The sequence below is a fragment of the Accipiter gentilis genome, chromosome 2, assembly GCF_929443795.1.
Source record: "Accipiter gentilis chromosome 2, bAccGen1.1, whole genome shotgun sequence".
Taxonomy (NCBI): domain Eukaryota; kingdom Metazoa; phylum Chordata; class Aves; order Accipitriformes; family Accipitridae; genus Astur; species Astur gentilis.
The window spans coordinates 46,559,271-46,703,449 of record NC_064881.1 but is presented as its reverse complement, the minus strand read 5'-3'; the positions used below and the strand labels follow the sequence as shown (position 1 = coordinate 46,703,449).

Sequence of the window (144,179 nt, the reverse complement as noted above, 5' to 3'; positions counted from 1 at the left end):
AATAGTTTATGTCAGATGAAAGAAGATCCCAAGAACAAACCCCTGGAGCTGTCCTACTGCTTGCTGAGCTCTGCATCTGTGTATTGCAGCCTTGCTGTACAGCTTTAAGATACTTACTTGGTGTATACCATGGGGCATCATATACTGGGTGAGTGGAGAAGGGTGATGATGTTGTGCACTTTTTTAATGGTTGAGAAAAGGCTTAAAGAAGGAAACACAGAGGGCCATGTTCTTCCAGGTATGTTAGAAATGAAAAGGAAAGAGAGAGACAGAACTGTCCTGGGACAAGGATACTGTCTGGGGACTTGGGACATCTGGGTTCAGTTAAAGAGTACTTGGAAATCTTGGTCATATGGAAATGATCTGTGGTCTCTGCATCATGGAATAAGCCTCCAGGGGTGCATGGGACAGAAGGCCAGAATCCTGGACACATGCTACCATGTGCTACCACACACCCTTTATCCCATACTGCCCGTTTTCCTCATTTTGGGCATTAAACCCAGGTTTCGATGCTTCTTTCATCCTCTCCCTTGAGGCCAAGGGAACACACTACTACACTTGCTGAATTCATCACTGTGTGCAAACCATATTTATATGACAGCAAATCTGTATAACTCTCCTGTGTCCATTTACTCTGTTGTTCAGCTAGCAAGAAAAGGAAGCCCATCAGGTCCTAGCCAAAGGGCACAGTAGTTGCCTCTTTCTCATGGTTCAGCATGGATCCTTTGACCTGCATGAAGCCAGACATCAGAGCAGCAGTTTCCTCGGGAATCTTCCCCCCCCCAAAAAAAAAAAAAAAGAAAAAAGGAGCTGGATTCTAACTAGTGGTTGGTTTTCTTTCCCTCAGTAGTTAATCTTTAATATTTAACAATCAGTCTGGTCCCCCTCTATATTTCATGGTGTTATGGGTTTGTGTGGCATGTTTTTTTTGGTAGTGGGGGAGGGGGCCCCAGGGTAGCTCCTGTGAGAAGCTGCTAAAAGCTTCCCCGGCTCCAAGTCAGACCCACGTCTGGCCCAGCCTGAGCCCATCAGCGACGGTGGTAGCGCCTCTGTGAGAACAGATTTAAGGGGAACCTGCAGTGAGTAGGGGACTGGAATTTGAGAGGAACCCCTCTGCAGATACCGAGGTCAGTGGAGAAGGAGGGGAAGGAGGAGAGGAGGAGCTGTGCCCCCCCCCAGTCCATGGAGGGGAGCGGGGGAGCAGATGCCCACCTGCAGCCCAGGAAATGAGGAGCCCACGCCAGAGCAGGGGGATGGATGCCCCACAAAATGGCCGCCACTCCCTGGGGAAGGCCGCACTGGAGCAGTCTGGGACTGAAGGTCGGCCCATGGGAAGGACCCACACCAGGGAAGTTTGTGAAAAACTGCAGCCCATGGAACGGACTCACATTGGAGAAGTTCATGGAGGTCTCCCATGGGAGGGACCCCCCGGTGGAGCAGGGGACAAGTGTGGAGTCCTCCTCCCCCTGAGGAGGAAGGAGAGGCAGAGACAAGGTGTGAGGAACTGACCCCAACCCCCATTCCCCATCCCCCTGTGCTTCCGGGGGGAGGAGGGAGAGAGAACTGGGAGTGGAGTTGAGCTGGGAAGGAGGGAGGGGTGAGGGGAAGGTGTTCTAAGGTTTGGTTTTATTTCTCATTATCCTTGTTTTGATTTGATTGGTAGTAAATTAAATTGATTTTGTTTCTTCCCCCAAGTTGAGCCTGTCTTTTGCCCATGACCATAAGTGGGGAGTGATCCCTCCCTGTCCTTGTCTCAACCCACGAGCTTTTCTTTATATTCTCTCCTCATCCCACCATGGCCGGGGGGGGCGCGGAGTGAGCGAGCAGCTTCATGGTGCTTTGTTACCGGCTGGGCTGAAACCACAACAGATGTTTTCCATAATCCATAAGCATGTATAAGCCAGGCAAGTTAAAGGAATGGAAGAAAATTATAATGCACAAACACAGCTAGTAACGTATATAAGGGAAGGAGTGAGGATCTTGGTCTATCTGTACCTTGCAGTCATGAGGTGATGGCAAAACGTTACTGTGAAGGCAGGCTTTGAACAATCTAATGGAGTGTTTGTAGGGCCTGGAAATAGAAGTAATTCCAGAATAGCAATCTAAGACTATCTGATAGCTCTAGATTGGAAACAGGACTAGCGGATCTCAAATTACACACTGAAGACACTTCTGTTCCTAGGAGATTCATAAATTCCTAGATGACTTCCTAATTTGCCTAGTTGTTAGTCATCTCGGTCTTTGCATACCATAATGTAGACTTTAGAGGGATAGGGCTTAGTGTTGTAAACTGAGTACAACCAGGAGACAATAAAGATAATGCAATCTATAGAACTGAATTTTGCTAGAAAATGCCAATTTGAAATATCCATGGAAATATATCTGCTGCAGCAATCTTTCATTAAACTGTAAACTTGCATGGTACCTTTGAGTTTGGAAACCATAGGAGATCCCAGGGCTCTCTGCTGTACTGGTAGGTACTAAGGTCTTTAATCAAACATCAGTTCCAAACCCTTAAAAACTTCATCTTGAATTTTGGTACCACTCCCAAGTCTACTGTAAAAGTTTGGAAAACTTGAGATCCCCATGTTGACATGGGATTTTCATACTTATGCTATCTGAGGTGGATGGAGATGAAGAGACAAGATTCTAATGCTAGGAGCTCTGGAAAAAAACAACAAACCAATATGTGTCCTTGTATAAAAGACATCAATTCTTCCCATGTTGCCTGACTTCAGGCTGAACCCTCCAGAAGCACAGAAGCCCTACATCCCCAGGCAGCCTGGGAGGATGAACTGCCCAAGGGTCACAAATGAATCTGACTGAAAATCATATGCTGGTCAGATCTGACTGGCTGACTTCTGAAGAACCTCTCTTTCCAGCCCACCACCTGCCAAAGCTTTTGAAATTAAAATTTGGTAATATCAAAGCAATAGGAAATTCAGTTTCAGCCAGCAGTATTTTTGACCTTGCTTACATCCATTTTACTTATGTTGAGAGTCATCCCTGACATCATGATTGGGGAACAATCAGCAGCAAAATCCAATTAGGCTGGAGTTGATTAACCTGAGCATTACCCTGATAATTATATTTATTATGTAGCATAACATTGCTGAACCCTTATACTGGATTGCTAAATCCATCCTCTGCATAAGTTGGAGATATCCGAAACAGTTTATTTCCATTAAAATTAGTAACTGTATCTTTACAATTTTTATACCACTTTTTGGGAGAAGATGCTGGCAGGACAGTAAATGTCTCACTGTGGAAACAAAAGCAACAGATGTGACCCAGCAGGCTGCTGATCCCTTTTTCCACTCCTTGTTATCTTGCCCGTGTCTCACAGCTCAGCAAAGGAGTCCCACACAGATGGGATGGAGCAGAATTTTACTGATGGCCAAATCTCTTCTTATGCAATGAAGAGGACTCAGAGACAGCTTTTTAAAGCCATTTTTTTTCAGTATGAGTTTAGTATCTAAACAGCCTGAAAAAAATTGCCCTAAGTATTATTCACGCTAGTGTGAAAAATGAATGTCAGTGAACCCAAGTGTTAACTTTGGCTTGTTGCAGCATGTAAGGGGATAGTGTAGTCTCTAAATGCCAAAATAATTTTGGAAGAAACAATACCGCAGTCCCCAAACCTCAGCTCTGTTCACAGTGCCGACATTACTCCTGGGTTTCCCATTCTGCTCGTTTTCATGAATGATTTTCTCCATTCACCTCACAGCAGCAACAGTTGCAAGCAGGATGGGAGGAAGCAGGTTTGCAACAGAGGCAACACAACACTGTAAAGGTGGGCTTGAAAGTTGTTGTCATTTAAGGCCAAATAGTGGAGGCTGAATAGATTTGGGCAGTCACGCCCTTCCCTGAAGCCCTAATGCTTCATGTAAAATTTAAAAAAGTGTGCAAGCATGATTTTTTTTTTTTTTTTCCTGGTGCCATTTCAGGTTCAAGTACTTCAGCTTGGCTTTACCATTATGGTGACCCCTGAGCTATGTAGAACCGCCATGCAGGGTCACCCCGTCGACTCCCTCTTCCAGCTCCTCCTCATAACAGTTACATGACAAAAGGTCATCTCCACACACACACAAAGGGGCCCACAGGCATGTGGGAATTGGGAGACCCCCAATACCCCAGTCAGAGACACAAGCCCCTGCCCCAACACCCGCTAGGGCTGTCCAAGAGGAGTTTTGGCTCCATGGGCTGGGGGTGGCACCCACGCTATGGGGCAACACGAGCAGCTCTCTGGGGCTCCTCACTGACCGAGGAGGGTCTCTGCCTGGGGTATGGGACACTACGGGATGCAGGGAAAGAGCATCTTTGTATTGCACAAGGCCTATTAAGGGACGGTTAGGGGAGTAACCAAAGGCAGGGAACGGTTAGCAAGGACTGGGGAGGAACAAGCCTGGGAAAATAGAGGGATGATAAGGGGATAAAGTGGCTAGTCAAGTGTAAATGGGTTGCTGGACAGTACGCTTGCCTGGCCGTGCCCTGTGCCTCATGAGTGCTGTCTGTTCTGCCTTCTCATTAAACCCTATTTTAAACCTCATTTAGGCCCTCTTTTCCTGGATGAAAGAGTCTCTGTGTGCATGGGGGGGGGGGGGGGGAAGGAGGGTGTGCTCCGAGTGCAGCAACTGGAGTGGAACCAGGAGTCGTGGGGCCCAAGTGTCTATGGTGCAGCAACTGGAGTGGGTGTGGGTGTGGGACTGAGTCTGTGACCACTAGTGAAGATCGAGCTGGACCAGCCAGCGAGTGGGTGACACAGCCTGGGAGCAAGGGGGGGAGCGAGTCTCTGAGGGAAAGACCAAAGGAGATTGGAGAGACCAGGGGAGTCCCAGCCAGCTTTCTGTGCGAGTGAGGTGGTCTGTAATAGCAACTGAACTGCGGTGTGGCCTCAGGGGTTTATATCTCCAAGTGCCAGCAGCCGGGGAGACTGGGATCCAGGGGCAGCTACTGGGCAGATGGAGTGTCTGAACCCAGCTGCCGGAGGGATTCAAATTGTACCTATATGTGTGTGCATATATATATATATATATATTCCCACTTACCGACCGTTGTCCTGCTCAGAATGCGAGGGGAGCAGGATGAGGCCACCAGTGCTTTCTGTGTTCATGAGAGTTCTCTGTGTGTCTGTAAGCTGTGTGGCCAGCCATATGTATGTATATAGGTATGGTGTGTAGGTGTGCTCTGTGTGTGTGTGCCTTTAGGGAATAAGTGCTGAGCCTGGTTACTGGTGGGACCTGGGGCATGGAGCTGCCCCAGCTTCACCTCCCTCAGGCTGCTGGATCCAGCCTCCCCTAACAGCGACCATCACCACTGACATGGCAACACCTCTAGGTACAGACGGGTGCTGCTTGCCATCTCTGGGAGCCCAACATCACTGGCCCAGCAGAAAAGGCCAAGGAAAGAAGGAAAGGGAAAGCACAGCTATAAAACCCAGGCCGTGCTAGCAGCTGCATCCATCAGCCATGAGCCCGTCTGATCTGTGGGTTTCATAGCCCCTTTTGCCTTCCTTGCTCCTCCATCTGCATTCTAGAAAGCTCCCGTCTTCATAAAGGCAAATCTGTAATTACTCCTCAAATCTAGCCAATGCTTTACTCCCTCCCTCCTTCCTGCCTTCTCAAACCTAATCTGTGATCAAATCCACCCACCAAAGTCAGATGTCTTTCCAGGGATGAACTTTCACACAATCTTGGAAGCAATTTTCTAGTTCTGTGGTTGGTGAGAATAAAAAATTAATGCGGCTTGTTCCGTGTAGAAGCATCAGTCACGCGTTGTGTGTACACTAGATTCACAGGGTCATAGAAATTAGAGATCGGAAAGCCCAGAGGAGAGAGCTGCTCCAGCTAAGGAGCTGCGCAAAATTGTTCTCTGCATCGCATTAAAGTAAGGAAGGGCTTTGGGCATTCCTGAACTGTCATGTCGTCCTTGTTTTCTTGTCACCTTCTTCCTGAAGCATAGGTGTGGGTATCGTCTCTCCCAGAGAAAGTATCTTATTAATTTTAATGAGCGAGCAAGATGTGTGCTGTTGAGGAACAAGCTCAAATTAAAACATTATTATTACGTAATCTAAAATGAACCTTTCACAGTGACATTTAAAGCGCCATGTCCTTATTTTTGGTTAAAACCTGCACTAGGCTGGCTTAAGATCCATCAACATTCCTGTCTGAGGATCTGACCCTGGCTAGATATATTTGATTCAATTCTCAGGTTATTATATACTCTTTCATTACAGATCTAGTCTTAATGCCAATCAAATGGTATTGGAAAAGCTCCAAATAGCTTCAGTTGAGCAGGACTGGGCCCTGTTCAGACCATGTGCTTAAGGTCAGTGTCTGCTCTCAAGTATAAATCCAGCAGAGTGTCACTGAAATCAATTGAGATATAGCTGATTTATAAAGATGACATTGGCAGCAGCAATCGACTCACTGCAAGAATCTGTCTGTGGCCTCAAGTCAGCCCAGAGCTCCAGGGATACTCACACAAGTGCTGAAATCAATGCACAACAGGACCTGTCCTCAAGTTATCTTCTGATCCTCGTTGGAGTTCTTTTGGAGTTAATTTTCTAACAAAACAGGCATTGGATGTGCTAATTCTGAGGTGGAACCTCATGACGTGATTGAAAATCATCATGTTTGCTGTAAAATTATTGCCGTATGTTTGCCTCACCCTGTGCAAGTGGCCAGCAGCAGGAAGAAAGTGTTCTCCTTCACTGTGCCTTCCCAGCTGAACATCAGTCAAAACTTCCCTATACTTCTGCATGAAAACCAAGACTTGCCCTGTGGCATGGCTGTGCTCTTCCCACCATCCCACACCCTCATTTGGTCTCTGCAGAGATAGTGGCGGTGCCTGGAGATGTTCCCTCTGTTGCATGATGCCTCCTCCAGACTTCCCAGCACAGGGTGTGACTTTGCTGCTCACCTTGTTCACGTCCTGGATTCACCCCCCCTTCATGGAATTAAAAGGTCAGCAAAGGGGCAGCCCATGCAAGGATTTAGAAGGTTTCTAAGCTGCTGCTGCAACAAATCTTTCACTCCTACTCCAAGTAGTGGAGTGCTGGACATGAGAAGAAATCCACAAGGAGCAAGAAAAAAACATATTCATTAGCATTGACTTGCTGATGATGTGGTTTCTCTGTCACAACCTGTGACCTGAATTATCACCGTCTGTGCTGCCGGAGGGATTATTGGAAAATAGACAGCTTTGCAGGGAAAAGAAATCAAACTGGTGGGCAGAGCATTTATTAAAATAAAAGGAAAAAAAACCCACTTCTTTATATTGCACATAAGCAAAGAGGACATGATCAGAACATCCTTAATGATGGATCAGGCTGCAGAGTGTAACTGGTCCATGTGAACCACAGATCAGGGATGCTGCAAACTGCCTTCATGCCCTCTTCAGCTAAAGCCTGCAAAAATGCATTCCCCAGCCTGCGGTTATTTAGATGCAGCTCTAATTTCCAATAAGCTGAGAAGAAAAAAACAACCAAAGAAATGTCATGGCTTAGGGTTGTCCTCAGACCATCGCCCATTTTTTGTGATCATCCTCCCAATGGGGTTCTCTGGAGGTTTAAGACTGCTGGTGCCTGGAGTCCTTCACTCAGATGATGTTCCTGAGTCACTGCCAAAATACGAAGGATGGAGGAGCTTCTGGAACAGCTGTGAGCATGACAGCCTGTGTCCTGCCCCACTTCTGGAAGGATGCATTGCCAGGAGGACAGTTAACAGACTCAGCCACACAACCCCCTGGGTCATCTGGAGGTCAGACTGGGGTGACCTGCCAGTCCCATGGTATAAAAGCCATTTAAATCTGACCTGGAGAGCACCTTTGCAATCAGCAGCATATTTATCACTGCTAATTCTTCTGTTAGGCCAATTCTTCTGTTCATCATCTTCTTCCTTCTTTTTAATCCTTTTCTTTTCTTCCTTCTGACACCAAAGTTCTGGGATTAGTCAGACTCTCCTTTTTATAACACTTCTGCAAACTTCTGACTAAAGGGGAAGTCAACACGCTGCCAGACACCGATGCATTTTGGCAGTTAGAGTGGCCAACAAGCCATGTGCTTGCCTGCTCCCCTCCCAGCAAGGCTACCTTTAAGTCAGCTCAGATGAATCAGAATTTTGTACCTGTGTTTGCCCCTGGTGAGTATGTTTGTTTCATTTTTTTAAAGAAAACAGGGTGGGCTTTTGGCAACAGCAGCAAAATGAGGATCCCAGCCCATCTTAGCTAGCTTCCTGTTTTCCCTGTAGAGAACAATTCATCTTGTCGTTATCAATATGTAGAAGATGCTAAGCAAACTTCACCAGTGAGAAGGAGAATACTAAAACCTGCTAAATTCTTTTATCACAACTACCCTTTCTGAAAACCTGTCCAGTACTGTAGAGGCTCTTTCATACTTCTGGTTGGTCCTATATGGCTTAATGCAGTGCTGTGCAGATATATACCCAAGGCATATCTGAACACACCAGCTCAGATATTGAAAGCAGGCTAACCATGCTAATGAAGTCTTCCAACCAGGCGATGAGCCCTCCTGAAAACAGAATAAAACAGACAGGAAAGGCTGTCTGTCTCATAACTGTTGCAGGTTTTTTATGTGCTATTGCACTGCTCTGCGTAGATACCCTTTGACTTACAAGCTTCATTTATTTCGCTGAAATTAATGCAACAGCATGCAGTTACTATGGTGATGTGGGCTACCTAACTATCTTAGGCTACATCTATACTCATGTGTGAGCTGGTTCTTGCTGTGCCTGAAGTTTGCTGGCTCCTGTCTACAACCAGACTGCAAGCCAACACGTCAGAATGGCTGGATGATCAGGGAATGTGAATATAGCTTAAACAGACACATTTGCTCTTCAGTCACTATGGACTTGTTCGGGTGTCTCTGTGTTCTTATATCTTCCATGTACATATAGGGGACAAGCACAAATGACCTGTGCTCTTTATCAAGAAACCAGTGAGACGACCCATGTCTCCTACCCTCGTTGTTTGTGCACCAGCGTACGCCGCTTTCATTTTGCCAGGCTCCTGCCTTCAACACAGGACATAAGGGTACTTCTGAGTTATTGCTGTCTCTTGACTGCAAAAGGCAAGATTTCAGAGTAGGTGGAATTCACCCAGTGACAAGATCCTCAAAGTCTCTGAAATACCTTGGTTGCTGAAACACCTTCTATCTCTAGGGCTTCAGGGGATTTAACAGATACACAGTACTTACATTGGTCTTCTGCATAAAGGGCTCAATTTGTAATTACCACAAGCAAGTAGAGGACTTCCAAGAGCTTTAACAATTTGTCTGTGGCTAGGAAAAGGGTGAACTCAATCAAAACCTGATTGTCAAAAAACATGATTTGCTGTGAGTTACCCACTCAGCTGTTGATGGTGTGTGGCTTTACCCTGCTGCTTGTTCATAATCTCTGGAGCCTCAGATACCTGAACATTGCCATGGCATTTTTATCTTGCTCAACTTTTTCTTCAGAAATAAATCTTTATGTCCACTGATGACTTAGTCAACAAGTTTGCTTGCCTGGTGCAGCTCACCGTGCCACACAAAGTTGTGGTGTAGCATATTATGAAAAAGAACAAAGTTGCTCTGATATACCGTAACAAGGATGGTCGTCCAGCTAGGGTGGCACAGAAACGTTTACACTGTTCAGAGATTAGAGAACATCTGTAGAGCTTTCTGCTAATAGGAATGTGTCACTTCACAGCAGGCTGTTTGCAGAAGCACCCTATCATTGCCCAAACTGCTCTGCCTGCAGCTGTGGTGCCCAGAGAAGGAAAAAGAGGTGAGGCCCATTGCACAGTTGCTGTTGCAAAAAAGCAAAAAAGCATGAGCATAGCTCTGGGTAATGGTAGTGGTGATGGGGAGATGTTGAGTCTTCCCAGCTTCTGCTTCTGACTTACCTGCTGCTTGGAGTACTAATCAGTGTCAGACCTATACAGACTATCAGTCTGAAAACATATTTATGGGTAGATTTTGAAAAGTGTCTGTAGATGCAGAAATTTTTGCCAAAACTGGTGGGGGGGAAGGGGGGGATAATAATAAACTAGGGGGATAATGGAAGTTGGATGCCTAAGCAGTTGGGAATTTTAAAAATCCCACTTCCTTTCTGCATTTGTGGCTATTAAGTAACTTTGAAAATCACAGCTGAGATTTATGGCTGTATGTTGAGGGCGTAACTATGGAGGGTTATATCTTTGGATGTTCTTCCAGTTCCCAACGAGTCTGAAGCTCTTCAGGTGCTCTGCGACACCCAGTGCAGAGAGCAGAGGGGGTTGTGAGCCATAGAGACAGTTCCCTGTGGAGACCCATGAGGGCAACAAAATGCTCATCCACACTTATGGGGAGGAAGAGAAATGAGTGTCTTGAGCTGTTTCAAAGGTGTTTCCTGGAGATGGGACAGGGGTGAGAAAGTGGAAAGTCTGTGAAGAGGGGAGGCTTCAACACATCCAGTTTTTCAGCAGCATCAAGCCAACAACCTTAGGATAAATTTGCAGATTGTTTTAAGCAGTCTAAAGAAGTGCAGCGATCATGCAACAACAAGCCCGCTGGGATATGCACTGATGTATCTGAGCGTTCGGCTCTGTCACACCTCTGCATTTCGAAGCAAACAGTCTCCCATGAAACCTCCCCTTGCACAGGATGGAACAAGCCCAGCTGGTTAATATGCTGTGCTCCCTCACACAGGCTTTTCTCTTATCCTTCTTTGTTTTGTTTTTTATTCAACGAAAGAATTTATTTTAATGCCATTTAAGCTGAAGGAATCTGGCGGCTGTTACTGTGCACTGTAAATCTGCTGCCCTCCCAGCACAGCACAGCCCTCCCCCACCTGTGGCAGCAAAAGAAACTGAGAAGGAGATGGGAATGAGATCTGAGCTACACTAAGAGGTGATTATTTTAAAAAGCTCATTGGGCAGTCCATTTGGCAGTACAGGTGTCACCTGCCATTAAAACGGGAAAGGAATTTGCTCTTTTCTTTAGCACACAACAGTGGTTTTTGTCTCATTGAAATATAATACAGGCAACTGCCCAGTTTGAGATGTACTTGCCTGCTCCCAACACTGCAGATCAAGAGTTACAGCTGTATTTAACTGCTTCAGCAAAGAAAGAGAAAAAAAAGTTCCCCAAAATAAATAAGAAGCAGAATATACCGGACCTCCAGGCAAAAAAAAAATCCTATGTAACCATGCAATTCCTCTTCCCTTATCCCTGTATGTCCACATTCTTTCAGTGTGAGTGCACAATCACCAGCTCATGTCACTAATACAGCAAATTAGGTAGCTATGACTCTTCATGTACACTGACCAGTTCAACCCACCCATGTCAGAGAAGGAAAAAGGTGAGGGCTTGGTTATTCAAAACACTTCATTGCCATGAAAGTGTGAACTTAAATGGAAAAGCTCATTTTTGAGGTGCAGGAACTAGGCTACAGCTAAAAGGCAAAGTATTTAAAAGTCAGATCCAGCAGTCCTAAAGCTTTCTCAAGGCTGATAGGACTGTGATGCTTGAGAAACCGAAAAGGTCTGAGGAGCCCTGAGTTGGTGAAAGCTTAGCTGGTAGCAAGCATTACGTAGGGCTAAAAGAAAAGTCCTAGTGGCAGTAAGACCAGCAGGAGTCATCACGGTCATCACTGCTGAACACCTACATAACGTACACCAGTGTTTCACCAATGCTTCCCACATCAAGCCCATGGCTCATGGCTGAGCATAAGTCTCTTTAGGATGGCACAGAGCCAGCCTAAACTCTAAGCCTTGGGTAAAGATGTCAAGTGATGGATAATACCCCATTGCCCTCAGGAAGGATATGTTAGAAGGTAGGTTTGGCTTTGGCCTGGAAAACCTCTCAACCCACTATGGCAGGTATCCCACGCCAATAAAGACCGAAACTTCTCAACCACTGACAGGAAAGAGTTAAATTAGGAGCCGAGGTGGTGACTCAAGTCATGTACACGGAGTGCCCCAAGTCATGTACCCCAGCTACCTGAGCCCACCAGAAACACCTCATCCACCAAAACACCTTGGTTAAGAGAAGCTTCTAGACCCCTGACCATATATGAACACGAGCCCCGATCCAACCTAGGGTATAAATGGATTCCACTGGAAGATCCCTTTGAGCCAATCTTCCTCAGAGCAGCAGGTCTGCAGTCAGACTCTCCCCTTACATCTTAGATCGGGACGCATCTAAGGAAACTCCCTGGGCTTGAGTGCCTTGCCTTATTGGTGAGTGATATGTGTGTTTTGAATCATCATCCTAAGCTTAGATTTGGCCACAGTTTGTGTAGTGATAGTTCCCAACTGACATCCTGAACATGTAAATAAGTTGTGTTTCTTACAGTGTTTACAACCTAACATTCCTGTTCAATCTGGCTGTTACATCTCAATACCACATAACATTCCTGTTCAATTTGACCATTGCATTTTATACCATTAAAGAAAATTCACTTTTGAAACAAATCACTGTCAGCCTAGTGTTTCTGTGACGCCCACTTGTCACGACACAGACTGGACAGACCAGGGAGTTGTGTTTAATTCGAAACTCCCTCGGGCTAACTTAAGGTGAAACGACACCAAATGATCAGTTAAAGATTTTATTTATGACAGAAGCAAACAGAACTTGGGAGGTGTGGTAGTAGGCGGCAGGGTTTCTCACAACAGGAATTGGCATAAGACTACTTCTGTAAACTGTGTAATCATATACATCAATTCAGGGAATAAGGAGATCCCTCCTGTTGAGTCATGAGGTTCAGAGCAGACCCCCTTGCTTTCTAGACTCCTCCTCAGAGAAGGGCCCAGGGGTGGCTGGATCTACTCTTAGTCTCAGACTTGGTCAACAGTTTATGTCTTGAACTGAATGAGGTGTAGGGATTGTGGAAGAGGAAAGAGAGAAGAAGACAGAGAGAGAGAAAGGAAGAAAGATTTCACCGGTCCTGGGTCCAGCGTTGGTTCAGCCAGCCGAGTGGTCCAGTCCCAGTGGGCTTGTGCACCCTTGGCTTCAATTTGTGTTCTCTTATCATCCTTGCCCCTCCTTCGGACGGGCACCCAAACTTGTCAGGTTAATGAGCAGTTTGTGAGCCTTTGGGCTTGGGGGTCCTTTGTGGAGTAACTTCTCCTTCCCTGCAGACGTGGCCATAGTTTGATCTTTGTATCAGAAGAGGGAGCTGGGCACCCTCCAGCACGCCTTCCCCCTCCTGTTGCTGATGTCTGAGCTGATGGGCTTTTCACCTTGGTTCCTTGCTGTGCAGGGTTTGTCTTTAAGCAGAACTTGCCCCACCACAATGTTTGAGACATTAACTCTTTCAGTCTCTCACACGACTCCTCTCATGTCCTAACTAGGACTAACCACCTCTTGGCATAAAAATTGGCCTAGTTCCTGTCTCAGAGGGAAGATGGTAGGGCTTGAACTTGTTCGAAAGTTATGCTGTTAGATGATGTCTTTTAGCCAACAGAAAAGACTTCAAGTATGTAATGCACCCCAGCCCTAAGGAGTTAATCCTCCTTTGAGGAGGATGTTCCAGAGCAGAGGAGGGAAGGGAGAGTGGTCTCCATCCATCAGCCTTGCTAAGGGGCAGCAGCTGATGGCACCCTATCACAGCTGCTAATTGCTCTTTGTGTGAGTCACTGTCGGTATCAAGGGTGGAACAAAACCTTCTTGGTGACTACTTTGACCTTTTGGTGAGCCTTTGTTCTTTTTCTAAAGAATTTTCAAGTCTTACCAGGGAAAGGGAGTGCTGTAACAAATGCTCAAAGATGCTTAAGCCCTGAGGGACATGAGTCAGGATCCAGCCTCTGACCCAAAGCTATGTCCAGCTGGCAGCATAACTCCCCGATTTCTCCTACCTATTAGCCTTGTTGTGACAAACTTTCACCTTATTTGTGTTGTAAATATGTTTAGGTTCACTTTCCAGACACTGGCCCTCACTGGGTATGGTGAAGCTCTGGTTGTACATAGGAAGTATAAGGTGAGCTGTGCCTCCAGAATCTACACCCATACCTGCGGAAGAAGTGGTGCAAAAAGGGCGGGTCAAGGTGAATTCAAGAGCTCCAAGGCAGAACCTGGTTTGGCTGGCAGGACGTGTGAGGTACTCGGAGCCCTGTGCTTTGTCTGGTATGGTTTCTGCTTCTCTGCTGGAAGCTGAGCAGCTGAAATCTCTCCTTAGACCCTCAGCATGCAGGCGTGGAGCACCGTCTGCTCCACAGGAGCTCTCTGTAGCACTGTGCTGGGCTACCAGTCAGCCCACATGGCTTCCAAGCTGCAGCAAGGGCTGGGAATCAACCTGCATTGGAGTAGTTTTGCTATGGGATGAGGAGGAAGCTTCGCTGTGTGTTGGTTTTTCTCTGGGTTTAGCGTAGCCAAATGCACTCAAGAGATTCTCGCTGACTTCCACAATAATGCCAAATTCAAAATGGGTGAACGAGGTCATCCCAAAATCTCCAAATCAATGTTAAAACAACTCTGCATTCAATACTATAATAAATGTTGGAAAGTTTTGAATTGCCACCTTCTTTCTGAACCTTCAGGGCTCATTCAGTACACATTCTTGCCAAAATTAGAATTAGTATATATAAATAAAAATTTGATTAATATACATTTACATTATATTTAGATAAGAATACTTTTATATAATATTTAAAATACATACATATTAATATAGCTCATCAAAGCTAGAAATATTATTTTTCTAAATTTTGAGATATTCCCCTGTACTGGTTTTTGCTGGAATAATGTCAGTTTTCTTCCTAGCAGGTCATATGGTGCTGTGGTTTTGATTTGTGACCAAACCAGTATTGATAACACAGAGATGTTTTCGTTACTGCTGAGCAGTGCTTACAGAGTCCAGGCCTTTTCTGCTTTTCTCCCCACCCCACCAGTGAGCAGGCTGGGGGTGCACAAGAAGTTGGGAGGGGACACAGCTGGGACAGCTGACCCCAACTGACCAAAGGGGTATTCCAGACCATAGGATGTCATGGTCAGCAATAAAAGCTGGGGGAAGAAGGAGGAAGGGGGCACATTTGGAGTGATGGTGTTTGTCTTCCCAAGTGAAGAGTGATGGAGCCCTGCTGTCCTGGAGATGGCTGAACACCTGCCTGCCCATGGGAAGTGGTGAACGAATTCCTTGTTTTGCTTTGCTTGGGCATGCAGCTTTTGCTTTACCTGTTAAACTATTCTAACCTCAACCCACGAGCTTTCTCACTTTTACCCTTCCGATTCCCTCTGCCATCCCACCATGAGGGGCTGAGCTGCCTACTAGGGTTAAACCACAACACCCTCAAATCAGCTATTTCCAGAAATGGGTGATTTCAGTGAAACCTTGATGAGAAGACCAAGATAGACAGCAGTTCTATGCAGCGTGTTTGCTCAAATAGTGGCAATGATTTTTCTCCCCTTTAGATTTTGCTACAGATTAAGTCATAGCACAGACCAGTTCTAAAGCTGCCACAAAAACGTTGCATGTCACATCAGTAATTTGAATACTGGGTATTCAGAAATGACAATTCAACTTTCTAAAGATAAGCATTAAAAAGGAAAAGCTATTTCCAAAAGTCCAGGTGTAACTAGTGTATGCATTGACATCCACAAATCCAGTGTCAGAGTTAAAATTTGAACTCCATAGTCTGTAATTTGCAGAAACACACTCAGCCTCTGCATATGCTACCTTGGGAGATGAAGATCCATCTGAAAAAGTCTATAAATTTGAAAAATAACTCTCATAAAAACTAATGTGATTTATGTAAGCACATTAAGGGGAAAATACCCTGAACAGTTGGTTTAAGTGCTTAGACTTCCTAAACTTAATATTTCCATATGGTTACATTGTAATTTTAGATTTTTAGTGGCTTCATACCCTCCTTTGTTAAATTTGAGAAACAAATCAAGGTACTGGCATAAAGAAATTAAGGAACAAAGATGTCTGCAATGAGTGTTTGATTGTTCCCACATGAAGCAATGATTCTTTCTACAAATTCCCCTAATCCTCTAGGAAACATTATTCCGATTGTCACAGCGTTGTTTCTGTGATGTTGTGAGCAGATGATTACAAAAATCTTCTGATATAAATAGCAGAAAAATAAGGGAAGAAATGAACACCCTACTTTTTTTTTTTTTTTTTTTTTTAAATGCAGGATTATATTAGCTAAGTAAAGATTAGTTTCAAAATACCACACATGGCTTGAATTCTTACTGAATTATTTCATGCCTCTAACACTTCCACATTTATCCCACAAGATTTTCACTTTTGGCTAGTCTTTACTACCCCTGCAATGAACCACCACTAAAAATACTTGTTTTATCTGTAGCTCTCAAACTGGCTTATGTGCCATTTTTTAACTAAAGATACCAAACATTTTGAAAATGATATTTAAACCATCACAACCCATTGTGTGAACCTTCTCAAATCAATAGAAGCCCACATTATATTGATTTAACTTGATTCCTACCAACTAAAACTAAATGGATACAAATCACTTTTAGAGCAATGTGGAGGGACATACAGGGAGGTTTTGTGGTCTCACCTGAATCGTCTTGGCTCACTGACCGCAATAGTGTGCAGCAAAATGTAATGAGAAAAATCAATCCTTTGGAGGAATCTCTTCGCTACCATGAGTCATTCTTGCTTTCCCAAAAAGAAAGCCATGGTATGAGCACATGAGAAGGCAATGTCATAAACGGCCAGTACAACCTGCCTTCATTATCTGTATTGGACCAGTTTACAGGTAAAGATGAGGTCGATGTGAGATGATACAGCAAGTGTAGGCTGAAACTTGGTTCTCTAACACGGCCTGTACATCTGTGGGGACACAGTGACAGGTAAGAAAAAATGGCAACACTTGTCCAAAAGTGCTGTCCAGTTTCCTGAAAGTGTCTGCAGTCAGAGCTAGTAGACGTGATGGAGGGAAGAAGGCAAGGGTCGAGAAAGAGTGGGCAAGACAGAGGGGAGAGGGGGACAGACAGGGATAGGACACGCCTGAGGTGTTCCTACAGTTTGTGGTAGAAGACCTCCAAAAGGGAACAGCAGGACTCTGATGGGAAAACTTCTCATGTCTCCCAGCCAGAAAGACGTGCAAGTTCATACTCAGCCATGCCGGCTGCTCAGGCGAGTAAGCAACATATAAAAGTATTATACCGATCATATTTATCACATGAGAGCATTACAACCAGCCGTGCTTAAAACAGGGATGAGGTGTTGGGCAACGGAAAGGGTTTTCATTACATTTCTTTCCTTCAGACCTAATAAACCACTATGGAGTGATGGTTGACACACCAACACTTGAACATGCTTTGTAGAAATTAAAGGGAACCTGCTCAGATACATGAATCCTTTGTCTTTTGTTACAGAGTTTGTGTAATTCTTAGCTTGTCTTCTTCAAGTGGCAGAGAATAAAAAAGCCATCAAGAATGGATTAATTGCTCTCTGCTTTATAATTCAACAGATGTAAGTATTTATTTAAAAATAAAACATCTGGCAGCTGTCTGGCTGGGCTAGTGGCTGAGCCTGGTATGATTGCATACAGCTGAACGGCTAATGCTGGAAAACAAGCTGGATGGAAGGAGCTGAAGTCTGTAATGCTGTAGGGGTTGTTAGTATCAGAAAAATGGAAAACAGATATAGAAGAAAAATATCAAGATTATTAGTTACATAATCTGGTCTTTTTCCAGGGGGACCATAATTATTAAGGCGTTTTCTTGTCAGTGCCATGTGCATCTCATTAAAAAGGTACAATCAATAAAAAGTACAGGCTATGGACAACATACATATTGAAATCCCGCTATACCTCCCTAACCAGATTTTCAGTGAACTGCCCCAGTGTGCACTCCCAGCACTTAAGAGCGAGACCTCCTCATACATAGGCATTAATGTCATGCATCTGCTGGAGATGCTGCAAAGTCTCATCAGTGTGCTGTGCACAGGACAAAGGCAAGGAAATGATTCAAAGCTGGGAAAATGACTTAGTCAAAGAGTCAGATTCATCCTGCCTAAGTACAGAGGTCTATAATGCAGGCAGTGACGTGACAGGTAGTCAGCACAGGCTTCCCTGACTGTTGCTAGAGAGAAATAGGGATGCTGCAAGGGACATTTATCTGGTCTGTTTTAAACATCCACTTTAAGATGAGATGAACTTCACCCTGGAAGGGCTTGTTTCTCTGTGCTGACTCCAAAGGGATGGTGACTAGTGCTGTATAGCCATCTGTTGGGTAGAAGTTCACATCTGGTCAGATATATCCCACATGAGAGATTGAAAAAGCTCAATCTACTTAATTCATTAGAAGCAGATCATAGTGCTAACTTGATTAAAGCATGGAGCACCTTCAAAAGAAGACAATTCTGTTTCCAATGGGCATTGTTATCCAGTAGAGAGAAACAAGAATTAATAGCTGTAGGCTGAAGCCAGATACATGCAAAGAATATAGAAAGTGAATGTTTTTGTACCAGTGAGACAAACCGTTGTCAAACAGTAGCAAGAAAAGATGTGGCTTCTTGGTCTCTGCAAGCTTCTGATGTCTTTCTGAAATGCCTGTTCAGACCAATGGTCCTTGTTCCACTTAATAAGGGTTAACTGAATAAACCCCTGTGGACTGTGTTGCTCCAGAAATCAGATCAGTTGACTTATCCAGATCTTCTAGCTGATGCCTGTCTTAAATTTATTTTGAAGCTTGCATACTTTTCTACACCTAAAAGTCCACGTTCTCCTCTGTTCTGCAGGGGAAATAAATAAATAAATAAAAATACAGCAGGTTATTTTGTTTGCTAAAAAAAGAGAGCTAATCCTTTTTGGACATGACTACATTCGATCACAAGGATTTGGTCTGCACAGATAGGAACAATTTTGCAAGCAAAATAGGACAAGTCTTCTGAGCTGCTGCCCCTGGAAGCAATGGTTCTTCAGCCTTATACCTCCTTCAAATGACAAATGGAGTTTAGAGGGTTTGAGTTTGTTCAGCCCCCTTCAGGTCGTACCAGTGTCCATAACCATCTAGTTTCTGAGCTAAAGAGAAATATTTGCGCTGAGTCCTGCATTTCAGGCTCAATTCAGATCTTAGAGAATTCCATAGAACATGTTCTACTGCCTCACATGAACTGCTGCCAACCAGCTCTTCGGACTCCTCTGTGGAGCAGAGTTAATGCATCACGGGGGCAGCTGGGAGGTGATGTATGCACTGTGCTCTGTCCTCCTGTCTTTACACATATTGTTTCCTGGTTTGCTCATTTTCCTTGGTGTAAAACAAGAAATAGTTTTGTGGGAAGCTGCATCTCTCTTCTCAGTGCTCAGAGATATAAGAACATCCCATAAGGATGGCATCTCAGCTCCTAATGCAACTACTTTTTTGGGAAGGAGTGGCTGGAGTATAAGCCAGTTGCAGTAGGAAATGTGTGTTTGTACTAAATAGGTCCTTGACCCTTGATGGGGACTGCTAGGAATGATGACAGTGTAAATGATTCAGATATCATCCACTGATGACCATACATAGGATTTAATACAGTATAGAGAAGGGAAGTGGAACAGAGAAACAGCATTTTATATGCATTAGGATGGGTGTATTTCTGGAGTAAAGAATTGCAGAGTATATCACTGAGAAAATCTATAAAGATACCATGGGAAAAAAGGGATTGTAACAGCCCAGTGTTTTATTTCTTAGTCAACTGTGTATTTTCAGCTCCTAGTCTAGGATCTATGCTCCTATGATGTATATTCTACATAGGGTTAATACTTGGATGGAACTTTTAATGATGTGAATGGTAGAAGAAAGGAAAGACATAATGACTGTCCTACAAAATAAAAGATGAAGGTAGATCCTTGGATGGCACAAATCATCATAGATCTATGGAAGGCATCAAAAAGCTGATTTATACTAGCTGAGGATGGAGCCCTTGTGTCCAAAGTTATCAATAGATCAAGTTTCAATGCTCAGGCACACTATGTGGGAGAGTTCTCAACCAGGGAAAAATGTCCTCTTAAAGAAATAGTAGAAGACTGGGACAATTGGAAAGGCATTGCAACCTTGTATGTATTCATGAAGCTGACTTTGAAATGCATCCTTTTTAATTAAGTCAGCCTGTATCACAGCAGGTTTTTTTCTCTCTGTATCTTGAGCAAAACTCATTTTGACTTCTCAAACTGCTCAAAGTACAATCTAAGTAAGGAAAAAGATAAAAAGTGCATTTGATGACACAGACTAGCAGTAACATAGGAAATGGAACAGTAGCTCATGTTATACTGTGGAAACACTACTGTGCTGTACCAGCTAGCTGCTTTTTTTAAATGAAAAATCCTTCCTCCCCCCAAAAGCAAACGTTTAAGAAACTGCATTCGGGAACAATTTATCTGTGAGAAACTTTAACGTTGCATAGTATGTGACTGTTTGTGTGAACACATTAATAATATCAGATCTCAACAGCACTTCCCAGGACAAGCAGCTCCCTATTTTCAGCTCTCTGTGGCCTGGTCATAACCTCAGTACTCTCATAGGAGCAAACCAGGCATCCCTTTGCCCATCTGAGAGGTTATGAACGGGTCGTGGATGGTGGCCTTTGCTAAAGCCAGCGAAATCTCTGCCAGGCCATTTAATGTCTTTGTTTCTTACTCCTTTTGGGACAATATAACTGGTGCCACTTGCTAGTGATGCGTATCTTTGAGCACATGCAACATCAAGCTACGTTTCCTTATACAAGGAGGTGTAGGTCTAATTCTTTAAGGTAGGCTGTTTTCTCAGACAGGGAACCATATGAAATATTCCCCAGGAATGCATCAAGCCCCATATGTAAACTTCAGAGAATCTGTTCTCCCTTCTCCACTGGAGGCTTTCTTGCATCTCTTTGTCTCTTTGTATGATAGTTAGTAACATATTTTAATTTACAACCTGAATACCTCCACCCGCAGCTGATACTCGTTCTTCCTTTAGCTGCTATACATTCCCCCCTTCCCTGCATTTACTTCCCAATCAATCGAGAGCCATCGGATTGCCCCTCAGCTTTCATTTTGCAAGGCTGAGCAAATCTCATTTGCCCATTTCATGGTTTTATCCGTGGTTTAACCCCAGCCAGCAACTAAGCACCCCACAGCTGCTTGCTTACTCCCTGCCAGGTGGGGTAGGGGAGAGAAGAGTAAAAGTGAGTGTGAGAGACTGAAGGAATCTGAAGGAATTAATGTCTCAAACATTGTGGTGGGGCAAGTTCTGCTTAAAGACAAACCCTGCACAGCAAGGAACCAAGGTGAAAAACCCATCAGCTCAGACATCAGCAACAGGAGGGGGAGGGCGTGCAGCTCCCTGTTCTGATGTGCTGGTCTGATGTGCTGAACAGGGCAGCTCACCATGGATAGCAAAATATCACATCTGCAAGGAAAGGGAAGATACTCCCCAAGCCCACAGCCCAGAGGCTACCTAATTAGCCTAATGAGTTTGAGTGCCCGCCCAAAGGAGGGGCAAGGATGATAAGAGGACAAAAACCGAAGCCTCATGCATGCAAGCCCACCAGAACTGGACCCCTCGGCTTACAGAACCAATGCTGGACACAGGACTGGTGAAATCTTTCTCTTCTGTCTCTCTTTCTCTCTCTCCCCCTTTTCCTTTTCTATAATCTCTACACCTCGTCCCTTTAGACATAAACTGTTGACCAAGTCTGGGACTAGGAGTGGATCCAGCCACCCGTAGGCTCGTCGCTGAGAAGGAGTCTAGAAAGCAAGGGGGTCTGCTCTGAACCTCGTGACTCAGCGGAAGGGATCTCCTTATTGTCTTCCCTGAACTGATTCCCAAATAAGCAAGGCCTGTAGTATATGTTTGGTGATGTATGGTTAGCACATGTTATACAGTTTACTGACAAGCTTCATGCCAATTTTTGTCATGAGCATACCAATTTTGGTGGTGAGCATGCCAATTCTTGTTGTGAGCAAATAAAAATTGAGTTTTGTGGGTTAAAGGGTGCCTGGCTAGTGTCATTACACTTTAATCATGACCTGGGAATAAGCAAACTGAGTAATCTTCCTGAGAAATTGGGATGTGACAGTGAGAAAATTCATGGATTGAGATAAGGACAGTTTAATAAGTAAACCAAAAGCTACGTGTGTAAGCAAAGCAAAACAAGGAATTCATTCACCACTTCCCATCAGCAGGCAGGCGTTCAGCCACCTCCAGGAAAGCAAGGCTCCATCACACGTAACAGTTACTTGGGAAGACAAATGCTGTCACTCTGAACATCCCCCCTTCCTTCTTCTTCCCCCAGCTTTATATACTGAGCATGACATCATATGGTATGGAATATCCCTTTGGTCAGTTGGGGTCAGCTGTCCCAGCTGTGTCCCCTCCCAACTTCTTGTGTCCCCCCCCCCTCCCCACCAGCCTGCTCACTGGTGGGGTGGAGTGAGAAGCAGAAAAGGCCTTGGCTCTGTGTAAGCACTGCTCAGCAATAATGAAAACATCCCTGTATTATCAACACTGTTTTCAGACAAATCCACACCAGCTACTATGAAGAAAATTAACTCTATCTGAGCCCAAACCAGCACATTCTCCACCCCTTATTCCATACCTTTCATATCATGGTCCAGTCCCACCCTACTCAATACATTCTCAATAACCACCCCACCCCCCATCCTTTGATATAATACACAGATATCATTCCCTTAGTCTATGGACCACCCCTGTGAGATGTCCATAAAATGTCCACAAGTGTCCATTGAGTTCATTTAGTCCACAACTTTGGGCTCCATCTGTTACGGTGGTCAGTCAGGACAGGAGAGGTGGTGTGTTGTGTGGAGTTACTGGGCACCAAAGCCAGCTCAGGTCTGGTCACTGCTGCACTTGCACTGCTTCTTGTAAGGCTTGTCCTCCGTGGTTCAGGTAGTTCCTGCTATAGTAGTTCCTATAACGTGCAACTCAAAACATGGGTTACAACAATTTAAAGGTGTTTCCATTACAGTCTACACCCCTGGTCCCTTTGGACTAGGCCATAAGGTTTAACACTGTAATGCACTCCTCCCTTTGCCCTGCCCTGGCTTGGACTTATCCACAGACTGCAGTCCCTTAGGGGTGTACCTGCTCCAGCGTGGTCTTCTCCATGGGCCACAATCCCTTCAGAGCTCTACCTGCTGCAGCACCGACATAACCACAACCAGATGCTTCAAGGTGTCCCTGCTCTGGTGTGGACTTATCCACAGCCACAGAGGCTTCAGGGTGTCCTGCTCCCACGTGGATTGATCCAGAGGTCACAGTCCCTTCGACTCAAGTTCACGCTGGAGTTCCAGCCTGTCCAGTACAGCAGCACGGAAACCGCAGCGATGCCCTGGCCATCTGCCAGCCCAGGAGCATCACCATTGCTGTTATCAGAATGTTCCCAGGCACAGCAGAGTAAGATGATAAGCAGTACAGCAGTGCAGCAAGCAGCGACAGCAAAAAGCAGCCACTAACGAGCACTAGACTAATATATAGTAAGGCAAGCAAGCCCCATGGCAAGCACGGGAGCCTGTCAATTAATAGCTGAACAGCAGTAACAGCTATAAATTTGATCTGGCATATTCCAATCAAATCTGTTGTTATCTCGAACACTTTGAGCCCCACGCTGGGCACCAAAAAGGACTGTCATGGTTTAACCCCAGCTGGTAACTAAGCACAACACAGCCGCTCACTCACTGCCCCCATGTTGGGATGAGGGAGAGAATTGGAAGGGTAAAAGTGAGAAAACTCGTGGTTTGAGATAAAGACAGGTTAATAAGTAAAGCAAAAGCCTCACACACAAGCAAAGCAAACCAAGGAATTCATTCACCACTTCCCATCAGCAGGCAGGTGTTCAGCCATCCCCAGGAAACCAGGGCTCTGTCACGCGTAACGGTTACTTGGGAAGACAAACACCATCACTCCAAACATACCCCCTTCCTTCTTCTTCCCCCAGCTTTCTATGCTGAGCATGATTTCATGTGGCATGGAATATCCCTTTGGTCAGCTGGGGTCAGCTCTCCCAGCTGTGTCCCCTCCCAACTTCTTGTGCCCCCCCAGCCTACTCAGTGGTGGGATGAGAAGCAGGAAAAGCCTTGATTCTGTGTAAGCACTCCTCAGCAGTAACAAAAACATCCCTGTATTATCAACACTGCTGCATAAATCCAAACTGTAGCCCCACACCAGCTACTATGAAGAAAATTAACTCTACCCGAGCCCAAGCCAGCACATAGCACAATATAACTGGTGCCACTTGCTAGTGATGCGTATCTTTGAGCACATGCAACATCAAGCTACATTTCCTTATACAAGGAGGTGTAGATCTAATTCTTTAAGGTAGGCTGTTTTCTCAGACAGGAAACCATATGAAATATTCCCCAGGAATGCATCAAGCCCCATATGTAAACTTCAGAGAATCTGTTCTCCCTTCTCCACTGGAGGCTTTCTTGCATCTCTTTGTCTCTTTGTATGATAGTTAGTAACATATTTTAATTTACAACCTGAATACCTCCACCCGCAGCTGATACTCGTTCTTCCTTTAGCTGCTATACATTCCCCCCTTCCCTGCATTTACTTCCCAATCAATCGAGAGCCATCGGATTGCCCCTCAGCTTTCATTTTGCAAGGCTGAGCAAATCTCATTTGCCCATTTCATGGCTTCATCCTGCTGTGAGCTTAGAGTCATCTTGTACACCACAATCTTTCCTCTCCTTAATTGGAAGCAAGTAAAGAGCTCTTATCTCAAGGCAGATGGTTTTATTAATTCCTAAGGGTGAGGTTCACCTCGCTCTACCTTGGTCTAAAGTGCAGGTTGACACCTCACTCAGATTTGCTGTCTGCTTTCCAGCTGTGAAGCAGGTAACCTCCCAGGCCAGGGAACTCTTTCTACACACCCAAGAGCTGTGCTTTAGCTGGCTACCTCCTTTTCCTGAGTGGTGGGCTTATCTTCTTGCTTGGCTTAGATGACAAGACACCCTTCTGCCTCTGTGATAGCATGGAGATGTGCTATGCAGCATTTTAAATTACAATGGAGATGCACCCTGCTCCACAGCTGGGGCACAGACCCATTTCTGCACCCTGGATGCATGCAGAGCCTTCTAGATCAGTTGAGATGCTGCAGTGGTGAAGATGAGCACCTCAACACCAGGCAAAGCTGGTACATCCAATAAGATGGTAGGAGATAGGCAAAAGTGCAAAGGTTCCCATATTCTTCTTAAGAAGCTATTTTGAATCTACTTTCACGTAAAGCACCAAAGACTTTTTCTGTAACTTCTAATAGTTCATGCTCAGCACACATGGAAGTTGGACCACCAGTCTTAGCTTCCAAGGAAACAGCCAATTGTCTGAGTAGCACTATCTTATCTTCTTCATCAAAGACCAGTTAAACTCAGTCTACTACATTAATCTTTTCCTCAGAATCACTTCTTGTCTCAAATAAACTTACAAATTAATCTTGTTTAATCTCCTTCTGGTAAACACAGGTTTGCCTTTTATCCCATTTTGTATTTATCTCCAGATCTTAAATTAATTTTTCTTTCTCCAGATCTTAAATTATTTTTTCTTTCTAAATTTACTCTAGGAAACCACACTGTATTAAGCTTAGATTAATTGTTCTCTGATTTTTCAGATCACTTTTTTTTTTTTTTTTTTTCAGTTTCTTAGATGTAGGTTATGTTCTGAATGTAGCACCTGTCTGGTTTACAGGAAGACCATTTTCAAGTCTTTGAAACCTTTTGTCCAGCTCTCATCTCTAACCATTAAATGAATTCCTCATTTTACCCAACTTTGCCCTTCTGTAATAGGGGAACTGCATTTGTAGTCTTGCTTTTGTTTATCATACCATGCAACTTCAGCAGAAAAACATCATGATCAGTTACTCCAAAGCCACCTTTGATGACAAGCTCTTCTCTAAGCACTGATTTGTTAATACCAGATCTAAAACAGCATTACAGCTGACTTAGTTCTGCTTTAGAGAAGAATTTTGCTAGCTTTTGCACACAGAAATAATGTGACCTAAGTATTTTCCAGTCTACATCTGGGAAATTTATTTCTAGACCTATTGTTTTTTTTCTCTAGTAACATCTCAGATACTCTGTCCTACACTGTGGGTTAACAGCAGGTCTTCAGCACTACGCCAGCACAACTGCTCACCGTCCCTCCCTGGAGGGATTCTGCCCACACCATTTATTCCTGCCCAGCCCATCCCACCAGCTGCAAGGGACTGCAAAATGCTATTTTAGTCTATATATCTAGCAAGAATTTTTTTTTTTTTTTTTACCCTATCTAGCTTATTATATTACTTTTCTATGATTCCAGAAATGCCTTTCCAGACTAAATTAAGCTATGTGACTAACATCTGCCAGGTGTGGTTCATTGTTTTACTCATAATTTTCCCAGAGGATGACTTCTCCATGCAATTAGTGTTTTGTTTTGTTTTGTTAGTGTATTTAACGTAATGCAGCATGTACAGCCCTTGGTATGTGTGCGATGTCCTTTGAGGAAAAACATTTATCTTGAAAACTGCACGGTGCACAGCTTGCGTGCTTCTGTGACATTCAAGAGAGATGAAACGGTTAGCTGGTGCTGATCAGACAAGCACATAAGCCTGACTTTGAAAAGGTTCTTCTGCGTTACTATATTTATTTTGTTTGAGCCACAGAAAAATGCATTCTTGTCAAAATGTTTCTTTAACAGGCTTTGCTTGCCATTCTTCTTGTGGGCTGGAAACTCAAACACAAGCCTAATAGACACTTCAACCTAATCAACAACATTAATTTTCTGAGTCTAAGTCTAATTTCACCTTCCGGTTTATTCCTGACTGCCCTGGGGGATGGATAGCTGAAATGAAACAAAATGAAATTATGCTAATAACTTCACAATCAGTTAATGCACACATTTTCAAGTCTTTGCTTGGGAAAAGCTGAGGGTTTTCAGCTGAAGTGGCTGGGAATAGATGCTACTCAAGGCCCTATGGGGTCAAGATGCACGAAGGTAAATCAGGTGAATTTTACTGTTGAGACTTTCCGTTGGTGACGCCTGAACTGCCAAGAAGGGACATTTATGTTGGGGAGATTGAACACGCTACATGTGTATGAAACACCTAAAAAGTATACTATATTTGTGTCTCTTTGCTGTGTAGTTACTCACCTTTATCCTCATTTTATGTGCTTATGCCATTCATTTATTCTGCAGTAAATTATTGATGGCTGATAAATGTTACTACATGAATTTAACTTCATGTACCCTGACAGAGGTACTATGGTTTTATCTATTTTAATATCCCCACAGTGTTTTATTCTTATTTAGTGTTTATCATTCCTCTCAGGCTTTGTATTGTCCTTATAGAAAAAATTGCATTTATCTAAGAGCACAAAACCAAAAACTGTTTCATAGCTCGGATTGTTTTTTATGTGAGTTTGCTTGAGCTCCAGATTTGCTGAACATTTCTGCAAATCGAGCTTTTGGTGTTTACTGTGTGTTTTTATGTGCTGCAATACTGAAAGGTTTTTCTGACTTTCTCAGATATTTATTGAGAGCAGGTTACGCCGTATCACAACCTTCACCCACAGCCAATGCTCCCTTATACAGCGCTAATGAGTCCTAGAAGGTAAAAACATCTCTGTGCAATAGTTTGGCCTCAAAAGAAATCCTACTCTGATGTCAAAGCTATCATCTCAGATGTGGTCCTGTACCTAGGTGCTGCGAAGCAGATGCTGAGAGTGCTGGCCATATGTCAGTGCCACTGAGTTCTTGCAGCTCCTCACCATTTGAACTCCAAGAGCAAGCAGGGAAGGATGTTGGATGCTTTTTTTGTTTTATTTCTCTTTGCTTTTAAAACACCTCAATGCCAGAGTGTGGTTTGGTGAAATATGGAGGCTGTGGATGTGATCTAAAAGCCTGTTTTAAACCTCTGAGCTCTTACCTGTTGCCTTTAGTAGGCTTTGGATCAGGGGAGACTATCGCAGTTCTGCAACATCTGTCAGAAGTGCAGAGTGTTGTCTGCAAAAAAAACCCCAAAAACACGACCAAAACGGACAAGATAAAATGATCTATCAACTACGGCAAAGTCAGACGCCATCAGATAGCATTACAAAGTTTGCTCTCACCGTGTGTAACATGCTACTGTAGAAAGTTATGAAAATAAGGGCAGTGCCTCTTACACGTTCAGATACAGAACAGCTTTTATCTCTTCGGTGGAGGTAAGATATACGTAGACACTCTGTCTCTCTTACCAGTCAGAATAAACAAATGGCGTAGAGTCCATTTGTGGCCAATATTCTTAGTTTCACGTTTATAAAGTTTTGTTGGAAGTATTTAATCTCTTTCACAGCTAGTCGTGCCAATCAATAGATGTGTCTCTGTACAAGACATAATAAACACAAATTATTAGCTACATAAAAATATAGAGATTTACCAGTAAATCACTTTGCCTTGTAAAGGGACCCACCTGCATGGAGCTTGGTCCTGGACTGGGGACATAACTGGAAGGTCAGTAATCACTCTCGCTATGTTAATTGAGACAGCAATTATCCAACATTTCGGCCCGTCCAAAGAATGGTCCCCTTCAACAAAACTAGTGGGGAAAGCTGGGGATGGGGCATCAGTTGGCCACACTCCTGGATCCTCTTCTCTTTCCTCCCATTGGGAGCACGGATCAGCAGTAGCACTTAGCCCATCTTTTAGAGCAAGCCAACCATTTCTGAATGACAATTTATTTACACAGGCGAGGAGAAATAGCTTCTTGGCAACTGCATACACACCAAATGCTGATTTTCTATTTTAACGTCTTCTTCTTGGCCTAGACACAATGGCAATTGGCTTGTTTGAAAGATGACAGATTACCTACTGAAGGGAGAGAAAGTGAGGGGAGAGCAAACGCAAGCCCAAATCTGCACTCTCCCAGTGCGGTGCCTAACCTTACGTCCTGCTGAAATACTTGACGTTGATTTGGGGCCCAGAGAGCTTTTAAAATAATCAAAGTTATTTCTTTTTAATTGCAGATCTGGAGTAACTATAAAATAGAAGTGAAAAGCTGGACAACCCAGGAAAACAAGGAAGAGTGTGGAAACCATTCCATAAGGCTGAAACCCGTGGTGATTTTGAGCATCCGCAGAGTAGGTGCCTCGTCCCTTTGCTGTTGCAAGGATTTAGGAAGGGACAAGAGGTGAAATCCATAAAAGGTGAATCGTTGGTCATTTACCAGCAATTAGCATTGCCTATTAAAACTGCCAAGAGTGACTAAGCCAGCATTCCTAGCACTACATTGTTTACAAAGTTAACAGGAGATTGGCAAAAAAAAATAGTCCAGCCAACCTTCAAAAAATAGCCGAAAGCCAACATGTTGGGAGCATCACAGTGTAAGGCCTCCTTCTCCCACACCACCTGGGTGCAGCTCTTTTGTAGCTTTAGGTTAAAGAAATTACAGTTCTTCTGTCTCTACCTTGGGATGAGTTTTTTTGAGATGGGAGAGCCACAGTCCTGCCCACATCTGGTTTACCGGTGTGTGTAAGAGGAAAAAGCAGTGAGATTGCTTCATTCCTCCTCTTTTCTGATCAGTGCCGGTGATAATGATTTCCTTGTTATGGCTTGTAGAGTCCAGCATGCTGCTGTGTCGATGCATAGGAGGGCTCAAATCTGAGTCTTAAATAAGAAAGGGGTTTGGTTCCAGCACAGCATGTTTGTAAAATATCTACTGACAAGACAAAAAAAAAAAATTGTTCTACATGGCCTGTAAAACATATGTTAAAAATTCTGCATCATAGACCAGCTTTAAATTATTCATTTTTAATTCCTTCAGCCTTGAAGGGCCTTTAAACATTGACTAAGAGAAACAATCCTACCACTGAGGGAACAGCCATAAAATAAAATACTGGCTACTTAAAAATATAGAGAAAAATGCTTTACTTAGACACAGTTTCTGAATTTTAAAATATGAATAAAGGGCTGGATCCCCACTTGGTGAAAGCTGATACAGCTCCTTTGATGTCTGCATAGCTATTCCCCATCAGCAGCTGAAAGCCCTGGCCCAGAGTTTAGAATAGATATCGTTTCTCTACATAAGAAGACAAGCGAGATTTGCATGGTTAGTTCAAACTATTTCATATTCACTGAGCTGTTGAGGAAATACTGTCTGTGAAACAAATCCTGGATTCTTTCCCAAAAACATCTAAATGACACTTGCTAGGGAAATGCTACACTATAAAGGGGAGCAGATCCAACCCTCCAGGTTGGACCCTGCTGTAATTACTGCGGAATTACTGGAGAGCACTTGCTACCTGCGCTCTCATTGGGGTCCACTGGTGAAGCTGAGAGCATGGAAAGGATTTAACTGAGTGTGACACCGGTTATTAAAGAGGACTAGGTGCCACGCTTGCTGTTTCAGGAGGATTTGTTCTTGTTCTCTGTTCCTGGCTTAGCCAAGCACTGGCAGAGACTTGAGGAACTTCTCCATGTTCCACCTGTATCTCTGCGCCATGCCTCCCCGAGGCTCCCCTGGGGCAAGCACCCTCCTCTTCTGCCTTGCTCTACAGAAAGGAGCTTTTCTGACCAAAACCAGCCACTGCAGAGCTCAGTTCCACGTCTCCTCCTTGCAACTTGTAACCAAAGCTGGTGTAGCTGCTTGGAGGGGGTTGCACCATGTCTTACCCCTTGTGTACTCCAGAGAAACGATGCAGAGATAGGACTGAGAATGCAGAGAAAATGTCATTATCCCCTGTTCCCTTTCTTCAGTCACAGAATCATGGAATGGTTTTGGTTAGAGGGGACCTTAAAGACCACCTAGTTCCACCCCCCCTGCCACGGGCAGGGACACCTTCCACTAGACCAGGTCGCTCAAAGCCCCATCCAACCTGGCCTTGAACACTGCCAGGGAGGGGCAGCCACAACCTCTTTGGGCAACCTGTTCCAGTGTCACCTTGATTAACTATCATTAATTAGGCCACTCTCGACTGCAGGGTGCTTTCCTAGATACCACCTGTTGACACACTAGTAAAAATTTATATACTGTAAGATGAGAAATCACCCGTTTTGCTAGAATCATCCTTTTTCTCTGTTAAACTCGGGGACAGACAAGGTGTGGTACAACAGGTAGTGAAACGCAGGGTGCTCACACTCTTCCTTCCCCAGGCATTGTTGCTTTCACAGGATCTTCTTCGGAGCCCTCATCACACTCTCACTCCCTCCGTCACCTCAGAAATGCTTGGGAGAAATGCTCTAAACCTGCTGCACAGCTTTTTTGCTGATGAGCTGTTCCCCAGTGATATTTTCATAAACAGACCCACTCACCCACAATCATCAGGAAGGAAATGAAGCAGCAAATTCAACTAATTTGCCTGAAGGTATGAGAGTGTCAAGTCGAGAGGGTTACAGAAATTGTCACAGGTGATCAAATTGGAGCTCCTCAAGGGCCCTATCCCACCTCCGGCAAAGTGGCAAGCAGCTCCTGGGAAAAAGCAGTGAAGAGCTATTTAATACACTGTTTCCCCCACACGCTAATTCCTTGTGTTGATACATTCCTTGTAAGAGAAGGCTAGGGTTTTTTTACCCTCATTACTTTAGATTAGATCCCTTCCGAGCCCTGTTTACGGAGGACATAATACCATGTCTCTCTGCGGTATCCGGGGGCAGGATTTAGCGATGGGGTGAGCCCCCTGAAGGTTTTGTACGGGCTTGTGCTCCTAAGCAGAAAGCTCAGCCTGTCGCAGGTACTCGCACCCAAATGCAAATAAACTGCACAGCGCGGTACACGATGTGACACCGGTCTAAATTCACACTTAAGCTTTTACTAATATAACTCTATGGAAACAAGCTCAGCGATGATTGATGACTTACAGCTCCTACATGGTGCGTTACAGTTTCCAGTGGAAGTATGTTGTGCTGGATGTAATAAACCAACAACGTGGGCAGTTTCAGTAAGTAGATTAATAACCTATAAACTCGTCCACTTCACAAAAGGAGTTATGCACTGGCCGTCCAGAGTTAAGGAACGTGTTTTTCAGAGCTCAGGAATACCTTCTCCCCCCCGACATCTGCTGTGGATGTTCACTGGGCATGTTACGCTGCCTACGGGGGTGGGGGACGAGGACTAGAGAGAAGACCAGAGAGATCATTTGCTTCTTTGGAGGTGCTCTAACCTCCCCGCTTCTCGTCTTGGCTCCAGTCTTTACACACCGACACTAAAAAAGCCAGCATTATGTTGTTAAATAGTTTTAGCAGACGCTTTATCAGTTGAATGTATCTGTCGGGGAGATTCTTTAATGGTGCTGTATTCTTTTTAATTCCACAGCATTTTATAGTCACCTTAAAAATGTCTGATGCCGGACGGAGAGAAAGCATTATTTACTCTGTGCTAATTTTTATTATCGTTAATGATGCGACGGACGCTTCCTCCTGTGAGAAGCACGGCATTTCTTCCCACTTTTCCCTGCTGCGCTCACCTTTTAGGATCCGCACAGCCCCATTTCAGGAGTTTTGGGATGGGGAGGGGGGGTAGAAATTTCTGTGCGGTGACCCTCTCGAGAGGTCCCATGGGGAGCAGGCGTTTCACCCCTTCAGGGGTGCCGTGAGCCCCCCCACTGCAATCCAGGGGAAGGGAAGGGAAGGGAAGGGAAGGGAAGGGAAGGGAAGGGAAGGGAAGGGAAGGGAAGGGAAGGGAAGGGAAGGGAAGGGAAGGGAAGGGAAGGGAAGGGAAGGGAAGGGAAGGGAAGGGAAGGGAAGGGAAGGGAAGGAAGGAAGGGAAGGGAAGGGAAGGGAAGGGAAGGGAAGGGAAGGGAAGGGAAGGGAAGGGAAGGGAAGGGAAGGGAAGGGAAGGGAAGGGAAGAGGGAAGGGAAGGGAAGGGAAGGGAAGGGAAGGGAAGGGAAGGGAAGGGAAGGGAAGGGAAGGGAAGGGAAGGGAAGGGAAGGGAAGGGAAGGGAAGGGAAGGGAAGGGAAGGGAAGGGAAGGGAAGGGAAGGGAAGGGAAGGAAGGGAAAGGGGAAGGGAAGGGAAGGGAAGGGAAGAGGGAAGGGAAGGGAAGGGAAGGGAAGGGAAGGGAAGGGAAGGGAAGGGAAGGGAAGGAAGGGGAAGGGAAGGGAAGGGAAGGAAGGGAAGGGAAGGGAAGGGAAGGGAAGGGAAGGGAAGGGAAGGGAAGGGAAGGGAAGGGAAGGGAAGGGAAGGGAAGGGAAGGGAAGGGAAGGGAAGGGAAGGGAAGGGAAGGGAAGGGAAGGGAAGGGAAGGGAAGGGAAGGGAAGGGAAGGGAAGGAAGGGAAGGGAAGGGAAGGGAAGGGAAGGGAAGGGAAGGGAAGGGAAGGGAAGGGAAGGAAGGGAAGGGGAAGGGAAGGGAAGGGAAGGGAAGGGAAGGGAAGGAAGGGAAGGGAAGGGAAGGGAAGGGAAGGGAAGGGAAGGAAGGGAAGGGAAGGAGGAAGGAGGGAAGGAGGGAGGGAAGGAAGGGAAGGGAAGGGAAGGGAAGGGAAGGGAAGGGAAGGGAAGGGAAGGGAAGGGAAGGGAAGGGAAGGGAAGGGAAGGGAAGGGAAGGGAAGGGAAGGGAAGGGAGGGAAGGGAAGGGAAGGGAAGGGAAGGGAAGGGAAGGGAAGGGAAGGGAAGGGAAGGGAAGGGAAGGGAAGGGAAGGGAAGGGAAGGGAAGGGAAGGGAAGGAAGGGAAGGGAAGGGAAGGGAAGGGAAGGGAAGGGAAGGGAAGGGAAGGGAAGGGAAGGGAAGGGAAGGGAAGGGAAGGGAAGGGAAGGAAGGGAAGGGAAGGGAAGGGAAGGGAAGGGAAGGGAAGGGAAGGGAAGGGAAGGGAAGGGAAGGGAAGGGAAGGGAAGGGAAGGGAAGGGAAGGGAAGGGAAGGGAAGGGAAGGGAAGGGAAGGGAAGGGAAGGGAAGGGAAGGGAAGGGAAGGGAAGGGAAGGGAAGGGAAGGGAAGGGAAGGGAAGGGAAGGGAAGGGAAGGGAAGGGAAGGGAAGGGAAGGGAAGGGAAGGGAAGGGAAGGGAAGGGAAGGGAAGGGAAGGGAAGGGAAGGGAAGGGAAGGGAAGGGAAGGGAAGGGAAGGGAAGGGAAGGGAAGGGAAGGGAAGGGAAGGGAAGGGAGGGAAGGGAAGGGAAGGGAAGGGAAGGGAAGGGAAGGGAAGGGAAGGGGGCCCGCCCCGGCACCGCCCTGCCGGGCTCCGAGGAGGAGGCGCCGGGGGCCCCCGGCGCCGTCTACGTGGCTGGGGGCGCGCTATATGAGCGGGCAGGAAGCCGTGCCGGGGAGGGAAGGGGAGGGACGGGGCCCCCGCCCGCAGAGGCTCCGCGGGCAGCGCAGGCAGAGAGCGAGGAAGCGGCGGCGGCGGCGGAGGCGGCGGCGGCGGCGGCGGCAGCGGCACCAGCAGCAGCGACCGCCCTTCCTTGGCCATGGGGCTCGGCGCCCCGCCGGCCCCCCGCGCCCCGCCGTGAGTACCGCGGGACCCGCCGCCCTCCTCCTCCTCCTCCTCCTCTTCCTCCGCCTTCCTCCCCGCTTACCTGCAAATCCTCCCGCTTTCCTTCCCCCCCCTCCCAAAATGCTGCAAAAGGCGCGGCGGGAGCCTCCCCCTCCCTTCCAGCTCCCCGTTCGGCCGTTAAGTTGGTTTCTTTTTTCATCGCGAAGTCTCGTTATTTAGAAGCAAAGCCGGGGGGGGGGGGGGGGGGTGGGGGGTCCCGGCGCTGGCGGAGCTCGCAGCATCCTCCGGTGGGTGCCCCGGCACTCCGGAGCGGGGAGGTTTCGCCCCAACCGGTCGGGATTTCCCCGGGGGAGGGGGACGGAGGGGACGCTGCGGGGACCGAGGGGGGGGCCGGAGCTCAGGCGTGCCCCGTCCGTGGGGGGACAACCCCCCCAACAACCACCCCACCCTCTCCCCAGACTCCCCCACGGCATCCCCCGGTCCACGGGGGACCCGGTCCTGCCCCCTGCAACTGCAGGGTGGGCGCTGACGGGCGGGAGGGATCAGCCTGGCGAAGTCCTGCACCCTGCTTCTTTTTTTTATTGTACTTGGGTTTGGTTTTCTTTTTTTTTTTTTTTTTTTTTCTGTCCCCTGGGGTAGACTGTGCGGTGAGAGAGGAAAGTCAGTATTACTCCGTTAGAAGGTGGGGGGGGGGGGGAAAGCAGACTAGCTGTCTTGGGTACCTGCTCGCACATCTCTGCTTGCAGAATTAATTTCCAGTGAAGTATAAATAAATAATCTTCGAGGTCAGCAGTTTGGTTGTTAGGTGTGTTTTTATTGCACTTGATGTATTTATTTCTATAGCAAACATAAATCCCGGGTCCTTACTGTGATTGCTTTTAGTCTTGGCATAAATGAAAACAAACCGGTAAAAAAAAAAAAGCCTCGATGCGTATTTACTCATTTGAGGCGCACAAGGTTTTTCAACTCTTTGTAACGGTTGGGCTTGTATGTATCCAATACACTGAAATAACTCATTGTATATATAATCGTGAGTCCGAATTACATATTTGCCTGCTGGGCACACACGTTAAAGGGAAAACCTCCCTAATTATGGATCTTTCAGAGAGATTGGAAGGGTGACAAAGCCCTTGTAATCTTTTGGGTCAATTTTCATAAGCTCTAAAAGCTCGCTTTGAAAAGGAAATTAAATTTCGGTGTGGAAAAGGGACAGGAAATTCAAGGATATAAAAAAGAAAGTCCCTATTCTACTTTGATCCTGTCCTCAGGAGTTCGTGTACGTTGGTGTTCTTCAGTGACATAAGTTAAAATGAAGAGTTGCCTTTAACTGGAGTCTTCCTGCCTCTTGGCAGTTCCGAAGATACTCAATTAGCAGCACGGTCCTCCTGTCTATTATTTACACGGCTTTAGCTGGAGGGGTGGCTCTGTGAAAAGCATCTGCTTGGAAATATTTGGATTGCTACATCCATAGCGTCCCGTGCTATCCATGCCAGCCAGTGCCTTCCACAGCCGATATGTTCACCCTTCCTTAATTTTTACGGCTCGATCCGAAGGTGGTGGTGCTGCTCTCACGCTAGAAGAAGTTGGAAGTTGGTCCTCCTCCCTGGTTTTGGCAACAGCACGATGGTTTTCTGGGTTTTCTGCAGGGCACAGCTGCGCTGGAGGTCCTTTCTGGGCTCCTCTGGGAGCCTGACGGTTTCTTTCTGTTTGAACAGTGTTCAGGTGGTGGCTGGGGGTGGAGGAGGGAATGGTTGGATGTGAATAAAAAAGGCGGATTTGTTTATTAGTTGAAGGCACTTGTTTTCTTGATTATCCTGGAAACAACAAAACCCCAGCGTAGGTCTATGGTGAACTTGGCGCTCTGTTCCTCTGCCAATTTCTCACTTCATTTACTCTATTTTGGTGCTGCTGTAGGGTAACATTTCAGCGGCAGCAGGTTTAAATCCTGTGCCTCAACAACGTCCCAGTCTAGGGTCCTGCCAAAGCAGCTTGAAAGCTACCACTAGATTTTTAAAGTACACTTCTGTCTAATATACATTTATTTCACCTTTCTGCTAGTAGCATGTAAGAGCATAGTCTCTGAAAGAAGAAAAGAAGAGAAAAATCCAATTCCTTGTTCTTTTGGCTCGCTCACTCGGTGCGCAGTCTGATTGTGCAGTGGAGAGAGTGAGTTGCCCTATTTGTATGATTTTTTTCACACATCCCGGCCAGAAAGGAGCTTGCAGCCTTGTTTGCAGTTTTTCTTCCAAACTTGATGATATTAGTAATGGTGATGGCATCTCAATTGAGGAAGGTAGCTTTCAAAACTAAACATCGTTTTACGTAAGACTTTGTATCTGCTTATCAATTTGCTTTTTTGTTTATGTAAAACTGGGAGTAATTTGAGGGGAAATTAGGGTCATGCAGATGGTAGTTCCATCTTCTAGGTTATAACAGCATCTTTTATGCCAAGTGCATTGCAAACACTTCTGTTAAATGATCGCAGCAATACGTTTTTATTTGGAGCTTCTTTCAGAAGTATTTTCAAAAGCATGGTGAAGCAGAAATGTGCTTTTAAAAGCAAAGGAGTAAGAGCAAATCCAGCTCCATAGCATGTTTCAAGTGCTGTTAATCCCACCACCTGGTGGAGCTTTTCATGGCACTGGCTGAGGGAACTCTGAATAAGGATGTATTTTTTGTCTTGTTTCAACACTGTCAGACGCTACATGTAAAGTTTCTTTAACTTTTTTCTTTCTCATACCAGACTTAATTAATTTCCTGTATCTTCTCTATATATTTTGTACTTTGCAGAAGGCAGCACAGGACTATCAGTGTCTTATCTGAAAGAGCACTCCTCTATAGATAGACAAATAAGTGAAGTAGGAGATAAATTTCTTCTTTCCTGTCCTTGTCTTTCCCTTGCAGTGTGCCTTTTTTTTTCTTTTTCCAAAGGCAATACGATGCTGGCATAGAACATGACTGTAACCTGGGCATCCAGAAGCTATTTGTTTTCACCTAGGAGCACTTCTTAAGTGGAAGAATTATTTTTAATAGCCAGCCCCTCTTCCAAGACACTCTGATGAAACCTTTCAGTGCAAGCCTGGTTAGCTTTGTACTAATAAGCTTGATTTAAATACGTGCTAAACAGCCTGCATATACTCAAACTAGCAAGAAGAGAAGCAGCTGCATTTTTGACTGATCTGAGATTACTGGTACAGGTTAAAATATGGGCATAAATGCCACTGAATAAGGCGTACTTTTGTCTTTCTCTGAAGTACGTAGTTCTGCCTATCTGCATCAAAACCTGTCTGTCATGTTTGTTATGCCTAATAACTGCTAAATGAAAATCTAAGTAAGTCAGAGGTATGCAAGTTAAAAATAACTTTAGGACTATTTGTCACTTACAATTTAGAGTGGAAATACTTACGAGAAACTTCCTTGTCCCATACACGTTTCCTGAGAACTATGACTAACGCTAGAGACACAAACTTGCAGAGAAATTGCTGTTGTAAATGTTTGTATTGATCTTATGGCCATAGTGCCTGTGTGAGTCTTTGACTCCTTGTGGCATATTTGAGACCCCAAGAAGGTGACTTTGATGTCTAGGGCCTCTCCAGTGGCATCTGAAACCTGTGTTTGGCAACTGAATTGACCCTGTGGGAGCTAGATGTGGTTTCTGGGCACTAACCTTCAACTTACGAAACAGGTAACAACACCAACGCAAGTGGCCTCTATTTAGGAGGCAAGTTCGTTAGAGAGGAGTTGTCTCCTACCTCCTGTGACTCCTCTTGTTCTGACAAGGGTTCTGGGCCACCCTGGCACTTCTTGACAGCAGCCACGGAGGAACTGCCATCACCCATCTGGTCACCTTTCCCACTCTTACTCCAGCTTCCTCTTTCCACTGGTGATGGGCGTCCCGCGCTCTAGTTTGTAAGTAGCAAACTCAAGTCACTTTGTCGATAACGTCCTATAAGGCTTTGAAAAGCTCCTGTAAGTCAGGGCTGCTCAACACCCACAGCTGTGAAATAGCCGTGGAGTGTGGAAAATGGGGGGCCTTGGGGGACTCTTTTGAAAAGAAACTCCCAATAACATCGGTAGAAGCTTGCTCTGAAGCATGAGTTAAGATTAGGGATGCCGTCAATTGTAAAGACCGTAGTAATTGTTAAAATACAATTCTGGGGGGAAAGGAGGGCAGAAAGCGATTCGTTCCTGGCTCTGCGGTGCTTTGAAGTGCTCTCGATTAAGTTCCTTCGTCTGGACTGACGTGCGCGTCCTTCCTCTGGGAGAAGAAGGCTTGTGCCTTGCGTACAAGATGACAAAGCCTTTGGGCAGAGAGGGGTTGTATTATTTCAGGAAATCTAGACATCACAAAACCACGGCCATTTCTGTCGGCCGATCGCGAGGTATCGCAGGGTGCAAAAGAGGCACAATGTAAATGGTTGTACCCAGTGTCTGGTGACAAATGTTTGAAGTGTAGCTTTCTTGCTCCGAGGACATCATCTCAACAGAGCCTTCGTTTTTTGTAGGAGCTTTTCCATTTCTTTGGAAGTCCTTTCTCCCAGCAGTAGTTTTCAATGCAGGCTCAGCCCTCTGTAGCTTTCCACCCCAAAGGGTTTGGGTAAAGGAGAAGTGAGTGGCTGTGGTCAGAGCCCACAGGGTCCCAGCCTGACCTTCCCCACCTCGCTGGTGCCTGACACAGGACTGCTGCTGGCGTGGAGGTGACCACGCGTACTCTGGGTGCCCCTAAAACTCCCCCGAGCCAGATCAGTCCTTCTCCATCCCTTTGGAGGATCATTCTGCACAGCAAAAACTGGCACGGTGAAGCTGAGGTATTAAATCGGATGCAATTTTAAAATCTCTCTGGACTAGATAATTGCTACTGACATTTTCCCAGGATCGGTGGATTTTTTAACTTTTTTTTTTTCAGCTGTGGCACACCAACACAAAACAAAGGTTGTTCCTTTTAAAGGACACTACATTATTTCTGGAGGCTGGATCTTCAATCAATGACTTAATCTTACTTATCTGAAATGCTGTGTGTGCTGACACATCACAGCGCTGTACCAGCTCGACAAAGAAATCTAATTCTATCAAATCTGCCAGCTCAGTTAATATGACCCTGCCAGGGAAGCATAAGGCGTCACCTCTCCATTTTTTTTTTAGGTAGGAATCAGGTTCCCTATGTCTAGCTCAAATTCAGTGCATGCTACACGTGGCCAGATTTGGATATTTTTTTTAAGGTACCTGCTTACATCCTGGCATCTAAAACCGTAGATCAAATTGGAAGATGTCATCTGAATATTTGAGTTGAAACATACCTGTTTGAGACCTACAGACAGTCCTTTGGGATTAGTCTTGAAGCAGAGACCTATGTTACTTCATCCTGAGACTTCTACAAAGTCATGTGTAAAGAACATGGTATAGGGCTACCTGCAACTTAAATCGGAGCTGACCTTACAGTATTTGTCTCTTTTATGACACTCTACAGTGCGTATGAAGCTGTCGGTGCAATAAGGGCATCCATGCCTATATCTTAAATTCCTTAAGTCTGATGGGAAATGGTGATGCCTTTTACATGACCTGCCCTTGAGCAGGTATACAGGCTGCAGCCTGCATTAGTGCGAGACTTTAGCTGCTAATGCTGTCGCACCATGCATCTCATACTTTCTCTTACTAGATCTTGATTTAAATCTGTTTGTGCAGATGATCTGACTTCTTAGATTTTTTGGTGACAAAACTGAGGAAAATGCCGGTGTACATTGAATCAAAGCAGACTTCAATTAAACAAAGGCAGGTCAAGTTAATTATGGTTTTGCTCAAGTGAAGCATTCTTGCTTTTTGGTTTATGTAATCTTAATTCCAGGTCCATTTCAAACTCTCAGGTAGTCAAAATTAGTAATTTTGAAAGACCGGAGAAGAAAGTTTGCCTTCAGAAATGTCAGAATGATTCCTCTGAATTTGATGTGACCTGCATCGACACAGTTTATGTCAGCCGATGGCAATATCGATATTATACCTGAATTTGGGTTTTTGTTTCTTGTCTCTTTGAAAGTATTTTTGTATTGAACTTACTATTCTTCAGGAGGTTCACCCAGCTTTTCTCTTCAGGGGCAATTCTGTGTGTTTCAAGTGAAGAAAGATCTCTCCTGCTTCTCAGTCTAATGCTTCTGAGAAGAATTAGAAGTCTTCCTTCTCGATCTTTCCCTTCTCTTTCCCCCTCCCACATCCTTTGCTTTTTCCCTTCAGATAAAATTTGCTCTTATTGAGAAGCGAAGACTGTATGAGCAGGTCTCCTGTGGCTTCACTCTGTGTCTTACAGACCTGCTGCTATTCCCAAACAGTTGGCTTAATTCTAACCTAAAAAACTCACCCTGAAAAGTAAAAATGAACTTTTGCTTGCCCTGTATCCCGTTAACAAAAGTTCAACATCAAACTTCGAATGTTAATTCTGAGGGCTACCTAATAATATCTCTAGGTGATCAAGCAGTGGCACTGGTGGAAACACAAAGCAGGTAGATACTGAGTGTGCATACAGGACATGGAGGCACACACAGTTCAGCAGCTGAGAATGCCATAACCTTTGCAATAAAGTTACGCAAGTTAGGAAGTTATCATGTCTCATGCTCTGCAGATTATGCTGTAATTGCAACACAGAAATGCAAGGAAAATTGCATTAGCCTTTCTAAAAGGCTAATAGTTAAACAGACTCTTGTGAAAACTCCTTTTGCTTAGGAAGGCAATATTCAAATGTAAACTAGTTCTTAGAAAATAAAATATGGAAATCAAAGTCCTCTTTTATTGTGCTAAGAGGAGGAAAACAGTTTGGAAGGGTAGCATGGGGTTGCTTTATAAATTTGGCAAAAGGCAGCTCCTTTCTTTTGGGCTGCCAGAAATGCCTATGGTGTGGCTTGCCCTTGTAACTGGGGAATCTGTAATGGATTCACAGGGAGTGCCTGGGCAGGAGGTGCCGCTGTGGGGCCATAGGATAGGGCTTTGCTTCAAGATCTCATCTCCAGGTGAAAAATTTACCTCCACTGATGTTATTCTGATGGCTGCGATGTGGCGACTCGAGGTGCCCGTGGAAATACAAAGTGTGTGTGAGGTACTGAGAGCTTCTTCAGAGCTTCAGGGAGAGTTTTCCTAGTTTCATCTACATTTCTCTCCTTCCTGAGTAGACGCTGACATGTCCTTCAGCCCTGCTGTTCTGGTACCTTTCTGTGGTTTTCGTCCTTCTTTTGCACGTGTTCTTCCTCTCACCAGTCCCGTTTCCACGACTGCTGCTTGCCAGAGGAGAACGGACTATTTCTGTGGCTCCCACCACTCCCCTTCCTCTGCCGTGCTTTGTTCTCTGTGAGCCAAGGTCAGAGAGAACCAAGACATTGGGAGAGCTGGGAACGCTTAAACTTTGCATCTGAGGACAAGTGTGTGGTGGTGGGAGGACACGCTTGTGGCTCAGAACCTGGAGTCGGCTTGGAGAGCCGAGCCCTGTCCCGTCTCAGCTCTCTGCTCCCGTCTTGCCTGCTGTAAATGACGGTGTTTCTATTTGGAGGTTGGGTTCAGCCTGTAAAACGCATGGAGACTCCAGTAAGGACATAAACATTGCTCTTGTAACCAACAGCTTGATTTTGACATAGGGAAGGTAAAAGAAAATCTTAAACTGCGTGGACAGAAGAGCTCTAGAGATGAGATGTTGGCTTTAGCGATTCGCTGTCTGCCGCTCCATTGAGTAGTGCAGTCATCACCGATGTGCAAAAGCACTGCCGATGCAACAAAACCCACCTATATTTCTGCTTCGTCTGCTGCGATGAGGTTATCGCTGTAGTGCTGCAAGGATGGTGCAGTTTGGTGCTTTTTCCATGTGGCTGTCGGTGCGCTGCTTTTGCTTGCCTGGTTCCTGAGACCTTACAGGGGAATCTGCTGTCACAGCAGATTTTTCTGTGAATATTGCAAAAATATGCAAAAATAGATACGCAAAATTAAAAACTGCTGCAGACGAGAAATGACAGAGGAAAAGCCTGTATTGTGGTAGCAGGATGCGTGAAATAGCAGCAGCTACACAACTCTGTGATAAAACTGCGGGGACGCTGGAGCGTAGCCATCCTGCCATCTCAAATGGCCACTTCATTAGCTTGCTAGGGCAGCAAGATGTATGTGTAGTCAGGGAGACAACCTAATAAAGCAAACCTATTAAAAAGCGTACTGATTACAGACAAACTTCACCCCAAGCCACCAGATTAGGTTTGATAGGACTTGTTTAACTACATACATAGTTGTGTGCAACATTCAGGTGCTTTTTGGCCGCTTTGAGAAACTGCGTTTCATTCACCTGTAGGATACGTGCGCTGTAAAATATTTGAGGACACTGGAGAACTGTCATGCATGTTCCAGACTGAGGACAAATGGGGTGGGTTAGGTCTCTTACAAGTGGGAATTTCACTCAAGTTCCAGGAAATAAAAGTGATAGAAATTGAGACACCTTCTTCTGGTTGTGGTTTTTTTTTTCATAGTCCTTTAAAATCATGGAAGCTTTCAGAAAAAATATATATATTATCAATATATATATTTGCCCTCCAGGTATTGCTGTGATTTGACATAATGCTCACAATTCAGACAGTTAAATTACACCAACAAGAGCTGGGTGTAAATGCCCAGTTAAGACACTGATTTATGCCCTACCTGGGCTTCTCCAAAAGCACTGTAACTCTGCCGTGTAAAACGGCCAGTGCTTCAAACAGAAGTAAGCCTCGAGCAACTACATAAGTGGTCATGAGGCCAAAGAGCGAAGGAGCAGGAGATAGATGCTGGCTGTTGAAAAAATACAAGGTTGTTGAAAATTACAAGGTGATTCAGTAATTGCAGAAGTGGCTAAAACATTTGCTAGTAGCAAAGGAACAAAGGAGTTTAGAGTAAGTTGCCTCTCTGCAAGGCAAGTCTCCTGTCGATACTGGGTCGAGTCTAAGTATTGGCAGAGGATGTTGCTATGTAATTGCTATTCATTTTTGGGATTTTTTTTTTTTTTTTTTTTTTTTAATAGGGGAAAAACCAGAGGTTTGGATGGAGAAGAATCGATAGGTTAGATTTACATTCCCAGCTCGTTTGGAGGGGGATGTCTCTGCCTCACAGAGCACCAGGAGAAGAGGCTGCTCATTTTTTCCTCTGCTGCCATCTGACCTGCTGCTGGCGTAGCAGAGGGGTTCATTTGTCCTGCTTTGTCTCTGCTGGCTTAAAAGGACGATACTCGCTTTTCCTTTACCTGTAAAAGCTCTGGATGAAGAATGCTATATAAAGCTAAAATTCTACCAGATTAAGCCAGAAGTGCTCAGTGCGGTCACTGCTTCTATTGTTTCTTGGAGAGGAGCTTCCCCCACCCCAGTTTAGATAGTAGCCCTTTGTCCCTGTGGCTTAAAATAGCCAAGTGCTGTCTGTGGGGACTGTCATCACACTAATTGACAAACAATCCTAAGAATTTTGCCCCATTTAAAGTTGTTCTTTTGGAAGAAAGACAGTTGTCCTGTGGGAACAAGCCTGACCAAGAGTTAGATGTTAGTGCAGCAGAAAACAATCCTTAGATCCTCCTCAGGCGAGCTGTCAGGGATCCACACATCCAACTTTTCTTCTTTTGTGTGTGTGTGTGACTTCTTAAAGACGCTTTGCTCAAAATGTCATTTCCCTGTTTTATCTTACCACATGTAAACTTAGAGGTTCTCTGCATTTTATGAAAAAAAACCCCAAACAACAGCACAGCTTCATTTTGCAAAAAAGGCATTTCGTCAAGGTGTAACTCTCCCCTGAGGTTGGTCTCAGAGCTGCTAACCACACTTTTGGCATGTCTCTGAATTTGGAAAATAATATTATGAGTCTTGGCTGTTGTCTGCCAGTAAAAATTTTACGCCCTTACTGTCTTGCTTGGAAATTTACTGGCTGCGATATGCAGACGCAAAAGATATCGGTGTGTGTCCTCAGTGTGGTGCTTCTCCTGGAAGAGGCTGGAGGTGGAACAAGAGACCCTGAGGCAACCTGGTGTGCTTCCTATGGGAGTTTCAGGCTTGTTTGGCAGAGGTGCACTCACCGCGGGTGGGATTACCAAGGTGGCGTGTAACCCTTCCCACTCGGAAGAAACCAGCCGGCTTTGCAAGACGTCTCTTCCGCCAGGTGAAACTTGGTGCCGTTGAAACTGGTGCCACCTGCTCCTCCGCTGCTGGCATCCTCCTCACTTAAATTGTGAAATGTGGCATTCTGCCATCGGTGCCCGAGGGTCACGGTGAGGGTAAAACCAGGTGAGACTTGTTCATTTAGAAAAGTATCTCTTTCACAGTCCCTCACCTCTACAAAGGAAACCGTTCTGAATTTGTCAAAGCCCAGATGCCTTTTTTACTTTTGTATCTAATCAGGTTTCATTTGACAAGTGTAGCTCTTAGAGACGGAAATTTTGTTATTAGGGCACTGACACTTTTCTGAATATTAAAAACCCTCTTGCTTTTACAGCTGTCAGAATCAATCTTTCAGATCTCCCCTTCCAGCTGCCACACTCTCTTCTGAGCTGATCGCTACTCCTGAGCAGGTATGTGGCAGCATTGCTTCGGCTGGCACCAACAATATTGACTTCCAAGGAAATTAAGGTGTTTCCACATCTCGGACCAAGTGCCATGTTTTGGTTTTAATCCTCTCTTCCATCAGTAACAAATGCTGCATGACGGTTTCACCTTTCTCCAAGAAAGAATAGGGTCGTGGACAGTAACCTTGTGTATAGACTTGTCATATCTAATGAGCTTATTAGGGCTTGATCTGCTCATTACCTGGAGACTGTTGAAGGCAAGACCAAAATATCTCACGGAGTCAGAGTGAGTAGCATGGTTCCCTCTGAGTCAGCACAGGGATGTTGCTCAGCACGTGTATTTGAATCGATTGCTGAAGCTGTCATCTGCTTAATGAGACTTAACAAAGCTTGTGACGTCTTATAATCTTTAAAACACATGGCAGTTGTACAAACAGGCTTGTTGATGGTGGTTTCCTTACCCAAAGCCAACAGGACTCTTCAATCTCTATAGCAGAGCACTTTTCTTAGAGCCATCAGTCATCAACATCCGAAAGTCCAGGTGAAGGTAAAGATAAAATTTTCTTTCTTACAAAGTTACCTTCCCCTTCCCAAAGGAAATTCTTTCATAGGTGTGTCAGCCTTTGATAGTCCACTTATAGCTCCTATTGAATTTCAACTTCCTGTCCAAAGTTGTTGGGACATGAGAATGTTACAAGACTGTTTTTCTTCCTCAAAGGCCACAGAGTAAGGGATCCTTGTCAACATTACATGGTAAAAGATTTCAAACCTGAGGAGTGATCTTTGAGGCATGCAGTGGGAACCTGCAGAGTGACTTGGGTGGTGGGAGAGTTAAAATTGGGGTTTTTTTTCAGGAGGTGCGGAACAAAGCAGCGCAGCTGGCGTCTAGAATTAAAGGTGTCCTTCAGTCTGCTCCATAGGCTATTTTGGGAGGCATAAACGATGTAAGCATCATGGCAGGGAGACTAAACTACTCCACATCAAATGAGAATAGTATTTATGCAAGCTCATACTATCCTTCTCAGTGGGTAACTTCATAGTTCCCCATCACTTGTGAGGTTTGTATCTTGAGCTAAATAGCATGGAGACTTTTATCTTAGCCTCTTTCACCACGATTCTCTAGGTGCACACTCAAACGGGTATGTTAGCAGGGATGTACCACAAGCACGATGAATGGCAAAAGTTATATCGTTTTGGTATTGTTGCACAGTGATGCACAGTTTCATCGAGGTGGTGACTTGGTTTTTGACCTTACCTAAAAATAAGCAAGGTACTCACTGGCATGTTTGTCTTTTTATTGCCTGACCTTTCAAAGGCGACGGTGGCAGGGGAAAGACACAAATGACTTTCAGATGACATTGCATTCATTTAACAATGCTGGAATTCCTGTTGAGATGCTTCCTAAGGATGTTGCATGCATCTAGCAAAAGCTCTGCTTATATTTTCCATTGATATATAGCCAGAACCAGAGACAGATGCTGTAAATCAAAGTAATTAAATGTGTTTGTTTCTTGTAAAAGATGGTTACTGTAGTTCATTTCATGGTTCAGGGGTCAGGAGGAATCTTTAAACACAACTTTGCCTGTGTAATTTGGGGTGTGTGCGTGTGTCTCTTTTTATTTTTAAATACAAGGCTTTTTTAATAACCTTGTAGGCAAAAGTATTTTGCAATGACAAATGTCTTCCTTTGGATGTTATCAGCAGCACTTCCTTTGCTCCTCAGCTCAGAGTGCTTTAGACAGAATGGGAGAGGGACACGCTGAAGGAGAATTGCTTTGTACTTAGCAGAATTAGAATAAGCCCAGCAAGCACATGGTTTGTGCTTAATTCCAAGAGCCTGAATCTGATCTCACTCCTACTAATCTCTAAAGGGATTATTCCTGATTTACACCATGCTGAATGAAATCAGAATCTGACCCCGAAAGCCTATTTGTACTTCAGACATTGTCTCAAGGCAGCTGACCTGCAAATATGAAAAAGAAGCTTGGCTTCCCGCAGGTTAATTGTTTAAATTTGTCAAGCTAAGTGGACTATAGCTTGTTTAGCAGGGTTTATTTTAAACTAAAGACTCTTTATCCAGGAAACTGTATCGCGAAAACTCAGGCTAGAATCCATTTACCTCTATTGGACTAATAAGAGATGGTAATCAGAGGACCCTCTTTGGTACAACACGGTGCTTTTTATTTGCATAGTACCTTTTGTCTGAGGATATTAAATAGCTACTTCATTGCAATTCTGGAGGCTGTTCAGCCAGACAAGTCTCGTTAATGACCTGCAGCGACTCTGGTTGCTAGCAGTGAAGTAAAAATAAGGTAGTACGCTAGGTTTCTGGTCATGAGTGGCATCTGTAAGAAAAGGTCTGCAACCTAGAATGGGGTGAAGCTCTTAGCTGAAAATACTGGGGTTTCTGGAATAAAGGCTACAGCATACCTATCTGCTGTGAAGAAAATTGATCTTTATTAGCACAAGTTAAGCTACTGTTCACTGAGACAAGTGTCAAAGGCAAAAGTACAGTTTTGGGGTGGGGAAGCACAGGTTGCCTTTAGATCATCATGGCCAACTCCTTTACAGCCCCAAATTTATATACTTTTTGTTTACATTTTGATTGTCTACATGCTTATCTTTAAGGCTGTGCTTATATCATACTGGTCTGTATTGTGATAAAAGGGAAGTTGAATATACCTTTTCATAAGGCTGCTCTAAAGGGAACTAGTACGTTCTTACAACCCTGCATATTCTAAAATGAACAAGTCACATTTGTCATTGCTGCAAAGCACAATTTTGGTGTGCTTGCACAGTGTTTGAACTACCTAAACACAGCCAAATAATGTCAAGGAGCAAGATGGGTGGCCTCATGCGATGGGGCCTTTGAAAATTTTATTCTTGAATTCTCTTGTCAGCTTTGATTTCCCAATAACTGTCGCTTTGCCATGACTATTTGAGATGCTCCAAGCTTTAAACTACAGTAGTGCTATATAGCAATCAGGGTCATTAATATTTATAAACTCTAAAAGCATGGGGGACATGAGTGACTGAATCAAATGTCTTAATTACTGCCGTTGGGAAGAGGTGGTAAATGGCTGTCTCGGCAGACTAGCAAGGTGTATGCAAAAAGGGAGATGACGAGGCACATAGAACGCTGTTTAGATAACTGTGGAGGGTCCTGTCTTTATGGACCATAGGATACCTACAGCCCATGACGCACCCAGTGTAGTGAAAAACCACTGAATTCTGGGACACTTGTCAAAAAGGCGCAGTACAGGAAGATTTTGCTTACCGTGGTTCACTTATCCCATACAAACATCTGCTCCTGCTGTGGAGCTGAGCCACCTTTTCCTGGCTGAAAGCATGGCTACGATGTTAAATATATTGAACCAAATTTGCCATGCACAGCCGTTTGACTGGAGAATACCCTTAATTTTCTTTACAATGAGGTAAGGAAGTCTGCTACTTTGTCAAAGGCGTAATTTAGCTTTATTGCAAGTTGCTCCAAGTTGTTAGCCATGACTAATGTAAGCCCTGCCTGTCTATCAGCAGAGACTGGAGGAGCTAATGACTGTATTCCTGGAGAAGAGACTTCATTGATTCAAACTGAAATAGCTGGTGAGTGATGCTCTGAGGAGTTTCCATTAAGAATAAAAGAACCAGTTGGCTTTGTGTCTATACTTTATATATGGAAACCAGAAAACCCTGTAGTGAGCTCTCTATTTTTGTTTACCACAAAAAAACCCCATCATCATCATCATAATCATCTTCTCAAGTCCACGCGTCTACTTTTCTATATTCACCTGATATAAACCAGAGTAAGTGGTACAACCGTGTAAGCAAACGTGTGATTTAGTGGGGGGATGAAACCTCCCGGTTAACCACGCACCGCTCAGCAAAGCTCTTCCCCTCCTGCGTCCTCTCCCCTGCGGCAACGTGTGCATCAACCTGGGTCCGCTTCATCGAAAAGGAGCGATGCTGGAGCTTCCTTTGGAGCTTTTGCTCTAAAAATTCTCTCTATCTGTGTCCCCACTGTAGGGCAAGAAACATTTTTTCTCTATTTGTGTCTGCTCTTAGCTGGTCCCACTAAGGCTGTTGCCACAGCACATGTAGAGGTGGAGAAACTTCCAAATACACCATGTGCCAGGTATAAACTATACTGCCTTACTGAACTGGTTAATGTAGGAAAATCTGCATGTTATTGGCCAAGCACTTCATAATTTTCTGGTATTTCTAAAATGGATGCCAGCACTTGGAAATATTGAGTAATTTTTAATTGAAGGGATATGATCAGTAGGTGATTAGTTTATGAAGTGCCTTGGATGTATGCTGTGTTATAGAGACAAGCCATCTGGAGCGAGCCTGTGGTTTAGCTTCTGTAATGAGTACCCATAGATTGCAATGCCAAAATGACCAGCTTTATTATGTCGGTGAAGATCTTGAGTAATTAATTTCATTTTCACAGATCTAAATGAACTAAAATGGGAACATAATTTGGCCCAAAGTTTTGGGTTGATGCTCTTAATTATGCAACCAGCATCATCAATGCATTTTTCCAGTATCCTTAATTATAACCAGCCACCGCAAATCAGACTGTTGAGTTCCTTCCTCTGTCTGCAGCTTTTACAAAATTTGCCGTGGCCAGGATTTCATCCCATTTTGCCTGGACAAGCAGTGTGGCTCCCTTAGGTGTTTCTTGTATTTGCTGCTCCTCTAGCCTGCAAGCATAGTCCTCTGCCTCTGATCTTGGGGATAGGCTGGCAAGGGTAAAAGAATCATAGAATTATAGAATAGTTTGGGTTGGAAGGGACCTTTAAAGGCCATCTAGTCCAAACCCCCTGCAACGAGCAGGGACATCTTCAAGTAGATCAGGTTGCTCAGAGCCCCGTCCAACCTGACCTTGAATATTTCCAGGGATGGGGCATCTACCACCTCTCTGGGCAACCTGTTGCGAAATACTGTCTCACTAGCGGGGGTCGCTCAGCAGAAGAGTCCCATCATAAATCTTCGTTACAAAGCCGGTAGCCTGCACTGCTGCAGGGTACCTGGGTGGTGAATACTGGGTACCTGTGGCACCAGTGTTGGTGTTGCCAGTCTTGTAGCTGCTGGAATTAATTACTCTAAAATGAAGATTGATTTGCAGTATCACACCAAAAGTAATTCTCCCTCTTTCTGAAATTATTGTTGCAGAGTCTTTTTGCTGAAGTCCGATTAATCATGGTGATGTACAGCATTAAAACTCGAATCCGAAGTGCTGCCCTGTATCTGATGTATCAAGAGCTGTAGGAAGGAGTGAGGGTGACTGGAGGAAGTGACTGGAAATGGCTGAAAGAAAAAAAAAATCCTTGAGAATGCTTTGATCTGAAGTTGAGTATCTGTGTACCGAGCAGGGAGTGTACTTATAGGAGAAGGGCACAGTCTGCATGTACGTAGATGTATTCTATTTGATGTGCCGAGATCAAGGTGTCAGAGCCTTTAGCGGCTCATCTGGCCATCTTACCTTGCATTTTCCCTCTTAATTTTTCCTTTGTGTTTAAGAATTGTTTTTCCCTCTTGTTCTGTGAAACGTTCTTATGCAAAGCCAAATCTCCTGCAACTCAAGCAAGCTGTTTGTAGCACAACAAGGCAAAGAGGTGCAGGAGTTTTGGTTTTGCATGAAAACACATCACTTATTTTTCTTATTTTTTTTCTTTTTTTTTTTATCTCCCCAAACTTGTTATTAAGTGAGCAGTACTTTAATGAAGCATTTCGTGGGGGAAAAAAAATGCAACTGCTTCGTCCTGTAGATTGTTCCCAGATCCCTGAAGGAAAGATTATTTACAGATTAAAGCCGTTACTGTTTTCTGTGTCATTGCAAAGCAAATAATGAGCAGGACTTGAAAAGCTCTGGTATCTTCTGGTTTGGAGTACCAGCTCCTCTCAGAACATCAAACCACCATGCCAACGCTTTTTCATGGTACCAGATGACTAAATTTCATAGCAGATTCTCCCCCAATTTAATGCCGCTAATGACTATGTGAATGAGACTTAAAATGTAAGCACAAGTTTAAAATCTCAGCTTCAGTATTTGAACTTAAGTCTGTGATGGAAGAGTCTGTTGGGAAGGGAAGCATCAGTTTAAAATCGTTAAGTTTTCTAGTTTTTATCGCTATTTCCCCAAAGCCATGCCATCCACAGCAGACCCAGGAATAAATTGCAGGAGTCAGGTTCTTGCTGTAAGCACGGACAAGCAGCGTGCTCTGAACGCTGGCATGTGATGAACAAGCTAGCGGTCTCTCTCTCAGCAAGACATGAGTCACTTGGGTAATTCCTTTTTTAAACAGCAGAACTGGATTCATGCTTCAAGCAGCCTCCGACAGCCAAAAAGGAATAAACTTCAGGTTACAACTTTGTGTTTTGTGTCATTACCTTCTCTCCTTCCTTTTTCCCCTGCAGTGACAATGTGTCAGTGGATAACAACAGGAAGGGGAACTCTGCCACATGCGGGAATAATAAAAACTAGCAAGGTCTACGTTGTGAGGTCCCAAACTACAAGAAAAATGGGAGCACCTCTCTTGCCTTCTAATGTACAGGAAAGAAAAAGAGGCAGGTTTAGATGGAGCATTTGGACAAGCTGAACACAGATTTTCCCTATACAAGGTACCTCTTAGAGCAGGTGAGGAGGTATACATATATATATACAATTACCTATCAACCCATCCTTAATCAAGGAAGAACACTGCTGGCTGACTGAAGTCTGTTAGTTATGAAATATCCAGAATATGTCTGTAGCACATTCTGCTGATATAAGCCTGAATCAGTAGCCTCCCAACTGCACTTTCCAACAACATCTGGTAACACTTGGCCCCTCTACCTGCAGTGCTGCTATAGCCACTGCTTTGAAAAGATGGGTTTCAGTGACAATATTGATCCGAGTTTATTCTTAACCACTGCATAATCACAGGCTGAGCACTGGTGACCTACAGTTTCAGGGACATTTACTTTATCTTTGTTCCAACAAAAGTCCGTGATACGATCTCGGATTACAGCCTTTGAAGGGGTCCTGTTCCTAGGGATTAGGTAAATAGAGACTACTCATTTTTAAAGTGGGCAAAAGAGGATAGACTTTGGATAGGACACTGGATTGAAGACAGGGTTTCATTTCTGTCTCTGCCGTAGAAGAGCTGGGAACTCTGGTGTGGCTTTGGCAGCTATAGACTGTAGCTGCTATTTTGCACCTCTTTCAGAGCTCGTCTGGTTTTAATTAATATTTCTTTTCTATCCCTTTTTTAAATGTGCTATCACACTAAAACTTGTTGGAACAGCACTGGATGGGTCTGCACAGTATATTGAAGTACTGACAATCCTTAGGCGCCTACCGCTGAAGAGCTGAAATGCAGATGGCTTATTCCATGGGGAAGTCACAGATGCCAAAAGTTTAAAGTAATGAAGATATATGGGGAACCTTTGAATTTGCAGTATAAGGAGACTCCGGTAGGATAAATAACACTGTGGGCTCTTTTTTTCTCTCTTTAAAGGTTCTCCATATCCCACGTTGTGCAAACGTGACCGATGAGATGTTAAAATGCACCAGAGTAATATTCCTAGAGACTCCACTGGTTTGGATGGGAAAGGAGAGTTTAATGCTTACTTGATCCTAAATATACCTATTTGTAAAAATAAAAGTGTGCTTCCTTTTGCTGGACAGGTAGTGAATGATACCTAAGCTCTCAGTATATGAGAGTCTTAACTAAGTGGTTTTGGTTTTGTAAGCTACAACCTTGTAACCCTTAATATATTAGATGAGAAAAATGAATGTGGCTCATTTACTGTGAGGGTGGTGAGGCACTGGAACCGGCTGCCCAGAGAAGTTGTGGCTGCCCCGTCCCTGGCAGTGTTCAAGGCCAGGTTGGATGGGGCTTTGAGCAACCTGGACTAGTGGAAGGTGTCCTTGCCCGTGGCAGGGGGGCTGGAACTAGGTGATCTTTAAGGTCCCTTCCAACCCAAACCATTCTGTGATTCTATGATTAATAGCTCTCGATAGGTAGCAGACATGGTTGCAAATGTCAGCATGTGATTGGCAGTGTGTTGAGAGTAGGCGCCCCTCGGCAGGATTTTGTGGCCCCGCTTGGCAAAGAGGTGGGATATCCCTGATCCCTGGAGAGGGTATCAAAGTGGGATGCGGCTGGCTGCCTGCTCATGAAAGGAGAGTTAAAATCCAGCCACGATGACTCTTGAGCAGTGAAGGGTGCATGGGTATGGGAATTAATCAGTCCAGGTGCACGGTGGTGCCCTGTGGGAGCGTAGGTTAGAGGGCTGCCAGGCCTAAAGTAGCTGCAAATGTGTCAACCTTTCAAGCAGAAAACCTTGATGGGACGAAGAATTACTGCTGCCCAGGCAACTCCGTAATCTGAGGTGCCTTACGGACCGCAATTACTCTGGTACCTACTGAGAGGTGTTACTCTCATACTTCACTTGACATGCGGTCATGGAGAGTGGAGGGAGCTGCTACCACAACGCTCGTCTTTTCTTCTCTGGCAGGATGAAACCTGGAACAGTGTTATCTCTCTCTCCTCTTGGTCACAGTGCTGGGAAGGGGGATGGAGATGTGGCAATTGTACCCATGCTGGGGAAGGTGGGTTTGGGTTTGCAGGGCTTCCCAACCATCGCAGCTCCAGTATATTTTTTTTTTCCCCCCCAGGCAAGTCTTTATTCTTCATTTCTGTGGCTTTTCAAGTGAGGAAGCGCTGAGAGCGCTGTCCTCCTGGGCATCCTGGGCTGGCGGTGAGGGCAAAAAGGGGCAAGGGAAAGCCGTCAAATCGAGTCAGTGCTCAGAGGAGCTGAGAAAACAAACAGCTAGGAAAAAAGCTTGGCTTCTGGGACTCGTTTCCGTAGGAAGTACAATGGAAGCAAAAACATGTGGGATGACTAAGATATGGAGGAAAACCATGCTTATGTTTGGCAACAAGCCCTGCCTTTCAGCACTGAGGGTAGGGCTTGGTTTCTCTGTCTTGCTCCAGGTCTCGCACACGTGTGGCTCTCGTGGGCAGGACTCCCACTCCACCTGCCCACCTCAGTGCTGCTGGCTGACAGAGCTACTGGCAGAATCAATACTGGGAATAATAGGCTGCTGCAACCCCATAATTTAAAAACGACCTTGCAGAAGGCAGTATGTTCTCCGGCGTCGCCGAGGGAATTGGCGCTTCATTTTCTTTTAAGAAAACTCCGGTTTCTTTTAATTGGGAGAGAACTGCTCGCCTTATGAAATGAAAGGGAGCGCATGGAGGACAGGCATGGGGAGGGGGAAGCAGTTTGTGCTCCTTCTGGAGCAAGGAGTGTTGTCCTGTGCTGGGAATTTGCTTAGAGTGCAGGAGATCAGTGTGGGATGCATCCGACCGAGTGCCAGCATCTGCAATGCATGCGCTGCTGTCAGCCCTGTTTATCTATCCTCCTTTTGTAGGTGGCAAAGAGAAATAGGTACTTTAGCATGTGATTTGTCTCATTTTAGAGGAAACATCGAAAAAATAGGCTCTGGAGGCGGGACTTCATCCCTGTTGACACTTGAAGAAGCCTTGATGACTTGCTCAGGCATTGAGGTGTAATGTTACATCAGATGGGTCCTGCCCCAGCATGGCTAGGAGCGAGATCCCATTAACCTCTTTGATAGGGAGGCAAGTGCCAGAGGATAGAGGCTGGGGCATTTAAACCGAAGGAGCTAATACTGGTTTTGTGATTTTTCTTCTTCTGTGGAGAATTGAAGTCCTGAGGCTGTGTCCCTCAGGTAAGCTGATGGGAGGCTTTCAGAGCCCAAATAGCACTGAGCTGTCTGCACCTTACTGAAAGTCAGTGAGAGCTGTGCCTGCCTGCTTCTTTAAAAAATAAAATAAAATATATATATTCTGGTGTTATCTCTTGAGAAAACATCCAGCACATAGGTGTTGTCCCTTGTAAGTGAGGGTGAAAGAGATGGAGAAGCATCTTTATGGTCCAAATTAACAGGATCTGCTCCTCTTTCTGTAGGAAGGAAAAAAAAATACTGGCCCGATTGACTCAGACCTGCCCTGCAGACGCCAGGACCCAGACTCTTTTTCATAAAAGCTTACTACATAGAAACAGAGTCAAACCCCAAATAATCAATCATACTAAGATACATGGCTCAGCTGAAAACTAACCCAGCTGGTGTCTTCCCTCTGTACCCTCGCGTAGATGAGAGGTCCAGACTGACCCCATCCCAGGCGCTCACATGTGCAGTGAGTGAAGCCTTTTGCAAAGTGTTGATTTTCCACGTGTGAAAACAACTTCCTCAAGTATTTAATATTTAGCCTTGTCCCCTGTTGAAAGGATGCTGTGAGCCCTCTGCCACAGGGCAGATGTTAGCGACTTTTTTTACTGCAGTGAAAGAATAGCAACATGTAAGTTCCAGTGAGGCGTTGCTGCTTTGTCAAAGTCCGGTTGACCTTGAAACTTGCCGCTGCGCTACAGTTTTGAGTAAGCCAGAAAAGCAAGGTTTCTGATATGCCAGATGTTGTATCTCCTGCTTTGGGCTGTATTGCTGTCTCCAAAAGGTTGAGGAGGAGATGGATTTTCCTATCTTAAAGAGCCCTTCACAACTTTCTGGTGGTCTTCTGAAGCACCAATTGCTGGTGATAACCTCAGGATGGAATTTTTCCTGCACAAACATCTGATCAGTTGTAATTTGTGGCAATTTCCCTTTGTTCACACTGTTCAGATGCTTTTGCTGATGTTTTGTAGCAGAAGATTCATGAGCTCTTTTTTCAGTAGGATATCTCTGCCGTGTATGCAAGTCACCGTTGATATTATAACACGTTTGCCTTTAACTTGATAGCCCATTGCTCTTACACATGTTCACTGTCATTGCAAAAAAGTGCCTTTGTTGGCTTTTCTCAGGAAGGGATGAGGGGATGCAGAAGTGAAATTTCTTTAGTAGAGAAACATCTTTTCTGTTCTCTAAATATGTAAAAGAATAAAGCTAAAAATATTGGTCATTCTGTAGAGAAATAAAAGCACCACTGCCTTGCAAATGCAGCTGTGGGATGTGAAAACATGATTCTCGTTCAGAAGATTTTGGATTGTAATTCTGCATCACACCTCTGCCGCTCGGTGCTCTGCTCTGTGTCTCTCTGTGTGTTCAACTCATAATATTTTGAGTATTTGTGACTAGCTGGACAGCTACAGCCTTAGATATGATGTGATCTAAAATCCTCTGAGACACAGAAATACTTGGAGGCAAGGAAAGATGTTGCTAAAGAGTACATGATGTAACTGAAAAGTCTGACCACAGAAAGCCCAATGTCTGCTAGAGGCACTATTTGCTTAATTACCTAATTTTGGACATTTAAGGAGCTGTGTTAAAAAAACCAAACCAACAACTAAGTTGCAGGCAGTTCTTTTGAGGTGTAAAATGACTGTCATGGATGATCCTTAGACAGACTTTCGAAATAGAGATTCTTCCAGAAAACCAAACGAACCTCTAGTCTATGCCATTTTAGCAGGCTGATTTTTTTTTTTTTTTTTTAAATTTTGGTAGCTTTTAAATCAAAAGTTGCATTTCAGGTTGCTGGGAATGCTCAGTCTGTTTCGCAGTGATGCTTTCCTTATTTCCAAGGTTTGTGCTGAACCATTCATGAATATCTGGTTTCGCAGAGTCCCCCGGATTACTATCCGCCTGCGTGCAGCTTTGCACTGGGATGGCTCTCAGGTGCTCTGGCCGCTGCCCTTTCTCAATGCCAGACCTCAGGGAGCGATAACTTCCCAGCATTACTCACTTGCCCTGTAGTTCTGCTTTTGCATTGTCGTATTCCAAATTTTTTTTTTTTTACTTTTTTTTTCCTCCCTCTGACCTGCTGCTGATGACCGTGCTGAACCCGTGTCCTGATATGTATCTTATGCTACCCTGAAATGTCATGCACAGGAAGCATCTGGCTCTTCCCCTGCTGTATGGGGCATTCTTTCAGCAGATTATCTGTTTCATTCTGCTTCGTTCTGGCACAAAGCCCTGAAAAAGTCATTTGACTAACCCAAGCTCTCTGCAGATCCAGATCACCCATCTCTCGCCGCTCTTGAGACGCAAGTGATTCCTGCTGTGTCCACCTGCTTGGAGCTGGCTGTCTTGGGGACGTGGGCATGTGTCAGGTTTGCTTTTCCCCCCTTCTCATTGCTTTATCATTTATATCCCCTAGAAGATGAACTGCAAGTTGCTAGCAGAAGGTGAATCAAAATATGCTCAACTTCAGGAAGTGAAGTTTGCGATGGGGGGGGAGGGGGGGGATTTCTAAACGTCCATTTTGAGTATTCACAGTGTGGGGGGGTGGTTTTCTCCCAGAGCTCTGCATTTGCAGGTTTTCCATTGAGAGAAAAGGGAAGTTAGCTTTGGGTTTGCAGGTGTAAGAGAAAACAAGTGTCTGTGACTTCCCTCTGATTTTACACTGGCTTTTTTTTTTTTTTTTTTTTGCATTTGGCGCAACTGCTCTGCACAGGCTTGGCAGGTACTCAGCTCTCTGTGCTTTCTTTTGTTGAGTCAACAATAAATCCAGCCAGAGGAGAACAGCTTAATGTCTATAGTAATCATCTAGCCAAAATCTGGCTAAAATATCCTCATCCCTCCAACCTGTGTAGCTCCTGGGTTTGCTCCTTTCATCCCAAAGGGGACAGTATTTGTGTGTGTGGTGGGGTATTGGAGGGTCCTTGTTTTGTGTTCAAGGATGAGACTTTGAGCAGCCTGGTCTAGTGGAAGGTGTCCCTGCCCATGGCAGGGGGGTTGGAACTAGATGATCTTTAAGGTCCCTTCCAACCCAAACCACTCTATGATACTATGATTCTATGCCATGAGCAGGGCAGGTGACGTTGGTCCAGCAGAAGTGGCGGGGACCCCTAGGATCCCCACATCCCTGGTGAAATATGTGCCCAACATGGTCCCTTTAGGAAAATCAGGAGAGCGTTCAATCAGGATGTAGTACCTTTTTCCAGGGTAAAAAGTAATCTACTCAGTTCCAGACAAATGGGTTTCACTTTGACATTGGAGCTGCAGGCTTTAGTCTTGTGTTTATTGCTGTGTTGATAAGATTAATGATGTTGTCATGATTATCTTAATGGTGTTTCCCAAAACGCCTCCTTTTCAGGTTGGGTAGAAATGTGGGCATCTCTTCCTTCACCTTTTAAGTTGTTTTCTAACTTTCTTTATTAGCAGGAGAAGCTTTGAGGTGTGATTCCCAGTGCTGAGACCAGAAGGTCTGCTCAAAGAATTCAAAACCTCCTGATTTCTGAGGCCTGACTGAAGGTTATTTAATGGTTGGGGCTGCTGACTTGCACCAAACGCCTCAGGGTGTGCCTGCAAGAAACAAAAGCCTGAGAGACATACTTATTCATGACTGTGTACACTCATTATAAAGCTTAATGTTTGCTTGAAGCCTGGGTGATAGGGGCTCCATTTACTCTGCGTTTGGCTCTTAATCATTATGATAATTTATTATACGTCATCTCTGAAAGGTAGATTAAGTCCAAGCATGACAAAACCTCCTATTGGGTTGCTGCTGAGATCTGCCCGATAAAACCAGCCTTGGGTATATTTTAATTTTTTTGAAGCAAAGTTTTTATTTACCTATTACCAGACCATGCAATTACTTAAAGACATTATTTTTCTGGTCAATGGTGAAATAAGCCCCAAAGTCGTATCAGTGAGGTCACCTGGATACCTGCAAATGAGATCTCCGAGCTTAGCAGCGGTTTGCTAATTACTGCTGATACGGTGCCCTGTAAGCAGCAATCATTAGCAAGATGCTGTTCGGCTGCTGGCAGTTTCCAGCCTGGATGCACACACAGCACAGTGGTGGCTGTGCTGTTCTCAGCATCACGGAAATCCTGAAGTAAGTGATAACCCTGCCGTCAGCACGGGTGAATATAAGCAGAGCAGACATCCTGATGGACGCCAGGCAATGCTGTTTAGTTCACAGGGCAGTCTTTTCGAACCGCAAGAATTTATTTTCCCATTTGGGGCCCCTGGGCTTGACTTTCAAAACAGAACCATATTCTGAGCTTTTTGTTCCAGCAGAAAATGAGCTTGCTTTTTCCTGCTGAAGCTCTCTTAGTGCTGCAAAGGTGTAAAAAGAAACCAGGTTCTGGCTCACGCCTTCAATTTAATTTTTTGCATTTGACAGATTGGCTCTTTTGGTCGGTCCTGTGTTGCCCGTACAGGCTGTGGCTGCGCAGGGAAGATCCCACGGCATTAGCACATGTTGCCGAATGCAGATCCACTCCTCGTGTGTGGCTGCTCTCGCTGCCTACAACTGTTTCAGCTCACTTTGTGTGAGATATCTCTCTTCCAAGTGAGTAAACCACAGATGCGACTTCCCGCATGATTACCAACTTTTATGGAAAGCTTATGGCTCCCTACGAGGTCTCCTCCTCCGCTCCCACTGTGCTGCTGCTTTTCTGAAGGCAAATTAAACAGATCTATTCCTATCTGACTGAAGCCATTGAGTTACTTAAACAGATTGACCTGACTTAGGCTTATCAATTTCTTTAATGAGGTATCCTCTGCAACTTCGGCTTGGCTTTTCGCCATCCTTCTCATTAAAAAAGTTTATTTTGGTATCTCTTTGTTCCAGGTGGAGACATTGCCAGCTAGTTGGCTGGGTATATGCCTGACCCTTAGCCCCTAATAAAGCTTTAATTTTAATTTTTAAATCTAGCAAAGGCACTGAGAAGTTACCTTGCTTATAAATGTACGCTTTGGAGAACATTTTAACTCTACCCAAGGAGCAGCAGTGGAGACGGTGCTTCCTACCTCTGGCTCCATGGAACTAATCCTGCAGAACAGAAAGAGTTTCAAGATTAAGATGCTGTTTCTTGCAGCCTGGGTGAGATGCCTTCTCACGATCGCCTTTTAAAATGACAACAGTGACAGATTCCACCCAGGCTGGAGGATAACCACCTCCCACTGTATCTTCTTTACGAAGTCGAACCTTCAGGATCAAATGGTGGGTATCTGTGAAGAGCTTACCCAAAGTGTAGGAAAAAAACCATTATCGATGCATAGAGAAACCAGTGTGTTTCTCTGGGATGAGTATGAACCGAAAATGGCTGAATTAATCCAGATTTACTCTGATAAAGCTGCGCTCTGCTCTGGAGCATCTCTCCATGGCCCCATCTTTCTTGATGCTGATCGTCCATCTCCTAAAGCGATTAAATTGGCTAATGTTAGAGGGTGGTGGGGTTGTTTCCTTCAGCCACTAAGTATCATTTATGTATCGTAAATCAGTCAGGGCCAGGTCTTCCACAGGACCTGTATGTGGATGAAGTCATGCCTTTCTGAAGGCCTTATTCAAAGCCACAAGGAAGCTACCTTTCTTGTGTTCCAGATCCCTCACCTTGAACCTTCACCCAAAAGTACCTCCCAAGCTCTTCCTCCCCACCAAAAAACCCCACCCGACAAGCAGTACTGGCTATCTTCTTTCAGGGCACAGATTATTAATCCTGCAGGTGAGGTCCTGAGCAGAGCACTCAGCAGTGGGAAGGATGTACCTCAGTCTCCTTCTCAACAAAACCGATCTTGTGGCTGACTTTTCTGCCAAAGCCCATCTTGTCCATGTGTGTTGGGCACAACACATACAATGTGGAGACCCCAAGGAAGGACAGACACAGGAATGCCTGATTTTTGGGTGCCTGTTGTGCGCAGCCATGAGATAGATGGCAAATACATACTCCTGCAATGTGCAGGGACATCACCCCTGGTACCTCTAGGAACACTACTACGACGACGACGACGACGACTACTACTACTACTACGATAATAATTATTATTATATATTAAATAATAAAAATAACGATGATAATTTTTTTCCTTTAAGACAAAGTCCCTGCAGAGTTTAGGAGCCAGTGTGGGAAGAGGGCTGCTAACTAGAAAGGGTTAGATGAGCAAGTTTGCACTCGGGCATCCAGAGGCAACAAGAGGCTAAAGTCTCTTCTTGCTGTCTCTCTGACCCTTTCCTGGAGCAGAGTCTATCAGAGCTGACCGGGTTTAGCAGGGACTGGTTTTCCCTTTGTCTTTGGCGTGCTCCGTGTATATTGTTAGTGGGGGCAGGTTCCCAACTCCAGTGAAGTGTCGGTTTGGTCTTTTATCCTGGTAGAAATAAAGCCAATTTAATAGAAAGTTGCTGCAGAAGAAAAGCCTTCTGCTCTGGCGAGTAAAGCGTCTCTGCTTCTGCCCCTCTTGCTTCAGACACCCAGCCTAGGCGCTGACAGTATTTTCATCTCAAATGCATGGTTAGAAGAGCGTTGCAGGGAAACCCAAGATAAATCTTGCATAATAGATACCTTCAATAGAGAGACATATCTTATTCCCAGACAGAGAGAGGAGGAGGAGTGTGTGTGGCTCTCGGCCCAGGGAATAGAGTGGGATGTGGCGAAGCGGAGGCAGTCCCATGGCACTGGTGAGGACACTACATTCCAGATCCCAGCAGTGCGCTCCAACCTCCTGGCTGTGGAGCAGAGATTGCTCTTGTATGTCACAGTATTTATTACTGACTGCTATTGGATTTTTATAAACCTGATTCAGCAGAGCATTTGCATCTGCATTATTTAAGTGAGTGGGAAACCCACTCTGTCTTTATAAAGTTAGATGTTCACTTAAGTGTCTTGCTGAGCTGGGATTAATTTAGAGAAAATAAATAGCTGCTTCCTGGCTTGGGTAGCAAGCAGTCTGGGGCCAGCATTTGCAACCTGATTAGATTTAGGATGTTTCAGTTCTGAGTGCCTAACTTGAGATACCTCAGCACACAAGTTTATCAAAAAACACAAGCACCCGTGAGAAAAGCAGAGCTTTAACTGCGTTGAACCACATTTAACAGCCCAAACACTAATTTACAGAGTGTTTTCCAAAGTGTGCGGTCCAAACGGTTGGATAATGAATGTAAAGCTGTCCAGAGGGCCATGTATATTGGATTTGCAGACAGTATTATTGAGTTGTGGTCAAACTGACCACAGATAGACCTGTTCCGACTCAAATAATCGAGGAGCAGTCTGCGTGTGAGCCACAGGAGTGTGGAGAAGGTGCTTCTTGTGCCTGTGTGTGCCCAGTGGGCCTGACCCTGCATTCCTGTGCTGGGCTATGAGAAATTGCCCATTAAAATCAAAGAGTTTTTTGAGTGAATGAGGAGTTCAGACTGTAGTGCTGTGGATTTTAGTTCCTTCTATTCATTTTCCTTTGATTATCAGTACAGCACTTTATTTTCACACAGTGTAATATTTTATTAAAGGCGCATTTGTAGCTAATAACATTTATGAAGAGGCAGCTTTGACTGAAACTGCATCTGAACGTCACTTAAATAATGAATGGGAATGCCATATATTCATTAAAATTTGAACAATGATAACTGTATGTCTGTTAGAGTCCCCTTTTTGATGGATATGGCCAGCAGCCATTAAAATACAGTGGGAATTCTTGTTCAGCCAGCCTCACAGTGGCTGATAATAACACTCTTGATAAGTATTTGCAGCTCAGGACACTGCATTTACAAAAGGGATTCATCACAGCTAACAGTGGCTCTGAAGATTGAGATGTTATCATCATTCAGCTCTACTTTTTCTTTTCTTTTTTTTTTGTCTTGTATGTGTAAAGAGTATTTCACTTCCCTGTCAGTCTGTAGAGCTGGTTTTCTGCTGGCCCCTATGAGAAGCTACTCACTTTTTGAATTTAAAATATTCTCCAGTATCCGCAGTTGGTGCAAACTGGTCTCAGCACCACAATGGGAGAGGTGGAGTCTCGGTGCAATGAAAGTATGCACCTTTCCTAGGTTTTTCTGCCCCTCTTCCTTTCACAGCAAACCATGCGTAAGCAGAAGAAAAGACAGCACTTGAGATGTTGGTTCAAATGACTTGGCACCTGATTTCCAACCACTGTGACTAATATGAACTTTAATATAAATGAAGCCATCCAACAGATCTTTAAAACATGCCCATACTTGCAAAGGCAGTGTTTAGCACCCTGTCACGGACACATTGCCTCTGCACAGACAGAGCACATACAGTCACTTGTGACCTTCTAATTACTCTCAACCTATAACATAGCACTGGTGGAAAGAAAAAAAATAGATCTACTTTTTCATCTGATTTTTAACCCAGAGAGTTCATAGAATTTAGAAATGAAAGTGACCTTCTGGGTCATCTAGACCATTTTCTACACCCCTCCACTCCTCTTCCAAGCCTTCATGTTTCTGGGCTTTTTAATGTTTACAGATGCATTGCTGCTGCCGCTGTTTCTCCAGCTCAGTAATGTGTGGATGTCACTCAGCTCTAACAAGGAGACTCACACGGCACTTTGAAGTCAGAGGAAAATATGGAAAAATCCTCTTAACTGCATCTATTCCAGAAAGTGACTTTGCTTAGCTTACAGTAAATATGAGGTACTTCAAAAAATTTATTAACTACAGAGTCTTGTAACTCTTTGCTTAGACCTACAAAGCTGATCCAACAGAGGCAGTGTAGTACAGTGGCTGAGATGACTGGCAGATTTATATTCTTCATTTTGACCTTGAAAAAGTCACTTAATAGAGCTTTTCCTTTCCGTCCTTGTCCATTCTGCAGGGCAAGGTTTATCTGAGCAAAAAGTGCTTACTAAGCATCAGTAGAGTACCTACTGTGCCAGGCCCCTGAGCTTTATCTCTCAAGCCTGGTCAAATAAAAAATGATAAGTTGGTCTTCTGAAGAAATAGATCTTTGAAAGAATCTTGTAGGGTTGGGTTTTCAACTGGCACAAAGCGTTGGAGTTCTTCTTAAGGATTTGGGAAGCTGTTTGAGTTTAGTTTTTCCTCTGTCATCAAGGATATAGTCTGTTGACTTCACTCATTCTTGTCCTCATTCCTGTGTTCAGTTCCGATCTGGCAGTGGGAGCTGGAAGGCTCACATCCTTGTGCATTAAACAGGATGCAGCGCCTAATTATTATCTTGATTAAATTTTGTGATTAAGTGGTCTGTAATTGTCTGTAGGCTCAGACTTTCCAAGATATTACTCAAAGCTGCATTGACTGATTATCTGGTCAGGGTTGAGGTGGCACACTGCTTTTATTAAATCTTACTTTAAGGGGAAACGGCACACATCTCTGCATGCGCTTAAGCTCTGTGGAATTTCGTTATATTTCTCTTTGCTGAGCAATATGTAACAGTCTATCATCAAGTGCAAGGCTAGATAGGTAATAAATGTTGAGAAAGTATCTATAGGGGGATGTCTGTGTAACAGATATTAATGACTTCTTGTTTAATTTCAGAAGAAGAAAAATGCCAGATTCCTGATAAATTTCCAAAGTATGTACAAAAAACAGAGAAAATAGATATATAATAGCATCTTAACTTCCCCTTGATGACTAAAGCTACAGCATTTTTAAAGCTAGGGAAGAAGCAATTTTAGGGGTGATTAAATTGAAATCTCTGTCTTTCCCTGTCCTCTCAGAATAAACCATCCATGCATTTTAAATTTTACTTCTCCAATATGCTAAGGCATATTGATAAATAATAATAATGAAAAAGCAATGCTCCTTTTAACAAAGAAAGGGCAGTCTGGTAGTCAAATGTTGTTTTTCAAGCTCGGTGCAACTTGGATTTAAAGACTTGAGTATCACCCAGCAATAAGACTGTGGAGATGAAATCCACTTGGATAAAAAGCACAGAGCAATGCAACTTGACAGGCTGAGTCCTAAAGGGCAGCACTTTTGGATCCAATAGTCTCTCTCATTTTGAATAATTGCTGTGCAACACGGAATCAAACATTTATTGCTGAGTGCAAGCGCATTTGCTCTCCCTGGTGACCCTCTATAAGCAAATGTGCAATACGATTTTATTACCAGGAATGCATTTCACACAAACTGTTTGCTTTACAGAATTAAATAAACCCGGACAAAGGACAGTCAATACTATTGTTTTGCCTTCTTGCATTTAAATGCTGTCTCCTAGACAGTTCAATAGCAAGCCAGAAAAGAGAATGGTTCTGTCTAAATGATTCACGTAGAGAAATTCACCTTTGAGGAAAAGCTCATAAGAGCACCAAAATCAAGGGGTTACTTCTCTGTAGACAAAGCTTTCAGACTATTGCCTTCATCTGAGCAGACCGTTGCGATTCATAGCTAGTGGGAATTAGGTTGACTGGAGAAATCTTAGCCAAAAAATTTGTTTCCAAACTGGAACGGCCAAGCCAGTGGCAAAGCTTTGATTTTGCTGCCAATGCAGCATTTGAAGAGCGAAACCATATTTGTGGCTGTGGCTGAAAGAGCTTCTGGGAGACATTTGAACCCACGCCATGAATTTATGAACTAGAAACATCTTTCAGTGCGCAGGAAAAGGGCATCTCGGAGCAGCATTTGCCTGGGGAGGGGCTGTGACCAGTCTTGCCTTTGGGCAGAGCCTGCGATATAAGACGGTATCTCTTCAGTGCAATTAAAAATAAAGGCATCTGGTGCCTTGCTTGTCATGATGACAGCACATTGCACTGTTGTGGAGGGACGTTAGGAGCCACTTAAAGTGCCAACTAGTGCCTTATTTGTTGTGCTAATGTATTCCTGCAGTGTTGACTCTCCCTTGCTGGGACAAAACTAGACTAAGCAGAGTCAGAAAGGTTAATGTGTTGGGTCTTTTTCTTTCTATCATCAGCTTTATGAGCATGAGAGGGCTAAGGCATCCCAAGGCATGGAGCAGGGGCTTTGTTGTCTTCATAAAAACTTCAGAACTCCACTCAGAGATACAGATCCAGCACAACACCCTAAACTCTAAAATCTTGTAATTGTTCAAATTCAGATACATGCTGGTGGTGTTCTCCCCCACCCCCAACACTGTGCTTTGCACAATGATATGGTTAAGTGAAAGGGAAGTGTATTGGGTTTGAGTGTCAAGGGTTTTGGTAGTGGGGGGGCTACAGGGGTGCCTTCTGTGAGAAGCTGCTGGAAGCTTCCCCCACGTCTGATACAGCCAATGCCAGCCAGCTCCAAGACGGACCCGTTGCTGGCCAAGGCCGAGCCCATCAGTGACAGCGGTAGTGCCTCTGGGAGAACAGATTTAAGAAGGGGAAAAAAACCCTGGTGCACAGCAGCAGCCAGGAGAGAGGAGTGAGAATATGTGAGAGAACCAGCCCTGCAGCCCCCCAGGTCAGTACAGAAGGAGGGGGAGGAGATGCTCCAGGCGCCGGAGCAGAGATTCCCCTGCAGCCCGTGGGGAAGACCCTGGTGAGGCAGGCTGTCCCCCTGCAGTCCATGGAGGTCCACGATGGAGCAGATCTCCACCTGCAGCCCAGGGAGGACCCCACGCCGGAGCAGGTGGGTGCCCGAAGGAGGCTGTGACCCCGTGGGAAGCCTGCGCTGGAGCAGGGTCCTGGCAGGACCTGTGGCCCCGTGGAGAGAGGAGCCCACGCTGGAGCAGGTTTTCTGGCAGGACTCGTGACGCCATGGGGGACCCACGCTGGAGCAGTCTGTGCCTGAAGGACTGCAGCCCGTGGGAAGGACCCACGCTGGAGCAGGTGAAGAGGGAGGAGTCCTCCCCCTGAGGAGGAAGGAGCGGCGGAGACAACGTGTGATGAACTGACCCAAACCCCTATTACCCGTCCCCCTGTGCCGCTCGGGGGAAGGAGGTAGAGAAAATTGGGGGTAGAGTTAAGCCTGGAAAGAAGGGAGGGGTGGGAGGGGAAGGTGTTTTAAGACTTGGTTTTATTTCTTATTACCCTGCTCTGACTTTTGATTGGCAGTAAATTAAACTAATTTCGCCAAGTCAAGTCTGTTTTGCCCATGACAGTAATTGCTAAGTGGTCTCCTTGTCCTTATCTTGACCCACAAGCCCTTTGTTATATTTTCTCTCCCCTGTCCAGCTGAGGAGGTGTAGTGATGGAGCGGCTTTGGTGGGCACCTGGCATCCAGCCAGGGTCAACCCGCCACAGGAAGCACTGTAAAATATATATTGGATGTGATTGATAGCACTGCATGGAAGCAAGAGTAAATTCTGAAATGCTGATTTATTGTTCCAAGACCAGCAATTGGGCTATTTATGAGACAAACGAAGGAATATAAACCCTGGATGACAGGCACAGTGGGATTGGCTACTCGGACTATACCACCAGTCTGTCCAGTTATCAAGTGCCAGCACAGAACAGCAGAGAAGCCATCAAAACATTGCAGGAACTCATCAGCTGTTGCAGATGTGTCGGTGGTGCAGGGATGAGATGTCCTGGGGCTGAAGCCCAGTCAGGGTATTCTGTGGTGTTCATCTTCTGCATGGTCCAGGATCAAGCCTCCAGATCCAGGGAGCAGAACCGGCACAGGGTGCAGGGTGATAGCCATCGTGGACCATTTTCTGAGAGTCTAACCCCATGTTTGGAGCAACAGGTTTTGTCCCGAACAAAAAAAAGTGGGAGGAGGTATGTCATCTCAGCACTCTGACTGTGTGATCTGGCAGAGGAGTCCTCTCTACCAAAGTTGTCTTTGTAATCGTGAGATAAATAAACTGCAAGCATCACACACAGCCAAATGAAATGGAAGCTACAGCGAAACTGGTCAAGGGGACTATAATGAGGAACTTTTAAGTCAAGGAGACTTTCTCTTTCAAAAAGTTCTATAATTGGCGACCCAGACTTTCAAGACAAAATTTTGGCAAGTGAGTTTGATCTGAAGAAATTCTCTTACTCACTCAAAAGCTCCTGCCTCTTGCCAACTCAGTAATGTGCTGTTGGGACAGGTATAAAGGGCTGCTTTCCAAAAAATAAGCAGATATTATGCAATAAGCTTAGTTATGTTAATAACTAAAAGACGGATGTACTATTTATTATCGGCTTTCAAATCCAAGTAGGCAGTCATGCTGATGATTACTGATTTTTTTCTTCTTATAAAGGTAAATGTGTGGGGAAGGGTAGAACTCGGTATTTAGCATTCTACTTTTGACTCTACATTGCAGCTTGGTAACTGATTAAAGATCCTGGCATGTGTTGCTAGAAGCTTTTCTGTTGTCTTTGTGCTTTGAACCAGGTCTGAGAAGCCACATCAGGCGTCCTTCACAGGACGCTTGCTCTAGCTAGAGTAAAATCCTTCTTGCAGGACCTGCTTCTGGAGTTTTAACTGAAGTGAATGGAGTAGATCTGGATAGAAAGCACCTGTCCGCATTCTGTTAGTTTGTAGTTTTTGGTCCCCATTCTGTTGAATATAGGAGCTGTCCTGAATGTAATGTCCACTGTTGTAATCAGCAGCAATCTTAAGATTCATCCTCAATTTTGAAAAAAGGGACTTTTTAGATAAAACAGCAGGTGGAAATCATTTGGAAGACTCAGCTGGTTGTATGCGAACTTGGAGCAGGCTCAAAATACACTAAGTCCAGCAGTGAAAAAAATCTCTGTTTGTTGTCAGCTAATGTAACCTTCCCCTGCACTCTGGGTTATTCGCACTGCCTCTCCTTAGGCACTTAATTTTGATGTCTAAATCAGGAGCCCAGTAAACGAGAAGGCAAGGCTCCCCACGTTGCCAATGGAGGGAGCGAGCCCCTGTGCCACGGTCACTCAGTGGAGGAATTTAACTTGGAAATTACAAGTGTGAGTTGAAAGTGTGAGATCGAGGCACGTGTCCCAGCGCCGGGCTTGAGCTGCACGTCCTGGCTCTCGTCCCAGCTGTTCGTGAGGAGCGACCCAAGTGCTTACCTACCTCCATTCACCTGCTCCATCATCCCTAGGGGATTTACATTACCTTCTGCAGGAGCACCACTGTCTGCATAAGGAACCTGCTGGTAGCATCACACTAAGCACCAGATTCACGTCTCTGCAACCTCAGTGACTTAAAAGGGGTTGTGCAAATGTGAGTAGATAGATGCACATGGCTTCTCTGCCCCAGAGAAAGGCAGTATGTGAAATTTGGGCTTGTATGCCTGCATGAAGATACACAGCTAGAAAACAAATAAAAACCTTGAGTTGATAATATGTCCCCCTATCACACTCAGAAATGCTCTTGAATAGGGTGGGTGACAATATCACGGTGTCTCCTGGATGCAGGTGGAGGCTGCTGGGCAAACTGGCTCCTGCCGCCAGGACCCAGCCTGGGACCCCGCGGCTCCTTTGCAGGCATCGCCGCGGGTCGCTGAATCGCAGCCAGCGAGCCAGCTGGTAACACGCTCTCTGTCTGCAGTTTGCTTTATCCCATAAAGTGTTTCAAATGCTCCCCCCCCCGCCCCGCCCCACCTCTCTCTCCTTGCTTTTTAACAGATGGCATTGAAGGACTTTTACCTTTTTTTTTTCCCCGAGTCTTTTTTAGGCTCTCCCTGCCTCTCATCATGTCACGGGCGATGCCCCTGACAGCTGACTGCTGACTTCTGCGCCAGCAAGCTTTTTGCTTGTCCCGAAACTGATCTTTTACAAGGCTGCCTAATAACCTCTTCCTCCTGCCACCGGCACCAAGCCCTCACCCCACCTCGAGCGGCTGCTCCATCCTTCTGCCGGAGGCGTCAGGGATGGGCACATAAAGCCCCCAGGAGCAGCAATCCCAGCCTCTCCACTCAGCTCCCGCGATGCTGCCTTTGCCAAGCAGCACGGCAATCTGGGCTAAATTACCGAAGCAAAAGCCAGCTGAAGCGGTGCAGTGTTACCCTCTTCGGAGACCGGCTGCTCTCACCTGGCATCTTGCAGCTAATCATATTGACAGGAGCCATTGTTTATTTTCCTCCGTCCTTGTCTTCCTTGTTTTATGGTAAATTAGAGCAGGCAGGCAAGCCATCCATCAGCCTATAAATGCTGCGGAGTATTTTGGCTTTGTGCTAAATAATTGTGCATTTTATTGCTATTTACACATTCATTTTCCTAGGCAATAAAATGCAAACTGCAGTCCCCAATAGTTTTTATATTTTGTATCTGTATTGTGGCAGCCACACAGGCTTCAGCAGCAGCAGCGTGCAGCCTGCTGCCGTAAATTCACTCTCTTATTTTAGTAGGTCTAACATTTATTTATAATTAATGTCAGGGACCTTACACAGTAATACCAATTATTGATTATTTTTTTTTTTAAAGAAAAAGAAATTACTTTTTTTCTTATTACTGCCATAGCAACACAACCAAGTTGCAGGGGATAATCTTGTCCAGAACAGTGAAACAAAAGGCTCTTAAAAACTGAGTTGGTGGTAAACTTATAAAAAGGAACATGTGACTCCTTAACTCTAGGGTTCGTATAGATGGGGATTATCATATGGGGGTCAGGGGGCAGTAACTCAAATTAGCAGCTCTGTTGGTGTCAGCGAAGGCGAGTGGGAATGGGAAAGCTCTGCAGCAGGAGCCATTGTAGCCACTGCAAAATGAACACTTTTGGAAGTGGCAATAGGTCTTAATGTCCCACAACAGCTGGGGATGGGGTGGAGGGGTACGGGATCTCTGGTGGATCCCCAAACTCCCATCAGTAATGACAGAGGAGTGACCGCTGTGACTGCAGGTTGTGCACTGCCAGCCGATGGGATGCAGCACTCTCTGTGCAATGAACGTAAATGAAACTCACCTTGAGTCGCCACAAACACATGCACAAGGATGTGAACTGGACCAAAGAAGCTTTAAAATAAATTTTTATACTTTGAATCTTCTCTTACCTTCTTGGTGTTAAGATGGCTAGCCGCGCATTTGCAAAGTAAATTGCCCTTATCGGTAGCCCTTGCATGCATTGTGCTGCTTTTTCCATCCGACTGTGGCCCATTATGCCAGAAATTTGCTGAGGGCCGCATCAGACTTGGCAAAGAGCGATGGGAACAGCAGCCAACTCCATCTTAAACTAATTTTTACCCCTGCCAGGGACGGCTGCCTAACAAGTGCTCGGAGGACCCAGGCTGAACACACAGCCCTGAAAAAGCTGCGGGTCGGAGGCGTGAAGGGGGCTGCAGAGGGCAAAGTAACATTTCTGTTACTGCTCCAGCTTCCCACTCCTAATAATTTACATTTGAAATGCTGAGCAGCAGTGGGAAAGGGAAGAAGCGGAGTCAGGAGCAGAGTCAGGAGACGGGAATGGATGTTGCATTTCTGCCTTGAGCTCTGTAAGGGTGAGAAAAAGTTGGATGCCTGCAGGCTCGCTCAACCCTTCCCCATCTGTAAAGCAGAGCTGGCAGCAGCACGTCTTGTGCATGGTGGTGTTTGGGGGAACATGGGAAAAAAAGGCTTGTGGTGAAGGGTTGTCATGGGGGTTGAATAAGCAGCTCGTTTGTCACCTCCCCCTCTGAGGGTTTGGCCCCAGGTTAACGTTCCCATAGCAAACCAGCCTCGGTGGGTCAGGAAATGAAAACAGAGATGGTAAATCCTTTTCTGTGCCACCTTTCTAATGTGCTCTGAAACCAGTAGCAAAGCCCTGTCTCACCTGGGCTGTGTGTGATGTCTGCGTATGAACGTGGGAAAAGATGCTCTCAGCCCAAAGGGGGATGTTGCTCAAAACAGGGATAAATTGGGCGTTTCTCAGTTTGAGGAACAGCGATCCTGAGGGATTCTGCTCTGGCTTCTTGAGGTCATTGAGTGGTTAAAATTGTGGAAACCAGTGAGGGGTGGATGCTCAGCATTTCTGGAAACTCAGCCCCCAAACGTCTCAAGTGGACTACCCCAACTGTAATCAGCGAGTGCTTTGGCTGGTACTTGGTTGTCAACATGCAGCCTCAAATGCCGCCCGGATTTTGTCACTTCAAGTCTGCCATTGCCAGGGATTTTTTTTTTTTCCTCTAGGACTATTAGGGTTTTTCTTTTTTTACCCGCTCATCAGGAAGACAGCTCTATTTTCATTTCTTAATTAGCCTGGTATTTCTACAGTCATTTAAAGATGTCTAAACATCTTGAAGTAACGTGCAACACCTGTCAAGCCAAGGGATTTACATATCAGGGCTAGATAGCGTGGAGTTGGGAGAACACATACACGCCACATGTTGGGGCTTGGGCAAGTATTGTCCACAGGAACCTCACCTGCATGCAGGGGAACATTGCTGATGGGCATCTGGGCAGCAAAGGGCCTTTATTCCTCCCCAGTAGCACTGGTGGGCTGCAAAAACTTATTCATTCCCTCTGCTGTGATGATGCTGTGGAGCCCAGTCACCAAACACGCAGCTCACCTCCATGATTTTTGTAAAGCTGTTTTTGAAAGCGAATCCCATTTTTATCCTGCCTGTGTTGAGCAGGTTGAGCCATAAATCATGTTTCATCCCATGGATGCTTTGCAGCCTCAGCCCTGCTTTGCAGAGGATGAGTTGGAGAGGGTACCAGTAATCCCCAAGGGCCTGTAACGGTAGGACAAGGGGTAATGGTTTTAAACTAAAAGACGGTAGATTCGGACTAGATATAAAGAAGAAATTTCTTATGATGAGGGTGGTGAAACACTGGAGCAGGTTGCCCAGAGAGGTGGTAGATGCCCCATCCCTGGAAATATTCATGGTCAGGTTGGACGGGGCTCTGAGCAACCTGGTCAAGTTGAAGGTGTCCCTGCTCATTGCTGGGGGGTTGGATTAGATGGCCTTTAAAGGTCCCTCCCAACCCAAACCATTCGATCATTCTATGATTCTGTGATTCTAATACAAGCCATGGGGAGGAAAAGGGGTGATATCCCTCTCATTTGTTTCAGGCCTTGCTGTAGAAGAGGCTTTTTATCACGGTGGGAGGTTAGTTTGCTTCAGACCACCAGAAATTTTGACAGTGGCTAGATCCTTGCGTGCCCCTCAGCCTCCTTGCACACAACGGTGTGATCCACCTAAGGGTTAATTCCAGCTGTAAGCCCTGTCAGATGGGCAGTAAACCTGCTCCCAGACCCTTCTGGCTCCCAGCTAATCCAGGCAAATCCTCTTTCCTTGTACCTTCTCCTCTTTCTTCCACTACCTTGGGGTAAAAAGATGAGGACAAAGGGAATTTACAGAAGCACAGTTTCCCACAGGTACAGAGTAGCCCCTGCTGTCCCTGCAGGCTACGTGCATACGACTATGTGCAGTTTACTCAGCCTACGTGGTCCTCCCCATTTGGCCACCTGGCCCACAGCATCCCAGGATTTTTCCTATTGTTCCCGGCATAATGTCATGTCCTGTAAGTGAGGGATGGGATCACAGGCTGAAGCTGTTTCCCAGGACACCTGTATCTGGAAGCAGGGGGACATTCCTCCTGGGGTTGTTTAGTCTGGAAAAAAAGAGGCTGAGGCGAGACGGGTAGACCTTCTCTCTTGCTTTCTACAATTACCTGAAAGGAGGCTGTACCAAAGTGGGGGTCACTCTCTTTTCCCAGATAACAGGTGATAGCACGAGACGAAACGTCCTCAAGTTGTGTCAGGGGAGGTTTGGATTGGATATTAGGAAAAATTTCTTCACTGAGAGGTTGTCAAGCACTGGAACAGGCTGCCCAGGGAATTGGTGGAGTCACCAACCCTGGAGGTATCAAAATACGTGTAGACGTGGCCCTTAGGGACATAGTTTAGTGGTGGACTTGGCAGCGTTCGGTTTACGGTAGGACTCAATGATCTTAAATGTCTTTTCCAATGTAAATGCTCCTATGATTCTTGCCCCCCTGCACCGCTGTGCAAGCCAGGGTGCAGCTTCAGCAGCAGGTGGATGCTCACAGGTGCTACAGGGCGATGCTCTGAGGTGTTCCCAAAAAATTTGGTTTTGATTCAGGGCTGAAAGCTTTGCAGCACGGTGTTTCATCTGAAGGCTGGGCTTGTTTCAATTTCTTTCTTTAAGACTAACTCAAATGGGAGTTTGGGGAAGGGCTTTTTTTGCTATTGTCTGAGCCAGGGATGGTCTTGTATGGATAACAAATTGCTCAGAGAGGCAGGAGGGTTTCCTCTACTGGCTGTTTTCAGAAGGAGTTAAGACAAACTTCTATTAAAATAGTTACGTGTAAGTTGTTGGTGCCGTCTTTGCGCGGGAGGAAGCCTCTTAGCACCCCACCCAGCTGAGCATCCTACGAGTCTATGAACAAATGTCCAGAATTAAAGCCAAATCATGTCAGTTTTGGGTGTCAGGCAGGAGCTGCACCTTGCTGAGTGGCTGCGGGGGGTAAGCAGTCCTCTCTCTCTTTCTGGTCGATAGCTCTGTGAACAGAAATGAATGCATGTATTTGTAAAACTCAGGCAAGATCATTTTGCCTTCGTATGCCATGTGCTGTCACTGTGAGCCCCATCGCCGTCTGTCTCCCACACTTTCCTTGCTGTTTTTCATACAAATCAGCGGTGCACCAAATCTGCCGTGCACGTAAATCAGAGCAAGGTCAATGAAATTCAGAAGTACGAAATACAAGAGGCTGTAACGTGAGAATGATTTCCATCAACTGCAAGTTTGGAAATGTCTCTGCAGCAGTCATGCTGGTCACTGGAAACTTCATCTTTTAAATGAAAGATTTAGGAGCGATCCAGGAATCTGTCGAGGCACAGGATCCCCTTGTATCCACTCTCTTTTCCTAAGGATGGGAACACCCCAGCAACAACAACTGCCACGTACTGGATCAACCCCTTGTAGCTGAGTGTGACAATGCTTCTGGGGCTGGGGACTCTTGTCCCCTTTTAGAGCAACTTAAAAGCAATGATACCCCTCACTTGATACTACACCTCCTCCATGAGAAGTCATAGGTCAGTTCTCCTCTGGGAACATTTAAGGTCTATTTGTAATGACTTCCCTTTGGATGCAGTCATTATTTTCCAGCATTCACTTTGGTTTTTGAGCAAGAGAGACATAATAAAAGAGATTAAAAACTCATCTCACCCTGTTTAAAACCTAGCCAAGCAGAACACTGTGTTTTCAAGTCTTTCTTGGTATATAGTTCCTGGTAAATCCTTGAGAGGTTTTAATTAAAGGTGAAATGACTTTTCTTTTTCCTTTGCTTAATAAAGGCAAAACACAAATAAAAATCTTGTAGCTGCCACTTGCAAAGCAAACTTTTTGACACAAATTGGTGGCTCATTTAAAAGAAAACCCAAAGCCCCAGGGCTGCACTGCCTGCGGTCATTGAGGACTGTTAGTTTTTAACACTGTGCCCATTAAAACTTGCCAGGAGCTTTATGGCTAGAGCAAGTGGTGACATTTTTGTAACTCCCATTTTAAAAGTTAATGTGAAACTTTTCATCAGAGTGGGAATGAGATGCCACATTTATTGCAATAGTAATATGCACAAAAGCTTGCAACAGAAAGAAAAAGCGTCCCTGTGCCACTGAAAATGAAGGGATGTTTTAGATAGGGAAAGGATATTGCAATGAATGTGGGATTCCTGTTCTCAGTGTTTGAAAGGGAGACATGATCTTGAACCCAAAGACAGCATTTAGCTTTAGATGTTGCTCCTCTGTGGGGTTTGCGCTGACATAGTGCTGATATGGTTATGGTCACTTAAGGATAGTGACCCCAAGGCTGAAGCTGGGATTTCTGACCAGTGCCAAACCAGCCCATGTAGGACTGGTGTTTATCTTTTGGTGATGCAGGAGAAAAAGTTCTTGGTATTCTAATGCACCAGCAACTGGGCAGATGTTGAAAATTATTGTTGGGGAAATGTAAGCAGCAGAGGCTTCCCTAACCTGGTTTGATAATCAGAGCCCAAGGACAGAGATACTCTCTCTTCCACTCTTAGTCATCACTAAAAGAATAAATCCAGGCTCATGTTTCCAGCATTTGGCCTGCTATGGCTTGATTTCTAGGTAGGATGTGGCTGGCAGCACTGCAGAGGGTAAGACCAAAGCAGTATTGAATTGATCACTGCTTTCTTGTGTTCAAATTTCTGCTTTTCCAAAATCAATGCCTGATAGTATGATGCCATTTTAGAATTGAAAATCTTAATACTAAATAAATTAAATCTTCCTCTGCTAATTATTTCTGTATGGATAAGTGATACTTTGAATTTCTCTTTGAACCAGAAAGCCCTTAAATATTCACGGATTGCTGTCTACCTTAGCAATCTCCCTTTTTATGATTTAACCATCTAAGTAAGACAAGTGGAAAAGATGCCATAGTTTTGTGCATGTCCGTGTATGTTTCTCCAGCATTCAATTATCAGCATCCAGTTAATTCAGTATTAACATTTTTAATGCACTTCAGGTTGCCCAGTCAAGTGTCTGTATGTGCAGTTCTGATGTATGTAAATCCATTTTGCATGCAGCTCTTGACATATTTTCAGGATTATGGGAAGCCTTTTCTGTGCCACTCTGATGTATGCTAATCTTTGTTTCTCTCAAAACAATTTAGAAGTCCAGAAAAAAAAAGACAAATTTCTAATTCACTGAAAACCTGTGGTTTTTCTGTACCCAGGCTACCACATGGTCCAAAGCAAATCTGCCACCGATGGAGCAGCAAAGGGCCATATTCATATTGCCTGCTCTGGGCAGCTACTTCTCTCCATCAGGTATCAGAGACAACCTAAGATCTGGCACTCCTCTGGATAAAAGGCAGTCTGAATCATTCATTTCTTTCTTGACTGTCAACACCATTGTAGATGTAGGGCAAGAGCTGGAATGGGACCGTCACCATATGCACAGAAGCTGGATGATGCCTGGGCTTTTAATGTATTATTTATTGATGCCTTATAAACTTACTGTGGCTGCCAAACTCTCAGAAGCGTGCACGTAAATGGAAAACTCAAAGTATTACTTTGTACTTGCCATAGTTTGCACTGACTGCCAAGTCCAGACTATGCAGAGATGCTAAAACACCTCTGAATTTAACTGTGGGCAGTTTGACACCTTCGTAGCATGAGAAAGACTAAATGTAAATCACAGGTTAATGAAGGAGAAAATCCCTGTGGTGTCATGAAACCTTCTCCAGAGTGAATTCAGTCTGATAAATAAATGTTTAATGCAGAACCGTATCAGTTGGTGTCATCGATTGTAAGATAAACGCTGTTGGTTTAACGAGGAGCCCATCAGTGTGAACATGAGTTAACAACCTCACAGTGCCAACAACTGCTTGGTGTTGCTTCAGGGCAGGAATCCCAGTGAAGAGAGTCAGAGATGCTCACGTGGGCATGGAAACATGTTTCCTAGATTTTAGGGTTTATTGAAATACCATCAATATTATCATTATCATCTGATCTTTCTCTGCATTTAGAATTGTCATGCCATGAGGGTCCCTGTGGTGTGTTAATCACTCTCTTAATATCAGAAATCAGGGTTCCTCACAACATATCCTTTGAAGTCTGTTCCACGTGAACAACTGTATTTATAGCCACATACGTTTCCCTACAGTTTTAACCAAGAAATAAGTTTGGTGAATATTTTTGAGCTGGATACTTATAGACAGTCTAGGAAAACAGCTGCTGTCAATGTGATTGAGTTCCACCTTTAGTTTAGAGTCTCCTATAATCTGAAATAATCCTGTATCTTCACCTGTAATCCTGTAAAACTGAAACTAATGCATGTACAGGAATTCACTTCTACAATACTTTTAGCTTGCCTCTATTTCTACTGTGGCTGTTGCCATCATTAGTTTGTCTTTTTGTATTTGGATTACCTGAAAGTAGCATTCTTACTGTCTCTGGGGAATTAGAAAGACTTTAAAAAAAATACATAGCCAGGCCAATATGAAGGTAAAACCAAATAGAAGAGGTGGTAATTTTTTTCACCCTTCTCCTAGCAGGAGTGAAAATAGAGCTTTTTTTTTTTTCATATTGAACTTCTAAATGGTTTCCTTTCCTTTAATTACCATAAATTACACATTTTCTAGAAGAAGATTTTTGAAAACTAGAATTTTTTGTTTAAAATGTCGAAGATCCGTCTTTTTTGAAAGTGAGAACATGTGAGAGAAACAGCCCTGCAGACCCCGAGGTCAGTGCAGAAGGAGGGGAGGAGATGCTCCAGGCGCCGGAGCAGAGATTCCCCTGCAGCCCGTGGGGAAGCCCCTGGTGAGGCAGGCTGTCCCCCTGCAGCCCAGGGAGGTCCACGGGGGAGCAGATCTCCACCTGCAGCCCGGGGAGGACCCCACGCCGGAGCAGGTGGGTTCCCGAAGGAGGCTGTGACCCTGTGGGAAGCCTGCGCTGGAGCAGGCTCCTGGCAGGACCTGTATTCCTGTGGAGAAAGGAGCCCACGCTGGAGCAGGTTTTCTGGCAGGACTTGTGACCCTGAGGGGGACCCACGCTGGAGCAGTCTGTGCCTGAAGGACTGCAGCCTGTGGGAAGGGACTCACTTTGGAGCAGTTCGTGAAGGACTGTCTCCCGTGGGAGGGACCCCACGGTGGAGCAGGGGACGAGTGAGGAGTCCTCCCCCCGAGGAGGAAGGAGCGGCAGAGACAACGTGTGATGAACTGACCTCAAACCCCATTCCCCGTCCCCCTGTGCTACTGAGGGGAAGGAGGTAGAGAATTCAGGAGTGAAGCTGTGCCTGGGAGGAAGGCAGGGGCAGGGGGGAAGTTTTTTAAGATTTGGTTTTATTTCTTATTACCCTGCTCTGACTTTTGATTGACAGTAAATTAAATTAATTTTGCCAAGTCAAGTCTGTTTTGCCCTTGACGGTAATTGGTATATGATCTCTCCCTGTCCTTATCTTGACCCACAAGCCCTTTGTTATATCTTCTCTCCTCTGCCCAGCTGAAGAGGGGCAGTGATAGAGTGGCTTTGGTGAGCACCTGGTGTCCAGGCAGGGTCAACCCACCACAAGGGCGCTCTGTCCACCATGGACTCTGCTATCAAAGGTTGTCAACAGGAATCAAACTGAAATTTTTATATGTCCAGTTGTCTGCTTGTATGTTTTTAAAGAACTCTTTGAAGTAGATCAATTCACAGAGATAGAGTGAATGTTTAGTCAGTGAATTTTAGTTTAGGATTTTCACCATAGTTATTCTTTCTATTGCCCCAGCTTTGGGCTCTCAATGTGCTGGCCTATATCAAGACAACACAAAAACTCCCATCCCAACCCATCGTTGGATATTGGCCCACCACAGAAAAGCTCTCATAGACCAGCAGGTTAAACCTATGTGTCTGTCCAGCATTGCAAACTACAGGATGAGGAAGGAAAAGCATATATTTAAAGAGCTTGTAGTAACATATTTGCTATTTAGAACATCAGTGTATCTGTGGGGAAGGGGATTTGGAATATATGGAAGAAAATTAAGTACCACCAGGGAAGCAGAGGTGCCATTTCTTGATAAATAGAGTGTGTGCAATGAGGTATGGCTCCTCCAAAATCACCTTCTAGCAAGTCAGAGGCTGTGAAAGACATTCCTACCAGCAGCTTATTTTTCCACTGTTGTTTTTCAGCACATCCCTGGCGAGACCTGGCAGCTCCAGCCTCTTGGCCGTAGTCGCTACTGTTCATGGCTTGGCTGGACAGCGCTCTCGTTCTGGTGCTCCTATTTTGTCCTGAAAATACTTGATCTGAGGCTTGAGCCAAAGGAATGGACCATAAACAGGTCAGCAGTGGAGCTGTCCGTTAAGTTTGAATTAATTGCCCTTTTCACTGGCCTGTTCCATTTTATCCCATGAAAAAGACACAGAGGGGCCAGTTTGCAAGGGCTGGTTGCTTCATGGTCTGCAGATGTGGCTGAGCGCTCCCTTGGCACCGTAATAACCAGGAAAAGTTAAGACTAGGCCTACATTGGCAAGTTTTGGTACGTTATCAGTGGGCTTTTTCACTGAGCCTGGCATGATGCCAAGCCTGGCCTCCGTAAAAAAGGGCTATTATATAACCAGTGACTTATTTACATACTTATTTATTTACTCCCACTGGAAATAAATTGATCATGAGGTTATCTCCACAGTCACAGTCACCCATGCGTTTCTCAGTGATAAGTGGTACCCAGGTGAATGTTGTCCTGGCATAGCTGCTGCCACCAGGGCAGGCATCTGGGCTCCCCACAGCCTTGCCCTTCACCCCCAGCCCAGTTTCACTCCTTTCTCAAGGCTGAAGATCAGGTGCGGTAGGAAGAGATGGCAGTAGGGGACACAGCGTTTAACAGAATGGTGCCAGTTTGACTTGGATCCTGGAATGAATTTGCAGCATCAGCATTTTTTATTCATAGAATCATAGGATGGTTTGGGTCAGAAGGGACCTTTAAAGGTGATCTAGTCCAAGCCCCCTGCAATCAGCAGGGACATCTTCAGCTTGACCAGGTTGCTCAGAGCCCCGTCCAACCTGACCTTGATTGTTTCCAGGGATGGGGCATCTACCACCTCTCTAAGCAGCCTGCTCCAGTGTTTCACCACCCTCATTGTGAAAAGTTTCTTCCTTATATCTAGTCTGAATCTACCCTCTTTTAGTTTAAAGCCATTACCCCTTGTCCTACCACAACAGGCCCTAATAAAAAGTTTGTCCCCATCTTTCTTATAAGCCCCTTTTAAGTACTGGAAGGCTGCAATAAGGTGTCCCTGGAGCCTTCTCTTCTCCAGGCTGAACAACCCCAACTCTCTCAGCCTGTCCTCACAGGAGAGGTGTTCCATCCCTCTGATCATTTTTGTGGCCCTCCTCTGGACCTGTTCCAACAGGTCCATGTCTTTCCTGTGCTGAGGACTCCAGAGCTGGATGCAGTACTGCAGGTGGGGTCTCACCAGAGGGGAGTAGAGGGGCAGAATCACCTCCCTCAACCTGCTGGCCACGCTTCTTGTTATGTAGTCCAGGCTACATATGGTTCCCCAGGAGCAGAGTGAAGTTGTCCTGTAGCCCCAGAGGAGAGGTGGTTGGAGCAACTACCCTTCTCCATGCTCAGCTCCTAAGACAACTTTGCCATAGACATGGTGGACCAGCAAGGGCAGAGATTTTGGAGCCAGACCATCTTTCCTGGCACTTGAGCCCCATTCAAAGCAAAAATTCCCACTTAGCCTGAAGACATGGGTAGGAACCCTAGTCCATGGAGGACAGCACAATTAATCCTGGATACTACCACTGCAGTTTCGCTAGACCAAACACTCCTTGCAGGAATCGACTTTTGGTATGTGAGCTTTTGCTACTGCAAACACCTCTGCAGCGGTGGAGATCAAAACATCTTCACCCCAGTGGGAGGAAGCAGGGATGGCAGCTCTAAACACCCAAGGGTACGGGCAGGCTCATGACCCTTTCTGAGCCAGAGACTCCAGCCCTTTCCTCAAGCATTGCGAGGGAGTTTTCATTTCCAGACCACTCAGCCACATGCCTGATAAAGTCTGCCAAGATAAAGGTTTATTTTGAGGCAATAGCATGCAAATTCTCCACCCAAGTTTCTCTTAATCTTATACACATCTTGCACAAAAACTGTTTGCTTACCCTGACTACACGGACCTGTTATGCACGTAAGCAGGGTAGGCTGTGTAAGAGTACCAGGGAGATCTCCTATCTACCTGGCCAGCCTGAGCCTGCCAGCAAACCTGCCCACTGGTAAAAGTCAAGTAGGTAATGACTTTTTTTCAGACTGCTGGCACCTAAAATGCCATGCAGTTACATTCCATAAGCCACCTCCAGTTTTTCTTCTGTTCACTGTGATGGATGAAACACTGCCCAATAGCTGGCTCCAAATTCAAGAAGCATGGAGGAGTTGCTGCCTTCAAATTTGTCTAAAGCTACCTTTTCTCATGTCTTAAATGTTCGTGAATGGTTTTGTTTCCTAGGCAGTGTTGATATGATTAGTTGGAGTTCCTTCGGGTGAGCTTTTTAATAAATCCAAGAGTGATATATGGACCGGCTTGCCTGACTTCAATGCTGTGACCCTGTTTGACAGTAACGGTCAAACAGATTTATGCCTTGCAGCATGGTCAGGGATGGGGCAGAAGAGTTACAGATCATTTTCTCCCTGATTAAATGGCAGAGGAGGCTTGGGGCTGCTTTTCCGTGGCCGTGGGCACACGGGACAGCAGCACCTATGTCATCCCTCTGAGGATCTAATGATAGACAGGAGAGAAGAGTCAGGTAGCTCTGAGAAACAAAACACAGTCTGATTTTAATTAAGTTATGGATGTGTGCTGGTTTTGGCTGGGATAGAGTTAATTTTCTTCACAGTAGCTAGAATGGGTCTATGTTTGGGATTTGTGCTGCAGTGTTCATAACACAGAGATGTTTTCGTTATTGCTGAGCAGTGCATACACAGCCTCAAGGCCTTTTCTGCTCCTCACCCCACCCCACCAGTGAGCAGGCTGGGGGGGCACAAGAATTTGGGAGGGGACACAGCTGGGACAGCTGACCCCAACTGACCAAAGGGGTATTCCACACCATAGGACGTCATGATCAGCAATAAAAGCTGGGGGAAGAAGGAGGAAGGGGGCACATTTGGAGTGATGGTGTTTGTCTTCTCAAGTAACCGTTATGCATGACAGAGCCCTGCTGTCCTGGAGATGGCTGAACACCTGCCTGCTGATGGGAACTGGTGAATGAATTCCTTGTTTTGCTTTGCTTGCATGTGTGGTTTTTGCTTTACCTGTTAAACTGCTGTAATCTCAACCCACGAGTTTTCTCACTTTTACCCTTCTGCTCCTCTCCCCCATCCCACCGTGAGGGAGGTGAGTGAGCGGCTGCGCGGTGCTTAGTTGCTGGCTGGGGTTAAACCACGACAGGATGGAAAAGGGGAAAAACTCATGTGGCAGCTGGTGCTTTTCCAAAATTGCATTCTGTGATGGCTTTTGGTGTCTGAGAAGGACGGGGCTCACCTTTGCCTGCCAGTGCCATGGGGCCAGCGGCACGTGAGAAGAAGTCGCAGAGGCTGTTCTGGGGCACGGGCAGCACCCTCTCGTATCTCCAGCCCTCATGTGGCCTTCGATGCTTGGTGAGACTGATCTCCTGGAGCTGAAGGAGATGGACCAGAGGTCTTGCATGGGCTCCCAGCATCATATATGGTTAAGGCAGATTCACGTTTCTGCCCTGTGTTTAACTGACGGGCTGCCAGGCCGACTTGTAATTGCACAATCTATTTCACGTAGCAAAAGCCTCATGCTCAGAAGTCTCTGGCAAGGTGTCAGCCCAATGAAGTGTGTCTTTCTAAATGTCAGCCAGCTCCGGGCAGTGGGAGGAAGCCAGCGATGAGCCAGGGCAGGGCAGACAAGCCTGTGGTTTGGAGTCAAACAGTCCCCTCCATTGTTCCTCTCCAGCCCTAAGCATAGACCTGGGGCGGAAATTTATGTGTATTTTTCCAGGGACAGGCTTTTTGCTGCCCCAGGATGACATCCTCCGAGACTGCTCTGGGCCTTTGTGGGTGCAGTAAAGGAAGATTTCACATTCCATCCTCTCCCAGGCCAGGGCTTTGAGACTGAGGGTTGCTCGAGAAGTTACTCGCAAGGAGTGCGGATGGGAAGAAAGTCCCCAAAGAGCAGGAAGGATGCTTGAGGACATACTGTTTGTGTTGCCAAAAGGCTTTATAACAATATAGCTGTCAGTGGCTTAGCTGGGAAACTAATTCATCTTTGGAGGTTTTGCGAGGCAGGGATCTGAGCTGTGCTTCTGAAAATGAGCACTTGCAGTTCTGCCGCTGAGACCTTTCTAGCACAGCACAGTCTCTTGAAGTCAAATTGCAGCAAATCTCTACTCCTTGAAGTATACAGTTTCCAGCTGTAAAATACTATGGGTTGTAGAAGGGTTGTATGATGGCCACCATCAGTCATGAGAGAGCTGCAGCAGGTCACATTGTCCTTCCCCATCTTCCATCAGGGCAGGTGGGTATGCGGGTTTTGAGTCTAAAGGACTTTGGGACCTTTGAACTATTCAAGCAGTGAATGGAAAGCTGGAAATATCCCTCTACAGGGATGCTGTTCCCTGTTGCCTTTGTGCTGTTCTTCCTGACACGCTGCGTCTGGAAAATGCTGGCAACTTCAAACTAGAGAAATGCGTTTCACACCGGGGTTTTAATGTGAGTTACGGACCAGAAGTCAAAAGCTAGATCCTGAACCGTTGGCATCTAACATGAGCTAACAAAGATCTCCTCAAGTGGTGCTGGTACTAAGTACTTCTTTGCTAGCAAAGTAGGCATCAAAAAGGGGTCAAACTCTACCTTAGTGTAGTGGGGCATTTACAAGTTGGGGGGGGATGAGAAGTGCAGTGATTTTTTTCTCAATGTTTTTTCACTATTATTTTCTACATGCTTTTTGTTTAAGACCCATCTTAAAAAAAAAAAAAAAAAAAAAAAAAGAAACGAAGTATTCTGCTAATATTGTGTGACCGACCGTACAGATCTTGTGCAATCCCCAAATGTCCTTTCACCGCACCCCATAACATGTGCCATGTCCCCAAGCAGCAACCCATCTCACTCCCCAAGGTGCTCTGATGTTGACTCATCTGGGGGAGTTTCATGCCTTGGGCTGAAGCTGTCCTGGGCCAGTCCTGGGAGGGACCCAGACAGGGTGTCCCTTGTTCTGAGTCCTTATTTCAGGTTCCTACCTGCCTTTGTGCCCCTGTGCTCCTCTGGGCTGGTGCAGACGGGCCTTTGATGGGCTGATGGCTCCTGGGATGGGCCTGGGAGCAGCTGGGGCAGGGTATTATTTGGGGTCCCCTCCTGCCCTTATCTCTCTGTTCTCCTTTGTGGGTGTGGAGATGAGCTTTTATCACATAACCTAACAAGTGCAGTGAGAATACATTGCATTTGTAGGTGGGGTTTGTCAAAAAAATATTTTCTGAAGGTGTCAAGAATTGCTTTATACTAGTCCTTGTCTGTTAATTGCCAGATTGGCAAGGGACCAGGAACATTCTTCAGATTGTGAGTTTACAATACAAAAAAGATCTACCCAGGGGAAAAAAAGGGAAAAGAAAAAAAAAAAAAGAAAAAAAAAGGTGCTCTTTCTGTTCCTTCTTTCTAAAATGTGAGAAGACAACGAAGACAAACAATTGCAATAGATTGAACCCAGTATATTTTATAATATAAAATGTAGACAAAAGATTAAGCTCTGCTCTCCTTTATGGCCATTTAATCACACTGGACCCACTCTTACACTCAGGACAGAGCTTGGAGGAACCTACCCCTTCTTCTGAAGCTGCCCCCCTCTGCTCTTGCCTGGGACACCTCAGTTCACATTTTCCCTGCATTGCACATAAAATAAGTTATCCTGGGGTATACAGGAGTGTCTTACACGGACACAAGGGTATATTATGTAGGAAGGGGGAGGAGGTGGGAAGGTAGCAGGAGAAATCCAGACCATAAATAAGACCTTAAGCACCCAATCTCTTAAGGTAGCTTAACCTGCTGCTTGTATGAGCTGAGCCGGGATAGCTGCCCAAGGCTTAGCCCCAGGCATACTGTACTTAAACTCTGTTTAACTCTCAGGGGACCATAGCTGGGAGGAGGGCTGGGCACGTAATTTAAATCTCCATACCTGAAGTCCCCAGAAGTTGTTTCTGGGTTGAGGCCAAAATCGCCTGTTCACAGATGTACTAACGCCAAGGTCACACCGAGGTACGTTGATAAGGAGCGTGGCTAGTATCACGCTTACTTGTAATAGCTTAAATTAACTATCACAAATAGTATCGGGAGGTAAAACATTCCCAACAGCTGGGGTTGGCAGGCCTGCATGGTTTTCATACCAGCTGCTGCTTTGGCATGGTCCCTGTCCTTCCCGCTTCCCCGCACCTTGGCGAATCCTATGGAAACCCTTTTACAAAGATTTATGACACAGGGACGGTCTGAGATGAGGTGCAAGATGTTGGGAGGAGTGAAAGTACCAATGTCTGGGTTGAATCTGATGTGTGTTTTAAGAAAGGAAAAAAACGGTCCCAGTCCAGGTCACAGTGAACTCGATGAAAGCATTTTCCATTTATTTCAGCCTTCCTTTTCCTCAGGCCCTAAATCACATTTACAGTCCCCAGAGCCTTTCTGTCAGGTTAAGAGCCTTTCTGTCAGGTTATATGTAATTTTTTTTTCTATCATGAGTATCCATAGGAAACATGAGCATTCATAGGAAACTGTAAGTAGGGAGAATTAAAATAGAGTATCTGGTGTTTATTTCCACACTGGAAAAGAGCCTTGAGAGTTCTTCTGGTTTCTCACCTTCTCATCACGTGCTATAAAAGGCGGGATGATTAGGAGTTTGGAGACACTGCATTCCACTGCATAAACACTGGTTTGGGGTTGTTTTTGGTTTTTTTTTCAAATTCTAAGTATAAGTTTAACCTTTGCTCAGTTGCAAACCGCCCCCCCCCAACCAAACCCAAAATCTGGTGAAATGGATGTTTATTTTGGAGGCCAGAACTGTTTCTTTTATGAACAATACTCCATTTTATAGGCTTTCCCAAGAAAGCCTGGAAAATCCCCCTCCTTCCTCCACTTAAAAAAATAATAGAAAAGCAGGAGCTGTGTTTACAAATACCGAATTGGCCCAGCCATAAGAGCAGTAGGGGTTCCACCCACCAGCATCACAGCTCTTGAATTATCCACTCCACAAAACTTATGGGATTTGCCACATTTTTGGGGGGGTTAGAGGCTGTGTTTTTGTTTAGAGTAACAACTACATCCAGGCTAGTAAAGCAAATGTGTTTTGGGCCAGCTGGCATGGACGGGGCTGTGCACAGGGGCCGTGCTCTTCAGCTCCCTGTCTAACTCTCCAAGGCACAGTAGTAGCATCCCCACCACCTTTTTTAGGTTGTGATTCCTGAATTTTACCCGGGAACAGCTTGGAAGATTTCTGGTTAGTCCCCAAACTTCCCTCTAAAAAGTTAAAGCGAGTGCAGGATTGTTCCCTGGTGCAGTTTAATTTACTGATGCGGGCGAGCAGCTGGGGTTAATAAAGCCTTTTGTTATCCAGCCTGACCCACTTGTCAGCCCTTGAGCTCCTGTAAATGCATTTGTAGGGGCCAGACTTAAAATAAATCTCAAGGCATTTGGCAAACAGCAGCTAATTGAACGGCACACCATGGGCTGCAGATGTGAAGCCTGAAGCAGAGCAAAGGCTTAAGACCCCGGTCTGAGGCTCCTGCCTTCGGAGTCGGATTTACAGGACTCGGCAAATATTTACACGCCGCCTTTAAAAACCAGGCCTGTGCTGTCTCCAAGACACCATGTCAAACCCCTCGGAAAAGCGGTTTGGCCTTGGGCAGCTCCTCGCGGATCCCCAGGAGAAAAGCCAGCAGCAAAGCTGGGGACGCTGCACCCAGCCTAGACCTGGCCACCAGATGGACTTCCCCAACGTCTGGGTACGCATGGGGTTTGAGTGATGAAATGAGGGGATCTTGCATCTACGTAGTGCACAGGAAGGCTTAAAATGCTGGAGTTGAACGGTAACGGTTTCAGTTTTTCTTTTCGTGTGCTGGCCTGAAGCCTGCAGCTAGGCAGCAAATGAGACTTTTCTTGCTAGGCTCTTGCTTGTTCATAAATTGCATATATTCTGACACAGTTGCTTCTCTGATTTCTTTGTTTTTTCTTTCTTTTTTTTTTTTGTTTAACTCAAAAGAGTGTTATTTAAGCAATGACACTTTGGGGGCTTTTTGCAAACATCTGAAGTTTTAAAACCCACATGTTTTTCTTCCCACAGAACAATGGCATTGTGGGAAGAAGGGATCCATTTCTTGACTTTTTAAAAGTTGTTTAAAACACTGCTGCCAGGCAGGGGACACCAGGAGGGGAACGGAGAGCAGCTCCGGGTCCCTCTGTATCCCCGGGCTCGCTGAGGCAAAGAATCTTCCTGCCTCTCTGCCTGGCTCAGGGTCTCACGGGAACTCTCTGAGATCACTGGCTGCCCTCACCTACCCTTTCTTGGCAGGAAAAATAGCAATAATCCACATGAAACAAAGGCCACTTATACTTTGATTTCCCCTGTCTGTCCCAGAACGTATGAGTTGTTCTTGCTTGGCTCTCTCTGAATCACGAGTCCAGCCCCGATCCTTAAGAAATTAAGCCGGTTGAGGGGAGGAAGAGAAAGGAACCGATTCCTCTTCCTCCGTGTCCTGCTCCTCCATCTTTTGCCGAGTGCTTTTTGTTCAGCTGCTTTGGGTTATGAATACTTCGCTGTGTATCTTGTGGCTATCAAGGTCAGCCTAAGGGAAGGAGGTGAGTCACTGCCATGCAAAAGGATACAAACTGTAATTCAAATAAGGCCAGAACACAGGGGCCGATTCGATACAAAAGGACTCAATGTCTACAGGTCGATGCTCTGCCCTTTTGGAAATTTTACCCTGAAACTTCTCAGAATGCAAATACCACAATAGAAATTGCAGCCAGTGCTACTGTGTCAAGGGCTCTGAGCTGATCAGAAGTTTTGGGATGGGCAGAGAAAGGCAGAGAAATAAGGTCTGGGAGGAATGCAAAAAACTTTCTGACAATAATTCTTCTTTCTTTTTGTGTGTGTGTGTCCAGGCTGCAAACTGTTCTCCATGGCTTAAATGGACATCAAAGGATATCTCTCTGCTGGAATGTACATCCCCAGATGATCTGATCCTTCAGGAGCTAACTTCCAAGAAAAAAAATAACCACCCTCTTCTTTCTACAGTTTGCTTGCTTTAATTTATGGCTTGCTCCCATACAGAAAACCTAAATTTTAATGCTGGGATTGCTCCCCTCTAAATCTTCTGGTACGTAGAAGGGCAAGGGTCCATCTTTGCTGAACCCTCATCGGGAGAGGTTAGCAGGAGGTCAGGGAGAGGTGGAAGAGACTGGTAAGCACTGTGAGAAGGTGAAAGGAAATACCCAGCTTTGCCTTTTTTAAGCCCGTTTGGAGGAAATGAAGCTTCTTCCTTTATGCATGGAGGTAGTGGAGTTAGTATGTTCAGCCTAAGCCCGAGGTGGTAACTGGCCAGTGGCTGCAGCACCCTTTCCTTTTTGCCTTACGTTGGACTCTACATCGTACTTGGTCAGCAGCGACGGCAGAACCCGAGCGGGAAAGATGGTCGTCGTAAGGAGGAGGAACGTGAAAGTGTTTACCTTCGCCTTTTTGCTCATCACAGTAACGTCATTTCTGCTGAACTACACGCACCAGGTGACCATGACTACATGGGATCTGAGACATCTCATCATGCAGTTTTCAGAGCAAGTCCAAAAACTCTTCAAGCACCCCAGGAGACCGTGCAGCTGTCGCACATGCATTTCTGAGCTAGGACATTCCCTCTGGTTCGACCAGAGGTTTAATTCAACTATGCAACCTTTCCTGACCTCACAAAATGCCTTGATCCCAGAAGACAGCTACAGGTGGTGGCTGGTAAGTGGAAGGCGTGGATATGGCCCAGAGTTCGTGCAACGGTTGTGTTAGGCTTCGAGTGATGCCGAGCAGATAGCGAGAGATGGTTCCTGCCAAAAGCATTTGCCGTCTTAGCTGACGAGGCAGGCAGAGGTGGAAGAAAATGGGTGTTTGTGCTGCTATTTAGCTTGCAGGCACTCGGAGTGCACCTTCACTTGCCCCAAGCTGGAAAAGTCCCTGGCAGTGTTAGGTGGCGAAGCTAGAATTTGCAAATGTCAATATTGCCTTTTTCTCCCTTCTCTTTGAAAGACTAGACTTCATCAGCTGGCTTGTTTCACTTCAGAGGGTAAAAAGGGCTTTTGCCATCCATCGAGGCAGCAAAGCAAACTCGTTATGAAGTGTGTAATTTCCCTGGGGCTTTCCCTACCATAAGACATGTAAATAATTAGCAGGATTAAATAGAAAATTATTAATTCCATGTGCATGAGAACAGTCTCCGTTGTGGCTGATGATGTGAAATGGGTCTGTAAAGCGCACGGGCGGCTGTGGGTCACTGGAAAGGAGCAGCCCCTGCGTACCCCTGAGCAGGGTGGTCCAAAGAGACCGATCCACGCATCATGAAAGCTAGCGGATACCTTGTTCAAAAAACACAGAAAGGAAGAAGGTGTATCCTGATGTTTTGCCTAATTAAAGCCCCTTTTATGTTCTCTTGAAACAAGGCATTGATTAAATGAATTGCTCATAGCCTGCACTGGTGAGCTGCTAAAGCGCAGGTTCTGGCTGCAGCAACCCCAGTCAGATCACAGTTTCGTTATGACTCACTTTCCCACTTGAGAAAAAACAGTCTCCCTGGGCCTTTTTTTGAACACACAACAGCCTGCAACTTGGTGTGCTGTGGTGAGCACAACCCTCGATGTTGAATTTGGGGCTTTCTGCCCTTCCCTTGTGCCCTGGGGGCACCCCTGCAGCAGGCACCCACTTTTTGCAGTTTTTGAAGTTTCAGAGGAAGTGTCAAGTGCTGTGGGAATGAGGCTGTATCTGATTTATCACTTCTCACTCCACTGGCTGTGGCATTTACTGGTAAAAAAGAGATGCCACTGAACTCCGACGTCTTTAACTGTTGCATAAATAATATCCTCATTTTATCATGAAACCCTCCTTTTTGCTGAGAGTCTTACATACTCCAGGCATTGTATCCTTTCACCTGCCCCTTGGCCATGACTCAGATTTCCCATTCCTTGTATTTTTTCTTGCAGCCCCCAGACATTTTTGCTTCTGATCCCCGCATTTCCTAGCTGGGCTTTGCCTGAGCCATGAGAAGGGAAGATGGCAAGCTCAGGTCCTAGTTTCCCTTGCCCCGGGGTGAGGTTTCACCAGGGAGCTGATCTGATCTAACAACTGGCAGTTTTCGGAGAGGGAAGATACCCCAAATTGAGCTCAGTAGATGAGACGATGAGGTTGTTCACGGACACCGTGAACGTTGAGACTGGTTGTGAAGTGCCTCCTGGTTGCTTCTGAATACAGAAACCAGGAGCACTCAGCACCTTGAGGAGGTGCAGAGGGGAGGGTGGGATGATCAATCCTAAATCCTGGCACCCGGGCTGAGGAGGAGCCCTGTGAGCAAAGCCACCCTGCATTCTGCACTCAGACACAACTCTGATTTAAACATGATGTCTCAATGCATTTCTTTAAAAAAAAAAATTAAAAAGGAAGAAAAAGCTTGGGACTTTCAGTACAAAGGTCTGAATTTCTGATTCTCCTTCTTGTAGTGAAACCGGAAAAAAAAAAAAAAAAAAAAACACCACAAATATCTCACTTCAGCTCAACCTGAAACAGTTTTTGTGGGGGGAGGTTTGTTTTGTTTTCAGCTAAATTAAAAACTGGTGACTTTCAGGACAGCCCAAAGTCTTCTTTTTCTTCCCCTTACCCCCCAGCCCAAATAAAAGCTGTCCATTAATTTTCAGGGCTGTCTAACCCTATTTTTAGTGTTTTCATTCATCTTTTGAATTCAGGTCAAGTTCAAAGGGAATATACCATTTCAGAACACAAAATCAAATCAGTTTTTTCTTAGATGGTAAAAATAAATCTTCTAAGATTTCTATCTTTTTTTCCACCATATTTTTTTTCAGCTAGAAGTTATCTGCAACCAGAATGTGTGTAATATTTCGGTGTCCCCCAAAACTGCATTGTGTATTGGAAGTCAACTACATACTGAAAATACTTGCCCTAATCTGTGATAGATGGAGAAGGTGCCCTGACTCCTCTGAAAGATGCTTCTGGGTAAACCCAGGCATGACATGGCCTCAGGTCCTCATTGCGATGTATTTACTATATACACATTGCTTTGGGTAAGCCTTTCCGAGACAGTCAGCGTCATTTCTACAGTAAGTAATTCCCAGGTGCGTCCTGACTGCGCTCCCTTTCTGCTGTTCATTTTTAGGCTCGTCTTCAAAGTGATTCTTAGAGTTCAGCCAGTCTTAAAGAAAACATTGCTCATGGCCATGTTCTACTCTTGCTTGCTTTGCCAGCTCAATAATTTGTGACTTTTTACTATATTTGTAGTTAAAGGATGAGGCATGAAGAGACCTGAGAGTGCTTAAACTTTGTTTCAGGGGAGAAATGACTGTACATTCGTTCTCAGGAACTGACTTGAGACAGCGTGGTTGTTTTGTTATGCTGTAACTGAGACAACGGTGACTGCACTGGAGCTATTTATTATAAGGCTGTGACTTCCCTATCACAGGGACACCCATGTGATGTGCTTGGACTAAACACAGGCAGAGCCCTTGCTGGAGAGCTGTCTGTCTACCAAGCTCAGTCTGCCCTCCCTTCCCATTAACCCTGTTGCTGTATATGTGAATAAGGTTTATTCATCCAAATAATCCTGTGGCATTAGTATCTCTCCACTTCTAGGAAGGCGAGGACTGATTTTAGAGCCTAATGACCAGTATTTGAGAAGAAGTGACTTTCGGGGCCAAAGGATGGGGTGGTTTCACTTGCCTACAGCTCTTCACATGGCTGCCAGGCTGCTTCGTGGCTTATTTGGAGAATATATGGTTTCAGCTCTTCCAGATTGCTAGGACGTGGCCTTTTGGAAGGAAATATTCCTGGCTGCTGTGAATAAAATTGCGTTGTCCATACTGGAGTTAGTGGTGCCACCTGTGCTGGTGGGAAGGAGCAGGGAAGAGAAGGTCAGTGCCACCATCCCTGCAGCAGCTCATCTTGCTGCACGGGGCAAGGCTGCTTCTAGAGAAGGCACCTGAAAATGTACGTCTCTCTTTCTGTGTTCACAGAAACAAGGGGGCTGTTGTCAGGGCTGTTACCTGCTTTTTGTTTGCTTAAACCTACCCAGCTGATAAACTCTCCCTTGGTTACTTTAGTTGGGTAACAAGTAATGGTCAAAATTCTTCTCCTGGGTATACCCCTGCAGCTGCTCTGTGCTTTTTGTGGCTTGAATTGGTGTCCTGCTCTCTTGGAGATGATCTGGGCATTAATAATACTCCAGACTGTAGCCAGCTGGTTAGAAATTCCTTCCTTCCTTCCTTCCTTCCTTCCCTCCCTTGTCCCTCCATTCCTTCCTCCTTCTCCTCTCTCTCCTCCTCTCTTCCTTTCTCTTCTCCTCTACCTGTGTGTGTCTCTGCCTGTCTGCCTTCCCACATCTTACGCTCAGGGACTGTGAGAGTCTCAGTGTTTTGGAAGTTAGCACCTTATGTTAGGTGATGCTTTTCTTTCTGCTTGTATTTTTTTTCCCTGCCTCGCTGAGCTGGTTCACCTACAAGTTTTTCATTGTTGTTCCATGACACACATGCTGTGGACATTTCCACTAAATTTAGTAACCTGTATATAAGGAAACAGGGCAAGAATTATATGCTGTAACACAGCACAGCATTTATTTATAGTTCTCTTGTTTTATTCTCAGGGGTTTTTGGCATTGGTTTTGGTGGTCAGAAAGTATTAAAAATATGAGATCAGAACCTGCTGTTCTAAATTCAAAATAACCCTGTTGAGGTTGATGGATTAAAGCTGTGATAAATAAAATCAGGCTCAGAGTTCCTTGGCCATCTTATCTGTAGCACCTTGTTCATAAACTACCACTTTATAACAATTTTTATCTGGAGTCTTATGATATTTGAGGATTTTGCTTTCTTTTTTTTTTTTTTTTTTTGGAAGAAAGCTCAGCTCTTGGGGTCATGTGATTAGTGTATCTTAAAGAAAATGTTAGCTTTTAGTCGTTACGTTTGTAGGAAAAAAGTAATTAAAAGATTTGCTAACCAGACGGTGAACAAAAGGGCATCCCCAACATGTGTACAGGGGAAGTCGTGGAAGCTGCACTTATTTTTAAGACAGCAGCAGAGCTACTTGGCACCTGAGTCATGCATTTTGAATGCTCTTTGTAGAAAATTTGCCCAAATACTTTGATCACCCAAAGTCGTCTTTAAAACTGGGACGCTGTCTGTGATATACTTTGAAAGCAATACAAAGGGCTCAGCACACTGAAGGTGGCATGTAGCTACCAGATAGCTGCAGAAAGTGGAACCAAATCCAGCCCAGATCCCAGGCTCTAGTCCCAGTGCCCAGTCCCACCTGGGTTTGTACTCCTTGGGTGCAAGCATGACATTTAGACCGGCCTTGGACATACCAAGAGAACGTGGCCCTGGGCTACCTGTTTTTCCCACTGGCAGTTCCTGCATACGTCCAGCTGGGCTGCAGCTCCAGGGTCCCCTCCGGCAAGGACAGATGGATCTGAAGGTGGTCCAAGCTCATGGGTCCCTCTAAGCACAAGCTCTGCCGAGCTGCAATCATCCTGCAGCCAGAAACGAGGGCACGCAGAGCTGGCAGAGGCAGGGTCTTTGCTCCTTAGAGTAGTGTGGAGGTGACCCGTACCAGCCATGGAAGTCAGAAGTCATACAATTTGGCATGCGCATATTAGTGTGTTATTTACATAATATATGCACATTACATTCATGTTTGAGAGTGCGTGTTTTTCGACAGACAGAGGAGAGTGCGTGTTTTTCGACAGACACAAATCATTAAACAAAGCCTGAACTCTTGAAAGCCCCTATATTCTTCCCCTTAATCTCTTTGATACATAGTAATTGCAGGACATTAAGTATAACAATAATAATTCCATATTTTCCAGACCAAGGAGACACTTTTAAAATTGATGGTTTCATTTTAACCTCTCCTTCAATCTGCAAAATGGAGATTACCTGGATTTGCCCCACCAGGCTGTTGCTAGGATTAATCTTTGTACAATGTCTTATAGCTGGGAAGTGCTGCGTGAGTATTAATGCCTCCAAACTGCTGCAGTGAGGCAATTAGTAGCTGTGCAAAAGAGATTCTCATGGGGCTTTATTCCCTCTTTATCTCTTAAAAACAGTTAAAAAAAAATTAGAAAAGCCACAAAACACAGTATCGCTACACCAATTTTCCCAGGCAGCCTGGCTGTGTGCTGGCAGTGCTGGCTGTTGCCAGAACCACAGCAACGCTGCCTGTCCACCACGAGGGTTGTGTCTTGGTCCATCTGCATCCACATCACAGCCATGATTACAGGTTAAGCAGGATATTTCCTACCTGCTAATAAATTGGGATTTTGAAGGTGTATTTAATATGCTGCCAAACTTGCCCTTGGATGCAGGATGCATCACCGGGAGAGCTTTCCTTTGAGGCATTCCTGGCTGTAGCTGTGTCCTCACCACTCCAAGCTATTAGCTCTGAATTCACACCCTCCCTTTAGCTGAGTTTTGGGTATTGCTTCTTGGCAATTGCTGGCAATGTGATGGTACTGGAGAGCCCAGGAAAGCCTTCTGAGAAGGTTATAAAAGCAGCAAAGTCTCTTGTCATCCTTGATGGTGGTGTGCATGTAGTGATGAGAGAAGGAGCAATAGGCTCTTCCTTGGAAAGCCGTTCATCGGTAAAGAAAGGAAGTGCAAAAACTTTGAGGGTTCTTTTTTCTTGGCTTCTTTTTTCTTGCTTTTTTTTTTTTTTTTAAATAAGAAGAAGCAAAAACAGCTAGTAAACTTCTGTATCTGAAGTGGGGAGTTTCTAAGGCTGGGAGGGTGGTGTAGTTTGTCTTCCCTGTGAAGATGATTAGGGAATTTCTCAATCTGGACTCCCAATTACAGTTTTTAACAATCTAAGCGGAAGAGTTGACTCTCAAGTGCCAGACAAATGTTTTATGGAGGGGAGCTGGAGTTTTAAGTGATCTACTGATATTTTATATGTGGACACAAGGTGGGTTAAGATGCTTTTTGGACTTGGGCAAGAGGTTAAGCTGCATCATTAGACATAGCTATTGATTGCACAGACTTCTGAGAAAAGCAGCCACTTTTCTCAGGACACAGGGGTCAGGTATTTCAGTATATTTAAACCCACTTCTAGCAGCTATCTCCATACATGTATCCCTGGCACACATCTACGGCACTTGGAGGGAGGATGCTGTCCCAGCAGAGCCACATGGCACTGACACGGCTCTGCATGGACAAACTTTCACCCAGTGCTTTTGTTGATTTATGGGAAAGGCTAGACTGGTGGGAGCTTGTTAAAAAAAAAGGACAATATTACTCAAAAAAAGGGACAAAAATTCGGTGTGGGAAAGTGAACTATAATTGGCTTATAATTGTAAGGCTATTAAAATGGTCTTTCTCAAGAAGTCAAGTAAACATTGTGCAATAAGGAACTGGCTGCACATTAAGTCTGAACTTTTAAAAGCTGTATCTGCGTTGGAGTTAACCAGCGTCATTACCTGCTCTGCTCTGTTTTGCTGAAATGTCAAAGACTAACCAGTGCTGATTGAAGATTAGGCCTGAAAAATGTAGTCCAATCAGATAATCACTGAGGAAATTAAAACAGAGCACTTTTAATGAGTTAAGGACGGATGTCTTATTGTATGGAGTTCAGCACACAGTGCGATAAAGTCATCATCCTATTTGAGGTCATTGAGGAATCTCTAACATAAGTAAAAATCTCTGCTGTGGAAGTTGTGCACAACTGAGGGATCGTAGGATGACAGTGTCCTGCTTTCAGGCTGGCCTTGGTGCCCATCTTTTAACTTGGTCGCAACAGAATTACTCTAGACCGACAGCAGCATAACAGAAAGAAAAGGCAGATCCCTGTTCTGTGTAAATGGAGGTGCCTATCCGTGATAATGTTTCTTACCATTTTAATACATCAAACAGAAGTCCATACTCCAGGTCCTTTCCTGATGCTATCACTCTGGTTGAAAAGGGAATTTAACTTAAAAAGGGGGCTCAGGTACTTACAATTTTCTGAATCAGTTCAACAGGTTTTGTGGGTTTGTTTTTTTTTTTTTTTCCCCCAGAATAACTATGTTCTTAAAAATGTTTTGGTGCATGTTTGGTGGTTTTCCCTTTAATTTCTTAAAGGCAGTTAAAGTCAGCTCACCTTTACACAGAGGCAGTCTACATGGGTGTATGTACGTATGTGTTCAAAAAATCAAAATAAGTTCCTTTTTTAAAAAGGTTGGATTTTTCTACATTATACACCTGATACTACACTCTAAGACATCTATGAAGTTTCCATTTATTTTGAAGGCTGCAGGCTTTCTAACATTAAGCGTTTTTCATATATTGAGAGTAAAACCAGGTTAGATTGTATTCATAAAGAATACACAAGTGTTTAGATATGTGAACATGTGTTTGTAGCATCACACACAAATTTAGAAGATAACTTTTTTTACTTAAATAATTGATCCATCCACTGAATAGTGACATACATGGTAATAATGACAGTGCTTGTCTGGTCATCCTAATTACCTTGCATCCTAATCACTTTGTGCAGTCCATATATGAGTATATAGGCTAGCAAGAATTAGCAGAATGATTAAGTCTATGTATGCAACATTTTTTTGTCCTCTGTGTTTCAAGTTCTTGGCCTCAATATTGTCTTGAAGTTCTGAGCTCCACAGACATGTTGTTCAATTCAGTGCAAATAAGGTTGCCTTACCTAGTTCTGCAAACAGACAGCATGAAATTTAAACAAAAATTACAGTGATACATCTGTCTGTGAGAGAGAGAGCAAGCAGGACAAATTAACAGTTCCTGGTGCAGTCAAGGGAAACACATCGGAAACTAAAGCCAAATTACCCCAGGCCATTGCTGGGAGTCATGGGGAAAGGTGTTTCTCCTCTCTCCCTCCCTGTCTCTCCTTGCCCTGGGCTGGCAGAGCCAGGGCAGAGCCTTTTGGCAGATTTTGTGTTAGGAGCCGTTCTCCCTTTGGGAGCTTGCAAGCCAGCGGCACCACAAGGGTGGGCAATGCTTTTTGTGAGCCTGCCAGCACTTCCAACCTCTTTTGTAGCCCTCAGAGAGCAGAGCCCCAGAAAGGGAGTGTCTGACCATCACCTGCCCTGCCCCTTGCCTGTACCTTCCCCATCCAGCCATTGTTTCCACCATGCACCACAGAGCTGCTACAAAAGAGTTTCCCTCCATGGCAACAGACACAATGACCAAGGTCCGGGTGGTTTTCTTCATCCTTGAGAATTTTTTCAATGATTTTACATCCCAACTCTCAGGGCGAACTCTACTTTACTGTAGTTTCCTATTGTACTAGCAACTGGTTCCTCCACAGTCCAGAACAGCAGCAATAAGATCTCCTGCTCCCACTTCTGGCATATGCCAAAATTTGTGGAAGGGGAGTCAGCCACTTCTGTGCTCCATCGGGTTCCCTGAGACTCTTCTGTCCTTTCTCGGAGGCTTAAAAAAAATCTTATACGTATCCTAACAGAAGATAGTTGGTCCAAGGTGGGATTAGGCTTGGAACATTTATTCTGCTAAGGTCAGCCCTGGGGAGAACGCATGATCTGTTCCACCATGGCTAGATACAGACTGAGGAGTTGTGGGAATCCAAGAAGAAGGAGGGGAAAAGGGGAACCAAGTTTAAAAAGTTAATGGGAAGGGGTTTTCTAGGGTTTTTTTCACACTTCTGCTCCCAACCCTAAGCCTTGTAATGCATACTGCAGGAGATAGTGTCTGCAGGTATGTGCAAGAATAGTCTTTGAGAAGACATTTGAAGCTATGTCTTGCTCACAGAGAAGCTAGCAGTATTGATAACCTGGAGTGATTTTTCTCCCTAACAGAAATTGCAAGGAGAGAAAACTCCAAAGAATATTAATGCTACTCTCAAGGAATTGTTTGGGATCATTCCCGGGGATGGGGATCCGCTGCAGGAGAGAGGCACCTACACATGCAGACGATGCGCCGTCGTGGGCAACTCTGGGAACCTTCGGCAGTCTCAGTATGGCCAAGATATTGACTCCCATGACTTTGTGCTCAGGTGAGTAGGCACCACCTCGGCTTCACACGTCTCTGTTAAGATTCACTGGTATTTTTGGGGACAAGTGAGCAAAGAAGATTTCAGGGGCTATCTAGTGAAATCTGTACTTGGGTCAAATCTAAGTTCCAGGGATGTAAATTGTGTGTGTTGGAGATACGACCTCATGTTTTAGCTTGGAAAAAAACCATGAATAGATGTTGATACTGTAGCTTGTTCTGCACTGTCCATAATTGCCTCTGTTAAAAAATATAGCTGAAAAAACATGCAGTTTTGAGTAAAAGGTATTTCTGCAGCTAGTACTCACAAGTGATCTTTTACACACTTAATTGACTGCATCAGATTTGACTTTCTTGCACTGGTTCATTCTTAAGCAACGGTGGGGTGGGAAAGCCAAAGTCACTCTGCAATGGACAGGAGATGACTGGTTGGCTGCAGCTACTTTGTAAAGAGTTGCATTGCCTCTTCCTTTTGAGGCCATGAAGGTTGGCTATTTTGCCCCACTGAAACGTAAGCGGGAACTAGGTAAGCAGAGCTAATCACCCAGCGGGCAGCCAAGATACCTGGGCTGACTAAGTTCACCTCCAACACATTGTCCAGCTTTCACACTTCAGCAGCGAGTACAGTGCAATTTGGGGAGCAGCGCAGGGCAGGTCAGAGGGCCTGGAAGGGAGAGATTGCTATTGAAAATACCACGTGTGGGATTATACTCTCAGAAATAACGTAACCTTTAGGAGGAAGCTGTACACTGAAGTCAAGAGTGAATCACCAGAAGATCAACACTATTTGAACTGTTAAGCCACCTTAGGCCACTTGGCTTCCAATGTGGCTTGGACATGCTGTAGAGTCTTCAGATGACATCTAAATGTTCACGATAAGTCATTTCAGGAGTTGATTCCTCCAGTTGTGTGCCTTACCCTCTGCCAAAAGTACCTCCCCAAAGGCAAAGGCAGCCAACCTGGTCTTCAGATCTGTGAAGGGAAGAGCCCTTGACATTAGTCCTGCAGGTTGCAAATGTAAGACAGCTGAGGTGCATTTATGCTTAATTCTGTGTCCCTTGCTATGGAGACAGCCCTATTCCTGTGTGGACTTTCTTATCTTGCCTGGCCTATGTTTCCAGATTCACACGGAAAAGGTTTTGCTAGATTCAAAAGCTATTTTTTGGAGTAGTAACTAAAGAGTAACACATGGAGATGCGTGTTTCTGCTCTGAGGCCTTGCCCTTCCCGTAACCACACATCCCTGGCAAGGCAGAAACTCTCTGTGACTTAGAATTGAACCTTCCAGTCTTGGATTTATATTTGAGCTATCTCAAGGCAGATCTGAAGGGATGGCACAAGGTTTTAGGATTCACCATGGAAATTTGTGCAGAGAAGGTGACCCCTCTGTGTGTTAATCCAAAAACCAAAATCTCTGGTGACCTGATATTTACTTGGAAGTACTCTGGCAGTACAGCCAAGTGCGGGAAAGAGCCAGGGAGTCTGAGGGGAGACCTTGCCATCCAAACACCGTGTTTCAGCCCACCTTTATTTGTTTAACTATCTAATTTCATGACAGAAGGAAATTCCTGCTCGGTCCTTCCTGCCAAGACTGGGTGTGAACACTGCCTTGTGCCATGTCACACGACATGCACGTCTGCATGTCACCACAGATGGTGGGGAAGGTACATGGACCTGAAGGCAGGTTGTGAGTAAGATAACTAAGGTGCTACCTTTGGCTTTGTCCTGATGGAAAGAAACCCCCATATTTTATACCTTAGACTGACTAATCTCAAGAAAAACATCATGTCTCATGCTTTACTAATATTTCTACACAGTACGATGTGGGTCACTGGCAGGGAAGAGGCTAACTCAATAACAAGTCAACACAGGCTCACAGGCTATTCTTTCTACGCTAATAACTCCCTTCGAGGGAGTTAGAATAAACTTAACTAATTCACCTGGGGGACCACTGCAATAACACAGCCTGGCATAGACTTGGTAAATAGATGTTGCCTCCCCCATTATCAGTGACCAGGGCAGCGTGTTGTCTGGCAATGTACAATGCTCCTCATCACCTCGTCAGCTACATCGTTCCTTGTCCTCCCCGCATTTCTGCCAGGAGCTGAGCTAATGTCTCTGCAGAAGACTCCACTGGGCTGCAAAGAAATCCCATTCTCCTCAGAGCCAGTTTGGGGGCTTCTTCATGGTGTTGCACAGCACCATGGATTCATGCAAGGTCAGTCAGAGCCACTTTGGGGATCTCTAATCTGCATTATGCTGCACCACAGAAACATGCAAATCTCTACCAGCGGGGAACTAATGCATAGGGAAAGAATTGCTGATGTGTCCCCAGATTTGATTTCAGAAGTCTACACAAGTCTAGAGGCCTTTCTGCAGTCCTGAGTTCAGAAACGCCCACTCTATTCCCTGATACACCCAACATAAGGTAGCCCTGTTTGGCCAACAGGTTTTGACCGAGCCCTGGTGGGCCCTGGGCAGATCTTCATGCACTGACCCCAGACCTACCTAAAGCACACCACATGTCTGGAGAGTGACCCTAAGTAGATGTATCAAAGTTGGAGGATATACTACAAAGTAAGGTTTGAGTAAATGATGTGTCAGCAGCAGGTCCTGGATTTGTCTACTGTGGGTTTGGTGCCTTCTCATGGGAGGATCATAAGAAATATTTGCTGCTTCTCATCACACATAACATGGTTTGTTACCTTGACCCTAGACGTCCAAATACACCTGTACAAATGGGGGGGGAATGAAACTGCAAAAAGTCAAGCTGATGGACTTTAGGGCAATGTTTTTCTCACCTACTGGAGGCTACAGCTTTAGGTTGAAGGGAGGAGATGTGTCCTCATGGTCTCACCACTCTTTTGACTATTTGCTGACTGTAAAGGGAATGCAGGGATGTGCTTAGAGATACACCTGCTTGGTAGACACTCCCATTCAGTCCAAGGACTCCCACACTAAAGCTGAACTTTCATTTACTTCTAATTTATTCACATGGGTGATGGTCATTTCAGCCTGCTTGAGGACCCGTACCACCTGTCAAGGTCGTCTGAAAAGCCTGCATACAGCACTCTCCTTAGCCATGGGAGCATTTTTCTGCCACCTCAAGCAAATGATTTGGGGAAGATTCACACATGTTTGTACCTAGTTAATTCCTCTCCTGCTTCTTCACTCTCTCACTTCTAACTTTTGGGCTGCAGAATGAACCGTGCTCCCACTGCTGGCTATGAATCCGATGTTGGGAGCAAGACCACTCACCACTTCGTTTACCCGGAGAGCTACAAAGAGCTGGCAGAAAACGTGAGCATGATCCTGATCCCATTCAAAACCCTGGACCTGCGCTGGGTTGTCACCGCTCTCACCACAGGCACCATCAACTTGTGAGTAAGGGCAGGCTGAAAGGGTGGGAGCTCCCACACCTCATGTTGCTGTACGAGATAAAAGCCTACACTGGGCAAATCCTGGCTTCTGATAAGGCCTAAGGGAGCTTTACAGACCCCCTTAGGTCAGAGTTCAGTCCTGAACACTTGCTTTCTAGGAAAAGCTTAATGTTACGGTGCAGTCTCTGATGTGAAGAACCAGACCCAGCTCTTCACAGCCCCACACAGAGGTCTCAGAGAAATGAAAAGGGGAGTTTTTGCTGTTGGAGGCAGCCAGTTTGAGCAGTGGCTTCCTGGGCTTTGGGGTTCAGCACCTCATTTTGAGCTTCTGCTCATTCTTCCTCCTCTCCGGTCCCTCGTGAGTATAGTGAGTGCAGCCAGCATGCCCATACCCAGACGTACCCATCAGAAAGCTATCTGCAGAATCCGGTGTTTGGTGGGTTATTCATTTAGTGGTGGTTCTAGACACCTGGATTATCCCACCTGAGATACTTGGGTGGCCAAGTGGTCCTCCAAAGTACATTATCCCACTTGCAGAAGAGGACAAGGAGGCAGAGAAGTATGTGCAGGTTGCTCACGCAAGGCAGTGAGAGCAGAAGCAGACTGCAGCACTTAGTGCCCCATCCACAGCATCCTTCCCTGGACAGGTCGGTCAGGAGTTCGGTCTGTCTTTCCTGGTGGAACACGATTGAGCGCCGTGCAGAAGAGACACTGTTGTTTTGTGTGTCATCTGTGTGCCTTAGCCTTAAATTCACGTGTTCTACCTGGCAATAATGTGCCACGCTGGTATTTATTCTCCATTTCTTCTTTATGAGTGCTTTCAGAAGTAAATGTCCTGCTTAATACATTTATGGCAGCGCTAGAATTAGAAATGTGAACAAAATGAATGTTTCTTCTGGACACCTGCTAGTAGATTCTCTCAATTCCTGTAAGCTGGTTTTTCCTAACACAGAGAATGAAATACGTGACATTTGTACTGTGTGTAAGGTTATCTGCTGGATGTAAAACCACAACCTTGTGAGATTTCTTGGTGACACCCTGCTACACATAGACAACAAGAGCATATCAGTTTACTCCAGAGAGAAGTATTTCAAGATATTTCAACTTTTTTCCCAATTTCAGAGTCTCACAAGATTAAAAAATTGGAAAAGTATGTCCCTGTTGACTGGGCATAAGACCCACTTTGCATTTTTAAGGAAAACTTTTTGATGGGACAAAAAATGGAGTTTTATTTCTTCTTTTCTTTTCCTTTTCTCTCTTTGAAAATGCATTTTAGATTCTTTTCACTCCTTATTAAGATTCTCTTAACTTTTAATAAATCTGGTTTAGTCTCTTTTTACGTTTTTTTGCCACCAGCACTTAGTATATACAGTCATAAGTTGTCTTGAAAAAAAATCCATCTTCAGGACACACTCGTAATTTGGAAAAATCAGCCCACTTCTTAGAAAATTGGATAAAATATATCACCTTTTTTGCAAGGCTTAGTTTTTTTTCTTTTAGAAACTCTATTGATAAAAAAGGTTGAGAACGTCTGCCCTTAAGCCTGGATCCAAATCCTATCAGAAGCAATGGAAAGATCCCAGTTGCCTTCAACAGCCTTTGAATGAAGCCCCTTGCTGCATCTTTGTCATATCTGTGCCTGCACTGGGAAGAGGAGCCCACAGAGGGCCAGTTGCTGCCATCATCACCTATCCGTGTTTCCATCACTGTCACTGCTCTGTGCCCAGATTGCAAAGCTGTTCACTATTTTTTTGTCGAGTATTTACCTTCAGAAGTGGCAGCAAGTAGGTTGCAGTGGTAAAGTTGAGTGAGCCCTTAGCCTATCAGGAAGATATAACTGCTTGACTACAAGGCAGTCACAGCACATGAAAGGAAAAACATCTTTGCTTAATAAATTACAGGATACATTATGTCTTTATAATCAGATTGTATACATGGGCTTGGTAAGTGTCTGGTATAAATTAGTGTGTGAGTAACCACATGGAAGAAAAATCATAATAATATTTTAAGATTTTTGCCATACTCAAAATGGGGAAATTGCATAATTAATAAGCTGGTACATGATGGAATAATAAAACCAGAAATTTGTAAGCACACAAATCATAACAATATATGTAACATAATTTTAGGCTAGCAGAATAAACCTATGAGCACGCATGAAACACACAATGTCAGATACAGTGTATAAAGAAATTGTTGACTGTACATTTGTTAGGGGAGAAGGCATGAAATAAAAGTAAAACCCATCTGAAGTGCGGTATTTTACAAGAGAAGAAATACTCACCTCCTTACCCCAACCTGCATGGCCGTCGTGCCTTGAGCACAGGCTGCATAGTATCAACTGAGGTTAGGTTAACAACCTAAGTGCACTCATAGTTAAAAAGATAAGCATCCTGTATTGATTAGACTTTTACACAATGTTTAATTTTCTGTATCCCATTCAAATGAAGTAATAATTTCCTAAGACTCAAAACCTGTGAATTAATCATATTCTCCTCCCAGTAGTATTATAATTCAAGCAATTTTTACAGCTCAAAACAAAAGCCAAACTGCAGATGGCCTTAATATTAGATTGAATTGATAGCTGAATGATTCTCTCAGACATGTCCCATTTGACTGATGGATGTCCCATTCCGAAGTTGCTCACTAAGACTGAGTATTCTCCCAGAAAAGACGAAGAAAAGCCTTCTGGGACAGAAAACCTTCAGGCCATCATCAGTTATATATTTAGCCTAGTTGCCTTAACTTGCCTTTTGCAAGTCTTTTAGGAATCTCCATAGTGAAAAAAAGCTCCATGTATCTCTGCTTTGTTTGGTAAAGAGCAATTTTTGTATTCTTTAAAATGTTCCATATCTTCCACTTGGGTCAAGGGTACAGTAAATGTCCTGTACAAGGTGGCCAGTAATGATGGCAGGCTTCACTAGAGCCCTGCAAAGTGGCTCATAGAAGATGTCTTCCAAATTATATGTATTCAACCTGTAGCCACCTTCATCACAGGCTTCATTCTTTGTTCAGTTCCTGTGTAGTATTTACTGGGTTACTGACGCCCTGACTGCTATGCAGCCCAGGTTTTATATGATCATAATGGCATAGGTCTCCATTCATTCTTAATCAGTGTGCTAATACTTTCTGTGCGGGTGTATGAAATTCTGCAGCCAAGTGACAGCAGGACTTGGGTACTGCTTCTGAAAAAATGAAATATCCCATGACTAAAATGCCTAATGTGTCACCTGACAAGAGCTACAGTAGCCTCCTGGCTGGAGCAGAGCTGTCTGCAAATACTGTCTTGAACACTGCATACCGTTCCCTTTGGTCTTCTACTGTACCTAGCTAGATGCCCATAAAGTATGTCCCCCTTGCTTCCTCCACATCACCTTTTTAGAAAAGATTGGCTGTTTATCTATATAATAGTGAGATTTAACCAGCAAAGAAGCCCTTTTGTTTTCATAACCACAAAAACGACGTGGGATCACCAAGCCTACTTCTACTGACTTCGCTAATCAAGGTCAGGTGTGGGAAGCAGATGGAAGGGCAGATTTGCTGAGAGCAGATTAAGAAATCTGCATGGTTGTCCCTTTCCCTGTGTCTTGTGCCTCATCTCGGGAGGGCTGGCATCCATCCATCACCTATCCCACTGCATCCAGCCCAGAGCAGGGATTGCAGCGCAGGGATGCCCAGAAGTACTTAAGGAGATGAAGACGTTGCCAGGTCACCACTGGTTCAGGGAGGCTTAGACTAATGTTTCAAAGTGGTGATGGTCCATAGTTCAAAGAGAAATAAAACCGTAATGACAGGAACCTTGTCATTACCAAAAATCAAGTGGAAACCTTTTAGATTGAACTAATGGAAGGCTTTTGTGATTTACCACAACCCATCTAAAAAGCATGCAAGGTATATTTTGGGATATACTCCAATTACAAAGCTAGGTCACCAGAATTTTTTCACTTGAAACAAAATCAGGGAGTTGTGTTTTTTTTTTTAACAGCACTCATGATAAGCTGTGCAATGCCAGCATGCACTATGCATGAGATATGGGGAAGAAAAGATTTTTTTGTTTTCAAGACATGACTCGTGATTTCAACCCAGTCATAAGGTATGACTTGGAAGTTTTATGCTGGGAACTGCAGGAAGCCTTCAGCATCCCCCTGGGGAGGAGGGAAATAGCTTGCTGGTGAGGGGCTGTGTTCTGGGAATGCCTGACTTGCACATAACCACAGAAATTATGAACTCTGCTACCACCTACATTGAAAATAATGCAGTAGCTATAAGTATTAGGAGGGGAAAAGTCTCCCCCTGGTGGGAAAAGGTTTTTCTGCCATGAAATTACATGCAAAGCCCTGTCATCAGAGTGCAACAGTCATGATCCAAGAATTAGAAGTCATGGGCTCCACTTAATATTGGCTCTACAGTATATTGTTAAATAAATGTTTGGTGTCCTACTGTCAATAATTAACTTGAAAATTTGAAATTGTAATGGCTTCCTATAAACTTGCTTCAGTGACAGCTCAGTTCTTTTCATGCTGTATCAATTAATTGCAGCCTCATTTTCCAACAACTTCTTGAATTTATTACTTTCAAATATTTTGAATTTATTACTGTACATGAAGAATATTCTTTTTTTTCTTTGGAAATATCTAAAAAGATTAATTATATTGAGCTTTTATTAATCTTGGCATTGTTGTTTTTTTTTTCTTTTAACAGCACATATGTTCCAGTTCCACGGAAAATCAAAGTCAAAAAAGAGAAGGTGAGCAATGCTGGTTTGTGAATTTGTTCTTCTAATCCACTTGTAGGTCTTTTGTCTCTTGGGGCAAACTGCAAGAATCCCAAGGAACCTCTTGACGTTCATAAAAACTGCAGCCAAAATGCACACACTTTACAAGCCTCAGCTAAGCTAAAGGTTTAGTTCCTGTGTGCCATTCAGGCCATAGATCAACCACTAAGTAGCTGAGGTTGGAAAGAAACTGCTTTTGTGACTATGCCATTGCATTACCACTGTTCTGAAGGTTTCATTGCTTCCTCTGGTCCTGCTCAGGGAGATTTAAGGTGCACTGTTGGCCAACAGTGATGACCCTTCACAGCAGTTGCTCTGTTCCCACCCGTTGCAGTCATTTGACACTTTGAGCTGTGGAGACCCTTTGAAGTTTTTTTAAAACAATTTGACTATTGGAACTCCAAGGATGTTCCTCACTCCTAGGTCTGTTCCTTGTCATAAGGAGCTAAGTGAACTCTGAACAAAGATGTGTGTTTTCAAGACAGTGGAGAATTCATGATGCGAGCAACGGCTCTTGGGGAAGGCTCTTAGCCCACACCTGTAATAATAAATACCTGCACCCAATTAAACAAGCTTGGAGACGGGGCTCAGGCCAAGTCTGTGCTGGTTTTGTCCCAGGTGTATTAATACTGTCCCAGGCAATGTTGAAGCAAGGTTTGCAGCATAGCACAGACCAGGGAATATTCCCTGGTTTACACTGGGACAGAACTGAGCAACGTGGACATGATCTGTGCCATGCCACTTCCCTCAAGGCTAACAAAACCTCTCACCCATTTTGTTTCATAGTGTGGATGTGTAGAAGGCAATCAGTCAGGGGACCTCACTTCTCTGAGAAGGTCAAAGAAAGATGGACAAACCTGGTGCCCACCATACAGCAGTCGGAAGAGAGCCCATCCCATGCATACTGACTCATTGCCCAAGAATGCTGTGGTTTAATAGATGTGCCCTATGGCTGGAGGCAGGCTTTCCCATGCAGCAGGGTGGTCATTCCTGTGTCTCACCTTTAGCCACCATGCAAAGACTTTTTTTGTTGTAGCTGTATGCTTTGGGGATGTAACCAAGGCAGGCTATGGACAGGAAAAATGTTTCTTCTTCCACAGACCTTCCAGCAAAACAAAAATCTCATTCTCTCGGCCTTTCAAGAGGCTGATTTTCAAAGGAGCTCAGGCTCGGGGTAAAGTTTGATATTATCCCCAGAGCTTTAAAATTACAAATTAAAGCACATGTCCTTCATTCAGGAGGCCTGCTTTTGCCAAAGGCTTCAGATGAGACCTTTAACCAGTATCAGTTTATATCCCTGTGCTTCCAACCATGGACCTCTAGGGGGTATTAAATAATCACTTAGCTCATCCCTACCTGTTGTGGGGAACACAATAACCGCTGAAAAACCCTCATGAGATGCACTATGGCAGGTTGTTAAACTCATGTCACAGTTGAGTAGCACCAGCCCAGGGTACGACTGGTGACATGCAGCAGCTTCCCGAGCAGGGAGATGAGAAGTTTGTATTTCTTATCACACCATGCAATGCAAAACACCCTGTGAGAAGTGATTACACGCAGATACAATATCAGCAATTAACCTCTGACTTCATAAAAGGAAAAGCCCTGCAGCTAACCAGATAGCACTGAAACACTGTCACTCTAATTACAAACGCAGCATGGAGGGAAAAGCCTCTCTTTGCCACATTCAGGGAAGGGGGTTGAAACCAAGGGCTCCCACCAGTCCTTGGATTTACTGTACACTCAGGTCTGATCTTAAGTAAGTGCTCTGTCTTCATTAGATGGCCTCATAATTTCCCCAGGAGATAACCAAGTGCGATTTATCTTTTGTAAAAAAAAAAAAAGGCATAGAAAAATAGCATGTTTGGGAAACAAGAGAAATGCAGCTGATACAACCTGATAGGCTTCATGATAGTTTACACCTGACCCCTGGTTTCCTTAGACCTGTACCTATAGACATACCAAGACATGGTTGGCATATTGTTCAGAATATACAGTTGCTTCTACATTCCCACCCAAATTGCAGTTGGACTCGATGATGTTAAGGGTCTTTTCAAACCTAAATGATTCCATGATTCTATGAAATTGGGCATGGCATCTTACGCTTGCCTTGCTCACGCCTCCAACTCCCCAGAGCTCATCTGCATTAGAGCAGGGTGCTGCAGGGACAGTTGAATGCCTGATTTTCTTCTCACTTGTGCCTTTTCATACCCATTGGTTTCAGTAAGAAGCACTCAAGATTTACATTAGTGTAAGCAGGTGAGGTATCAAGACCAAGGAAGGAATATTCTTGTGTAATTGTCCATGGGAAATATTCTTCAATGCATTTAACTATAGGACTGTATTTTTTCCTTTCACATGCCCTCAGGGAATAACTATTATTCCTTTGTCCCCTACTCCCCTACCCCAGTGTCCTTTAGGGATGACATGCTACCATTGTTTTTTTCCTAGGGTATTTTATTAATGAGTCTTTCTCTCCAATTTTGCCTAGATCCTGGTTTATAATCCAGCTTTTATGAAATACGTCTATGAAAACTGGCTCCAGCATCATGGGAGATACCCCTCCACAGGCCTTCTGTCTTTGATATTTGCACTCCATGTATGCGATGAGGTAAAGTCTGGCTATGCTTGGATATAGGGATAAAAAATCAGGACATTCCATACTGAAGTGCCAGGAACATGCCCCGGCCACTCACTCAGCTTTTATTTCCCCCTCTCCATCTTCTCTGCCATTTGCTTCTTCAGACAGATGCAGAGTCCTCAGCATCAGTCCTCAGAGACCAGGTCAGCTCTACAAAATCCTGCAAGCATGGGTTTGTCAGCATGGGGGTTAAAAATCACTATGCTGGAAAAATCCCTGGCCTGGATACAGTTCTGCTGATGAAAGAGAGCTTTTGTCACCTAGGCCTGTGTTGCTTGGAGAGGTGATGGAAATATTCCTAATTATGCTGGCAGAAACTGTACCATAGTCAAGGCAGAAGAGGAGGGGTGGCTTGGGTGGAATCTGTTTTCTGGTAAGCAGGTAATGCACAAGGCTCTGACATTACCAAAAATAGCTTAAAACCAGCTAGTATTTGGGTGGGTCCAGGTGTGGGTGGGTTAGGGTGCTTGTTTTGTGGGCTATGACCCACTCAAACCCAGCCATATCGCCACTCTCAGTTTAAATAAATCAACTGTGATGGTTGGACTTTTACCACCAGAGGAGACAGGCATAGCCATCGATGAATGAGCCTTTGGGAGAGGAAAGGCCATAGGTGCATACACACACAAAGAACATAATGTCCACCTGCCTCTGAAGTGACTGCAAATGTCGTACAATTAAGCACATAAGTGGGGGTCGACATGGGTCATCATTTGGAAGACTAGGAGCAAAACCTAAATTTTCCCACTCTTTGTGGCCTTAACCAGCTAAAGAGGAGATTCACTTCCCAAGCCTCTGACCTCCTGAGGTCAAACATCAAGCTTAGGGGACAGGAATGTGTTTTTCATATCTCTAAACAAGAATTCATGGATAGAAATTTCTTTTTCTGTCTGAGTTCAGGTACAGTAGTGGTCTCAGCATAGCTTAAGATGTAACGTCCCTTGAGTAGGCCTTGGTCATTCTTCTGTGGTTGCATCATCTCCTGCAGCAGAATAGCTTGGCCTACCGCTGAGGTCTCCGGGTGCTGCTGCCTGTAGATAAACTGAGAATCAAGAGAGTTTCTTCAACATTTCAGATGAAGACCAGTTGCTTTCCAGGCCATGAGACTAGTTCTCTCTTACATCCTAGGTGAACGTGTACGGCTTTGGAGCAGACAGCAGAGGACACTGGCATCACTACTGGGAAAACAACGCTTCAGCTGGGGCTTTCCGGAAGACAGGTGTCCATGACGGGGATTTTGAGTTCAATGTAACTTTGACTCTTGCCTCCATGGAAAAAATAAATTTTTTCAAGGGCAGATGACCCTGGCCACGGGGAGAAGTGGGGGCTGCAGTTTCCAACATGCAGCAGAACCAAGCTCAGTGAAGATGATCTGGGCACCAGCCAGGTTTCAATGCGTGTATCTGCGGTGGATTCGGAGCGTCTCACCGCAGGGAGCTCGGCCGAGGACCGGCTTCCCCGCTGCACGTGATTTCCTATCTACGGATAGCTGGAAACTACCAATCAGTTGTGGGAATAAATGAATCTCTGCTTAGGCTCTGCGGCTCAATTCTTGAATTACTGATGAAAGATCTGCCTGTTGCAATTAGGGGAAACATGGGCACAGGAACTGCTGTTTGTGTGTCCGTTCTTTCCTCCAGTAAGGCGGGAGATCCTTGAAGAAGAGTGAAAACAACTTCTGGGACTCGAGACCCACTAGGGCAGCTGTGAACATCATAGTAAGGATTACCTCAAAGAAATGAATTCACTTCTGCTGTTGATCTTCTTTTTGAACTGTCTCTTCTGTTTCCTCTATTACTTCTGGTTTTGTGCTGTGTTAAGCAAAAACATGATGAAGTTGCCTGGAGTAGTAAATATCTCAGCCATTGCCTCATTCTGCATTGATAGTGTCTAGAAAATATGGATCAAATCATCCCTGATCATATATTATTTAATATTGCTTCCTATACAGCCATAATGAGAGAGAAAACAATACTGAAAACTCCAGCAAAAAACTGGCCTTTTTAGCCACTCGTTTGTTTGTCTTGTTTGGTTATATAGAATTTTTCTTTCTTTCTTTTTTTTTTTTTTTTTTTTGGTGGAAAATACTCTGGAATGCTCATTTTTATTTAATCAGTTTAAGGTTGGAAAGTGGACTTTTTCCTTTCAGTCGTTTATATGTGCCTTTATAATTGTGCAACAGATGTGATTTTTTTTTTAAGATGACAAACCCTAAATTAAACTTTTTTATAAAAGGGGGAAAAATTACCAAAGTTTAGCCTCCATGTGGTATACTTTTGTAGTCAAAAACAATAATAACAGCTCCTATATTGTATTTGAGCAAACACAAACAAGACTAATTTTTAAAGGTAGGTTTTACCTTTTTTTATGGGAAAATATTCAAAAGTTCCAAGGAAACTTTTCTTCTTATTTTTTTACAAATTGTATCTCTTTACAAGGTCTCTATCTGAAATAGAAGAAATGTCATGGGTTGGGATACCAGCTAGTAATACAATGGGAATCTTTTGTTCTGTAGCACTGTAGCAGCATCTACAAGGACATTATCTACGCAAGCTGATCCTACAGTGTAAGCCAGACTTCAAAATTATGTGCATCTCTGGAGGAATGAGTGTATTAATGTCAGTACCTTGAGGCAGTGAGAGGAGGGAAGTGACAGTGGAGATTTTATATCCACAGATTTTTGCTGGAATCAATGCATTTAATCCTCAAGGACAGATAAAGTATGAATCCAAGAACAAAGTTTAGGTAGTGAAGAATGGAGAACAGTGATTTTTTTCTTCCTGATATCATGAAAACAGGATTCATGGATTATTGACCCATTTTCAGCTCTGGTGAAGCCAATGGAGTTCGTGCCACAGACTTCAAGGGACTTTAGATCAGGCTTGGAAAAAAATGGCATATTTCCTTTTTAGTGTATTATGATGGTTGGGGTTTGTGGCAATTTAGAAATCATCATATAAATGACTTGTCTTTCATGCACCAGTTGTGGCAGCATGCCCAAGCAGGTAAGTATTTGAGCTCAGTGAAAGCCCAGCCCTTCGACAAGTGACGTGCTTCAGTCCAAGATTTATCTATCCCCTTGTCTTTCCGTGCCAGTCGTTAACAGTGAGCTCCCCTCCAAGGCAGCAGTTCACAGCACGATGGCACGGTCAGCTGGAATATCCCGATTTTGGGCCACAGCACCACTCACCAACATGAACTGCTTTACCCATGTGTGTGTTACTGGACTCGCAGCATACAAAGAGCCGAGGATGCCAAACGTCTGTGCAGGAAACTGAGCTCCCTTTGCTGTACACACGTGACCCTTCAGTTCAGCAATATGGAAAGGGCAGGATTTTCAAATCCTCGTGCTGAGATCTTTTCACGATCCTCATGTCGAGAAGCCCTTTCCCAGCATGGTGGCCAGCAGAACTCACCTGCATGTCAATGGGCTTACTGTCTACTACATGTCCTTTGTAAAAGAATGAAACATTTCTACCTGAACCATGTTTGTTTGTTTGTTTTAAGCATTCCCACTGTTTAAACTATTGTTAATCCATGTGCTTCTGGTGAGATGTCACAGTAATACAAGCAAAGGAACTTTAAGAGGAAAAAGACTCCATGGAAGACCCCAATGGTATCTTCACGCTGTGGCTGGATTTTGGAGATACATTTTTCATCATGAGCTTCAAATGTTTTATTTTTATTTCTCATGGACAGATGTCAGTAATTCAGAAACATTTCATTGCTGTTTCAGTCATTTTTAGAAAGACTTGGAAGAAAACTCCTAGTGGTTTGGTACCCAAATCCCATTGATTTTTTTTTTCTCACACGTGGCAGCTTGGGAGCAAAGAAAGTGGTAAAAAAAATCAGCTATCTTTTAGCCTCTGTTGTTCTGGAAGTTTTTTTGCTGTCCAAATTAAATTCCCAATTTTCCCCTGAATAATCTGCCTCTGACAGCACATACAAAACATTGTGGCTCATACTATTGTGGATAGATTTGGTGTCTTCATCATGGAACAAGCTGCAATTCCCATTTAATCTTTTTGCCGACAGCAAGCACTAACTGTGTATCACTGCTGTCTATTTTTCAGAGTGTGAGGAGAGCAGAGAGTGAACCTTTCCAGCTGTAGGTTGAGGCATAGTCTGTGCCATCACATTTCCATTCCAGAGGAACTTTTTCTTGAGTCCTTCAGGCAACTGACTGTTGTTTCAGAACTTCGTCTCAGTTTCTCCACAATTTTGCTGCTCTTTCAAATGCCTTCAGAATAAGGAGATACCAACAGATGACGCTGAGGGAAGAATTAATTCCCACTGCCAATGTTGAAGACTGTCCTGTTTCCTGCTAGAAACTTTCTGGGTTTATTTTGTTTAAAAGGACAAAGGAAAACATTTAGCAACATGTTAAGGCTTCAAACTCTTGGACTGTATTTGCCACCACTGCAAATTCTCTGAAGCACTCCTTGAGTGTGTTATGTTTTTTTACCAAAGCCAAATCTCTTGAGCACTTTTTTTTCTCCCATGACCAGATTTTCTTCCTATTTTTCTTTGACTACATGATTGATTATGTTTGGGGGTTTTTTTCCCTGATGGTGGGGAGTCTCACTCAATCATTCTTTGACATATTATTTATTTAATTTTTCAGTATGATATGAATCAAAATAAATTTTTTATTGTAATCAAATCAAAGGTGTTTCTCTCTGTGCACACTTCTTCTTCCCACAATATTTCCATTAACTCCTAGAACCTCCTCTGTCACATAACAGTGTAATGAAGCCTTATTCCACTTCCCTCCCACCCATCCCTTGGGTGACATCAGCATGTTTCAGGTTGCTGGAAAGCTTGTGGTCATGGGCATCACACTGCCCAGCTTATGGCAGCTCTAGGCCTCTCTGGAGAAAAAAAAATAAACTTTGTATGCCTGTGGTCTCCTGATGGATCTATGCTTTATTTAGGTGATATATAAAGGAAATTAAGGCAGACTCAGAAACCAGTGGCTTGAGAAGAGGTTCAACTCACCTGTTCTTTGGGACTGACAGACCTGGCTTCTTTCATAGGGGAGATGCTGAGGATTCACCCCAGGTCCCTATTTTAAGGGCCTAGTTTAGCTGCTATGATCACACAAGAACTTTAGTCATGGATGGCCTAGGCTGTCCATTAGAAGAAGCCCATCTATGAGATAGACATCTTTGATCAGGTATCACTTCAGCATGCCACACCACCTCATCTGCATGACTGTGGCTTTACATGGGAAGACTCCACCTTAACTATTTCTTGTGGACCTCATAAGCTGCTCAGTTTGCTTGTGCACCGTTTCCATTCATTGTTTAAGTGAGTGAGTAGGGTAGATGGCCTAGCAGTGATGCAAGTTGCCCATTAAAATGCAACCAGCCTGGTTGCTTAGTGGTAGAAGCTCAAGAAATCATCACAGGGCAGCTCAGGAAGCTCCCGTTCAGATACAGGCAATGGTCTGATGGTCACCGTAAGAGCTGCTTTCCAGTGGGACCTTCAGAAGACCAAGTTCTTTGGAACTGCTTCACACTTTGCTTTTCAACCCAGGCTCTAGGTAGGCTGCATCAGTGAGAGATTAACCACTGCTTATGGATACAACCCAGCCAGCATCACAGTTGTTGAAAATGAGTGGGAAGTAGAGGCACAGAAGTCTGAGGAGCTATCCCAGTCACTTCAGGTCCCAAAGCCTGGTTGCTCCCCAGAGCTATAACCAGGCTGGTCACAGGGTTGTTCCAGAGAAAGGAGTGCTAACCTGGGATGGCTTTTGAACTGAACTGCCATTCACAGTGGCTCTGTACCTGCATACTTGCCACTGTGCAGAGGAGATGAAAAGCATTTGCTCCTCTGTCATCTTCAGCAAAGCAAAATAACGCTGGCGAACAGCTTGCTCTTGAAAATCATTTTGCATTTTGCTTAACGTCCACTCACAAGAAGCAGACTGAAATGGAGCTTCCAGGTCTGAAATGATTTTGTCAGGAAAGTAATTTGCATAAAATTACAATGTGAAGACCCACTGAGACCAGTAAGACATGCAGCAGCGACAACAGCAACATCCAGACAGATGGACCAACCACAGGAGTTGGACAAAGGACTTTGCTTATACCATCAAATGAAGAACAAAAGTACCCACAGGGGAACAATATGGCTTCACTTCATGGCATGGGTTCCTTTGATGGCTCACATTCAGGATAGCAATTAAACCCAACAAATGAAAAGGCAAGGGAGTCCCTTGCCACTTTTAAAAATCTCTGTTTTCATTTCTCTTTCCTACAGACATTCAGGGAGCAGATCTCATTACATTTTGTTATCTTCAGGCAATGTGAAATAAAATGTGGTTCACACAGTGAAAAGTTCTCCAAGGTTAGGTACTTGTATGCAGAGGGAAATCTCTGGTTTTCAGTTTAATTTTCTCCTATAGGAAATTAACTATGCTGCTTTACTCCTTAGTTTCTACGGTAACCTTTGCATCGTAGAATATAAATATATCCATATGGGAATTTGTTTAGACCTGTGACATTAACACGCCTACCAAGACAGGACATTTCCCAGAATAGTTACTTTTTCCCACATAATCAGAGACTCCAGAGTTACACAGCAACTACCAGCTGCCTCCCTGTTTACCCAGACACTAAAGCAGTAAGAAAAGCGTCCTGGCTTATGCCACTAACACTGCATCCTGCAGCACCACGACGTTCCTCCAAGGATACCCCAACCAAGCCTCTAAATCAGGTGTTACATCAAGGAGCCCCTTATGGCAGTTTCTCCCCATGTGGCTTTTTGTGTTCCCCTTCTTGCTTTCTTGGTCCCAAAGAGCTGTCACCATCCAGTGGAAGCTGCATATTGCTCCCCCAGCCCAAACTTACAGTTTGGGGCTGGGTGTTCGAATGGACTGGCCGTACTTTGAAGCATGCCCAGCTTGTAGCCACATCACGCGTTCATCCGGCACACATGCCTGGGTGGCTTTCATATGGTAGAAAATAACAGAAAGAGTGATTTCCACTCCTATTTCTCCTTCGAGTGTCAGAGAATTTTGTATAACTCATCCTCACATTCAGGTATCAGAGGACGGGGATGTGTGAGCAAGCTCCGCAAGACACTGATGAGGCACCGAGCTTCTGCCTGCAGCGGCGGAGTCACAGGCAGAGTCACGGGAGCAACTGATGACCGATGGTTCATCACTGGCGACATCAAAGAGCTGGCTGTGGGGAGAAGTTCTGCAAGCTGACCTTCTGTCATTTGAGGGTTTGATTTGAATAAATAGGAAAGGAAATAGAAATAAACAGAAGTAAAGGTCAAGACAGGCTAAATAAAAATACAGTCAATAAAGCTTCAATAAAACCTTAGGAAAAAAAGGTAGCATTTTAACTATTTGTTTGGTCCATCAAAGTAGGTAGGCCAGGAGTGAATTAGACTGGTGATGCTTTCAGGCAACACATGTTGTTGTGATTTGACCCCAGCCAGCAGCAACCACTCACACAGCCACTCGTTCACTTCCCCCGTGTCACCCCTCGCCCCAGTGGGACAAGGGAGAGAATAAGAAGAGCAAAAGCAAGAAAACTCATGGGTTGAGATCCAGTTTAATCAGTAAAGGAAGACAAAAAAAAAAAAAGCTATGTGAAGGCAATCGATCACTCACCACCTCCCACCAGCAGAGCAATACCCAGCCAGTGTCTGAGCAACTGCCACCTTGGAAAACAACCCCTCCTTCTCCCTCCATCCCAGTTTATTGCCCAGGTTGACATTACATGGGATGGAATAACTGTCTGGGACAATTCAGCTCAGCTGTCCCAGCTGTGTCCCCTCCCAACCTTTCGCTCACCCCAGCTGAGTTATTGGGGGGGAGCAGAGTGAGAAACAGAGAAGGTCTTGACATTGCACTGTTCAGCAACAGCCAAAGTTCTGGTGTGTTATCAAGAGTGTTTTATCCACCAACCCAAAACACAGCACTATGTGGGCTGCTATGAAAAAATTTAACTCCATTCCAGCCAGACTAAAATAAACTAGAGACTATGGATTCAAGAGGTGCTAAGACCTTTCCTGATGTCTGAGAGCAGGTAATACCAACAACACCTGAGATAAATCTCTAGGTCAAATTTACACCAAACTACCTCAGTTACTAGTTGTTCCCAATTATTCACCCATCCCACAGACAACCCACTGGAACCAGGTGAGATTACTACTCCCTGTTAGCAGGAACGACATTCAAACTGAAAAAACTAGGAGCTGCTTCAGGAGGAGTGCAGCCAGGGGCACTGGTGCCAGTTCAATTCTTGTTACTGTAGGAGCTGAAATAATATTTTAAACCAACAGCCAGGGGCAATGAGAAATCCCTGGTTTATGTGGCTGTGTGCTTGGTGTTTGCCTTCCTCCCTGGGCTGGCACAACGCTTCCTTCGCTGAAGGTGTGTGCCATTCCACCAGTGATAGTGGTGGCTTCTTGGGGCCCAAGGGAACTTTGCTGCTTGTCACCAGTTGCGAGTCTGTCCCACAGCTTAGCAGAGAGGTCCAGCAGATGCAAGTCAATGAAGCTGGAACAATGTTTTTATTTCCTATAATAAGCAAAGGAATGGGAAACACGAGCATGCACGCAGATTAATGGGTCTCTGAGCAGTGAGGTGTGATTAACTCATTTCAGTCAACGCTGGGGATCTCAGCACCTCATTAGCTTTTTCATTAATGGTGACAACTAATATCTGATTAGCATCTCTGTTTCACCAGTAATGAGTTCTCCTTCTTAATGGAGATGGAGTTTTCTACTGGGTGATGGTGAAAGGAAGGGAGAGGAAAGGAGCCCTCTAATTACTGTGCTAATGAGGCACATTGCCATCACTGACCCGATTGTCCTCCCTGTACGCTCGTAACTGTCCCCGCCACCTTGGCGTGGGCATATGTGTGATGTGCCAAGCGCGCTCAGCAAGCCAGAGGCGAGAGGACCCAGTTCTGGTTCCTGAAAAAGAAATCAGCCCAAGCTGCACGACAGTAAGTGGGACAACTTTGGAGGTACCGTCGCCCTCCCTGGGCTAATGGGTATGAGGGGCAACGAGTGACTGGAGGTGCGCAGGGAAGGGAGAAGGAATACTGGATACAGATGCGAAGCAACAGTTGCTTTTGCGCGGAGCGCTCAGTGCAGCAATCTTTCTAAAAGATTTTAATAATTTCCCCACTAGAGCGTGCTGTTTTCCTGTTCCCGTGAGTTATCTGGTGACTTCTGGAGCACACAGCTCTCTTATAGCAGCGTGTGTCACATCACCGGCTCAGAGCTTGTTCCCTCCTGACACTACTATCTTCACAGCTGTAAGATTTGTTATTTACTAAATCTATCTATTTTGGCCTCTGGATGAGAACTAAACGCAGGAGTCCACTGGCCATGGAGGGGATGGGGCAGCACGAGATAGGAGAAGTCCTACAAGGCTTCACACCCTGAGGGTTTACATCAATGTGGTTATCCATGCAGTTTTCCTTTTCTGCTTTGAGAGGGGATGACACTCCCAGCTATGTGCATGTTGTCTTTTGTACTGACCCTTTAGAAATGATCGTAATTTAAAAACAAAACAACAACAAAAAATGTTCCTCCTTTGAAACTTAATTCCCTAACCGGGGACAAATATTTGAGACTCCTGGCTATGTGGTAATGCTCAAATCTTTTTAGCTGGGGATGTAAAAGGCTTTAGTTGTAGCAGATCAAAATGTCCTTTGTGGACCATAAAGACAACTCGGTTGTTTCTAACAGGACTTGCATGTTATGCTACCAATATAATCAGCTTGTGTAGTTTTGGATTTATTTGTTCTCGGCTGTAGTACCCAGATGTTAAATGAGGGGCAGATATATTGTAAAAAGCAATCAATGCTGCAAATTAATTAGCTGGGTTCAATGAAAGCAGAAGCCCTATCTGGTTGCTGACTGCCAGCAGCGCGTCCGCTCATGCCTCCCTCAGCCGTGCCCCAGAGCCGAGGCAGAGGGGAATGCCCTGTGGGAAGCAGTGGGAACCACTTGGCAGAGCGCTGGGCAAGGATTCCGGGGTCGTGGCTCCTGCCTCGAGCCCCAGGACGGCTCTGATGGGTGACCACACCACGTCCCATTGCCTGTCTGCTGTAGGGAAAAGGGCATCCATCCGGGGCACTCCTGGGGATGGCTCCGGCTGGGGCACGCTGGCATCACCCATCATCCCCCACATGGATGCAGAGCTGCCTCCCACTCACCTTATGGGAGGAGATGCTTGTGCCAAGTCTGAGAGACCGACAAAAGAGCCTGACCCAGTGCAGCACATTCAGCCTGCATGGGAAAGATGTACCTCCCATGGTCATGCTGGGCCCTTTCCAGGGTGTGTGGCAATAAGCCCCTCCCCTGTTTAAAATTGTCCTATTTGAACAGCTACTGCCTTAAGTTTTAAATTTCCTGTCCAAATACTTCATTAGGCCCCTGAGTTTTCAATATTGTGATATCAGTACAGTGAACAATTGTTCTACTTCATCTCTTCTGCTGAATACTTCCATAGTCCATTCATCATTTTGAGCTGAAGAGTTTTTATTCGTTATCCTCATTCTTTGACCATCTCCGAGATCTGTTTGAGGCCCCCCACCTAGCCCAGTAACTCCCATTCATTGGCCAGATCCTCACAGCTGACCATGGGTGATGCAGGATTACAGCCCAGGGTAAAATTGGCTAGACCAGGGTAAAATTGGCTAGCCCAGCTTGCAGATGCTCTAGCCACTATTGCATTGGTTAGCTTCCAGTTGTTTTCAGCAGCATGGTAGCTTGTCCTTACTCATAGCCCAGGAATAGCAAAAGCCCAGAGCAGGCAGGGAAAGGATGTGCTGGGATTTGTAATGGGACTTTTTCCTTCTGAGTGTACACCTAATTGAAAATAATCCTACACTGGGTCATCTGAATTTAGGGGCAGTTAGGGTACATTGTGGTGACCGTGCCGACCTGTGTTTGCAAGAGTAAGGCTGAGCTGTTTGCCAAATGCTTCCTTCATGATAATGAAAAGCACAGTAAGGCTCAACTCACCAGTTCTAGACATCTGTCCATGAATAACCCACTATTCATTCCTGTGGCTACATCAACACTGCTGATACTTCATTTTGGGGAGCTGGCCTCACCCGTAGTGCTGAGGACCAGTTCTCTCCAGCTGACTGAGCATATCTATGCTGCTTAGCACTTAACCCTGCATCTCCTGTCTGCCCTGAGTACTGTCCCTGTAACCTTAAAGAAGAATTATCACTAAGAACATATATGTATTTTAGGTAAAAGTATGTGAAACAACATGAGAGTGCTGCGTCAGCACCATCAGAATGGGATTTCTATGACACAAAGCTGAATGTTTCTGTTGTGTTCCCACAGGTGGCATGAAGGGAGAGCTGGAGAGTACAAGGGTGAGCTGGCAGCTGACAGTTAACAGTAGGCACATTTTGGGAGATGTGTATGTATGTAAATATATAAACATAAAAATAAGATACAATAAAATAGTTCCAAGTCCCATTCTTGTGACTAAGGGCACAGATGTACCATGGAGTATGCCTGTATAGCTAAACCTCTGTGTCTTAAAAATACTGGATGTCTTCATCTATACTGCCTTTTGGGAACAGTCCTTGGCTCGTGCTGTGCCCCAGGCTGAGCCTGGGCATTCTCTGAGAGGGGATGAGAAGCCATGAGCTAAAACAGTGCCAGGGAACAGACTACAGACTAAACAGTATGGATGATCTCTGGACATAGCTTGGTCCTAGTTAGTCCCTAGCCTGCATGTATACCCTGTGACTTCTTTTCTACAATAAGAGCAAGCAATGTATAAAGATGCTGAGAAGTACTGGCTGGCTTTGATGTCCTTGCCCTTGTGTTAAGGAGAGGTGAAGATGGCTGAGACAAGTTCATTTCAGTAGTATCAAATGGCAGTAGAAGCAACAGCAGCCATACACTGCAGCTTGGGAGGTTCACACTGGACATTAGGAAAAAGGTCTTTCTCACTAGGAGGGTGAGAAGGTAATAGGTCAGCCAAGAGAAGAAATGGGACATCTGTCCTTGGAGGACATCAAGACCTGGATAGACAAAGCCATGGCTGATCTGATAGAGCACTGGGGATTCCCACATGGATTAGAGACCTTCAGAGAGTCCTTTCAGCCAAAGATTTTTAGGAATCTCTGATGAACTGCAGATCTGCAGCATTTTTCTGTTGATTTGTAAGGCTGGGGTTATGTCTGGGCAGCATGCTTCTCCAGGAGTGGAATGGCTCTGGTGAACTAGCTGAAATTGCAGAGTTTTGAACAGAAGACAGAAAGATTTCTTTAAACTCATCAGCAAAGAGTCTCTGGCATCCAGCTGTTCTGGGAGAGGCTGTATTTTGCAGGAAGGACAGAAATGTAACTGCTTAAAACAGCAAAGGTTGGTCTCACAGCTGGTACAGAACAGCTTTAGTTTCAGGTATTCACCTCCTTTGGTAACAGTGCCCTTCAGACCCTCCTCTCCTGTGCAATCATACAGCACACCTAAACCAACCCCCTAAACAAACCAAACTCATCAGCTCTGTAAACCTGCTTAGTGCAGAGATCAAGGCAGCAAGTTATTACTTGGCCATGTTCAGTGGATGTAGATCAGCTCCTCTTCCCAGAGGTCAAAGCTACATCAATTTACACCAGTCAGCAGGATTTTCCATCACATCCCAGAAGAAAAAAAAAAAAAAAGGAAAAGAAAAAAAATTGTCATATTTGTCATCACCTGAACTCTCTGTGAATTTAACTTTCTGGATCTGGATTTATGGAAATGCCGTATTGCATTTATAGATCTGCCATACCCTAGCATCCTTTCCCTTCGACTCTTTGAGCTTGTCTTTTGTCAGACCTGTCTAGTGCTTAGCACAGGAGAGTCTGGGCCTTGGTCAGAGAGTTTTGATCTGCTCAGTAGCCGTGAAAAAAAATGCCCAGCAAAACCTGTCTGCCAGTCAAGTGTTTTGCTGCACCTCAACAGGTTCTTAAAAATCATATCACTTAATGATATGCAGCAGGGTCACAAGTTGTCACTAAAATGATAGTGACATGATGAGTCCTTGCTGCTGTAGCACAAACATCCAGGAGCTTCAGTAATATAGTGTCTATCGTCAGTACCAGGAGATGTACAAACTCAGAACAAAAAATTATTCTTATCCCCAAGATATAAAGGCTAGGTAAGTATTTAATATGTCCCCTGTGTTACCAAAAATAATCAAGAAATGGCATTTATGACAAGATAGTTTTCAAAATTACCTTACACCTAATGTACATGTATATATAGAGTGAGACATATAGACATATATGTATATTTACACATCAAATGTCCACCTTTCCTTTGGGCTTAGGTTTTTTGTGGTTTTTTTTTTTTACATGCTGTCCCAATATTTTTTCCCCATTCCATATTTTTAGGAGTTCTGGAAAAAATTTAAAAGGTGGAGAAAAATAAAAACCATCTGCTTTTACAACATACCAAAAAGCACTGGAGCAAAGTGAAAATTTTCATTGGAAAAATTAATGATTTATGAAGCCCCATTCCATTTTGAAAGAATCCTCATCTGTGGAGGGAGGGTACAATAAGGCTGCTTTAAGCATGGGGTTAACAGATTTCACGCTACAATAATTTATTCTTGCTCTGTAGGTCAGTCATTAACCATTATCCAGGCCACATTTCTAAAACTTACCTTGACTGGACTGTGTCATTCTCACAGTTATAAACTCATAGACTTGACATAACACGTGCAGACTTGGTTTTCAGGAAGCCCACACCCTGCAGTGCTAACCCCACTATTGAAAATTTATATCAACAGCTCCACTGACATCAGTCTAAAGCTGCTTATGTGAAGTTGGTCTGATCCCATGTTGGCCTGAATTCAGTTTAGGACATGACTGAAGGCACCGGTAGATCTTTCCATTTTCTTTAGTGGGTTCGGATTAGGACTGCAGGTGATGGCCATGCCAGTGACCAGAAGTCATGGACTTTTCCCTGGTATCGGTGCTACGAGACAGCACAGCTCACCTCCACCCAGCCCAGCTGTGTTTAGACCCCCGTACCAGGTGTTGCCTCACGGGAATGGCTCCCAAAACTGGGCCAACAAATGTGCAAGCAAGTAAGCAGAAGGGACAACTGTGGGACAGGGTTTCAGTTGGTGCTTTGTTTTATTTATCGGTATAGGCCCAACCTGAGGCAGCTCAACCCCAAATCCCACCGATGTACTCCTGAGCAGTGGGAAAGGCCCTCTGGCAGGGGCAGGTAGAACCTCCCCATGTTCATCACCATCACCGTTCCTCCCCAATGAGCAGGTGTTGGCCATCTCCTGTTAGCTTTGGCTCAGACACCAGGTTTTGCATTTCTCCTTTACTAGCAAAAGAGATGAAAATCAAAGCCCGTGCGTGTTTGCTTTTCCACTGGGTGGTTGGATTGGAACAACGGGAATCGATTTATGTTGGAAAATAGTTGTAGAAAGAAAAAGATACCACGAATGCAGTCCCTACCAAAATGGGAATGGGTGAGGAAGGGAGTTCACAGTACACAGATTAGTAAAGTAGCTTGTCCAGGTTAAAAGGTTAGTTGAGGTGTGGGTCTGGATGCTGTATTAAAGGACAGAAATGTCATTTCATGGCTTCATTCACTCTTTCTTATGGAAAGGACTACTTGGAAAATTGTGTGTCCATTTCATAGCACATTTAGCTGGGGTAAGACATCCCTGAATGGCCCTGGGGAAGGGCGAGAGAGACGTCAAGTCCCCCATCCTGCCTATGACCCCATCCCCAATTAAGTCCGCAGCCTGTATCAGCCTGACACCAGAAGGAGGTGACAGGTCCACTGTCCATTCCCCTCCCCACATCTTCTCTTTCCCATCATCTCCAGTGGGGTCAGCTCAGCCTGGCAGACCTGCAGGGTTGCTGCCAGGCTCAGAGGGAAGCAGGCAGCAACCCCAGCAGGGAGGTCCCTGCAGAGCCAGCCCTTGGCTGTTCCTGATTTTTGGTCTTCACTGACCTTGGCTAGATAGGAGGAAAAGCTGGAAAGCCCTCTGCACTGTTCCTCGTCCCCTGCTTCATGCAGTAGCCTCAGGAAAGGCTCTTGCTCATCAGTTTGTTATTGATCCATGTCACTTACAGCAGCTGTAATTGCAGAGATGGGAGTTGCAATTAGAGCAGTGGGAACAGCATAACCTGCTACCCTGAGGTGGTGGTTACCAGAAGAGGCACATCTCCCATGCAGGAGTGGACAGAAGTGGTCCAGAGACCGCATGGTCAAGAGCAGCGTACTTGGCCTCTTATTTCCACTTTGCAAACCATGCCTGGACAGAAGCCACCCCATTTTTCTCCCTCCACGTCTCAGCACATGGGTGTCCCACCTCATTTCTCCTGACCTGCACAGAACAGAGGGAATCCTTGAATTCCCAAGGACTGACTGAAAGCCTGGAAGGCAGGACTGAGCATCTCTGACAGCCACATAGCATTTGGACAAGAAGACCCTGCTAACACAAGACAACCATGTCACACAGCACACCTCCCTATCCCTGACATGATCTGGATAGTCCGTGTGTCCTGCTGGTGTGTGCTGGATAAGGAAGCTCAGCATCTTAAGATCAACCCTGTTAAGAGGTAAAGAAGCAAGTTTTAAGTTGGAGGAGTTTTACTCAACAAGAACAGTCTAGGATCTTCACTGTTAAGAGGTAAAGAAGCATGTTTAACCCAGAAGTCTTACTGAACAAGAAATTTTTATATTTTTTTTACGGAAGCTGGTAGAACCCAGACCACACTGATGGTTCTTTTTTCCTCTTCACATCCAAGCAGAGCCAGAGCTGGTGCAAGAAAGCAGGACTGCACTGCTGCAACTATGGGCAGGGAAGGAGAAGAGGTGAAAAGAGAGGGAGTGAGACCTGGCCCTTTCAGCAGGGGCAAAAGATGCCAGACTTGCGCTCTCGTTTTGTGTAAGTTCACCCTAATAGCAAGGAAGAGGCTGCGCAGCTGCACGACCACATCATTTGAGACAAGGGCAAACAGCAGCATCCACTGCTCATGAGGAGCCCAAATCTCCTTTTTTTTATTTTTTCCCCCGATAAATCCATGCTGGTGCTAGCGCTGCTCTGGAGTGGCCATCCCACACAGTTATAGGGGCCAGCAATAACTAAACTGGAGTATGGAGTATGGTCAAAAACATAACTAACAGATTACATCGTCCTGCTTCTGGCATAGAAACCTCTCCAGCTCTTTATGTTCTTCTCCCAGAAGGGCAAACAAGGACACATGACATATGTACAGCCTCATTTATCCTGTCCCTGACCTGCATTTTAGTCCTGATTCTACTGTGTTCTCTGCTAACAGCAAATGAAATCTCAACGTGTGCTTGTTCTGATTTTCCCGTTGTCGTCGTCGTCATTGTCGTCCCTCTCCCCCACTTCCATTTCTGATTTCTGAGATGTCCTTAAAATAATTCTGTTAGCAGGAATATAAACAGGACATTACTCTTGATGGCTTTCAATTGTATTTTCTCTTTCCCTGATGTCAGCCCCTGGCAGAGGGGGGTAAAGAGGAACTCAGGGCCATCAGAGAAGCTTTTCTGGCAGAGATGAGGAACCTGCATGCTGCCAAACTCTTCACTATTGTTCAGTGTGCACCCTGCTGTTTGTTTGGGACCTGGAAAATAGAGCCTTACTGTGAAATTGTTAAAGAAAAAAATTAAAGCTGAGCACAGCAAAGGCAGGTCAAGCAGCAGAATAAGCTGGTCCAAGCAAATGGGCATTTTTTTCCTTCTGTGACAGCTGATGGTGATGAGCAAGAGTTTGTATTTTTTATGGCTATTGTTGGTTTTGGCTTAGTAATGAGGGGTATTATTAGAGGCTGAGCAGAAGTAAGACAGAACCTAAACCAGATTTGCATCCTTTCAGGCTCCATTCACAGGGCAGCCTTTATCCCTGGAGACATGACTGGGCCCTCCCTGGCTCAGCTCACCGTGGTCTATCGTCCACTCCTAGTCTGCTGGTCCCCTGGCTCCCACCAGTGCTGACATCCTGCTCATCCAGCGAGCCTGTGTCCATCCATACTGATGGTGCTGAGTGCTTCTGCTCATTTCTTCAAATTTACCTCCTCAGAGTGAAGCAAAGGTTGGGGTGTTGCAGGATCAGTTCCTTGCCAGAGCAACTTTGTTGAACACAAGCTGCATTAGTTAAAACCACAGTTATTAAACTTCAGAAGGACTCCCTTTGCACCACAGGGCAAAACTGTCCCTCTTCAGGGACAAACATCTTCAGGAGTTTCCTCGCATCCTTGCAAGAGCTCAGGATGCTCTGGTCAGCCATCATAAGGGAGAACCAGCTTCCAAGGAGGCTCAGCTGAACCCCTAATTGTAGTGATTATTGCCACTTTACTCCTCAGTCTTTCCTGCAGATGGCAACCAGCATGTTCTCAGTTAAACCAAGTGACAGGCTGCAATAACAAGTGACAACAGCAAGAATGACAGCAAGGGAGAGATATTGCTTGAGGCAACACTCCAGACTGGATGGAGCTGCTTGGGTGCAGGAGGGCAAACAAGCCGCTCCAGATGGAAGAAGCCAAAGAAGACATCTGAAATCACGTTTTTCTTACTCAGAGATGAGCATCAGCCTGTTTTCCATCCTGCCAAGAGTGCTGCATTGCTTTCAGTAACTGTGGCTGCTTCTAAAACATCTAAGTCTCCCCTTTCCTATCCAGCCCGGATTTTGCCCTGAGACCACAAGCCTGGCCATAGTGTCAGACCAAAGGCTCAGCTGCCCCAGTGTCCCATCTGTAATGAAAGTCCTGGAGCAGATGCTTAAGGATGTGCACAAAGAACAACTCCATTATTCTTCTCTTCTCTCTCAACTCCTGGCAGCTGAAACACCGAGGAAGAGGTTATATTTGTATCTGTCCCGTCCTACACCAATTTCTCTTGCTTTTTTGACTCTACTCCAATGCTGCAGGCATAGAAACAGGTCTGAATTCTTCCCATCAATAGAGGGCAGTGCTGTCCTCACTGTCAAGCCTAGGGATACGTGTTGCAAGGAGAGGTGAAGTGTAATACTTGTTAAAGATTGAGGCCTTTTTGGCACAGTTCTGTGTTTTGGTCTCCTATTAAACCAACTTAAGAACTGCTGGGCTTACAAAAGCCAGGAGTTAATCAGTAACTCAGATGTTTATCACCTGCATGTTTAACTATTTATTCCTCCCTTGCAATACCTGCCTGGTGTTTTTTATCTTCCTTTAATGAGTAACTACTGGGAAGGGGATTAAATACACCTGCTCTCTCAACATATTGGGACTTTCTGGTGGTGGCTATTTTGACTGTTAGCAGCTGTATCCCACATTCATTAAGACACGGAAAGGAAAATTCAAGTGTTTCTAGGGGAAAAAAAAAAAATTAGCCCGTTCAATACAGGCCAGTCCTTCCCACTGCCTAGTCTGGCATGTTCCCAGCTTCAGTGCTGTTCTGCAGGCATGTGTCTCCATGTACACACTGGTAAGACTTTACCCCTTACATGCTCTCTCAATATCTCCTGTTGCCCTTTCCTCTCCACCTGTTCACAAAGAACCACAGAAAAATTTGGAACAGAGGGGTCTCTGGAGGTTAACTGGTCCATGTATCTTCCCTCTGCTCTATGCCAGTGCTTCCATTTACTGGGAGAGGAGCAAGAAGGTGAACAAATCTTGTTGTACAGTGAATTTTGGACTAGGTACTTTCTATAGGGGAGGACTCAGGGCTGTTCCCAGTTTTACCATTACTACCTGTGTGAATGTGGGCAAGTCAACAACTCTACCTGTTCACAAGTAACCTGAAGCAATGTGGTCTGTCTCTGAGCACTGCAATGGTAAATCAGCTGAGTACGAAGTTTTTCGACATCTATAAAAGAGTGTTATTAAGGCACTATAAAGCATTACTATCTTTTTATGCAGTTCTTCCCGTACAGGGGGTGTGCTGACCTCTCTGTGCCCCTTCCCACCCTATTGCTCCGATTCCTTTTTGTGTTTCATTTCTCCCCCAAGCTCTGTGTATATTCATAATCCGCTCTACTGATAACGACATGGTTTACCAGGTTTAACTCCTCTTTGCCCAGCAGAAGTGCTACAGCTCCTCTCTTTAATTCACTTCCATCTTCCCAGTTAGGGCTGTCTTTGCCCCAAAGCCTCCACTCACCCGCATCACCTCCAGCAGAGAAGTAGGCTGTGAACATGGGCCTGAGCACACTCAAAGTAAAATCCAGGGGCATAAAAGCAAATAAGGGCAGCAATGCTTCTGCAGTCTTTACTCCTGGTGATGTTGGCTGAGCCTGAAAGCACACAGCTGGATGCCAACAGCCCAGGCAGAGTTTAAAGGAGTGGTACTGGGAAAGGAAAGATGGATTGATGGACATATTCTTCCTGTAAACTGAAAAAGTCTGACCACAGGCAGCCAGAAACAACAAAACTGGAACTCCGCAGGGCAAATTTCGTGGTTGCTTTTGAGAGAAGAAACTCTCTTGACCTGGCAATGATGTTGTTAGCTTCCTAGCACTGATTCTGAAATTCCCCTCTCTCTTTCCAGCCTAAATGAAACACTAATTAAAGCCACCTATTGCAAATACAGCCCTAGGTTCCTAGTACTATTTATTAAGCTGCCTGAAAAGCCCCAGCTCCTCAGTGAGACAATATTTTTATATGTTACCATTTTTTTTAACTCTGTCAGTTATATGCAGTGAGGTTAAGAAGGCAAAAGAAAAGAGTAACCAAGAGGGGGAGATCCCACCAAAAAAGGGGGTCAGTAATTTTCCATTTGTCATTTGCTGGAGGTAGAGTAGTAATTTGGTCACAGACAACAGAACAATAAAGACTAAGCAAAGCTCCATGCTCTGCAGCATCAACAGAAATTAGCATCCACAGAATGTGCCAAGAAAACCCGTGACCACAGTGAGAGGCTTAATGGTCTTGCATGGATTGGTCTTCCTTAGCATGTCTCCTGTTGAGCACCCAAATGCTATACAGTCATTGGGGAGGCTGAAGAGCTTCAGTCTTAGAAAAAACAAGCTTCACGTGAAAGGCAAAGTCATGCCTGGATGCAAAGCTTTCTTCAGCATTTTCTGTAAGGCTTCAGGCAATGAATGGAACCAGCCTTCTGCAGGTGCATAGTGCTCAACTATAAAATACTGTATTCTCTTCTGAAGCATTGTCCAGGTGTAAAATGCTACATGGGCTCTCCAAAGTGTTAAACCTTAAAAACTTTGCTCTATCTTCATATATTTACCAACAGATTTGAATTTATTGTGGTAAGAGACAACAGTGAGCGCACGCACATTTATCTGAAGTGCAGTATTTTGTATGCCACTGACAGCACCACAAAGTTTCTTATATAGATCAAGTGTGTTTTCTAATTATATGCTCAGGTGGCACTGATCTGAGGCATCCAAATTTGAATTGGCAATTATCTTATTGTTTGCATGTGCCCAAAAACATGCCGAAAGGCAGACCTCTTGCCTTACCATGGTGGTGCAAGTGACTGCCTGTCACTTTGGACTCACCCTGGAAAATGGGGCATGGTGAATGCAAGACAAGGCCTAAGGCCAAAAAGAACTCCTGGAACTAGGCTGGGAGGTAGCACACTGACCTGTCTGGGTCAGTCAACTCACTCCTGCAACAACAGAAGTTGTTCGGTAGCAGACGCTGAGGCTCTCAGGAACTCACTGGTGCTTGCGTACACCACAACGCAGACTGCTTGCAGCCCACATCCCAAGCGGCTGCTGCTGCTGGTGTGTTTACTGTGGAAGTTCCCAGGTCTGTCCTCCTTGTCCAAGCTAGAGATCACTGCAAGGAAGTTTACAGGGCGTCTGAAGAGAGGGTGATGGTGCACAAGCCACCCTTGCAGCGCTGTAGCTTACTTGCTCCTCAGGGGCTTGGATGGAGAAGAGGAGGCTGCATTTCTGTGCAGGGATCATTGAGAACCAATCATTCATTCTCCTTTCTCATAGTAAAACCTGCAGAAGGAAATGAGAGGACCAGCAGTGAGGGGAGAGCCTGGCCCAAGAGCATCCAGGTTGTAATTATGGGGACCCTCCAGGTGCCCAGACCCTGAGCGTGTAGCATCAGCCTTCTTGATGGCTGGGAAAGGCCAGTGGTTAAACCACCAATACGTTGCCCTATTCAGCGACTGTTAACAAGCTAGTAATGACTTTGTACATTTCTATCTACATTCAGCTAGCGCTTGTGCAACCAATTCATCTTTTCTGCTCAATCGCTGGTATGTCAATATTTCTGGTGGGTACCTTCAGTCAAGTGATTGCAGGTGAGACAAACACATACAGACTGTATGCTGTTTGTGGAGGTATGAGAATGGCTGGATGGCCCTGTGTCTTAGCTTCCCACTAATTTCCCACTGAGTTTTCCCAAATAGATGTCCATACACTGTAACCTGTTCTGAAATCCTCAGATAAACAGAGTTCGTGGCAGAACCAGGTGTTACAGCCATATATTACCTGCAAATCAGGAAAGCCAATTGGCTGTGTTTGGGAAGTTTTTCTTCATAGCCTTGCCTGAAGATAGGTACCCTTCCTATCTGCATTTCAAGAAAAGGCATTCTCTTCCAGGAACAAATCAATATGTTCACATGGAAGCAAATCACACCCGGACCTGTAGTCAACGGACATGAACGGAAGCACCTTTTATGGCCACAGACCTTAATTCTCAAAAACAATCAAGAAGGGAAGAAGGAAGATGAAAGAGAACAGTTCATCAGAGGCAATGACATGCTCATTGGTCATGCAGGTCAAAACACGCCAGGCAGCATTGTTCTTCTTTCAGCACTGAACACAGAAACATCACATGAAAGGTGTGTGTCCCAGGAAAAGGTATCACCCACTCCGCTGAGACATGATGAACGTGCTTGCAGGGATGTGATTTTAGAGAATAGGTTGCTGATTCACCACTGGGACTTATGTCTAGGTTAAAATTTTACTTCATTTTCCTAACGCTACACAGCTCAACCTGGAGCTCACTAAATGTAGCAAGGTTTATAATCTGCTAACCTTCAACTTTGCCTGCACTTTTCTCCTTGCTTCCTTTCCTGTGCTACTAATAATTGCTCTATTTCTGGAAAGCTAAAACCAGATGTGGGGAAAACTGATCAATCAAGCAACAAGTTTCCAGTTCCTGCCAATGCCAGACACAGAACTTCCCAACTGTGTATTTACACCTACAAGGACTGAGTCCAAGAGCAGGAGCCTGGAGATGACTGCTCCTCGTAACCACCTGAAAGGCATTTCTACGTCCAGTTTTCATCCTGTTCCCCAGATCAGACACTCACCAGATCCAAGGCATCACCAAACCTCAGTTTGATTTAAGCCAAAGTAGATTCTCAGCAGAAACTTGGCATTGTCCCTGCCTCGGACTCCAGGCACAGCCTCAAAGGCCTAATATAATCTTAGTATTTGTACATACACCACCTCCTGTGCCTGGTGAGGAGCCCTCAGATTGCCCTGTGCATTCAGTACAGCTTTTACCACCATTGCCATTCTGGGAGGTACACAGGAGAATATGCAACACATGCACATGCACCAATACAAAGGACTTTCACACTAGGACTTTCCGAATTCATCGTTTCTCCTCATGTATCAGTATGATGAAAACCACAAACTAAGACTCAAAGGAAATAAAATATTGGGGGCTTCAGGTCATGTCCTCCATGACAGTTCTCTGAATTCCCAGGTGCCTTTCACCTTCTCTAATATTAGTTCTTTGTCTTGATAAAACAATGTCCACCTTTTCCCCCTCCTGCTAAGTGGTTCCTATGAATCTCTGTAGGTTCCTTCTCTCTTCTGTTTTAAAACTCCCTGTACTCTCCTGAACTCATGTGGGAGATCTTTCACCCTCCAAACTGCCCTCTAGCACACAAGGAAAGGAAAAGATGTGATGACTTCACACTGCCTCATGTGTGGGTATAATGAAGTCATCACATTCGATGACTCACTTGTTCCTCTAGCCAAGGCAAGACACTCTTTTGTCATCACGGGTGACTACAGAGAAAAATCTTGATTTACACATGAGCTTTCTCATACCAGAACCGTGCCTATAATCTGTGGTGCACATGTACTAGTACTCAAACAGCACAGAACACCGCAACTCGGAGCTAAGGGATTAAAAGAGTTAGTATTATTCAAGACATAAACTCTTTTAAGTCACTTCTGAAAATCCTTTCCTTGAAGTCTGCAGGTGTGGGATCCAGAGAGGAAAAAAGTCTGTCTGAGCACATGACAAAGGGGAACAGAGGTGATGGTCTTCTTAAGGAAATGAGTGTGGACCGGGATATAGGCTTGTCCTGTTTGACACCACCTTCACAGAATTGCAAGAAGTAGATCATGGTGAGGGAAGACATGAAACCCTCACCCAGACACTGCTTCCTGATGGGTCATAACTAGGAGAGTCCTGCTTTAGCAGCAGGGAGACTGAGTATGGCAAAGGAGTAAGGGATTTCTGAAGAGCCTGAGGAATTAGTAACACATTGTAGATTTGATTTTAGAATGCATGGGGGTCTCTGAGTTTGGAGTGGATTAGCAGTGATTCCCCATACCCAGAAAATATCTTCTTGGCTTCTCCAAGTCTTGAATGTGCTCCATCCTCAAACAGAGCATAACAAAATTATTGACGCTCTGGCCATGGAGCAAGAGGATGTGTCTGTTCTCACATCTCCAGCTCTAAATCTTTGTATGCTGAAAGGAAAATAGATGTTCTCTGGATGAAACTTGTGATTGCCACTCTTGCTGCTGGCCTGCACTAAGAATCTTTCTTACTCAACAGCAGAGATCCTGTGTGAGTTGGGGTGGGAAGTCTTGGCCTTGTGACCAGCCTAGTTGAGTAAGTAATTCAGAAATGACAATATAAAACTAAGTAACAGTCAGTGGAAGCCCAGGTTCCCCCTTTGGTATATAAGTGCCCAAACACATGACTGTAGCACCAACTCCATCGAAGAAGAGCTAAACTCAGTAGCGCCCAGGACAACGAACTGTATTAATTCAGCTATTGGCATAAAACTTTTGTTTTAACAACAGATGTCTGAGGAGCTTATCAGTTGCCAAGTGTTTTCTTTCCTTTTGTTTCTTCACTAAAGCACTGCAGGGCTCAGCTTAGACCGGCTCCCCAACCAGACAAACCCTACCAAAGGCTGTAAAACAGCAGTTGCACTGGAAGCCGGTGTTGGAAAAGACACTGTTACACAGCAGTCTGATTTCTTTTAAATATGCAAGTCATTTCAGTCTAAATTATGCCTGAGAAAGGTTTGTTGGAGAGAAAAAGCACTTGACCAGGTTTTGGAGTACATCACTCTGTGTCAGCATTGCCAACGCTGCTTCTGGATGCCAGATTTTCCCAAGACAGCTGCAGACTTAATACCACCTAGCTCCTCACAAAGTACTTTACATACTCCTCCTACCCCATCCTCCAAAAAGTCCTTTCAAGAGGACAGAGTTAGGAAGATCTTTCAGAGGATATCTAGCTGAGGTGTCTTTAATATATTCTATATTTCACTGACATGCATATGAGAAACATGCTCTTCATCTATGGCAGAATTCAGGAAATATTAGGATGCAAAGATCTATACATATAGACTGGGATCCTTTAAAGGACCTATGAATATGGAGGAACAGATGCTTCAGGGAATTACCATATGAATCCACGGCATGCACAATACCATACAAAAAAGCTATTTATGATGATTATGTCATTTTTGTGGAAACAAAACCTGCAGCAAATGGGCTAGAATAGCACTATTCAAATCCTTCAGAAATGCAAAGCTTCCCCAGTGTTAGTTGTTAGAAGCCTGACCTTTTTGCAATGTAAATACTCTCTGGGAGGATAAAAGACATAAAATATGGCCCCAAGTCTCTCAGTTTGCACTGAGAGTCCCAACTAGGATTAATTAGCATTCCTGTAAATTGAATTTCAGTAACAGACAGAGAAATGTTTAACCTTCAGTGTAAGGAAGGTTGCAGGTTAGCTGCACTAGAAGTTATCTAGCAAATAAATCTAGTCTACAGCAGGCTTTCTGACAAGTTTTCTGACAACCATGCTGTTTTACTCCCTCCTAAGAGCTCCACCCAAAGAAACCAAAGAGTTTGTGTCAGGAGAAGAAATCCTCCCCTCGCCTTCTGCCGGTTTGCCTTCCATCCAGGCTCTTGGGAGTCCCCCCCATCTTGGTCCTACTCAGCACCAGGCAGGTCCTACCACCCCTTCTGGCACGGAGCATCCTACCAAGCCCAGCTGTGACAGAACAAGTCATTGCCATGGACACTGCATTGTGCACTAAAAATGATACTGCAATATGAAATCCTGGATTTTTGCACTTCCTGACAAAATCCCAACCAACTTCAAGAGCATTTGGTTGTCTGGAGCGAGGCAAGAATGCAATATCTTATCCAGCTTTTTGTGAAATATATAGCAAGAAGGTAAATTCCCAAAACCTCCTTTCAGGTGTATCATTTTCCATCAGACCTTACAGGATTTATTTGCCAAAAGCAATCCTTTGCAATTCAGTGCAACGTTTTCTTCAGGCTCCAGTGCCTTGGCCTCCCACCCAGGGACTCTGTCTCCAGTTTTTTCCCATTTAAAGCAGGCTGGGCCTCACCTGCTGAGGGCTGGGCTATTCCCTGCAGGTTCCCAAGTGCATTCCTGAAATACTTGTTGGGTGGATCAAACTTATCCTGGGATCTGTCCTGCTTGAATATGTAAAGGATTCCAGTGTTATCTGGTACGGTATCTATAGGGTACTGGCCTATGCCCTCCTCCCATACCTTACCTGGGATTTCCTACTCTTTGAGAGCAGCCAGGGAGATGCTGTCCGTGCCATATCACGGAGGGCAATGCCTCCCTCCAGTGACTGCTCCCCATGAATCCCACTGGGGTGGGATATGTCCGCTAGCATAGACTCCTAATCCAGCCTACCACAAGCAGTCTACCAAGGACATGGCATTAAATATTAATTATGGTTAATTAATAATAAGTTAATATTAATAATCTCTTTCTTTGGAGTCTATAGGAGAAATACCCTTTTTGGGGGGATGGTGGTGGAGAGGGGAGTGTGTGCGTGTGTGTGTATGCATGCTCTGCACCTGCAACAGACTTCAGGTACTGTGTGGTTGTGATTACAGCCTGCTGGTAATCTTCTGAGAAATCTTCATCTTTCATGGGAAAATGCAGATGCAAATACATTCAAAATGTATCCTAGGAAAGAGTGATTAAAGAATTTGTCATTTCAGACAGAAGTGCTAAGAAAAAAAACCCTTAAACATCACCTCAAATGAAAAGTTTTGTTTGATTTTTCCAAGGAAAAAATCAGGATTCCCAGTTGCAAATGGCCTTTTATTTCATAATTCAGAGTTGTTTGGTGGAGCTGGGGTTGCTTCGTGCAACACCTGGGCAGGAAGCAGCCCTCAAAGATCAAGAGACCCAAGTGTCAGGAGATCCAGGGACCTTTTGCCATGCTGAATTTTGGCGAAGGTCTCAGCACTGAGACTTTAGCAGAGACTTTCCAGCCTGATGGACCTCCGAGTAGAAATTGTGTCAGAAGGGAGAGGAAAAGAAGCATTTTGCAGCCCGTTAGTGTGGAACAAGCATGAGTGAACAGATAATTGGTGTGGAGCTGGAGGAAGAGCAGAGACAGGACTGTCACTGCTGTCATGGCGAGGTCCTCTCTCAGCCCACTCTGCCCTATGGAGCAGAACATCTCTGGGCAGGAGCGTGAAGATGGAGTGAGGGACGGTGGGAAAGGGCAGGCAGGACAAGAAACAGTAAGAAGAGAAGGTGAGCCTTGCAGCTGTGTTCAAAGGATGCTGGAACAACAAACCTAGACTGTGAGACAAGGTGTGAGGGGAGATGGCCTTTATCAGCTTAGTTGACACAGCTGGAAAAGTCAAAGGGTGCTTCTGGTCTGCAAACCCTTCTCCAGGTTATTTGCATGCCTACAGGTTGGTATGGTTTACCCAACTGCAGCAGGTGGAAATATTACCTCTTCATACAGACTTGCTCTCACTCATATTCAAAGAGCTGCGTGGATGTCACATCACTTCTGAAATGATGCTCTGTAGCCACAGAAACTCTTAAGAGCACTTTCCCTACCTAGCAATGAACACTCCAGCGTGGCCGCACATGAAGTGTTCAGCTGGTTTGTTTGCTTCCCATGTTCTTTCTTTTTCTTTCCTTCCTTCCTTCCTTTCTTCCTTTCCTTTTTGTCTTTCTAAACTCAAAAATACACCTGAAAAATCAAATGGCAGAGGCACACTTTAAAACATAAAACATCCTCCTGGTCCTGTGCCTTTTTTGAGAAACAAAGCAAAAGGGGTAATCCGCTGGGACTCGGGGATGACCCATCCATCTGTCCATCAGTGCAAGTGGTAATTCCTTTTCTGGAGGAATGCAAACCCTGAAAGATAGCTGGGGCTGCAGCTTTTTTGTCCTAGCTTTAATGGTCTTTTTAAGAGGCAATCAAACAATCTGTCTAGTAAGTAAAACTTGTGATTTGCTTTCTCCCACTCACACTTACCAGAGCCAACAAAGGGTATAATAATGTTCATTGTTTTGGTTAAAAATAACATGGGGGAAGTAATACTTCCCCTTAATTGAGTCAGCCTGAGGCAGCTTTTTTAAAGAATGGTGAATCATGTTACAGGACATTTCAGCTTCTGAGAAATGCAGTGCAAGGCCTCAATAAATGCATGTCCACTCCCAGCAGGACCCTCAGCAAAGGTCAGCGGGCAGACTGAGCAGCTGTCTAAGGTTTCAAAATACTAGCGTCCTTCAGAAAAGGTTATCTTTGGTCAGACCCTGACAGTTTGGACAGGGCGATGGAGCCCCTGGAGGCAATACTGTCTCAGTCCATGGTGCAGTTTGGTTGGGTAAGTGGTGTGGGCTTTCGACTACAGGCTAGTACCTAGTTGCAGGGACACTGACCGATGCGAACCCGGCTTCTGCTCAGATCGGAGTCCATCTGACCTTGTTTCCTCCCTCGTCCCTTCCCAGCTGGGGTCCTGGGGTGACAGGTCCAAGTTGCAGCACCAGAAGCTGAGTGGTGGCATTTTAAATCCATCCTAGAGTTTTATTTTTCTGCTATCTTGTTCATCACTCTCAGTGTTGCAGTTGCACAACCATGTACGATGTGCTCCCTGCACACAGCTCTGTGCCGCAAACAGGGTGGCTACTATTATGGCCACTATTAAAACATAAAGGAGAGATAAAGACATATGTTTCAAAGTGACAAAGGAACAGGATAGCAGATGCACACAAATGGCTGAGTAGTTACCACGTATTTCTGGATAGGTCTTCTTATCTGAAGTCAAAATTTCATGTTTACATTTTGAACTCTTGTAAACACCTGCTGAGCCGAAAGCAAAGTACAATAAAGCAGTACGAAACTGCAGGATGGTGTTGACCAAGCTTTGCCATATCCCCAGGCAAATCACATCGAGTGTGCCCAAGAGCTCCCTTAGCACAGTAATCTATGACAAATGATAATGAGAATTTAATCAATAACTGATTTTCAGGGGGGTTTCAGCAGACATCACAAATCACCACTGATCTTTGCTCAAGCACATGACTGCTCTGAATAAACACATGCAAGAAAGTGAGTCCAAGTGTGCTAGTAAACAGTGTCTCCCGAACAGTAGCAGGAACAGTAGTTTGTCTCCTGGTTGGTATCAAGATGGCAGCTTTAATTTTGGAGATGTGCAAGGTGAAATCAGCAGACATTGGTCCCGAAAGGAGGAGGCTAAAGTCTGTAGTAAGCATTGTCTCCTTCACACGTTCATTCATGATCGCAGTCATCTCCTATTCCTTTTGCACAGGTCCTTTGGGATATGGCTACAAACCAGCATCCTGAGAAGGAGAAGCTTTCCTTCCTTAAGTACACATGGGGTACATTTAGAATCCATCAGTTCTATTGTTTTTCATCATCGGTGCAGGCCTGGTTGGTTGTTTCCCTTGCGTGATATTTTTTCTATGGGCCACCCCTCTCCCCATGGTGCTATTCCAAGCTGCGCTCACCATAAACAGGTAATGTTCGATCTGTCTCCATTTCCAAAATGATGCAGTGGAAGGAGAACCAGGCTGGGTTCAAGGAGGCACGGGGAGCTGCTGGAAGCAGCTTGGAGCTGTAACCATATGTGAAAGCCCCAGTGGCTGCAGCTGCTTGTGAAGATGGACTGTGGATTTGCAATGATGAGTGGTTCAACCAGAAAGGAGAGACACTATAGAGCCCTCCCTGCAGTCTGCACCCTAGAGCCCTCAGCAGCATGGGATTTTCTAGGCTCTGCCAGTACAAAAATAACCAACACCAAGTAAAAAAGCATTTAGTCTTACAAATGCTCAGAATAAAAGGAACTTCAGCTATAAGTGACCTTTTCTCCCCAAAACAAAGATATGCTTCCATAATGCTGAACTGATTTCCTCATTTCTTTACCTTGCATTAAAAAAATCAGGCAAGGTGTTATGTAAAGCACTTGTTGCATAAAGTCCAGTGACTCACGATCTTGGTGAACATAACATTCCCAAATACCAGCCTCCAACACCAGGAAGCCTGGCAAACTGAATAAGATAATCTGCAGCAGTACCTTGCTACTCCATTTAAAATATCTCTTGCATAACTGACTCTTTTGATGGGATCTTTACTTTGGAAAAGCAAACAGGTGTATACATATAGTCTGTCAAGAGGTTGCAGCTTGTTGCTACTGGCTTTACCTGAGAGGTTTGGCCAAATGGCAGATGCGCTCCATCACACTGATGATGGAACAAGGTATTCCTCAGAGCTAATCCTACATATCAAAGTAAGAGGAGTCAGCAAAGAAGGGGTGCAGACCCACGTTTGCATTTCTAGCCCAGCACTCTGCCCAAAAGCATCTATCTCCTGCCTTTTCTTTGAGCCACTGTGTTTGGAGCTGTGAATTCACTTCTCTTTCGTCTTTTCCAGACCTTTCTTTTTCTCTCATACAGCAGACAGGAGAACCCATAAGCATCTTTGCCCTGTGCTGCACACATGCCAGCCATGCAGATGGAGGTCCCCATTTCAGTTATCTAAGGCCAAAGGACAGCGTGGTCCTCATGGGACTGCCCTGATTTGCAAACCCATATGGAGGAGGATCAGTTCTGAGGTTGCTGGGAGAAATCTGGGGATACATGAGCAAGGCTGGTTGCTATTTTCCAAACCTTTATATTTCAGTAATTTTTTTGGCCTTGAAAGGTCACTGGGTACGGCACTGATATGGCCTCAAGGGCTGGGGAAGGAACCCCCCCACTCGCTCTCCTGTAGGAGTACAACTGCTTCTTACCTCTGTCTTGGATGAACACTGCCCAGCCCATAACACTACAAATGATGTGACATGTTGGGCCAAATCTTGCTCAATTCAAACACTCAGCATAGCTCCTCATGTCAGTGGGAGTCCCCCATCAGCACTGAGGTCATTACTGAAGCTATTTAAACCCTTCCCTCCTTCTCTTCCTCCTGCTCACCTCTGCACTCTCCAAAGCAAACAATTTCCCCTTCCCATGCTATATTAAGATCATATGCAGAAAATCCAATACATTATCCTCAGGATTAAGTAGCATTAGCAGAGAGTATTAACACGTTGCTGCTGTGTTTGTATCAGGGGTGCATTTATCCTCTGCAGGCACTAAATGTTCTCGGTGATTCCCTGCGCAGGGAAGGTGGGTAGCATACCAAAGCCATGCATTTAGAGGCTGTGGAACAGTTTAACTACAGATATATTAAGGAATTTGCCTCAGGAATGTAAACAGGTCCAGAAGGTTTTGAGAGCCAAGGCAATTAATTTTAAGAGTTCTCTTGCATGCTCACACATGTGTACACACACATACCTGCTCACACCCTTCTGCCTGTACCCTTACGTAAATATACAACAAAAGCAGTGTTTCTAAGGACCTAATAATAGTAAATGTTCTTGCTACAGAGACGAAAATTTCATACTTATTTGGGGTGGAGTGGAAGGTTATTCACTGGTCAACCAAGGAGGTATCCATTCATGATACAATATTAAAGGATGACCTGGGCTTAGCTGCAGTGCATGGGAAATGTACATAAAATATATCTCTGAGGAGGTTAATATGGTTAAATAAATTTACCAGAACAAAGAACAGCTTTACCTCAGGAAAGAAAAATCAAACCTAATCTTGTCAGGCATTTATTGGAGCCTTGGGTCATCTCAATCTTCCAGTGCAAATTGTTTACTCCCTATGTTTTTGTGCAGCTCTCAGACACCCAAATGAAATGTTTTTGCATGTCCTGGTCAGTCAATTCTAGCCTTAAGCTCTGCCATACTCTCCTTCTAGGCTTGGACTATAACTGGACCTAACATTTTTGCACGACCCGTTGGCGAAAAGTATCAAGGCATATAAATCAGGACTTCAGTAACTGGTAGATGTTCAATAATCCTCCAGCACCACCCAATTAGTACCGATCATGCACACTTCTGTACATGCACTCAGCTGCCCTGCCCAAGCAATCAGGTACCTATTCCCCCATGTTCGCTCGCAGTCTTGAAACTATGTTGGGCACCAGCTCAGTCCCCTGAGGATCTTGCTCCATTTTGTGTGTCAGGCAAGACCTTTATCATCCTGGAAAAATCAAGCCCCTCTCACAATTGAAGTAGGGCCACTCCTTTTAAAAAGCGATTACTGATGCTCTTGGTGTCCACCTTTTAGATAACACTCAATGGTTAAAACATTTGCCCAAGAAATGGGAGCTCAAAAGTCCCAGTTGAGGTTTGACCGATTCATGAACCACTTGATGGTTCAAAACAGCAAATGCCAAGACAATATGGCATAGTGTATCGAGCCATACTGTCAAAGGACAGAGTGCTAGAAGCCCGTCTAACTCCAGAGTGGTCACGGCACTCCCAACAGAAGGGATTATTCAGTGTTCTGGTCAACATGCAGAGACCACCCCCAACAAGAATGGTATCCCTGATTGTATTTGGTGGGACACTTGCGGCATTACATGTGCTCTGAGTGCCTAAGGGACTGGGTCTTGTGGGCAAACCTCTGCTGAGCTCCTGGATCCTGATGGGTTTAGGAAGGATGTAAACACTGACTGACTCAGCCTAGACACCTCTGGATAGGCACCTTGGCCACCGGAGGAGAAGACCTAAGAGTGCACATAGCCAGAAGGGGAAGACTGGAGGATATGGCCTCAGCCATGACACCTAATCCAAAGCAGATGTGCCACTCCAGCTGGTGCTTTCTAGGGTGCCTTCGGTCACCAAGAAATCATGCCTGAAAAGTATGAGTTTAAGTGCCGCAAAAGTAGAAAGGGTTTTTGGATGATTTTGGAGCCTTATCTGTTTCTAGCCCACAGGTCCTTTATTGGATAGGGTGGGATTGGATAAGACCAACAGCAAACTCTCAGTTGATTTTTATATAAACTGGACTGACATGTAAACAACAACTGCAGGGAGGCATGGTACTCATTTATGAAGTTCTGCTCTGGGAATGAACTTTCCAGCTTCAACGTCTAGCTCAAATCCAAAAGGTCTTCCATCTAAGCGTCTGGAGTATGAGGGGGTTTCAAGGATATTTAGATTAAGGAATTCAAATTTCAGGATATGTGCTTTGATGTAGACATTTCTCTATTGAAATAAGGAGTCAAAATAATTCCATTACATATAGATCCAAGACTTCATTTCATGTCCATCTTAAATTTTAATTTAACCATTTGAATTCTTACCGTGCTTTAATTTTACTCATTTTTGCTAATGGACTAGAGAGTCCTGTGTTTAATATACTTTAAATGAAATAAACTAATTATTAAAACACAATATACTTAAAAGACTGAAACTATTGTCAAAAAACACAATTGGGTTTTGATAACAATTGTTTGGAGACTGTTCTGAAAACTTTACACATCACAAATTACAAAACTGCCATTCTTTCTTGTTCAAATTTGTTCATCTTGTTAAAAGTATTAAGTTAAGAAAGTTCTTGTTCATTTACAACATGAGATAAGATACAGGAATGTCTTACTCTGATTTTTGTCCAGGTAAAGGCTTACCATTTTTTTCTCTTTTTTAAACTGTACTGAGCTTTAAAGTAGTGTTGGGTGTATTTTTTATAGGGGTGGCATTGAACAAAACCTTCATCTCAAGCATCTATGCAAATACCATAGAGTGGGAAGGGAAGGGAATTCTGCACTCCCTGCAAAAAGGAGGGACAGAAAAATGCTTCGGAAGGACTCCTAGCAGCCTCATTCTAGCTACTTATCTCAATGTGACTGTGGCAGGAGATTTCCCTAACAGACCCCTCCCAGGAGGTACTGCACCAAATTCTTAGCAGCCCTTCACACCGAGGTCCCATGCGACACCGGGACTGGCAGCAGCCATGAGCTCAGGTGGGTGCGTGAGGTTGGAACTTGGAGGCTCACGTAGGTGCAAGCTGATGCTGCAACTCCAGCACCCCCACAGCAACTAGATGGAGACTTTTATCCCATGGTCAATACCCAGAAGGTCGTCTACTTTTTCCTGAGTGGTGGGCAGTATTGCACTTAGAAGAGCAACTGAAATAGGCTGGGTTTTTTTGCGTGTAAAGTTAAATTTCCATGAAGAGACACATAAAATCCATGCAGCTCCCTGCTGCACAAAGACAAAACAGTTCAACTTCTGGCAGTCCCATTCAGGCAGATTCTGTTTTTTCTTAGCAGTAGCAATACAGGTACAAATAAGTATTACTATCATCGCTGGGGCTTTTCTTTATTTTTCAAATGTCACGAAAGAGATGCTTGGTTGCTTTATGAGATACTTGGAGACCATGGCTAATTGGATCCTGATTATGAATGTATACTGAGGTCATACCTCACAGTCCCAGCCACAGCCCCTGATCTGGCTCTCCCAGTTGTGACGGAAAATGCTGAAGGATGGCACCCTTTGGCTGGCACAGTGTGGTTCTTCACCGTGGACATGCAGAGCAGGACCTGGTGGGTTCCACTCTGTTCTCACTGTATGGGATGCTCAGAATTTTTAAAGGCAGAGTAGGCAAAGGCTTTCCAAACACCTCTTATAAGCTCGCTGCTAGGTCTCACTATAATATCTGCTCGCATAAAAGGGTGTAGATTATCTCTCCCTGTAGTTCATAGAAGGACTCTCAAGGACGGGATTACTTAATTGTGCCTACCTAAATGTGTGATATCTAATGCAAACTAATCTTGTACTCTCCCCCTGTAATCAGTGGAGAAGGACAATTCAACCCCTCTTAGACACTCCTTTAAGGATGGGATGGATTATCTTGGATAGATGCTTCTGCATTGCCTGCAAATGACTGATGTGCCTCTTATCAGAGATGAATTGCACTTTTAAATCACACAGGATGAGGTCCAAAGAAGAGACAATGCCCAGCTACTCTTGCTTCTCCCAACTCTGCACTGCAGCTCAGCTGGCTCAGCAGTATATAGGAAAAACATCTGACCCTGTTTCAGTTGTCAACATTACAACTCCCCCACTGCCTCTGTCCTGGGAAGGGCTAAGCCCTTTGCCTTTACGTGGAAATTTGCTGAGTGTATATTTATAGCTGTTATTCATTAAATAGATTCACCTGACCAGAGGGCTGCCACAAACGGTTTATTCTTGGTACTGTTTTGTAAAGGGAGGGTTTATAGTTAGCAAAGTTGTTTATTTAATCTACAGTAAAAGCCTGCCTTCAGGATTGTGCAAGCACAATTTAGGGCAGCTACTGATATTTTTTAAAGCTGAGATGTCCTTTTAATTGATTGATTATAAACACAAGGGGAAACCGCAGTCAAAGTGCCACAAGTGCCAAGAAAAGCTCAAAATATTTTTTCTGCATCTGAAGACACCTCTAACTTCTGGCACTTTATGCTTTCCACGTTGTGTCTGCTGTCCCGTTTAAACTCTGCTTAGAAGGGGCTCAGTGTCATTTCAAACCTAAGCCCCATCAAGACCCACAATGTGGGCAACTCCTTGCTTTTCTCAGCTGTGGGGTTTGGCCATACAGGAGACAGCTATACATTGGCAGGTTGCATTGGGACTTGCCTGACTGGGGTTCCTGGCCCCGCCATGGTTCATCCTCCTACTTCACCCTGTGACATTTTTGGAACATTACAGCTTCCTACGGTTTGGCTCTGCCCCTTTCCTGATGTCCATTACACTTCTTGCTACTCGGTTTTGCTCTTCCCTACCCCTTCTTTCTTTGCTCTGTTTGCTTTCCTTAAAAAAAGCATGAATCATCACCTTGAAGTGCCTCTCCCCTTTGGCTTGCTTAGACCCTGTGCCAGCCTAAGAAGCTGGTCAAACACTGCTGCAATTATCACATCCAGACTGCCATTGCTCTTTAACCAGCAGCCCATTGATTAGTGTGATCCAGGCTTGTG

General features: G+C 44.8%; 1 protein-coding gene across 7 annotated transcripts; it reads left to right on the top strand.

The window, feature by feature from the left end:
* The first annotated feature begins 34,217 nt into the window (after window positions 1–34,217).
* Window positions 34,218–113,470, top strand: ST3GAL1 (ST3 beta-galactoside alpha-2,3-sialyltransferase 1). 7 transcript variants are annotated; one of them, XR_007508711.1, is made up of 9 exons: window positions 34,229–34,321; window positions 56,861–56,960; window positions 87,957–88,794; window positions 97,868–98,064; window positions 101,260–101,439; window positions 106,141–106,186; window positions 108,705–108,824; window positions 108,959–109,227; window positions 109,983–110,080. XR_007508711.1 is itself a non-coding variant. In XM_049821935.1 (8 exons), exons 3-8 carry the CDS (start codon window positions 88,483–88,485, stop codon window positions 110,154–110,156), a joined length of 1,029 nt encoding a protein of 342 aa, XP_049677892.1. In that variant the 5' UTR covers window positions 34,229–34,321; window positions 56,861–56,960; window positions 87,957–88,482; the 3' UTR covers window positions 110,157–113,470. The 7 variants fall into 7 exon arrangements, 6 of the variants coding, with proteins under 6 accessions (XP_049677851.1, XP_049677892.1, XP_049677861.1 ...); XM_049821935.1 differs by lacking the exon at window positions 108,959–109,227 and having other exon boundaries at window positions 109,983–113,470; XM_049821904.1 differs by lacking the exons at window positions 56,861–56,960; window positions 109,983–110,080 and adding an exon at window positions 87,430–87,650 and having other exon boundaries at window positions 108,959–109,945.
* The last annotated feature ends 30,709 nt before the right edge of the window (window positions 113,471–144,179 follow it).

Excerpts from the sequence above, each read along its gene's own strand:
- ST3GAL1 (XM_049821894.1), top strand. The coding sequence starts at position 88,483 with ATGGTCGTCGTAAGGAGGAGGAACGTGAAAGTGTTTACCTTCGCCTTT. Across the intron at positions 88,795-97,867 it reads ACAGCTACAGGTGGTGGCTG|AAATTGCAAGGAGAGAAAAC; the intron begins GTAAGTGGAAGG and ends TCTCCCTAACAG. Across the intron at positions 101,440-106,140 it reads ACCACAGGCACCATCAACTT|CACATATGTTCCAGTTCCAC; the intron begins GTGAGTAAGGGC and ends TTCTTTTAACAG.